The sequence below is a fragment of the Bombina bombina genome, chromosome 4, assembly GCF_027579735.1.
Source record: "Bombina bombina isolate aBomBom1 chromosome 4, aBomBom1.pri, whole genome shotgun sequence".
Taxonomy (NCBI): domain Eukaryota; kingdom Metazoa; phylum Chordata; class Amphibia; order Anura; family Bombinatoridae; genus Bombina; species Bombina bombina.
In genome coordinates this window covers 751,425,328-751,569,506 of record NC_069502.1, presented here as the reverse complement: position 1 = coordinate 751,569,506, position 144,179 = coordinate 751,425,328, and the positions used below count along the sequence as shown (strand labels likewise).

The following is a 144,179-nucleotide window of genomic DNA, read 5'->3' as shown; positions in this document are numbered from 1 at the left end:
GAGCTGTGATTCTTTCGGGAGGCTGCCGTCCGGCAGTCTCGTAAGCCAATCTGATGATGCTTTTAATCCAAAAAGAGAGAGAGGTAGAAGTTGCTTTTTGACCTCTCCTTTTACCTGAATAAACAACAAACAAGGAAGATGTTTGTCTAAAATCCTTTGTAGCATCTAAAACAGAATTTATGTTTACCTGATAAATTTCTTTCTCCAACGGTGTGTCCGGTCCACGGCGTCATCCTTACTTGTGGGGATATTCTCTTCCCCAACAGGAAATGGCAAAGAGCCCAGCAAAGCTGGTCACATGATCCCTCCTAGGCTCCGCCTACCCCAGTCATTCGACCGACGTTAAGGAGGAATATTTGCATAGGAGAAACCATATGGTACCGTGGTGACTGTAGTTAAAGAAAATAAAATATCAGACCTGATTAAAAAAACCAGGGCGGGCCGTGGACCGGACACACCGTTGGAGAAAGAAATTTATCAGGTAAACATAAATTCTGTTTTCTCCAACATAGGTGTGTCCGGTCCACGGCGTCATCCTTACTTGTGGGAACCAATACCAAAGCTTTAGGACACGGATGAAGGGAGGGAGCAAATCAGGTCACCTAAATGGAAGGCACCACGGCTTGCAAAACCTTTCTCCCAAAAATAGCCTCAGAAGAAGCAAAAGTATCAAACTTGTAAAATTTGGTAAAAGTGTGCAGTGAAGACCAAGTCGCTGCCCTACATATCTGATCAACAGAAGCCTCGTTCTTGAAGGCCCATGTGGAAGCCACAGCCCTAGTGGAATGAGCTGTGATTCTTTCGGGAGGCTGCCGTCCGGCAGTCTCGTAAGCCAATCTGATGATGCTTTTAATCCAAAAAGAGAGAGAGGTAGAAGTTGCTTTTTGACCTCTCCTTTTACCTGAATAAACAACAAACAAGGAAGATGTTTGTCTAAAATCCTTTGTAGCATCTAAATAGAATTTTAGAGCGCGAACAACATCCAAATTGTGCAACAAACGTTCCTTCTTTGAAACTGGTTTTGGACACAGAGAAGGTACGATAATCTCCTGGTTAATGTTTTTGTTAGAAACAACTTTTGGAAGAAAACCAGGTTTAGTACGTAAAACCACCTTATCTGCATGGAACACCAGATAAGGAGGAGAACACTGCAGAGCAGATAATTCTGAGACTCTTCTAGCAGAAGAAATCGCAACTAAAAACAAAACTTTCCAAGATAACTTAATATCAACGGAATGTAAGGGTTCAAACGGAACCCCCTGAAGAACTGAAAGAACTAAATTGAGACTCCAAGGAGGAGTCAAAGGTTTGTAAACAGGCTTGATTCTAACCAGAGCCTGAACAAAGGCTTGAACATCTGGCACAGCTGCCAGCTTTTTGTGAAGTAATACCGACAAGGCAGAAATCTGTCCCTTCAGGGAACTTGCAGATAATCCTTTTTCCAATCCTTCTTGAAGGAAGGATAGAATCCTAGGAATCTTAACCTTGTCCCAAGGGAATCCTTTAGATTCACACCAACAGATATATTTTTTCCAAATTTTGTGGTAAATCTTTCTAGTCACAGGCTTTCTGGCCTGAACAAGAGTATCGATAACAGAATCTGAGAATCCTCGCTTCGATAAAATCAAGCGTTCAATCTCCAAGCAGTCAGCTGGAGTGAAACCAGATTCGGATGTTCGAACGGACCCTGAACAAGAAGGTCTCGTCTCAAAGGTAGCTTCCAAGGTGGAGCCGATGACATATTCACCAGATCTGCATACCAAGTCCTGCGTGGCCACGCAGGAGCTATCAAGATCACCGACACCCTCTCCTGCTTGATCCTGGCTATCAGCCTGGGGATGAGAGGAAATGGCGGGAACACATAAGCTAGTTTGAAGGTCCAAGGTGCTACTAGTGCATCCACTAGAGCCGCCTTGGGATCCCTGGATCTGGCCCCGTAGCAAGGAACTTTGAAGTTCTGACGAGAGGCCATCAGATCCATGTCTGGAATGCCCCACAGGTGAGTGACTTGGGCAAAGATTTCCGGATGGAGTTCCCACTCCCCCGGATGCAATGTCTGCCGACTCAGAAAATCCGCTTCCCAACTTTCCACTCCTGGGATGTGGATAGCAGACAGGTGGCAGGAGTGAGACTCCGCCCAAAGAATAATTTTGGTTACTTCTTCCATCGCTAGGGAACTCCTTGTTCCCCCCTGATGGTTGATGTACGCAACAGTCGTCATGTTGTCTGATTGAAACCGTATGAACCTGGTCCTCGCAAGCTGGGGCCAGGCCTGGAGAGCATTGAATATCGCTCTCAGTTCCAGAATATTTATCGGTAGAAGAGATTCTTCTCGAGACCAAAGACCCTGAGCTTTCAGGGATCCCCAGACCGCGCCCCAGCCTATCAGACTGGCGTCGGTCGTGACAATGACCCACTCTGGTCTGTGGAACATCATCCCTTGAGACAGATTGTCCAGGGACAGCCACCAACGGAGTGAGTCTCTGGTTCTCTGATTTACTTGTATCTTCGGAGACAAGTCTGTATAGTCCCCATTCCACTGACTGAGCATGCACAGTTGTAATGGTCTTAGATGAATGCGCGCAAAAGGAACTATGTCCATCGCCGCCACCATCAACCCGATCACTTCCATGCACTGAGCTATGGAAGGAAGAGGAACGGAATGAAGTATCCGACAAGAGTCCAGAAGCTTTGTTTTTCTGGCCTCTGTTAGAAAGATCCTCATTTCTAAGGAGTCTATAATTGTTCCCAAGAAGGGAACCCTTGTTGACGGGGATAGAGAACTCTTTTCCACGTTCACTTTCCAGCCGTGAGATCTGAGAAAGGCCAGGACAATGTCCGTGTGAGCCTTTGCTTGAGGAAGGGACGACGCTTGAATCAGAATGTCGTCCAGGTAAGGTACTACTGCAATGCCCCTTGGTCTTAGCACCGCTAGAAGGGACCCTAGTACCTTTGTGAAAATCCTTGGAGCAGTGGCTAATCCGAAAGGAAGCGCCACGAACTGGTAATGTTTGTCCAGGAATGCAAACCTTAGGAACCGATGATGTTCCTTGTGGATAGGAATATGTAGATACGCATCCTTTAAATCCACCGTGGTCATGAATTGACCTTCCTGGATGGAAGGAAGGATAGTTCGAATGGTTTCCATCTTGAACGATGGGACCTTGAGAAATTTGTTTAAGATCTTGAGATCTAGGATTGGTCTGAACGTTCCCTCTTTTTTGGGAACTATGAACAGATTGGAGTAGAACCCCATCCCTTGTTCTCTTAATGGAACAGGATGAATCACTCCCATTTTTAACAGGTCTTCTACACAATGTAAGAACGCCTGTCTTTTTATGTGGTCTGAAGACAACTGCGACCTGTGGAACCTCCCCCTTGGGGGAAGTCCCTTGAATTCCAGAAGATAACCCTGGGAGACTATTTCTAGCGCCCAAGGATCCAGAACATCTCTTGCCCAAGCCTGAGCGAAGAGAGAGAGTCTGCCCCCCACCAGATCCGGTCCCGGATCGGGGGCCAATATTTCATGCTGTCTTGGTAGCAGTGGCAGGTTTCTTGGCCTGCTTTCCCTTGTTCCAGCCTTGCATTGGTCTCCAAGCTGGCTTGGCCTGAGAAGTATTACCCTCTTGCTTAGAGGACGTAGCACCTTGGGCTGGTCCGTTTTTACGAAAGGGACGAAAATTAGGTCTATTTTTTGCCTTGAAGGGCCGATCCTGAGGAAGGGCGTGGCCCTTACCCCCAGTGATATCAGAGATAATCTCTTTCAAGTCAGGACCAAACAGCGTTTTCCCCTTGAAAGGAATGTTTAGTAGCTTGTTCTTGGAAGACGCATCAGCCGACCAAGATTTCAACCAAAGCGCTCTGCGCGCCACAATAGCAAACCCAGAGTTCTTAGCCGCTAACTTAGCCAATTGCAAAGAGGCGTCTAGAGTGAAAGAATTAGCCAATTTGAGAGCATTGATTCTGTCCATAATCTCCTCATAAGGAGGAGAGTCACTATCGAGCACCTTAAGCAGTTCATCAAACCAGAAATATGCGGCAGTAGTGACAGGGACAATGCATGAAATGGGTTGTAGAAGGTAACCCTGCTGAACAAACATCTTTTTAAGCAAACCTTCTAATTTTTTATCCATAGGATCTTTGAAAGCACAACTATCCTCTATGGGAATAGTGGTGCGTTTGTTTAAAGTAGAAACCGCTCCCTCGACCTTGGGGACTGACTGCCATAAGTCCTTTCTGGGGTCGACCATAGGAAACAATTTTTTAAATATGGGGGGAGGGACGAAAGGAATACCGGGCCTTTCCCATTCTTTATTAACAATGTCCGCCACCCGCTTGGGTATAGGAAAAGCTTCTGGGAGCCCCGGCACCTCTAGGAACTTGTCCATTTTACATAGTTTCTCTGGGATGACTAAATTTTCACAATCATCCAGAGTGGATAATACCTCCTTAAGCAAAATGCGGAGATGTTCCAATTTAAATTTAAATGTAATCACATCAGATTCAGCCTGCTGAGAAATGTTCCCTAAATCAGTAATTTCTCCCTCAGACAAAACCTCCCTGGCCCCCTCAGATTGGGTTAGGGGCCCTTCAGAGATATTAATATCAGCGTCGTCATGCTCTTCAGTAACTAAAACAGAGCAGCCACGCTTACGCTGACAAGGGTTCATTTTGGCTAAAATGTTTTTGACAGAATTATCCATTACAGCCGTTAATTGTTGCATAGTAAGGAGTATTGGCGCGCTAGATGTACTAGGGGCCTCCTGAGTGGGCAAGACTCGTGTAGACGAAGGAGGGAATGATGCAGTACCATGCTTACTCCCCTCACTTGAGGAATCATCTTGGGCATCATTGTCATTATCACATAAATCACATTTATTTAAATGAATAGGAATTCTGGCTTCCCCACATTCAGAACACAGTCTATCTGGTAGTTCAGACATGTTAAACAGGCATAAACTTGATCAGAAAGTACAAAAAACGTTTTAAAATAAAACCGTTACTGTCACTTTAAATTTTAAACTGAACACACTTTATTACTGCAATTGCGAAAAAACATGAAGGAATTGTTCAAAATTCACCAAATTTTCACCACAGCGTCTTAAAGCCTTGAAAATATTGCACACCAATTTTGGAAGCTTTAACCCTTAAAATAACGGAACCGGAGCCGTTTTAAGCTTTAAACCCCTTTACAGTCCCTGGTATCTGCTTTGCTGAGACCCAACCAAACCCAAAGGGGAATACGATACCAAATGACGCCTTCAGAAGTCTTTTATAAGTATCAGAGCTCCTCTCACATGCGACTGCATGCCATGCCTCTCAAAAACAAGTGCGCAACACCGGCGCGAAAATGAGACTCTGCCTATGCTTTGGGAAAGCCCCTAAAGAATAAGGTGTCTAAAACAGTGCCTGCCGATATTATTATATCAAAATACCCAGATAAAATGATTCCTCAAGGCTAAATATGTGTTAATAATCAATCGATTTAGCCCAGAAAAAGTCTACAGTTTAAATAAGCCCTTGTGAAGCCCTTATTTACAATCGTAATAAACATGGCTTACCGGATCCCATAGGGAAAATGACAGCTTCCAGCATTACATCGTCTTGTTAGAATGTGTCATACCTCAAGCAGCAAGGGACTGCAAACTGTTCCCCCAACTGAAGTTAATTGCTCTCAACAGTCCTGTGTGGAACAGCCATGGATTTTAGTTACGGTTGCTAAAATCATTTTCCTCATACAAACAGAATTCTTCATCTCTTTTCTGTTTCTGAGTAAATAGTACGTACCAGCACTATTTGAAAATAACAAACTCTTGATTGAATAATGAAAAACTACAGTTAAACACTAAAAAACTCTAAGCCATCTCCGTGGAGATGTTGCCTGTACAACGGCAAAGAGAATGACTGGGGTAGGCGGAGCCTAGGAGGGATCATGTGACCAGCTTTGCTGGGCTCTTTGCCATTTCCTGTTGGGGAAGAGAATATCCCCACAAGTAAGGATGACGCCGTGGACCGGACACACCTATGTTGGAGAAATAGAATTTTAGAGCGCGAACAACATCCAAATTGTGCAACAAACGTTCCTTCTTTGAAACTGGTTTCGGACACAGAGAAGGTACGATAATCTCCTGGTTAATGTTTTTGTTAGAAACAACTTTTGGAAGAAAACCAGGTTTAGTACGTAAAACCACCTTATCTGCATGGAACACCAGATAAGGAGGAGAACACTGCAGAGCAGATAATTCTGAGACTCTTCTAGCAGAAGAAATCGCAACTAAAAACAAAACTTTCCAAGATAATAACTTAATATCAACGGAATGTAAGGGTTCAAACGGAACCCCCTGAAGAACTGAAAGAACTAAATTGAGACTCCAAGGAGGAGTCAAAGGTTTGTAAACAGGCTTGATTCTAACCAGAGCCTGAACAAAGGCTTGAACATCTGGCACAGCTGCCAGCTTTTTGTGAAGTAATACCGACAAGGCAGAAATCTGTCCCTTCAGGGAACTTGCAGATAATCCTTTTTCCAATCCTTCTTGAAGGAAGGATAGAATCCTAGGAATCTTAACCTTGTCCCAAGGGAATCCTTTAGATTCACACCAACAGATATATTTTTTCCAAATTTTGTGGTAAATCTTTCTAGTCACAGGCTTTCTGGCCTGAACAAGAGTATCGATCACAGAATCTGAGAATCCTCGCTTCGATAAAATCAAGCGTTCAATCTCCAAGCAGTCAGCTGGAGTGAAACCGGATTCGGATGTTCGAACGGACCCTGAACAAGAAGGTCTCGTCTCAAAGGTAGCTTCCAAGGTGGAGCCGATGACATATTCACCAGATCTGCATACCAAGTCCTGCGTGGCCACGCAGGAGCTATCAAGATCACCGACGCCCTCTCCTGCTTGATCCTGGCTATCAGCCTGGGGATGAGAGGAAATGGCGGGAACACATAAGCTAGTTTGAAGGTCCAAGGTGCTACTAGTGCATCCACTAGAGCCGCCTTGGGATCCCTGGATCTGGCCCCGTAGCAAGGAACTTTGAAGTTCTGACGAGAGGCCATCAGATCCATGTCTGGAATGCCCCACAGGTGAGTGACTTGGGCAAAGATTTCCGGATGGAGTTCCCACTCCCCCGGATGCAATGTCTGACGACTCAGAAAATCCGCTTCCCAATTTTCCACTCCTGGGATGTGGATAGCAGACAGGTGGCAGGAGTGAGACTCCGCCCAAAGAATAATTTTGGTTACTTCTTCCATCGCTAGGGAACTCCTTGTTCCCCCCTGATGGTTGATGTACGCAACAGTCGTCATGTTGTCTGATTGAAACCGTATGAACCTGGTCCTCGCAAGCTGGGGCCAGGCCTGGAGCGCATTGAATATCGCTCTCAGTTCCAGAATATTTATCGGTAGAAGAGATTCTTCCCGAGACCAAAGACCCTGAGCTTTCAGGGATCCCCAGACCGCGCCCCAGCCTATCAGACTGGCGTCGGTCGTGACAATGACCCACTCTGGTCTGTGGAACATCATCCCTTGAGACAGATTGTCCAGGGACAGCCACCAACGGAGTGAGTCTCTGGTCCTCTGATTTACTTGTATCTTCGGAGACAAGTCTGTATAGTCCCCATTCCACTGACTGAGCATGCACAGTTGTAATGGTCTTAGATGAATGCGCGCAAAAGGAACTATGTCCATCGCCGCCACCATCAACCCGATCACTTCCATGCACTGAGCTATGGAAGGAAGAGGAACGGAATGAAGTATCCGACAAGAGTCCAGAAGCTTTGTTTTTCTGGCCTCTGTTAGAAAGATCCTCATTTCTAAGGAGTCTATAATTGTTCCCAAGAAGGGAACCCTTGTTGACGGGGATAGAGAACTCTTTTCCACGTTCACTTTCCAGCCGTGAGATCTGAGAAAGGCCAGGACAATGTCCGTGTGAGCCTTTGCTTGAGGAAGGGACGACGCTTGAATCAGAATGTCGTCCAGGTAAGGTACTACTGCAATGCCCCTTGGTCTTAGCACCGCTAGAAGGGACCCTAGTACCTTTGTGAAAATCCTTGGAGCAGTGGCTAATCCGAAAGGAAGCGCCACGAACTGGTAATGTTTGTCCAGGAATGCAAACCTTAGGAACCGATGATGTTCCTTGTGGATAGGAATATGTAGATACGCATCCTTTAAATCCACCGTGGTCATAAATTGACCTTCCTGGATGGAAGGAAGGATAGTTCGAATGGTTTCCATCTTGAACGATGGGACCTTGAGAAATTTGTTTAAGATCTTGAGATCTAGGATTGGTCTGAACGTTCCCTCTTTTTTGGGAACTATGAACAGATTGGAGTAGAACCCCATCCCTTGTTCTCTTAATGGAACAGGATGAATCACTCCCATTTTTAACAGGTCTTCTACACAATGTAAGAACGCCTGTCTTTTTATGTGGTCTGAAGACAACTGCGACTTGTGGAACCTCCCCCTTGGGGGAAGTCCCTTGAATTCCAGAAGATAACCCTGGGAGACTATTTCTAGCGCCCAAGGATCCAGAACATCTCTTGCCCAAGCCTGAGCGAAGAGAGAGAGTCTGCCCCCCACCAGATCCGGTCCCGGATCGGGGGCCAATATTTCATGCTGTCTTGGTAGCAGTGGCAGGTTTCTTGGCCTGCTTTCCCTTGTTCCAGCCTTGCATTGGTCTCCAAGCTGGCTTGGCCTGAGAAGTATTACCCTCTTGCTTAGAGGACGTAGCACCTTGGGCTGGTCCGTTTTTACGAAAGGGACGAAAATTAGGTCTATTTTTTGCCTTGAAGGGCCGATCCTGAGGAAGGGCGTGGCCCTTACCCCCAGTGATATCAGAGATAATCTCTTTCAAGTCAGGACCAAACAGCGTTTTCCCCTTGAAAGGAATGTTTAGTAGCTTGTTCTTGGAAGACGCATCAGCCGACCAAGATTTCAACCAAAGCGCTCTGCGCGCCACAATAGCAAAACCCAGAGTTCTTAGCCGCTAACTTAGCCAATTGCAAAGAGGCGTCTAGAGTGAAAGAATTAGCCAATTTGAGAGCATTGATTCTGTCCATAATCTCCTCATAAGGAGGAGAGTCACTATCGAGCACCTTAAGCAGTTCATCAAACCAGAAATATGCGGCTGTAGTGACAGGGACAATGCATGAAATGGGTTGTAGAAGGTAACCCTGCTGAACAAACATCTTTTTAAGCAAACCTTCTAATTTTTTATCCATAGGATCTTTGAAAGCACAACTATCCTCTATGGGAATAGTGGTCCCTTAAAATAACGGAACCGGAGCCGTTTTAAGCTTTAAACCCCTTTACAGTCCCTGGTATCTGCTTTGCTGAGACCCAACCAAACCCAAAGGGGAATACGATACCAAATGACGCCTTCAGAAGTCTTTTATAAGTATCAGAGCTCCTCTCACATGCGACTGCATGCCATGCCTCTCAAAAACAAGTGCGCAACACCGGCGCGAAAATGAGACTCTGCCTATGCTTTGGGAAAGCCCCTAAAGAATAAGGAGTCTAAAACAGTGCCTGCCGATATTATTAAATCAAAATACCCAGAATAAATGATTCCTCAAGGCTAAATAAGTGTTAATATCAATCGATTTAGCCCAAAAAAAGTCTACAGTTTAAATAAGCCCTTGTGAAGCCCTTATTTACAATCGTAATAAACATGGCTTACCGGATCCCATAGGGAAAATGACAGCTTCCAGCATTACATCGTCTTGTTAGAATGTGTCATACCTCAAGCAGCAAGAGACTGCAAACTGTTCCCCCAACTGAAGTTAATTGCTCTCAACAGTCCTGTGTGGAACAGCCATGGATTTTAGTTACGGTTGCTAAAATCATTTTCCTCATACAAACAGAATTCTTCATCTCTTTTCTGTTTCTGAGTAAATAGTACGTACCAGCACTATTTGAAAATAACAAACTCTTGATTGAATAATGAAAAACTACAGTTAAACACTAAAAAACTCTAAGCCATCTCCGTGGAGATGTTGCCTGTACAACGGCAAAGAGAATGACTGGGGTAGGCGGAGCCTAGGAGGGATCATGTGACCAGCTTTGCTGGGCTCTTTGCCATTTCCTGTTGGGGAAGAGAATATCCCACAAGTAAGGATGACGCCGTGGACCGGACACACCTATGTTGGAGAAATATAGCTGAGAATTAAGCTATATACATTCAATGTAACTATTTAAAAAACAATAAATGCAATATTGTAGCATAAGTATCTAAAACATAAATATAGCTTTGATTAGGCAGAGATGTAAATAAAGGCAGTATATCGATCAGCCAAAAAACAGTATAGTAACAAAGAGCTAATAATGTCAAACCGCTCTTGTATCAGGAGCAAATATCGAGTGAGTCCAATCTGTTAGCCGTTAGTAGCAGTTATGAAAAAACGAGCCGTGAGCTGTGTGCATCACGTGACCTGACTAGTCAGAGTCCTCCAATCCTGTGAGCCAGAGGTAGATACAAATATGAAACAAGAAAGTCTCAATAGAAAATAGACACTTTATATCCCTAGTAATACTTGCAAGTGTCCGACGAGTTTTTCGAAAAGTCAGTGATGACAAATCTTCAACTGTTTGAAACAGCTCAATGTCGATCCGTCTTTCTCCTCCCCAATATATATAAAATTTCTTCTTTAGAAGTAGGCTCCGGCCTGTGCAATATCCGCTGTGTATTGTGGATGATTTTTCTATGCAGCAGAGAGTTATTACTATAATGCAGATATAATGCAATCGATGGGCACACAGGAATTACTCATACATCTACCTCAAAAGCTTTCAAGGAGGTAGAAATGAACCTGTTTTTTGTGCCGTGAGAAGGAAAGGTATTAGAACAGCACTGAGAGAAAGTCACACACAGGGATTAATCATATATCTCTCTCTATTTTTATCATAGAGGTCGAAATGAACCTGTGACTAGTAACATATGACAATCAGTGTAAAATAGTGTGTAATAGAAGTAAGCAAATCTACGCGTTTCGGCAGTGTTAGCTGCCTTTATCAAGATGCTTACTGAAGGGTAATTGACGCTTTTTATAGAGGGATGTGTACTCAGCATCAGGTGTGATAGTGTGAGGTCATAGTTAACTCTATACTAGCCTCAAGATGATTGGTTTGTCAATATTGAAAGCATGTATTAGTAATATATACAGGTGAGTCAGTAAATAGCAATCTTTCATGTATATATCAATAGTATATAAAGACATTTATATCTGGATACTAGAACATAATAAAAAAGATATAAAAATAATTTTTGTATATACAGTATTCATTCATGTATAGCTCCACACATGACATCTATATGTGTAATATGGAGAGATATAAAATTGTCAGTAGATGGTTATACATTGATTGTATAAAATATATACATATTAGAAATTCTCATATATGGTGTATTACTAACATTTATTTTTGCTTATAGAGGGAGAAGTGTGACCCTATATATATAATAAGCTTGGCAGGGAATTTTTTTAAAATAGTGAGCCAGTGCTTTAAGTGCAATAGGAGAAAAAGTGTGAAGGAGGTGTGTATAGTTGTTTTACTTCAAATCTATAATACTATATACTAAATTTTTTGTTTTTTAATTAGAGACATGAAACATGTATATTATATAGGTCCAATATATAGTATATATGTGTAATAATTATAAATAAAGCCTAAAGCCCAACTTATAGTGATTTTGTGTAGAGGGAGAATAGGTTAGTTTCAAATGGTTATAGAATAGAATTGAGATCAAAGGCACTATTTAATCCCAATGGGTGCACTGTTTTAAATTTGAAAATTAGTTCTGCTTCTTTTTTTATAAGTGTTTTTTCTACATTTCCCCCTCTTGGATTTTGTTGAATTTTTTTCATACCCCAGAAGTGAAAGCATTTAAGATCTCCAGAGTGTATTTCAGTGAAGTGTTTGTACAATATAGTTTTAGTAGTCTTATGCTCAATGTTCCAGATATGTTCTCTTATTCGATCTTTGAGTGTACGACTAGTTTGACCTATGTAAAATAAATCACATGAGCATTTTATGCAGTATATTACATTTGAGTCACTACATTTTATGGTATCTTTGATAATGAATGTGAATAGTTGATTGGTAGAAACTATCTTTTTGTTTTTACTACTGTGTTTGCAAGATTTGCACTTATAGCATGGATAAAATCCAAATATTTTTTCATTATTCAGATCAATATCAGTAAAATTATTCTTTTTTCTTTTAAATTCACTCGGTGATAGATAGCTTTTAAGATTTTTTGCTTTCTTAAATATGAGATCTGGCTTTTTTTTGACTATAGTTCCAAGTATGGGGTCTTGTACAATATAGTGCCAGTGTTTAGTAAGGATGGTTCTGATTTCTTTATGATGTGAATTGTATTCAGTAATGAAAGGAATGAAGTTTTGTTCACTAGGGGAGAGTGAGTTCTCTGTATAATTATTTTTGGTTTGTTTGGAATATTTATGTAATAAATCAGATCTATTTATTTTTCTCACAGATGTAATGGTGTTCTGGATTTTTTTCTTATTGTATCCTTTCTCTGTGAATCTATCAAGTAAAATGTTGGATTGTGTGTCATAAGATTCTAAGTCAGAACAATTCTTTCTGACTCTGAGCATTTGACTTTTTGGGATATTGTCCTTCCACCTATTTAGGTGGCAGCTTTGATAATGAATAAAATTGTTTGAATCTATGGTTTTGAAATAAGTTCTGGTTTTTACTAAATCATCTACAATTTCTAAGAAATGTATCAATTTCATAGGCTTGACATTTACACATGAACACAGTATGAAATTGATACATTTCTTAGATATTGAGGTAGAAATTGTAGATGATTTAGTAAAAACCAGAACTTATTTCAAAACCATAGATTCAAACAATTTTATTCATTATCAAAGCTGCCACCTAAATAGGTGGAAGGACAATATCCCAAAAAGTCAAATGCTCAGTCAGAAAGAATTGTTCTGACTTAGAATCTTATGACACACAATCCAACATTTTACTTGATAGATTCACAGAGAAAGGATACAATAAGAAAAAAATCCAGAACACCATTACATCTGTGAGAAAAATAAATAGATCTGATTTATTACATAAATATTCCAAACAAACCAAAAATAATTATACAGAGAACTCACTCTCCCCTAGTGAACAAAACTTCATTCCTTTCATTACTGAATACAATTCACATCATAAAGAAATCAGAACCATCCTTACTAAACACTGGCACTATATTGTACAAGACCCCATACTTGGAACTATAGTAAAAAAAAAGCCAGATCTCATATTTAAGAAAGCAAAAAATCTTAAAAGCTATCTATCACCGAGTGAATTTAAAAGAAAAAAGAATAATTTTACTGATATTGATCTGAATAATGAAAAAATATTTGGATTTTATCCATGCTATAAGTGCAAATCTTGCAAACACAGTAGTAAAAACAAAAAGATAGTTTCTACCAATCAACTATTCACATTCATTATCAAAGATACCATAAAATGTAGTGACTCAAATGAAATATACTGCATAAAATGCTCATGTGATTTATTTTACATAGGTCAAACTAGTCGTACACTCAAAGATCGAATAAGAGAACATATCTGGAACATTGAGCATAAGACTACTAAAACTATATTGTACAAACACTTCACTGAAATACACTCTGGAGATCTTAAATGCTTTCACTTCTGGGGTATGAAAAAAATTCAACAAAATCCAAGAGGGGGAAATGTAGAAAAAACACTTATAAAAAAAGAAGCAGAACTAATTTTCAAATTTAAAACAGTGCACCCATTGGGATTAAATAGTGCCTTTGATCTCAATTCTATTCTATAACCATTTGAAACTAACCTATTCTCCCTCTACACAAAATCACTATAAGTTGGGCTTTAGGCTTTATTTATAATTATTACACATATATACTATATATTGGACCTATATAATATACATGTTTCATGTCTCTAATTAAAAAACAAAAAATTTAGTATATAGTATTATAGATTTGAAGTAAAACAACTATACACACCTCTTCTCCTATTGCACTTAAAGCACTGGCTCACTATTTTAAAAAAATTCCCTGCCAAGCTTATTATATATATAGGGTCACACTTCTCCCTCTATAAGCAAAAATAAATGTTAGTAACACACCATATATGAGAATTTCTAATATGTATATATTTTATACAATCAATGTATAACCATCTACTGACAATTTTATATCTCTCCATATTACACATATAGATGTCATGTGTGGAGCTATACATGAATGAATACCGTATATACAAAAATTATTTTTATATCTTTTTTATTATTATGTTCTAGTATCCAGATATAAATGTCTTTATATACTATTGATATATACATGAAAGATTGCTATTTACTGACTCACCTGTATATATTACTAATACATGCTTTCAATATTGACAAACCAATCATCTTGAGGCTAGTATAGAGTTAACTATGACCTCACACTATCACACCTGATGCCGAGTACACATCCCTCTATAAAAAGCGTCAATTACCCTTCAGTAAGCATCTTGATAAAGGCAGCTAACACTGCCGAAACGCGTAGATTTGCTTACTTCTATTACACACTATTTTACACTGATTGTCATATGTTACTAGTCACAGGTTCATTTCGACCTCTATGATAAAAATAGAGAGAGATATATGATTAATCCCTGTGTGTGACTTTCTCTCAGTGCTGTTCTAATACCTTTCCTTCTCACGGCACAAAAAACAGGTTCATTTCTACCTCCTTGAAAGCTTTTGAGGTAGATGTATGAGTAATTCCTGTGTGCCCATCGATTGCATTATATCTGCATTATAGTAATAACTCTCTGCTGCATAGAAAAATCATCCACAATACACAGCGGATATTGCACAGGCCGGAGCCTACTTCTAAAGAAGAAATTTTATATATATTGGGGAGGAGAAAGACGGATCGACATTGAGCTGTTTCAAACAGTTGAAGATTTGTCATCACTGACTTTTCGAAAAACTCGTTGGACACTTGCAAGTATTACTAGGGATATAAAGTGTCTATTTTCTATTGAGACTTTCTTGTTTCATATTTGTATCTACCTCTGGCTCACAGGATTGGAGGACTCTGACTAGTCAGGTCACGTGATGCACACAGCTCACGGCTCGTTTTTTCATAACTGCTACTAACGGCTAACAGATTGGACTCACTCGATATTTGCTCCTGATACAAGAGCGGTTTGACATTATTAGCTCTTTGTTACTATACTGTTTTTTTGGCTGATCGATATACTGCCTTTATTTACATCTCTGCCTAATCAAAGCTATATTTATGTTTTAGATACTTATGCTACAATATTGCATTTATTGTTTTTTAAATAGTTACATTGAATGTATATAGCTTAATTCTCAGCTATATTTTAACTCAATTGATGCCGGCATCTTATATGTATTTTTAACCATCTGTGTATAGTGTATATTATGGTATTCATTACTACGAAATCCACATATGAATAACACATATTTTTTATTAAAACCTTTTATATATCACTTGGCTTTATTCTCTTTAAATTAATAGCACAAATTACAACAGACATTCGTATCTGGTGAGCTCCCATATAGAGCGCTTATCCCACCCCCCTTTCTCATATTACACATCTATAGTCAGTATATGGAGATTTACTAGACTATTTAAGGGATTTAAGCTTACACCATTGTTTAGCACTCACACCACAACTCTCTTCTTTCAGTGCCGAATAAGGTCTGCCCCTTGAAAGGAATGTTGAGTAATTTAGACTTCGAAGTCACATCAGCTGACCAGGATTTAAGCCATAGCGCCCTGAGCGCCTGGATGGCGAATCCGGAATTTTTAGCCGTTAGTTTAGTCAAATGAACAACGGCATCAGAAATAAAAGAGTTAGATAGCTTAAGTGTTCTAAGCTTGTCAATAATTTCAGTCAATGGAGCTGTATGGATGGCCTCTTCCAGGGCCTCAAAACAGAACGCCGCCGCAGCAGTGACAGGCGCAATGCATGCAAGGGGCTGTAAAATAAAACCTTGTTGAATAAATATTTTCTAAAGGTAACCCTCTAATTTTTTATCCATTGGATCTGAAAAAGCACAACTGTCCTCGACAGGGATAGTGGTACGCTTTGCTAAAGTAGAAACTGCTCCCTCCACCTTAGGGACTGTCTGCCTTAAGTCCCGTGTAGTGGCATCTATTGGAAACATTTTTCTAAATATAGGAGGTGGGGAAAAGGGCACACCGGGTCTATCCCACTCCTTACTAATGATTTCTGTAAGCCTTTTAGGTATTGGAAAAACATAAGTGCTCGCCGGCACTGCATAGTATTTATCCAGCCTACACAATTTCTCTGGCACTGCAATTGTGTCACAGTCATTCAGAGCAGCTAATACCTCCCCAAGCAATACACGGAGGTTCTCAAGCTTAAATTTAAAATTAGAAATCTCTGAATCAGGTCTCCCCGATTCAGAGACGTCACCCACAGACTGAAGCTCTCCGTCCTCAGGTTCTGCATATTGTGACGCAGTATCAGACATGGCTCTTACAGCATCTACGCGCTCTGTATTTCGTCTAACCCCAGAGCTATCTCGCTTGCCTCTTATTTCAGGCAATCTGGCTAATACCTGTGACAGGGTATTATTCATGATTGCAGCCATGTCCTGCAAAGTAATCGCTATGGGCATCCCTGATGTACTTGGCGCCATATTAGCGTGCGTCCCTCGAGCGGGAGGCGAAGGGTCCGACACGTGGGGAGAGTTAGTCGGCATAACTTCCCCCTCGACAGACCCCTCTGGTGACAATTCTTTTATAGATAAAGACTGATTTTTACTGTTTAAGGTGAAATCAATACATTTAGTACACATTCTCCTATGGGGCTCCACCATGGCTTTTAAACATAATGAACAAGTAGTTTCCTCTGTGTCAGACATGTTTCTACAGACTAGTAATGGGACTAGCAAGCTTGGAAAACACTTTAAACCAAGTTAACAAGCAATATAAAAAACGTTACTGTGCCTTTAAGAGAAACAAATTTTGCAAAATTTGAAACAGTGAAAAAAGGCCGTTACACAAACGAAATTTTTACAGTGTATGTAACAAGTTAGCAGAGCATTGCACCCACTTGCAAATGGATGATTAACCCCTTAATACCAAAAACGGAATAATAAATGACAAAAAAACGTTTTTAAACAGTCACAACAACTGCCACAGGTACTGTGGTTGTTACCCTCCTCAAACACGACTTTTGAAGCCTTTAGAGCCCTTCAGAGATGTCCTGTATAAAGCAGAAGGAAGCTGAATGTCTCCGTAATTTTAGCTGCGCAGAAAAGCTCTAAAATAGGTCCCTCCCACTCATATTACAACAGTGGAAAACCTCAGGAAACTGTTTCTAGGCAAAATTCAAGCCAGCCATGTGGAGAAAAAACTAGGCCCCAATAAGTTTTGTCACCAAACATATATAAAAACGATTAACATGCCAGCAAACGTTTTATATTACACTTTTATAAAAGAGTATGTATCTCTATTAATAAGCCTGATACCAGTCGCTATTAAATTACTGCATTTTAGGCTTAACTTACATTAATCCGGTATCAGCAGCATTTTTCTAGCAAGTTCCATCCCTAGAAATATGTTTACTGCACATACCTTATTGCAGGAAAACCTGCACGCCATTCCCTCTCTGAAGTTACCTCACTCCTCAGAATATGTGAGAACAGCAATGGATCTTAGTTACTTCTGCTAAGATCATAGAAATCACAGGCAGATTCTTCTTCTAATGCTGCCTTTGATAAAACAGTACACTCCGGTACTATTTAAAAATAACAAACTTTTGATTGAATTTAAAAACTAACTATATACACCACACTCATCTTACTACATCCATCTTTGTTGAGAGTTGCAAGAGAATGACTGGATATGACAGTGAGGGGAGGAGCTATGTAACAGCTCTGCTGTGGGTGATCCTCTTGCAACGTCCTGTTGGGGAGGAGAATATCCCATAAGTAATGGATGATCCGTGGACTGGATACACTTAACAAGAGAAAATATTCAATATTGTCTTCAGGATAAAAAGGAAGACTTTATGTTATGTAGTTTTTGCATTGAAAGGAGTATTGTTTACTCTCCATTTAAGTAAATAGGACTCATAGAATGCTTTTTAAATTCAGTAAAGTATCCTTGAATGATTTTAAAGACCAAATGTCTGAAATTCAGACTGTATATTACTTAAAGGGACAGCTTACCATAATTTTTTCCTCCCCTTTAATTTGCTCTCAATATTCCATTTTACCTGCTGCAGTATATTAAATTGTTTACAAATATCAATGTGACCTTTATATTAGCATCTGAAAGAGGATTTTACCTGTGGTATCCCTACCTATACTGAAAGTTTCAATATTTAAAGTATAGGCGATAGAAAAGTTATGTAAACATAGCCAGCAGAAGAAACTCCAAATGGGAGGTAGGAGAGAAGCAATACAATTTTAATTTTAAATTGTTCTATTTAAAAGTATTGGGCATTGGTATATAGACACAGATAATATACAGAAGCATGTGTGTACAGAAAGTGATAAAAAAGGAAATATTATTTCCCTGCAAGCTCAACCCATTTTAATAGGTTGTGGGTTTAAATAATAAAACCAACTATTTCATATACAAAATAAACCTAAGTAACAAAGTTCTCATACATTTTATATTCTGCAGCTGTAAAAACCAATATACACTACACGGTCCCTTTAATGAAGTGTTTATCTTGTTTCCACTCTTAGCACATTGGCAGGATGGACCACAAAATCCAAATAAAAATACTCCCTCTGTTCTGTGGTTTAGGTTTGATTATTCTAGACTATAATCTGGAGTTTCAAAAGGGTGTTGTCATTAAAAAGTGTAATATTAACATTATAAAATGTTTCTATAGCGAGGCACCATTCTCTGTCTCCCTAATCATTAGACCTTACATTTTAACGAACTAAAAACAGCTGATTTTGTTTAACCATTCCCTTCAAATAAAGTGAAAATAACCTTCATACAAAGATTAATTTGAGAGGAAATAAGGTACTAGGAAAGCAATGTCTGTGCTCAAGGTAAAAAAAGGAAATTTATGCTTACCTGATAAATTTATTTATTTTACGATACGACGATACGATCCATCCTTACTTACTTACAGGATATAATCTCCTGCCAGCAGGAAGTGGCAAAGAGCACCACAGCAGAGCTGTATATATAGCTCCTCCCTTCCCTCCCACCTCCAGTCATTCGACCGAAGTTAGGAAGAGAAAGGAAAAGCCAAAGGTGCAGAGGTGACTGTAGTTTAATAAAAACCTGTCTTAGGAAAACAGGGTGGGCCGTGGACTCGTCGTATCGTAAAATAAATAAATTTATCAGGTAAGCATAAATTTCCTTTTCTTTTACAAGATACGACGAGTCCACGGATTTCATCCTTACTTATGAGATACAATACCCAAAGCTATAGGACACGGATGAAAGGGAGGGACAAGACAGGAACCTAAACGGAAGGCACCACTGCTTGAAGGACCTTTCTCCCAAAAATAGCCTCAGAAGATTTTTGTAAAATTTGGAAAAAGTGTGAAGAGACAACCAAGTTGCAGCCTTGCAAATCTGTTCAACAGAAGCATAGTTTTTAAATGCCCATGAGGAAGCCACAGCCCTAGTAGAATGAGCCATAATTCTTTCAGGAGGCTGTTGTCCAGCAGTCTCATATGCCAGACGGATGATACTCTTCAGCCAAAAAGAAAGAGGTAGCCGTAGCTTTCTGGCCCCTACGCTTTACAGAGAAAACAACAAATAATGAAGAGGATTGACGAAATTCTTTAGTCGCCTGTAAGTAAAACTGCAGGGCACGGACAACATCCAAGTTATGCAACAAACGCTCCTTCTTAGAAGAAGGATTAGGACACAATGAAGGAACAACAATTTCCTGATTAATATTCTTATTAGAAACAACCTTAGGTAGGAAACCAGGTTTGGTACGTAAAACCACCTTATCAGAATGGAAGATAAGATAAGGCGAGTCACATTGTAACGCTGAAAGCTCAGAAACTTTACGAGAAGAAATAGCAACCAAAAATAAAACTTTCCAAGATAACAACTTAATATCTATGGAATGCATAGGTTCAAATGGAACCCCTTGAAGAACATTAAGAACTAAATTCAAACTCCAGGGTGGAGCAATTGGTATAAACACAGGCTTAATTCTGGATAGAGCCTGACAAAAAGACTGAATGTCTTGAACATCTGCCAAACGTTTGTGTAGTAAAATTGACAAAGCAGAGATTTGTCCCTTTAAGGAACTAGCTGATAATCCTTTCTCCAATCCTTCTTGGAGAAAAGACAGAATTCTAGGAATCCTAACTCTACTCCAGGAGTAGCCCTTGGATTCGCACCAATAAAAAGATATTTACGCCATATCTTATGGAAAATCTTTCTAACAGGCTTACGTGCCTGAATCAAAGTATCAATGACCGAATCAGAGAACCCCCGCTTAGATAGAATCAAGCGTTCAATCTCCAAGCAGTTAGTTGCAGAGAAACTAGATTTGGGTGTTGGAAGGGTCCCTGAATTAGAAGGTCCTGCCTCAATGGAAGCTTCCACGGTGGCAGAGAAGACATGTCCACTAGATCGGCATACCAAGTCCTGCGAGGCCACGCAGGCGCGATTAGAATTACTGATGCCCTCTCCTGTTTGATCCGAGCAATCACCCGGGAAAGGAGAGCAAACGGTGGAAACACATAAGCTAGGTTGAACGACCAAGGCACTGCCAAGGCATCTATCAGTTCGGCCTGAGGATCCCTTGACCTGGATCCGTATCTTGGGAGCTTGGCATTCTGACGAGACACCATCAGATCCAATTCCGGTCTGCCCCATCTGAGAATCAGGGCGGCAAAGACCTCCGGATGGAGTTCCCACTCCCCCGGATGGAACGTCCGTCTGCTTAAAAAGTCCGCTTCCCAGTTGTCCACTCCTGGGATGTAGATTGCTGACAGATAAGAGTGAGCCTCCGCCCACCGAATTATCTTGGATACCTCTGTCATCGCTAAGGAACTTCTTGTTCCTCCCTGATGATTGATGTAAGCCACAGTCGTGATGTTGTCCGACTGAAAACGGATGAATTTGGCCGAAGCCAACTGAGGCCAAGCCTGAAGCGCATTGAATATTGCTCTCAATTCCAGAATATTGATTGGAAGTAGAGACTCTGACCGAGTCCACACACCCTGAGCCTTCATGGAATTCCAGACTGCACCCCAACCTAGTAGGCTGGCGTACGTTGTCACTATCACCCATGAGGGTCTGCGGAAGCACGTCCCTTGGGACAGATGATCCGGCGACAACCACCAAAGAAGAGTCTCTCGTCTCCTGAGACAAATTTGCATAATCTCCATCCCACTGCCTGAGCATGTTCAGTTGTAGCGGTCTGAGATGAAAACGAGCAAACGGAATGATGTCCATTGCCGCCACCATCAATCCAATTACCTCCATGCACTGAGCCACTGATGGCCGAGGATTGGACTGAAGGGCTCGGCATGTATTCAGAATCTTTAACTTTCTGACCTCTGTCAAGAAAATTTTCATGGATATGGAATCTATTAAAGTTCCCAGAAAGGGGGGGGCGGAGCAAGCCTGGAAACTGAACAGTCGCATGTTACTTCAGCTCCGTCGCAATGGTTTACAACTTCATTTTTTAGACTGTTCAGTCCAGCTTAAAATAACATCACAGGTTCATCTAAACCCGTAGACCAAAAATATGCCACTTGGGATACTAAATGATACTTGAGGGCAAGAAATAACCACTGCTTTGTGAGCCGACTAACTTACAGTCTCAAGAGCGGCCATCTTTGTGGCCTCATGGACGCTCTCCGGCGCTTCATCTGACTCAAAGAACAAGATCGTGATTGCACTACAACCCACCCCGGTTTGCACCTAGCCGGGTACAGCTGACCCATAATGGAGGGGTTTCTTGCCCAGGTATCCACTTTACTGGAGGAAATGAGCCGCAAAGCAGAAAGACGGCTTAATGATCCCCTAACTTCCATTGAAATCTCACATTCCCTAGATGGCAACAGCCAGCCTACATCCCAGAAAACGGAAGCTACGGAACCGATTGTGGAACAGCTCCCTACACAGCAGCCTTTTTTGTCGCAAGCACTGAGCCTCAGAAAGACAGCGGTTCATTACACACCTAATAAGGCAAACTCCGGAACATTACCGCCCCACGCAAACAGCTTACCGCACTTTCCTGAAGACCTGCAGATGCGGGGATCTAGGCGGAGTGTCGGAGGGAAGCTGCCCCAATGTTTTTGCCCTTCCAGTCGAGGTCCCCGAGAGGATGTGCAGCTTGCTCACCTAGCGCTGGGCATGTCCCGGGGAGATGCGGCCGGCTCCTACGGGCAAGCCCAGAGAATTCCCTCCATACCACATAAGAGTCTTATGGAAGCGGATAGTAGAGTTTGGAAGATGAGACGGTCACTTCTCGGCGACCTGAATGACCAACAAGACATATGGTCCTTGAGCTCGGTCTCACCCACATATGTTAGCCCAGTACCACATCGCTGCATACATTCTGTCTACAAGTCTGGAGTAGGTTAAAGTCGATCCCTAAGCGATCCACTGGACTTTTCTCAACCTGAATATGGCTCCAAGTTGTTGTGGACTCATAAATGACGGTCAAAGGACCTGAAGTAAAGAGACTTCCTACTTACAAAAATATTGTCTTATTAACTTCTTCTACTTGGAGAGGTGTTATATCAAGCTTGAATCTAAATAATCCAGGTTGGCTACTAAAATTTAGTTGGGAATATTTTTACATTATAGGATACGAATTGGACAGCTCTTATTTAGAAATTTATGCTAGCTATCTGTTTAACTATAGTATAGGTTGTACCATATAGGGTTGTAGGGTTCTTACTTAGTTCATTGTATATAATGTGATCTCCAATGTGCTGCCTTATTCCAGTTAAAATACTTAGTACTGCCATTAGCATAATTTTTTTCTGTGTCTATTGACATATGTATATACAAGGAAATGTATGTATATTTATATATGTTTACCCCACTTGATTTGTGGGCGCTCCATGGTATTATATAGTGCAATGTCCTTAAGCTTGATATTTTATATTTCCAGATATTTAATTCCCCCTGTCCGGTACTAATAGAGACGGCATATCATTCCGCAAATATGATATCATTTAACCTTCCTCTACATAGGATTTATGCCATTAGAGAACTGCATATTAGGTTCTTTATATTGCCTGCCCCTCCAGCATGATGCAGATACAGATTACTATCGCAGAATACACGTCTTATGCAGTTGTGTGTAATGTTTCTATTATACTACAGGTCAAGTTTAGGAATAGGCTAACTATAGCTCTAGCTTATGTTTGATTTTCTTATGTTATCGTATCTATTTGCTCCTCTGCTGACTACACTTTACTTAGTTAATCCAGATACCCAAAGATATATACGGATAGGTTATACTTATATCAAGACTCCCCAGCTACACAGAGACTATATTTCTTCCAACAATAATTGTTAGTTGTTATAATAATAACTCAAAAAGGGAGCTAATTAAAGTGGTTTTTATTTTGGATACACTAGCAAAGCAGGATTTTATTACAAACCCCTTTTAGATAAACAGCTCCCTGGTGTCTAGTTATTGTACTGGGGCTTTGTTTAACTAAGTATATTGAATGTTTATCTAAATCTCACTACACACTTTATTTCCGCAAAGGGGGTAAATTGAATATACTTCAATAGCCATTTTACTCTGACAGGACAATCTCGGTGAGAGAGTTTTAGACTACTATTGGATCGCCAATTCATACTTTTCTAGCCCTATGCACCCCCCCCTGGTATTATTAGTACAAAGCCCCCAAGAATCATTCTCAAAAAGTTAATGTTCACTTAAAATTTTCTACTCCAGCTAGCTAAGATACAGATATAGTTTGCTTTCTCATTCGCCCGCAGAGATGCGTTTATGTTTGGGCGCTAGTGGGTTCATTTAATGTATTTAATACTCTTTGCTCTTATAACTGTACATGGAAATACGTTATGTTTATGCCTTATTGTATCTATGTCTCCAGGATATGACATTGCTTATGTGGAGTTCCATATTTATGTAAAATTATTTGTCTCTGTTGGGCTCCTCCCCTCCCTTTCCCGCCGGTACTGACTGCCTGCGGGTCATACCCCTATGCCTTTTTCCCACACTGCCTATAGTTGGTAATCCCTTAGGGGTGGAGCTCCTCTAGAAATCTCTTATGTTTCATATATACTAATGTCCCCCACCCCTCTTTAACTCTATATTTAGATAATTACTCCGCTTTGATGGAGCTATGCCCATCCCAGTAGTCATGTAAATAACAAGCCCTCCCTGTGAAGTCCACCCTTATATCCATCCAATAAGGCTTTCCATACCTGCTCTCATGCCCTATTTGGCTCCGCCCCCCCATTCCCCTCCCCACTCCACTTTGAGCGGCTCTTGCCCGCTGCGTCCCCTTATCCCCCTCCCCGCTAAATTGGCCCATAAGTGGCCAAACACAAGCCAATCCATGTTTATCTTACTTTATTAGTTTATATTATGCTACAAACGCTTTTCAGGATAATGTGGAAAATATACTCTATTTCCCCCCTCCCTCTACCCCCATAAAACCAACCCTTCCTTGCTTTTATATTTTCTAAATTAATAACTTATGGTGTATTTATCCATCACAAGGTTGGGTCACTTCTAGTCTACATACCATATAAAAAAATAAAATCTGAGGTCTCAATCTGGATAGTCCAAAATCTTTACTAATACCTTTAATAAGTGGGATTTATATGCCCCTTCTGTTTAGATTTATTGCCTAGTAAACCTCCATGCTCCTTCATAACACTAACCAGCTATAGCTTCTCCATTCTTATACCACTCATCATAGAGTATTACTCTTCATATTTTTAAATCTATACAATGTGGGCATATCTAGTATTGTTTATCTGGCAAGATCATGGTATTAGTATTGTACTATTCTCTTTTGTTATTATTGTTGGACGTTTCATTATTGTTATATTTGTTTATGACTTCAATAAAAAGCTATTAAAAAAAAAAAAAAAAAAAAAAAAAAAAAAAAGTTCCCAGAAAGGGAACCCTGGTCTGTGGAATTAATTAACTCTTTTCTAGATTCACCTTCCACCCGTGAGTCCTCAGAAAGGACAGAACCATGTCTGTATGAGACTTTGTCAGATGGTAAGACGCCTGGATCAGAATATAATCTAGATAAGGTGCCACTGCAATACCCGGCGGACTGAGAACCGCCAGAAGGGACCCTAGAACCTTCGTGAAGATCCTGGGTGCTGTGGCCAACCAGAAGGGAAGAGCCACAAACTGAAAATGTTTTTCCAGGAAAGCAAACCTTAGGTACTGATGATGATCCTTGTGGATAGGAATATGAAGGTATGCATCCTTCAAGTCCACGGTAGTCATATATTGACCCTCCTGGATCATTGGTAAAATTGTTCGAATGGTCTCCATCTTGATGGATGGGACTCTGAGAAACTTGTTTAGACTCTTGAGATCTAAAATGGGTCTGAACGTTCCCTCTTTTTTGGGGAACTACGAAAAGATTTGAGTAAAACCCCTGCCCCGTTCCAGTATTGGAACGGGACAAATTACTCCCATAGTAGAGAGGTCTCTTACACAGCGTAAGAACGCCTCTTTTTATCTGGTCTACAGACAACCGTGAAAGAAGAAACCTTCCCCTTGGGAGAGAACTTTTGAATTCCAGTTGATACCCTTGGGACACTATTTCCAGCGTCCAGGGGTCCTGAACATCTCTTACCCAAGCCTGGGCAAAAAGAGAAAGTCTGCCCCCTACTAGATCCGGTCCCGGATCGGGGGCCGCCCCTCCATGCTGTCTTGGGAGCAGCAGCGGGCTTCTTGGGTTGTTTACCCTTGTTCCAAGCCTGGTTGGGTCTCCAGACAGTCTTGGCTTGCGCAAAATTCCCTTCCTGTTTAGCGGAAGAAGGAGGGACTCCTTTGAAGTTCCGAAAGGAACAGAAATTTTGTTTACCCCCTCAGTTTAGCTGCTTTATCCTGAGGTAGATGACCCTTACCTCCCGTAATATCAGAAATAATTTCTTTCAAGTCAGGCCCGAATAGTCTTCCCCTTGAAAGGAATAGCCAAAAGCTTTGACTTGGATGACACATCAGCAGACCAAGACTTTAACCATAATGCTCTACGCGCTAGAATGGCAAATCCGGCATTCTTAGCCGCCAACTTGGCAATCTGAAAGGCGGCGTCCGTAATAAAAGAATTAGCCAGCTTAAGCATCTTAATTCTATCCAGAATCTCTTCTAAAGGAGTCTCAAGAGACTCTTCTAAGGCATCAAACCAGAAAGCCGCCGCAGTGATAACTGGTACAATGCAGTCTGTCGGTTGTAAAAGGAAACCCTGATGAATAATTAACTTTTTGAGCAGACCCTCTAATTTCTTATCCATAGGGTCTTTGAAAGCACAACTGTCCTCAATAGGAATAGTTGTCCTCTTAGCCAGGGTAGATATAGATCCCTCCACCTTAGGAACTGTTTGCTAAGAGTCCCGAACAGTGTCAGATATGGGATACATTTTTTTTAAAAATGAGGAGAAGGTGAGAACGGGATACCCGGTCTTTACCACTCCCGCATAATAATATCCGAGATTCTCTTAGGAACCGGAAAAACATCAGAGTAAGTAGGCAACTCTAAGTATTTGTCCATCTTACACAATTTCTCTGGTGGTACCACAATTGAGTCACAGTCATCCAGTCTCGCTAAAACCTCCCAAAGCAACAGGCGGAGGTGTTCAAGCTTAAACCTAAAGGACATTACGTCCGAGTCCATGTGAGGCAACACACATTTCCCGAATCAGAAAGTTCCCCCTCAGACAGAAGTTCCCGACCCCCCAATTCAGATCCCTGTAAGGGTACATCGGAAATAGCCATCAAAGCATCAGAATTCGCAGGAATCAGAGAGGCCTCTGTCCTACTGCGTTTGCCCTGTAACACTGGCAACTTAGATAAAACCTCTGTAAGGGTAGATAACATAACTGCAGCCATATCCTGCAGAGTAAATGAAGTAGGCGCGGTTGAAGAACCCGGCGTCACTTGGGTGGGTGTTAGAGTTTGTGACGCATGGGGAGAAAGTAGCGGCATACCCTGATTCTCCTCAGACTGAGAATCATCCTTAGATACACTTTCCTTAAAGAAAATCTGTCCTTTACACTGTAAGGCCCTTTCAGTACATGAGGGACAAAAAGTAAGAGGGGGTTCCACAATGGCATCTAAACACATAGAACAAGTAGTTTCCTCAAGTTCAGACATGTTAAACAGACTAGCAATAGCAATAATAGTCGTCTTTATGCTTGATATATAGTACTCTGAAGTCAAAATATATATTAACAATTCTTGAACTAAAAACTGTACTGCGCCTTTAAATAATAAAAGCACAATTTTTTTTCTGATATAGTACAAAAAAATGTTTTTAGCAATAAAAATTGTCCCTTTGTGCCCAGAATAACTTAACAATATTGCACCACTTGTTAGTATATGCTATCTATTAACTAACGATTTTATCATAAAATTAAAGTCTATTAGTTCTGGCCTCTGCACCATGCCACAGCTCTGCTGCGCTGCCTACCTGCCCCCAGATCACAATGGAGAAAACGATCTCTCTGGAACAAGAACTGAGTGTTTGGCCCCACCGGAACCACAGGACCTTGCTGCCGTCCGGAAAATACACTGCACGATAGACTAAGCCCCGCCGTTACCGAGACCCGCATGGGTCAAAAAATAACATGTCTGCTCTAAGCAGAAGTTTAGCCCTAGTCCAACAAGCCATGTGCCCTCTGTACAAGCGCAAACACAGAGAATTAACTCCTGTCAAGCTATCTTAGCCGCAGCCAGCAGCCGCTCCCAGCGTCAGCCCACACATGCCATGCTTAAAGTGACAACACACGTGAAATGCATACATGTAAAAGACAAATAAAATAAAGTAAATAAATGGGAATTCCAGAGAAACCATTTCTTATTGCTATAGTGTATACTGATTACCCTCCCCAGATAGGGAATAATGTCCTCCTGTTCTGATGCCTTCTCCCCAGAAACAAGGTTTGAACATACCTCAATGCTGCTTGTAGTATGATACAGTTCTCCACACTGAAGATGTTTCTTAACTCTACCTTCAACTGCTCTGTGGGAACCAGCATGGATCTTACATAATTTTTGCTAAGATCATCAGCATCAGGGCAGAAAATAAAATGTCTCCACTCCTCTTGGGAAGTTACAGACTAACGCTTTCTCCCTGAGAAAAAAAAAAAAAAAAAGGTACCACTGGAACCATTTTAAAATAAAAAAACTTCTTGATTGAAGAATCTAAAACTAACACCTCATTTTACCTCTTCCTATCACTAACACAGGCAAAGAGAATGACTTGGGGGTGGGAGGGAAAGGGAGGAGCTATATATATATATACACCTCTTCTGTGGTGCTCTTTGCCACTTCCTGCTGGCAGGAGATTATATCCCATAAGTAAGGATGAAATCCGTGGACTCGTCGTATCTTGTAAAATAAATAATAATAAAAAAAATAAAAAAAATAATAAAAAAAAGGGAGGGGGGGGCGACGACAAGGTTTTGTTTAAAAGTAAGATACATCAACAGCGTTTTATACAAAAGTCAGCAAATGTAAAGCGGTTATTAGAGCTGGTTTTTAATTGCAGCTTTGTAATTTACTATATTCTGCGCATACCAGCATAATGGAAGAGCAGCAAGCTTTATATAATGTTTTATGAAATAAATATATATATTTCTATCATCTGTTCTAAATCGCTGGATGTAAAAAAAATAGTAAAACAAAAAAATTCTATCCAATGGTGCATAATATCTTGTCTGACTGATTAAAAGCTCAAGTAAGAACGTTTTAAAAGTATTGATAAACATATTTCATGTACCTCTCTCTATTTATGAGTGCCACCATTTTGAAACCTAGGTTATACTGCAGGTATCTGAAGGAGAGTTTCTGCACATGTTCAAACACATTAGCACTGGAATGAAGTGATAGATTTTAACATGGCGGCACTCATGACAAGAGGGAGGCGGGGAATAACATCAATACTATACTTGTAAATTGTATTTAGTGTTCAATGGCCCTTTAAGCAGTGTGAATAATTAAATGGGGAGATTAAAAAGGGAGCCTGGTGAAGTTTTTCTGTGCACAATAAAAGACCAGCTCTCTAGGTTAGTGAACGGTCAATATGAAAAGTCAAGAAAGTTCTCATTTCCCTTTTTTTACCAGTTCTGAATTTAAGCTTTAATTTCTAAAAATGAGTCAAGACATGAAACACCTTGAGATTTTAATATCAAATGATTATTTCTTTTGCCCATTTTCTGTAATTTAACTTTAGGTTTTTCCAATTCCTAAGACTGGAAGCGCACATGGCAGACTGTACAAGCCTAGCGCTGCCACATATCTGTTATAATCAGAAGATCGCATTTTTCAACAAAATGGCAGTAGCTACTCCAGTAATAAATCCTGGTTTGTTTTTCTAAATGCAAGTGATGGGTGGTGGAGTTTGGCTATTGGAAAACAATTACAGCTAATAAGATGTCAATACATTCAAACAAAATGTCACATTACAGAAATTGACTGCAGGATTGCAGAAGGCTCTAGTAATTATATTGGTGTTTTATGCATTGTTACTTACTTAAATTTAAAAGTGTCTCCTAATTCAGTTGAATCCCCAGGTGTGATTTCAAAGATTCCAGAAAATGGATAGGGATGACCGCCATAAGCAAACTCTTAAAAACAAACAAACAAAAGAAATACATTCTTAGATGGATGTTAAACAGTGTTTCATCGTTCTAAAAAAGCACTAAGCTGTGTCTCATAGTTAATATAAATAATTGCAAGAAGTATTCATCTATTTAAATTGAATGCACCTTTTATATTTTTTTTTTTACATTTGTGCAGTATCTCTCACAGCTTAACAAGGAAGGGGCGGGCCTTTGCAGGAAGGCTTTATTTAACCTGATGTCATAAAACTTCTAGGCTGGTTACTATTAAATTACAGTAGATTTGTACAATAAAACAAATGCATGACAAAAAGACGGTGCAATAGCACTTAGTCTGAACTTTAGAGTAGTAGATTATTTTCTGACATATTTCAAAGTTATGTCTATTTCCACTCTCACTACATCATGTGACAGCCATCAGTCAATCACAAAGGCATATACTTAGTTTGAATTTTTGCACATGCTCAGTAGGAGCTGGTGACTCAAAAAGTGTAAAAATAAAGAGAATGTGCACGTTTTGGAAGTAAATTGGAAAGTTGTTTAAAATTGCATGATCTATCAGATGATAATGAATTCCCTATGGCCTCCAGGTAGAGGGGGGGGGGGGGGGGGATTTTGGCCCTTGGGACCTATTGAAACAAAACCTGAGTGTTTGCAGTAGGTAGTGCCTTATGCCAAATAATTAGAATTATTGATGAGAAGAGGGGCAGGAAAAGTGAAGCATATTGGGCACACTTTTTGGGGCCAAAACCAGTACTATATTGATTGTGTGGTGTGTCGTGTGTTCATTAAAACTTAACTTTTATATCAATTATAATAAAAAAGGAGTGGAAGTTTCCACCAGTAAGTATTATCTAATACTTACTGGTGGAAACTTCCACTCCTTTTTTATTATAATTGATATAAAAGTTAAGTTTTAATGAACACACGACACACCACACAATCAATATAGTACTGGTTTTGGCCCCAAAAAGTGTGCCCAATATGCTTCACTTTTCCTGTCCCTCTTTTGATCTATCAGATGTCCGCTCCCATATCAAACTGGGGACAGGGTTACACTGAGAATTTCTAAGAGTTTATTATGAAAGTAACTAGTAAATTGTTTGCTGTTTTTACACAATCTGTTTCTTTTTAGGTTTACTTTGATTTAGCATTTTTTTTTTACTGAAGGATCACCGTTTAATATCCCTTTAACCATACGTTGCATTTACTGAATGAACAACAATATGCATTTATTAATGATTAAACTATGTGGAGTTTGCAAAACAAGCACTGTGTTGGGAAAAAATAAATAAATCAGATTTTATAAATCATTCCAGTGTGTGCATACATAAAAATCAAACAAAAACAAATTATTCTTACATGATAATTTCCTTTACTTCTGATGGAAAGAGTCCACAGCTGCATTCATTACTTTTGGGAAATAAGAACCTGGCCACCAGGAGGAGGCAAAGACACCCCAGCCAAAGGCTTAAATACTCATCCCACTCCCCTCATCCCCCAGTCATTCTGCCGAGGAACAAGGAACAGTAGAAGAAATAGAGTGAAAAGGTGCCAGAAGAATATAAGGACGCCCAGCAAAAAAATTACGGGTGGGGAGCTGTGAACTCTTTCCATCAGAAGAAAAGGAAATTATCAGGTAAGAATAATTTATGTTTTCTTCTTAAATGGAAAGAGTCCACAGCTGCATTCATTAATTTTTGGAAAACAATACCCAAGCTATTGAGGACACAATGCCAAGACGGGAGGGTAAAATAGGCGGCTCAAACTGAGGGCACCAGGCATGAACCTCAACCCAATAAAATCCCGCTTCGTTGAAGCCAAGAATTTGAAAAAAACCCAGTGACACTGACTCGCAGTTAGTCCAGAGCCAAACAAGAGCCTGCGAACGGACTCAACTAAGCCAACAGTCCTCCAAGAGACACCGTTGGCCCAACAGACAGTCCCCCACCAACCACCCCTCAGATGAAGGGGATTTGAGCTGGTTTCCCCAAGGGGACAAGGCAAAGGAGAACTGAGGAAACCAAAAGGTTCCCTTAATACGAAAAAGAACACCTCCAAGTGTGGGCCCAGCTCACAGAGACCTAAATGGACCCAAACAGAGGAGGCCACGCCAATACTAAGCGAAACCTGGGATAATACTGGACGCGGAGACAGAAAAGACGATTCCCCAACATCCTGCAAGCATGGATGCAACTGAAGAGGCAAAGTCCTCCCTGCGCCCGTCCATAGAATATCAAAGTATTCGACCCTGAAAGTGTGCAATAGAACCAGGCGAAAACCCGAAGTTTAATAACACAGAGTCCATAACAGGACGACACAGAAGGAGCTTGCAAAGGAAGAAGAAGCAGTCAACAAGAAACCGACCTCACAAAAAACAGTCCCTCAACAGAGGGCACTCTCCAGGCAACCTAAGCCGCCGAACCTACTCTCAGGCCCCTAAAAAGGGGAACACAAGCCTCCATCAAGGCCTCCCGAGAAGGAGAGTATACCTTCAGAACCCGAAGGAAGAGTAAACCCTCTCCTGTGAAGGAGCAAGGAGAAATCATCTCCCAGCAGAATGAGCCATCAGACTAGACTCAACAAGCTCACACATCCAAGGGAGACTGCTACCCTTAGACCGCTCGGACATTCTGACCTGCAGACCCATACCCAGCTGGGCCAACCCAGCCACAGGGATCCAGTACAGGGGAACAAAGAATCCCAAAACGGATACAGGAACAAGCGTAAAGATGGTACAGCCATCCCTCCAGAGTACTAGTACAACCTGACTGACAACAGACAAGGCTATAGACCCAAGGATCTATCAAAACAAGGCCGCACAATCTGACTTGGAGCCGGTAAGGCCACAGGCGGAACCACTTCCACCCTATACTTCCTGACTCAGAGAAAGTCTAAAAAAAAAACAAAAAAAAAAAAAAACTCCCATCTCCATAGGAAGGAGCATATCCCCTAAGAAAAAGGGAAGAGACCGGAAGGACAACAACTGTCCTCAAGGCCCAAAGCCACCGGCTAAGTAGGAAGAAAAATCCCCCACACAATTGTCCTAGAAAAAGGACCTCCTTACAAGTCGCACGCCAAACAGAGGCACAGCCAACCCATTCACCTGCAGAGCAGAGAATCCACGGGTACACTGGCAAATAGACCGGGGAAATGCAACCCTAAGGTGCACCAGAAATTGGAAATCCAACTCCAGCAGCTGGGTATGAACCCACACCCTTGAGGCGCAAGCCATCCAGGTAATCCCTAGATGACATGGGATACTCAGTCGTAAAGAGTAATAAAGACTCTGAAAACCAGGCCAACCCTGACATGGTCAGGAAGATGGAGCAAGGACATAGCCCAAGTAACACCCCGACCAGCCCTGAGATCCAGAAAAAAAAAAAAAAAAAAAAAAAAAAAAAAACTGGGTCAGGAAAAAAAGGAGCGAAGCCCCAGAAGCGGAAGTCTCAGGGAGAACCTAATAGTTCAGGCAACCACACCCTGGAACTAATCACCCAAACTAGCCAAAAAGCCAGACAAAAAAGGAATGGATGCATATCCAGAGAATCCAGATAGCGAGGAGAACTCTAAAGCCCCGACCAAAGGAAGGAACCAGACGTAGCCAAAGTTCAATGCTCAAGGGGGCAAGGCTAGAAGTCAAATAAAAAAAAAAAAAAAACTTCAAGCCTCAGGACAATAGAAGGGATACATCGAGGTCCACAAAAACCTACTAGCAGGGCTAGTGTCCCCATCACCTCCACACAGGCAGAGGACACAGGGAAGAGAAAAGTGCTAAGCCTTCCCAGCTCCAGGGAACCCCGAGCTAAACAAAGTCCCCACAAGGTTCAACCATCATCCGGAACGCAGATCCCTAAAAGGAGATCTAACTCACCCGGAGACAATAGAAGACCCAAAGGTCTCATAACTCAAAGAGTAAGAGCTGCATCTAGATACACTATAAACAGCTTACGAGCACACCTTCAAGGTGCCAAGAGCTGCAACTGGTTTCAAACTGCAAACCTACAGCATGCTAGACAGCTATCCATACAAGCTGTTGGATCAAGCTCAAAAGGACAAATCCAGAGCCCTAAAACAGAAGGCCAAACCACTCAAACTGCGGTAGTGAGGCGCTAAGCCCTCTAACCCTCCACCGCATGGGGAGGAAACTCTAGGTGCTGATGATATCAGATGTAAGAGAGTGACACAGCGGAAACTCCCCTGATCCGGTCATCTATGACTGAAACAATCCTTCCCGCCTCACGGACCCACAAGTCCTCATGAATGCTTAGTTGAACATGTAAATAAATGATAACCGTGCACTTGGTGCTTCTACCGAACCAGCTGAGCAGAACAGCGCCACGTGCCTGAACAGTCACAAGACAGAACGAACCCAACAGGTCCAGCCTGCACTCAGGGTCCTAACCGCCAAGCTGCATAAATCTTCCCTCAGAGGGGAAGAAGGAAAACAGGCATTGTTAACACAAGACTAACATGTCCAAAACAACTTCCGAAGTAATAAAGAGTATCGATCCCAGAAGGTTCCCAAAGGAAACACAAAAATAAAAGAGACATCCTATTGGATATAAATAAAATATAAAGGTAATCCAAAGGTTAAGGCCAAAAAAAGGACACAGACCTACCCTTAGGACCAGCCAAACAGAGCCCTATCCTCCAAAACTGGGAAAGAACTCAAACTGAATACAATAGAAGATTAACTCATCCCCACATCCCTAACGAGTCATACCATTTGGATTATCAGACTGAAAATTCCCATATGTGAGAACTATAGGGTCATCCAGTAACTCAAACGGATGTCTGAGCAATACGCAAAGGCGTGCAATCCGGTAACGAAAGGCACAACACTCCGGAACAGAACCCTCAGGATACTGCAGATGCCCACCCCAGGGCGGAATACCCGGGACAACAGGGCACGAGCACATACTCAAAGAAATGTCTGGACTCTGCAGACAGTATCTGAAAGCGAAAACCTGCTGCAAGCTCCAGGGGGGGGGGGGCGGACCATAAACTGGGTTACCCACATGTGTAGGAGGAAGAATCAGTAGGGAACTCCCCAGGACCCCCAAAGGCGGGTGGCTCAGCAGACCCCTGATTCCCAGAGCCCGAGGAACCGGGTGCTCTCATATGGCATATGGAACAAGACTGGTTGACAGGAGTCAACGAGGCGAAACCGGATTTGTCACCGGACACAGAATCTGAATCCTATATCATAATCACCTCGGTATCAGACTCCTCTGAAACGAGCACTGTCTCAGTATCAGAAACCCCCATAACTATAAGAGGATATAGTAAAATGGACTATAAACAGTAATAAAAACAAAAACCGCACCTGACACCACCAATGACTGGGGCACTAACCACCTCCTATGACCAGACCCCTGCAGACTAGAATATCTCAGTCGCCACACGGTCGGGAATGCAGAAATGGAACAGAGCATAACCACGCCCGGACACAGGGTACACCGTACAGTCCAAAAAAGCGCGCCCAGCCAAAAGGCCGCGTCACATCCAGAGGCCTCAAAAGTTCCAACCACGAGCCCATAAGCCTCACACATAAGCAGGTTGAATCACAAACATGATTATAAACCCCCCTGTCCAATAACCCCCCTCAGGAGATATTAACCCTCGATTCCAAGATCTAACAGAGACTCACTGAGACCATTATGTTACAAGTTAAACCCACAAGGTGATAGCCTCACGGGAAACATTCATGTTACAGTACATTGAATAAAGTAAAAATGAAACGATCTTACCGGAATCAACGCCGTGGAACAGGAACACGGCCTTTCAAGTGTGACGGATAGTAGCATCGCCTCCGCCATGGACTTGAGAGAAGAAAGTAGGCAGCGGAGCGAAGTTAGACAACGCTGAATGCTTGAGGAGCTGTTAACATGAGTCAGGATGGTTTCACAGAAAGAAACTTCCTGCATCTCCGGACTTTCATCCATGAGACTGACAGGACTACTTAAAACTCCTGTCCCATGCGAAGAGTACTACCCTCCATAAAAGAGACAAAAACAAAAATTTAAAATTCTGACATGTCTCTGCCAACCTCCTGGGACCAAAGGCAAAGAATGACTGGGCGAGTGGGACGAGTATTTAAGCCTTTGGCTGGGGTGTCTTTGCCTCCTCCTGGTGGCCAGGTTCTTATTTCCCAAAAGTAATGAATGCAGCTGTGGACTCTTTCCATATAAGAAGCAAACTAGAAGTAGATCTAAACACTACATATTCATCCTAGGATTAAAACAGAATTTATGCTTACCTGATAAATTACTTTCTCCAACGGTGTGTCCGGTCCACGGCGTCATCCTTACTTGTGGGATATTCTCTTCCCCAACAGGAAATGGCAAAGAGTCCCAGCAAAGCTGGTCACATGATCCCTCCTAGGCACCGCCCACCCCAGTCATTCGACCGACGGACAGGAGGAAATATATATAGGAGAAACCATATGATACCGTGGTGACTGTAGTTAGAGAAAATAATTCATCAGACCTGATTAAAAAACCAGGGCGGGCCGTGGACCGGACACACCGTTGGAGAAAATAATTTATCAGGTAAGCATAAATTCTGTTTTCTCCAACATTGGTGTGTCCGGTCCACGGCGTCATCCTTACTTGTGGGAACCAATACCAAAGCTTTAGGACACAGATGAAGGGAGGGAGCAAATCAGGTCACCTAAATGGAAGGCACCACGGCTTGCAAAACCTTTCTCCCAAAAATAGCCTCCGAAGAAGCAAAAGTATCAAATTTGTAAAATTTGGCAAAAGTGTGCAGTGAAGACCAAGTCGCTGCCTTACATATCTGGTCAACAGAAGCCTCGTTCTTGAAGGCCCACGTGGAAGCCACAGCCCTAGTGGAGTGAGCTGTGATTCTTTCAGGAGGCTGCCGTCCGGCAGTCTCATAAGCCAATCGGATAATGCTTTTAAGCCAAAAGGAAAGAGAGGTAGAAGTCGCTTTTTGACCTCTCCTTTTACCAGAATAAACAACAAACAAGGAAGATGTTTGTCTGAAATCTTTAGTAGCCTCTAAATAGAATTTTAGAGCACGGACTACGTCCAAATTGTGTAACAAACGTTCCTTCTTTGAAACTGGATTCGGACACAAAGAAGGTACAACTATCTCCTGGTTAATATTTTTGTTGGAAACAACTTTCGGAAGAAAACCAGGCTTAGTACGCAAAACCACCTTATCTGCATGGAACACCAGATAGGGCGGAGAACACTGCAGAGCAGATAACTCTGAAACTCTTCTAGCAGAAGAAATTGCAACCAAAAACAAAACTTTCCAAGATAATAACTTAATATCTACGGAATGTAAGGGTTCAAACGGAACCCCTTGAAGAACTGAAATAACTAGATTTAGACTCCAGGGAGGAGTCAAAGGTCTGTAAACAGGCTTGATCCTAACCAGAGCCTGAACAAATGCTTGAACATCTGGCACAGCTGCCAGTCTTTTGTGAAGTAAAACAGATAAAGCAGAGATCTGTCCCTTCAGAGAACTTGCAGATAATCCTTTCTCCAAACCTTCTTGTAGAAAGGATAGAATCTTAGGAATTTTTATCTTGTTCCATGGGAATCCTTTAGATTCACACCAACAGATATATTTTTTCCATATTTTATGGTAAATTATTCTAGTTACAGGCTTTCTAGCCTGAATCAGAGTATCTATTACAGAATCTGAAAACCCACGCTTTGATAAAATCAAGCATTCAATCTCCAAGCCGTCAGTTGGAGGGAAACCAGATTCGGATGTTCGAATGGACCCTGAACAAGAAGGTCCTGTCTCAAAGGTAGCTTCCATGGTGGAGCCGATGGTATGCAGACCTGGTGAATATGTCAAGTCCTGTGTGGCCACGCAGGAGCTATCAAGATCACCGAGGCCCTCTCCTGATTGATCCTGGCTACCAGCCTGGGGATGAGAGGAAACTGTGGGAATATATAAGCTAGGTTGAAGGTCCAAGGTGCTACTAGTGCATCTACTAGGGTCGCCTTGGGATCCCTGGATCTGGACCCGTAGCAAGGAACCTTGAAGTTCTGACGAGACGCCATCAGATCCATGTCTGGAATGCCCCATAATTGAGTTATTTGGGCAAAGATTTCCAGATGGAGTTCCCACTCCCCCGGATGGAATGTCTGACGACTCAGAAAATCCGCTTCCCAATTTTCCACTCCTGGGATGTGGATCGCAGACAAGTGGCAGGAGTGATCCTCCGCCCATTGAATTATCTTGTTCACTTCTTTCATCGCCAGGAAAGTCCTTGTTCCCCCCTGATGATTGATATATGCAACGGTCGTCATGTTGTCTGACTGAAACCTTATGAATTTGGCCTTTGCTAGTTGAGGCCAAGCTCTGAGAGCATTGAATATCGCTCTCAGTTCCAGAATGTTTATCGGGAGAAGAGACTCTTCCCGAGACCATAGACCCTGAGCTTTCAGGGATTCCCAGACCGCGCCCCAGCCCACTAGGCTGGCGTCGGTCGTGACAATGACCCACTCTGGTCTGCGGAAGCTCATTCCCTGTGACAGATTGTCCAGGGTCAGCCACCAACGGAGTGAATCTATGGTCTTTTGATCTACTTGAATCATCGGAGACAAGTCTGTATAATCCCCATTCCACTGTCTGAGCATGCACAGTTGTAATGGTCTTAGATGAATTTGTGCAAAAGGAACTATGTCCATTGTTGCAACCATCAATCCTATTACTTCCATGCACTGCGCTATGGAAGGACGAGGAACAGAATGAAGTACTTGACAAGAGCTTAGAAGTTTTGATTTTCTGACCTCTGTCAGAAAAATCCTCATTTCTAAGGAATCTATTATTGTTCCCAAGAAGGGAACTCTTGTTGACGGGGACAGAGAACTTTTTTCTTTGTTCACCTTCCATCCATGAGATCTGAGAAAGGCTAGGACGATGTCTGTATGAGCCTTTGCTTTTGACAGGGACGACGCTTGAATCAGGATGTCGTCCAAGTAAGGTACTACTGCAATGCCCCTTTGTCTTAGAACCGCTAGAAGGGACCCTAGTACCTTTGTGAAAATCCTTGGAGCAGTGGCTAATCCAAATGGAAGTGCCACAAACTGGTAATGCTTGTCCAGAAAAGCGAACCTTAGGAACTGATGATGTTCCTTGTGGATAGGAATATGTAGGTACGCATCCTTTAAATCCACGGTAGTCATATATTGATTTTCCTGGATAGTAGGTAGGATCGTTCGAATAGTTTCCATTTTGAACGATGGTACCCTGAGAAATTTGTTTAGGATCTTTAGATCCAAAATTGGTCTGAATGTTCCCTCTTTTTTGGGAACTATGAACAGATTGGAATAAAATCCCATTCCTTGTTCTCTTATTGGAACTGGATGTATCACTCCCATCTTTAACAGGTCTTCTACACAATGTAAGAATGCCTGTCTCTTTATTTGGTTTGAAGATAATTGAAACCTGTGGAACCTTCCCCTTGGGGGTAGTTCCTTGAATTCCAGGAGATAACCTTGAGAAACTATTTCTAGCGCCCAAGGATCCTGAACATCTCTTGCCCAAGCCTGAGCAAAGAGAGAAAGTCTGCCCCCCACTAGATCCGGTCCCGGATCGGGGGCTATCCCTTCATGCTGTTTTGGTAGCAGTGGTAGGCTTCTTGGCCTGCTTACCCTTGTTCCAGCCTTGCATTGGTTTCCAGGCTGGTTTGGGTTGTGAAGTATTACCCTCTTGCTTAGAGGATACAGAATTAGAGACTGGTCCGTTTCTGCGAAAGGGACGAAAATTAGGCTTATTATTAGCCTTAAAAGACCTATCCTGTGGGAGGGCGTGGCCCTTTCCCCCAGTGATGTCTGAAATAATCTCTTTCAAATCAGGTCCAAATAATGTTTTACCTTTGAAAGGAATGTTAAGCAATTTTGTCTTGGAAGACACATCCGCTGACCAAGACTTTAGCCAAAGCACTCTGCGCGCCACGACAGCAAACCCTTAATTTTTCGCCGCTAATCTAGCTAATTGCAAAGCGGCATCTAAAACAAAAGAGTTAGCCAATTTAAGTGCTTGAACTCTGTCCATAACCTCCTCATACGAAGATTCTTTACTGAGCGATTTTTCTAGTTCCTCGAACCAGAAACACGCTGCCGTAGTGACAGGAACAATGCATGAAATTGGTTGTAGAAGGTAACCTTGCTGTACAAAAATCTTTTTAAGCAAACCCTCTAATTTCTTATCCATAGGATCTTTGAAAGCACAACTATCTTCGATAGGAATAGTAGTGCGTTTGTTTAGAGTAGAAACCGCCCCCTCGACCTTGGGGACTGTCTGCCATAAGTCCTTTCTGGGGTCGACTATAGGAAATAATTTCTTAAATATAGGGGGGGGAACAAAAGGTATGCCGGGCCTTTCCCACTCTTTATTTACTATGTCTGCCACCCGCTTGGGTATAGGAAAAGCGTCGGGGGGCACCGGAACCTCTAGGAACTTGTCCATCTTACATAATTTCTCTGGAATGACCAAATTGTCACAATCATCCAGAGTAGATAACACCTCCTTAAGCAGTGCGCGGAGATGTTCTAATTTAAATTTAAATGTCACAACATCAGGTTCAGCTTGATGAGAAATTTTTCCTGAATCTGAAATTTCTCCATCAGACAAAACCTCCCTCATGGCCCCTTGAGATTGGTGTGAGGGTATGTCAGAACAGTTATCAGCGTCCTCTTGCTCTTCAGTGTTTAAAACAGAGCAATCGCGCTTTCTCTGATAAGTAGGCATTTTGGATAAAAGATTTGCTATGGAGTTATCCATTACAGCCGTTAATTGTTGCATGGTAATAAGTATTGGCGCACTTGATGTACTAGGGACCTCCTGTGTGGGCATAACTGGTGTAGACACAGTAGGGGATGATGTAGTATCATGTTTACTCCCCTCATTTGAGGAATCATCTTGGGCAATATTATCTGTTGCATTACTGTCCTTACTTTGTTTGGACACTATGGCACAATTATCACATAAATTTAAATGGGGAGACACATTGGCTTTCATACATATAGAACATAGCTTATCTGATGGTACAGACATGTTAAACAGGCTTAAACTTGTCAACAAAGCACAAAAAACGTTTTAAAATAAAACCGTTACTGTCACTTTAAATTTCAAACTGAAAACACTATTACTGAATATGTGAAAAAGTATGAAGAAATTGTTCAAAATTCACCAAAATTTCACCACAGTGTCTTAAAGCATTAAAAGTATTGCACACCAAATTTCAGAGCTTTAACCCTTAAATTAACGGAACCGGAGCAGTTTTTACATTTAACCCCTATACAGTCCCAGAATGAGGCTCTGTCTATAACTAGAAAGGCCCCCATCTGAAAAAGGTGTCCAACACAGTGCCTGCCGTTTTTCTAAACGTTCCCCAAGATAATACCAATAATTAGTTAGAATCTGCATAATATGCCTAGTAAAGCAATTGTTTTAGCCCAGAAAAATGTCTACCAGTTTTTAAGCCCTTTTTGAAGCCCTTTATTCTTTTATGTTTAACTAAGAAAATGGCTTACCGGTCCCCATGAGGGGAAATGACAGCCTTCCAGCATTACATGGTCTTGTTAGAAATATGGCTAGTCATACCTTAAGCAGAAAAGTCTGCTAACTGTTTCCCCCAACTGAAGTTACTTCATCTCAACAGTCCTGTGTGGAAACAGCAATCGATTTTAGTTACTGTCTGCTAAAATCATCTTCCTCTTACAAACAGAAATCTTCATCCTTTTCTGTTTCAGAGTAAATAGTACATACCAGCACTATTTTAAAATAACAAACACTTGATAGAAGAATAAAACTACATTTAAACACCAAAAAACTCTTAACCATCTCCGTGGAGATGTTGCCTGTGCAACGGCAAAGAGAATGACTGGGGTGGGCGGAGCCTAGGAGGGATCATGTGACCAGCTTTGCTGGGACTCTTTGCCATTTCCTGTTGGGGAAGAGAATATCCCACAAGTAAGGATGACGCCGTGGACCGGACACACCAATGTTGGAGAAACTAAAATTTTTTCTTAAGTGATTCAGACAGAGCATACCATTTTTAAAAAGTTTCCAATTTACTTTTATTATCAAATTTGCTTCGTTCCCATAATATTCTGTGTTGAAGAAATACCTAGGTAGGCACCTGCATGGCAGGAAATAGTGCTGTCCTGTAATGCTTTTACAAATGGATATCATTCTTGCAAAATAGCTGCCATATATGGCTCCAGATATGGGCAGGCTCTTAAGCATACATCCCTGCTTTTCGACAAAAGATACCAAGAGAACAAAGAAATGATACTAGAAGTAAATTAGAGAAAGTGGTTTAAAATTGGATACTCTATTTGAATCATGAAAGAAAATGTTGGGTTCCATATCCCTTTAACTTTATTTTTAGCTATTGATAAGCAGCATACATACCTCTACCATATACCTGAATGCCAGAATGGAAGACTCCAATTCCAAGGGATGACGTATACTCATTGATCCAATACTAGAAAAAAAAAAAAAAAAAAAAAAATGTACAGAAGAAGTTCAGAAAACTTGCAAAAATATTTTCATAGGAAAATTGCCTTTTTACATTGTTTTCCCCCCCAACCAAATAACCCAAACATTATGGTTTAATGTGCTACATTTTGCTGCTATGTTCAAAAACCTGGATAACAGCATTATTTGGCTTTTTTTGCCCTCTTTTTTTATTTAAAAATGGATATTAAACAGTATGAGATTAACATAAAATGTTTAAAGGGACAGTCAAGTAAAAAAAACAAAAAAAAAAAAAACACACCTCATGATTCAAATAGGGCATGTCATTTTTAAACAACTTTCCAATTTACTTTTATCACCAAATTTACTTTGTTCTCTTGGTATGCTTAGTTGAAAGCTAAACCTAGGAGGTTCATATGCTAATTTCTTAGACCTTGAAGGTCGCCTCTAATCTAAATGCATGTTGATAGTTTTTCACCACTAGAGGGCATTAGTTCATGTGTTTCATATAGATAACATTGAGCTCATGCACATGAATTTACCATGGAGACAGCTTTGATTGGCTAAAATGCAAGTCTGTCAAAAGAACTGAAATAAGGGGGCAGTCTGCTGAGGCTTAGATATAAGGTAATTAGAGGTAAAACGTGTATTATTATAACTGTTGGTTATGCAAAACTGGGGAATTGGTAATTAAGGGATTATCTATCTTTTAAAACACAAATTCTAGTGTTTACTGTCCCTTTAATTACATGTAGTTAAAGTGAACTTTAATAAATAACTGCCCAGTATATAAAAGTAATCTTTAAAACAGTGGTACGTTAATCCATTAAAGGGGCAGTCTACACCAGAATTTTATGGTTTAAAAAGATAGATGATTGTATTACCCATTCCCTAGTTTTGCATAACACCCACTAGCTGTGAAAACTGTCAAAATGCATTCAGACAAAAGGTCTATTAAAAAAAAAAAAAAAAAAAAAAAAATAGCATATGAGCCTACCTAGGTTTAGGTTTCAACTAAGAATACCAAGTGAACAAAGCAAAATTGGTGCTAAAAGTAAATTGGAAAGTTGTTAAAAATTACATAGCCTATCTGAATCATGAACATTTATTTTGGACTAGACTGTCCTTTTTACATATTGAAAGAAGCTTAATTTTTAAAATAGTTACCAATGAGTTATGGTAAACATCCCGCCGTTCCTCCGCCTGCATCTCATACTGCATTTAGTAGATCAATGACTAATACGGTTTCCTTCAATCGTTGCATACCCCATCTGGCGTTCAGCTAGTGGGGGAAGGAACGATTGGAGGAAGCTGGATTCGGCATCGATCTTCTAAATACATTTATGAGATGAGGGAGGCGGAACGGCGGTTTGTTTACCATAACTGGGTGGTAAATATTTTAAAAATTAAATATCTTTCAAAATGTTAATGAATTAAAGCGCCCCTGTTAATAAATTGCTGCCAGGTATATAAAAGTAATCTTTCAAACTGTACAATCACTTTAAACTTTGCAATATACTTTCATTCTTTATTTTGTTGCCTTTTCCTGTAATACAACTAAAAATATAAAAAGCTATCCAATGGATCGCTCTATAATAGATTATAGAGTTTCAAAGTTCAAAAGATTAGCCATTTAAATCACTTTCAAAAAGAGACATCATACACCTTATTTCAAGACTAGCGAAAAAATGATTATGCTAGGAAAGTGTGCAAAGGTTTTTACTGCACTAACACCTTATTTTCTTCAGTTTTTCAATAGCCAAACTCCCCCACCACTTGCCTTACTTTATGCTGAAATGTGGAGTTTTACGATTTACGTTAATTTATTACTCTTATATTTCACCAAAACAAATTTTTTGGCATTTCAAATTTCCATATACTGAGAGAACTACTCGGAAATAATTTAGAGTAATAAGGCCAGTATACAATTCCCATAATGCCCTTTTCTCTGCAGCTCCTCTAAAGCGGTTAGTGTGATACAATCACTTTCTCTATAGGTTATTAGTATGTATCTTGCTTGCCCATTATTGTTAACGGTATGTATTTTTTTTTTAACCGCCTCTGTTCTAAACTGTGCTAAGATATTTGCATTTCATCTGTTGATTTGCTTATGGGCTGTACCCTTTGTTGCTTCATCTTGTCATAAAAATGTTATTCCTCTAAAATGCATGACTGGTTAAAATTTGTCGTTACGGTTTGCATTATTCTGGTTTGTATCATGGTAAACAGACAAAGAAATGAATAAGAAAAAATACTATCCTCCTGCATTATTTTAAAGGGACACTGAACCCAAATTTTTTCTTCCGTGATTCAGATACAGCATGCAATTTTAAGCAACTTTCTAATTTACTCCTATTATCAAATTATCTTCATTCTCTTGGTATCTTTATTTGAAATGCAAGAAGTTAAGTTTAGATGCCGGCCCATTTTTGGTGAACACACTGTGTTGTTCTTGCTGATTGGTGGATAAAGTCACCCACCAATAAACAAGTGCTTTCCATGGTTCTGAACCAAAAAAATAGCAGATGCCTTTTTCAAATAAAGAAAGCAAGAGAACGAAGAAAAATTAATAGACGTAAATTAGAAAGTTTCTTAAATTTGCATGATCTATCTGAATCACAAAAGAAAAAAAAATCTGGATTATTAAAATCCCCAGAAATTTCTATTTGGTTAGGCCAGGTTTTTATACTAGATATGCAAAAAATCAGTTTACTTTACTCGTCCGCAAAACAAGTAATGTTTGTCCTAAGTTTGTTCATCAACTAAATTAATAATTTGTTTATTCATTTAATGATCACATTTTATATTTCAAAATTTGTTCATTTTCCAAATGAAGAACAAAAAGACATTTTTTTGCACACGAAAGACATTTTTTTCACATCTATTTTATACATCATTTCCTTGAATGTGATGAGCACCCTAGAGACCTTTGGGAAACGTAAAGGACATGGAGAAATGAGAATTTAACATAGGTCAGGAGGTTTTACACTTTTCTTTCACTAGAAAACATAATTTATGCTTACCTGATAAATTCCTTTCTTCTGTTGTGTGATCAGTCCACGGGTCATCATTACTTCTGGGATATAACTCCTCCCCAACAGGAAATGCAAGAGGATTCACCCAGCAGAGCTGCATATAGCTCCTCCCCTCTACGTCAGTCCCAGTCATTCGACCAAGAATCAACGAGAAAGGAGTAACCAAGGGTGAAGTGGTGACTGGAGTATAATTTAAAAGATATTTACCTGCCTTAAAACAGGGCGGGCCGTGGACTGATCACACAACAGAAGAAAGGAATTTATAAGGTAAGCATAAATTATGTTTTCTTCTGTTATGTGTGATCAGTCCACGGGTCATCATTACTTCTGGGATACCAATACCAAAGCAAAAGTACACGGATGACGGGAGGGATAGGCAGGCTCATTATACAGAAGGAACCACTGCCTGAAGAACCTTTCTCCCAAAAATAGCCTCCGAAGAAGCAAAAGTGTCAAATTTGTAAAATTTGGAAAAAGTATGAAGCGAAGACCAAGTTGCAGCCTTGCAAATCTGTTCAACAGAGGCCTCATTCTTAAAGGCCCAAGTGGAAGCCACAGCTCTAGTGGAGTGAGCTGTAATTCTTTCAGGAGGCTGCTGTCCAGCAGTCTCATAGGCTAAACGTATTATGCTACGAAGCCAAAAAGAGAGAGAGGTAGCAGAAGCTTTTTGACCTCTCCTCTGTCCAGAGTAAACGACAAACAAGGAAGAAGTTTGGCGAAAATCTTTAGTTGCCTGCAAGTAGAACTTGAGGGCACGAACTACATCCAGATTGTGTAAAAGACGTTCCTTCTTTGAAGAAGGATTTGGACACAAGGATGGGACAACAATCTCTTGATTGATGTTCCTGTTAGTGACTACCTTAGGTAAAAACCCAGGTTTAGTACGCAGAACTACCTTGTCTGAGTGAAAAATCAGATAAGGGGAATCACAATGTAAGGCTGATAACTCAGAGACTCTTCGAGCCGAGGAAATAGCCATTAAAAACAGAACTTTCCAAGATAACATTTTTATATCAATGGAATGAAGGGGTTCAAACGGAACACCCTGTAAAACGTTAAGAACTAAGTTTAAACTCCATGGTGGAGCAACAGCTTTAAACACAGGCTTGATCCTAGCTAAAGCCTGACAAAAGGACTGGACGTCTGGATTTTCTGACAGACGTCTGTGTAACAAGATGGACAGAGCTGAAATCTGTCCCTTTAATGAACTAGCTGATAAACCCTTTTCTAAACCTTCTTGTAGAAAAGACAATATCCTAGCGATCCTAACCTTACTCCAGGAGTAACCTTTGGATTCGCACCAGTATAGGTATTTCCGCCATATTTTATGGTAAATCCTTCTGGTAACAGGCTTCCTAGCCTGAATCAGGGTATCAATAACCGACTCAGAAAAACCACGTTTTGATAAAATCAAGCGTTCAATTTCCAAGCAGTCAGCTTCAGAGAAGTTAGATTTTGATGTTTGAATGGACCCTGTATCAGAAGGTCCTGTCTTAGAGGTAGAGACCAAGGCGGACAGGATGACATGTCCACTAGATCTGCATACCAAGTCCTGCGTGGCCAAGCAGGTGCTATTAGAATTACTGATGCTCTCTCCTGTTTGATTTTGGCAATCAATCGAGGAAGCAGCGGGAAGGGTGGAAACACATAAGCCATCCTGAAGTTCCAAGGTGCTGTCAAAGCATCTATCAGAACTGCTCCCGGATCCCTGGATCTGGACCCGTAGCGAGGAAGTTTGGCGTTCTGGCGAGACGCCATGAGATCTATCTCTGGTTTGCCCCAACGTCGAAGTATTTGGGCAAAGACCTCCGGATGAAGTTCCCACTCCCCCGGATGAAGAGTCTGGCGACTCAAGAAATCCGCCTCCCAGTTCTCCACTCCCGGGATGTGGATTGCTGACAGGTGGCAAGAGTGAGACTCTGCCCAGCGAATTATCTTTGATACTTCCATCATTGCTAGGGAGCTTCTTGTCCCTCCCTGATGGTTGATGTAAGCTACAGTCGTGATGTTGTCCGACTGAAACCTGATGAACCCCCGAGTTATTAACTGGGGCCAAGCCAGAAGGGCATTGAGAACTGCTCTCAATTCCAGAATGTTTATTGGAAGGAGACTCTCCTCCTGATTCCATAGTCCCTGAGCCTTCAGAGAATTCCAGACAGCGCCCCAACCTAGTAGGCTGGCGTCTGTTGTTACAATTGTCCAGTCTGGCCTGCTGAATGGCATCCCCCTGGACAGGTGTGGCCGATAAAGCCACCATAGAAGAGAATTTCTGGTCTCTTGATTCAGATTCAGAGTAGGGGACAAATCTGAGTAATCCCCATTCCACTGACTTAGCATGCATAATTGCAGTGGTCTGAGGTGTAGGCGTGCAAAAGGTACTATGTCCATTGCCGCTACCATTAAGCCGATCACCTCCATGCATTGAGCTACTGACGGGTGTTGAATGGAATGAAGGACACGGCATGCATTTTGAAGCTTTGTTAACCTGTCTTCTGTCAGGTAAATCTTCATTTCTACAGAATCTATAAGAGTCCCCAAGAATGGAACTCTTGTGAGAGGAAAAAGAGAACTCTTCTTTTCGTTCACTTTCCATCCATGCGACCTTAGAAATGCCAGAACTAACTCTGTATGAGACTTGGCAGTTTGAAAGCTTGAAGCTTGTATTAGAATGTCGTCTAGGTACGGAGCTACCGAAATCCCTCGCGGTCTTAGTACCGCTAGAAGGGCACCCAGAACCTTTGTGAAGATTCTTGGAGCCGTAGCCAATCCGAATGGAAGAGCTACAAACTGGTAGTGCCTGTCTAAGAAGGCAAACCTTAGATACCGGTGATGATCTTTGTGGATCGGTATGTGAAGGTAAGCATCCTTTAAATCCACTGTGGTCATGTACTGACCCTCTTGGATCATGGGTAAGATTGTCCGAATAGTTTCCATTTTGAACGATGGAACTCTTAGGAATTTGTTTAGAGTCTTTAAATCTAAGATTGGCCTGAAAGTTCCCTCTTTTTTGGGAACCACAAACAGGTTTGAGTAGAACCCTTGTCCTTGTTCCGACCACGGAACCGGATGGATCACTCCCATTGTTAACAGATCTTGTACGCAGCGTAGAAACGCTTCTTTCTTTATCTGGTTTGTTGACAACCTTGACAGATGAAATCTCCCTCTTGGGGGAGATAATTTGAAGTCTAGAAGGTATCCCTGAGATATGATCTCTAGTGCCCAGGGATCCTGAACATCTCTTGCCCAGGCCTGGGCGAAGAGAGAGAGTCTGCCCCCTACTAGATCCGGTCCCGGATCGGGGGCTCTCGGTTCATGCTGTCTTTGGGGCAGCAGCAGGTTTCCTGGCCTGCTTGCTTTTGTTCCAGGACTGGTTAGGCTTCCAGCCTTGCCTGTAACGAGCAACAGCTCCTTCCTGTTTTGGTGCAGTGGAGGTTGATGCTGCTCCTGTTTTGAAATTCCGAAAGGGACGAAAATTAGACTGTCTAGCCTTAGCTTTGGCCTTGTCTTGAGGTAGGGCGTGGCCCTTACCTCCCGTAATGTCAGCGATAATTTCTTTCAAAACGGGCCCGAATAAGGACTGCCCCTTGAAAGGTATATTAAGTAATTTGGACTTAGAAGTAACATCAGCTGACCAGGATTTTAGCCACAGTGCCCTGCGTGCCTGTATGGCGAATCCTGAGTTCTTAGCCGTAAGTTTGGTTAAATGTACTACGGCCTCCGAAATGAAAGAATTAGCTAGTTTAAGGACTCTAAGCCTGTCCGTAATGTCGTCTAGCGTAGAGGAACTAAGGTTCTCTTCAAGCGACTCAATCCAAAATGCTGCCGCAGCCGTAATCGGCGCGATACATGCAAGGGGTTGTAATATAAAACCTTGTTGAACAAACATTTTCTTAAGGTAACCCTCTAATTTTTTATCCATTGGATCTGAGAAAGCACAGCTATCCTCCACCGGGATAGTGGTACGCTTAGCTAAAGTAGAAACTGCTCCCTCCACCTTGGGGACCGTTTGCCATAAGTCCCGAGTGGTGGCGTCTATTGGAAACATCTTTCTAAATATTGGAGGGGGTGAGAACGGCACACCGGGTCTATCCCACTCCTTAGTAACAATTTCAGTTAGTCTCTTAGGTATAGGAAAAACGTCAGTACTCGCCGGTACCGCAAAGTATTTATCCAACCTACACAGTTTCTCTGGTATTGCAACGGTGTTACAATCGTTGAGAGCTGCTAAGACCTCCCCTAGTAGTACACGGAGGTTCTCCAATTTAAATTTAAAATTTGAAATATCTGAGTCCAATCTGTTTGGATCAGAACCGTCACCCACAGAATGAAGCTCTCCGTCCTCATGCTCTGCGAGCTGTGACGCAGTATCAGACATGGCCCTAGCATTGTCAGCGCACTCTGTTCTCACCCCAGAGTGATCACGCTTGCCTCTTAGTTCTGGTAATTTAGACAAAACTTCAGTCATAACAGTAGCCATATCTTGTAATGTTATCTGTAATGGCCGCCCAGATGTACTAGGCGCCAAAATATCACGCACCTCCCGGGCGGGAGATGCAGGTACTGTCGCGTGAGGCGAGTTAGTCGGCATAACTCTCCCCTCGCTGTTTGGTGAAATTTGTTCACATTGTACAGATTGACTTTTATTTAAAGTAGCATCAATACAGTTAGTACATAAATTTCTATTGGGCTCCACCTTGGCATTGGAACAAATGACACAGATATCTTCCTCTGAGTCAGACATGTTTAACACACTAGCAAAAAAACTTACAACTTGGTTATAATCTTTTTTAGCAAAAAAACGCACTGTGCCTCAAAGAGGTACTAACGATTAAATGACAGTTGAAATAATGAACTGAAAAACAGTTATAGCATCAAACTTTAAAACAACACAACTTTTAGTAAAGGTTTGTTCCCATTAGTAAAAAACAACACTAATTAAATTTGTACATAAGAAAACAAAACAACGTTTTTTATTCACAGTCACTATAAGAATTCTCACAGCTCTGCTGAGAGAATTTACCTCCCTTCAAAGAAGTTTGAAGACCCCTGAGATCTGTCAGAGATGAACCGGATCATGCAGGAAATATAAAAGTAGCTGACTGGAATTTTTTGATGCGTAGCAAAGAGCGCCAAAAACGGCCCCTCCCTCTCCCACACAGCAGTGAAGAGAAACGAAACTGTCACAATTAAAGCAAAAAACTGCCAAGTGGAAAATAATGCCCAAATATTTATTCACACAGTACCTCAGCAATGTAAACGATTCTACATTCCAGCAAAAACGTTTAACATGAGAATAGTTATTAAAAGGATTAGTGACCTTTAACACAGTAGTTCCGGTGAAATACCATCCCCAGAATACTGAAGTGTATACATACATGTCATTTTAACGGTATGGCAGGCTTTTCTCATCAATTCCATTCAGAAAATAAAAACTGCCACATACCTCAATGCAGATTCATCTGCCCGCTGTCCCCTGATCTGAAGCCTTTACCTCCCTCAGATGGTCGAGAACAGCAATATGATCTTAACGACTCCGGTTAAAATCATAGTAAAAAATCTCTGTCAGATTCTTCCTCAAACTCTGCCAGAGAAGTAATAACACGCTCCGGTGCTATTTTAAAATAACAAACTTTTGATTGAAGTCATAAAAACTAAGTATAATCACCATAGTCCTCTCACACATCCTATCTAGTCGTTGGGTGCAAGAGAATGACTGGGACTGACGTAGAGGGGAGGAGCTATATGCAGCTCTGCTGGGTGAATCCTCTTGCATTTCCTGTTGGGGAGGAGTTATATCCCAGAAGTAATGATGACCCGTGGACTGATCACACATAACAGAAGAAAGTGAGATTTTTTTTACCCAAAACAACTAAGCAGCCCTGAAAGAGACTAAGGGGTATATTTATTATAGTGCGAGCGGACATGATACAATGTAGTGTATCATGTCCGCTGCACATCGATAAATGCAGACAGCATACACTGTCAGCATTTATCATTGCACCAGCAGTTCACCAGAAATGTTTGTGCAATGCTGCCCCCTGCAGATTTGCGGTCAATCGGCCGCTAGGAGGGGATGTTAATCAACCCAATCGTATCTGATCGGGTTGATTTCTGTCCGCTGCTTCAGAATTTCTGTTTCCGGCGAGCCTGAAGGCTCGCCAGAAACAAGGGACATCAAACTCCATGCGGAGCTTGATGAATCGGCCCCTTAGTCAAAACATCGGACATTTTGTTAGAGAATATTCATTTTGTGCTCTTGAAATAATGCATTAGTTACAACTCGTGTTGGACCAATTGTTATATATTTGCTAAAATAACATTCAATGGAAGTGATGCATTTAAAATTAATTCATACATTCCATGCCCCTTTTAACTTTGTATTAATTTAATGAATGTTCTTTCTAGGATTGTAACGGCTGTCACAACTACGTTTGTTTCAATTAAATGTTGGATTTTAAAGGGACACTAAACCCAAAATTTTTCTCTCATGATTGAAGTAGAGAATACAGTTATAAACAACATTCCAATTTACTTCTATTATCTAATTTTCTTCATTCTATATATATATATCCTTTGTTGAAGAAATTGCAATGCAGATGGATGAGCCAATCACATGAGGCACCTATGAGCAGCAACCAATCAGCAGCTATTGAGCCTTAACTAGATATGCTTTTCAGCAAAGTATATCAAGAGAACGAAGCAAGTTAGTTAATAGAAGTAAATTAGAAAGTTGTTTAAAATTGCATGCTCCTTCTAAATCACAAAAGAAAATTTTTTGGGTTTCATGTCCCTTTAATTTTAAAGCACCTGTCAGAAGAACAATAAAAGTAGACCCTCTTTCTTCCAAAATTATAGTAAGTGTGACAATCAATATTTTTTTTTTTTTTTTTTATCAGTTAGCATATGCCAGGGTTAAAGATAGAAGCAAGAGGAAAATAATATCCCCTTTTCAGGAAACGTTTGTTCAGGAGTTCTGTGTAAAAATGTTGCTTTTTCTTCCCCCACACTCCCTAGAGGGCAAAAAAAATAAAAAAAAAAGCCTAAACCAGCTACTGGATTTGCAGCAGTTGAAGGTTAGAGAATTTACTTTTTGGCCTTCTAGGGAGTGTGGGATAGGTACATTGTATTTTGTAGAATACACATATTTAAAAAACGGGCACAAACCGCAAAAAAATTATTTCAGGATTCAAGAAAAATAGAAGTAAATTAGAAAGCTGCTTAAAATTGGTGGTCCACGAGAAGAAGTTGGTGGTCCTTGACACCATCAAGCAGGAATTAATCTCCTCTGATGGTGTCACCCCGTCGCGCAGCAACTCCCTATAGTGCCTGGCTGGACATTAGTGAAAACCGATGGAGAAGGAGGAGTTAAATTACAATCTCCCTATGCACGTTGCGTAGTACTGCACAACTTGCGTAGCTAGATTGTATTTTTAACTAGCTGCTCGGAGGAAGATACTTCCATTCTAAAGCCAGCATAAGTTGGTATAGTCTTGGCTTGAAATAGTGGAATTAAAGTATATAACAAAAGAAAATCTTAAAAAAAATTCTCTTATATTTCATTTATTTTCATCCCTTTACCTGTCTCTTTGTAGTAGTTTTCCTAATTCCTTCAGATGGACTTACATTACTGTTTGCCTTCCTCCCCTCCATCTTCTTTTTTTTTTATTAAATATTATTTTTCATTCTAATAATATTCCCGCGCAAAAAGCCATGCCACTTGAATTCCAGTAATTGCCATCCAGCAGATCCGCCATATCCCACCAGTATTATAGTATTTGCCAGTAACATTAGTCGTGGTTAGCTCACATCCATATTGAGAGCTTTCTGATATAAACTTAATTTATGACTCCAATGTCTGTCCATTATCATAAGTAGTTTTGAATAATTCCTAACTGGGGAGGTAACTTGGAAGTCTTGTGGTCCTTTTAAACATAATATTTTTTCCCTCACTTTCTGCCTCTCTGTTTCCAAAGTTGTCACTCACCCTTCATCTGTCATTTGGAAGTATTCTCTCAGTTCTGTCATTCAGTTCCAACTAATTCTTAAAAATGGGTATATATATATATATATATATATATATATATATATATATATATATATATATATATATATATATATATATATATATATATATATATATATATATATATATATACACACTTTTTTTTTTATCATATTGGTGGTCCACGGGATTAAAAATTGTGAGTTTAGTGGTCCCTGAGGTCCAAAAGGTTGGCGACCCCTGCTCTATCTGAACCATGAAAGAAAAAAGAAAAAAAAGTTGTGTGTCCCTTTAAATATATTACAGAAAGACTAAGTGCAGTAAAGATATCACCTTCTCTTTATATTAGGTGGAATGAGGAAACGTGTGATGTAATGTGAAGAGTGACAGAATGATTTGAAAAGATGACAAAGGTGTGTTCAGATCAAATTATAAGGAATGACCAGTCTTTATTTTCTCCTCTTTACTGTATTCCCAATCATACATTTTAACCCTTTCATGACAGGGTCATGTCTAGATTGAAACAACGTTCTGATGTAAACAAATTGAAATCCCATGATCGTGCACGCAATCGCGAGATTTCAATTATGGGATAGGGTCAGGGGGCCCTTCAGACAGTGATCTTGTCTACGTAGCGCCGTTGGCTTCAGGACAGCCAAACAGCTATGACGTATTTCGTCCTAACGGCACTAAAGCTCAGCGCCGTTTAGACGGAATACAACGCCATAACGGCAGTAAAAGATTAAATGCTGACTATGTTAAAATGTTTATAAATAGCCCGTTTACCTTTATTTTAACAATTAAAATAGCTACATTGTTGCATCCCTATTTAGTGATAATTTCAGTACAGCAGTACTGGCTATTGAAAAGCTACGTAAACGAGAAGCTGCATAAGAATTCACACTTCCAGTGTAGGGGAATAAAGCAATTGAAAATGTATATTTACCTTGAGAATCATGGACCACATGTGAATCTGCTGTGTTTCTACTGGCTTGTTTAGCACAAACATTTATACTGGAATATTTCTTAAAAGTACTCAAATATGCAACACTAATGTATTTACATGCAGTGATATTGGTATTTTGTTTCATTGGTTTATGCTGTGATTAATGTTTTTTCAGTTACATCTATTTATGTGTATTTTTCAACACATTGAAGGGGAAAAGAAGATACAATTGTATTTATTTCCCTTTCTGAATAACCAAACCAGTATATTTTCATATATTTAAAAGGATAATCTGTTTTTGCATAAAATGGATTAACCCCTTAATGACCGGACCATTTTTCAATTTTCTTACCCTTAATGACAATGGCTATTTTTACATTTCTGCAGTGTTTGTGTTTAGCTGTAATTTTCCTCTTACTCGTTTACTTTACCCACACATATTATATACCGTTTTTCTCGCCATTAAATGGACTTTCTAAAGATACCATTATTTTCATCATATCTTATAATTTACTATAAGAAAAATATAAAATATGAGGAAAAAATTGAAAAAAAAAAAACACACTTTTTCTAACTTTGACCCCCAAAATCTGTTACACATCTACAACCACCAAAAAACACCCATTCTAAATAGTTTCTAAATTTTGTCCTGAGTTTAGAAATACCCAATGTTTACGCGTTCTTTGCTTTTTTTGCAAGTTATAGGGCAATAAGTACAAGTAGCACTTTGCTATTTCCAAAACATTTTTTTTCAAAATTAGCGCTAGTTACATTGGGACACTGATATCTTTCAGGAATCCCTGAATATCCCTTGACATGTATATATTTATATTTAGAAGACATCCCAAAGCATTGATCTAGGCCCATTTTGGAATATTTCATGCCACCATTTCACCGCCAAATACGATCAAATAAAAAAAAAAACTTAAATTTTTCACAATTTTAGGTTTCTCACTGAAATTATTTACAAACAGCTTGTGCAATTATGGCACAAATGGTTGTAAATGCTTCTCTGGGATCCCCTTTGTTCAGAAATAGCAGACATATATGGCTTTGGTGTTGCTTTTGGTAATAATAAGGCCGTTAAATACTGCTGCGCACCACACTTATAATATGCCCAGCAGTTAAGGGGTTAATTAGGTAGCTTGTGGGGTTAATTTTTAGCTTTAGTGTAGAGATCAGCCTCCCACCTGACACATCCCACCCCCTGATCCCCCCCTGACCCCCCTCAAACAGCTCTCTTCCCTCCCCACCTCACAATTGTCACCGCCATCTTAAGTACTGGCAGAAAGTCTGCCAGTACTGAAATAAAAATAATGTATTTTATTTTTTTTGTCATACAGTCTGCAGTGATGGATCCCCCCTTACCCCACAACCTCCCTGATCCCCCCATACATCTCTCTAACCCTCCCACTCTATTTGCCGCCATCTTGAGTACTGGCAGCAGTCTGCCAGTACCCAATTTGCCCCCCAAAATAGTTTTTTTTTTACTTTTTTAATCTAATATTTGTTTTCTGTAGTGTAGCTGGCCCCCCTAAATAATGTACATCCCTCCCAGATCCCTTACTAAAGAACAGAGATGCCCCTGCATCTACATCGATATTTTTTTTTTACCAAGTGGGCTGCATATTTTGCATGCACGCGCGTGCACCCGCCCCCCCCACCGCAACAAGATACACACCGGGCAGCAAAAACCAGACACTGTTAGATCGCATGGGAAATAAACAAGTAAGGCAATCCTTGTTAAAAGCTGCTCCCACCCACCAACTACTTTGTACACATACATAACCGATGCAGATGGGGCCAGAGTGGCCCTTTCTGCATCGGTATGTAAAATGGGGGATTGTAGTGATGCATCAATATTGAGGCATCACTACAAGCCCTTGTAAGCAGCTGGAAGCGATCATGATCACTTCCAGAACTTCAGACAACAGAGGACGTACCAGGTACCTCAACTGTCATTAAGGGAAGTTTTTTCAATGACGTACCTGGTATGTCCTCTGTCATTAAGGGGTTAAAGACTCTAGTATAAAAATAATGCCATTGTTTGTTAGGAATTTGTTTAATAAAAATGTTCTCTTTTTTGTGTGTTCATAGAGATTAAAGGGTCGCTAAAGTCAAAATTAAACTTTCAGGATTCAGATAGAGCACGCAATTTTTAAACAATTTTCTAGGGCACCAGCTTCTACTGAGCATGTGCAAGAGTTCACAATATATGTATGACAATGCATTTTGCGATTGGCGGATGGCTGTCACATGATACAGAGGGTAGGGAAAATAGAAGTAACTAATGTCAGAAAAAAAAAAAAAAAATCTACTCATTTGAAATTCAGACTAAAAGTTATTGCATTTTCTTTTAATTATGCATTTTTGTAGTCAAAGTTGTGTTCGTGTGCCACACCAGAATAGGATACAGCTGGTGAAACAATCAGGAACATGCATACATGGGTATGCTCCAATTAGTGCCTATACCCTCACCTTGAGCAGACTGGGGGCATTCCAAGAGTGCAACTATGAGTTTAACCCTTTTGAAGAAGTTAAACACATAGTACATAAAGGTTGGGAATCAGTCTGCCAGGAATGAACAACATCTCAGCTGCTTGTTCTATGTCCTGGTTACCACCTCGGAGCAGCTTCTTTTAACCCAACTGCTTTTCACAGAGGAAAATATTCCTAAAGTATATCAGTCTGATCCTGCCTAACAAGGTCAGTCCAGCCCTGAAATACCAGGCAATTCTGTAATGTTTACAGTTTATATAATATTTGAAGCATTAACAGTGCCAAGGCCAAAGGACAGAAAGGTTTAGTTTTGTTTACATACATTTGTAAATAGTGTTATTTTAGCATCTGCTGTAATTAGTAAATCTAATATTAAACAGTGCTATGTTTTATTTAGCACTTTGCCAACGCACAGCATAATAACCCTGAAGCATCTGTTGATCTACATAAAATGTGTTGTTACTTGTAGGAGAAAGAAACATTGATAAATATTAAACTAAGTTTGTTTGAAAAGTTTCAATGTGCTATATTTCACCTACTGTTCCTGCTATATTTGTTTTTTTGTTTTTAAGAAGCAACTTCATAACAGTACAGAGTTATTAGATTTCCTCTGACATTTAAAAAGGAAAATAATTAGAAAAAGAATTATACATTTACACAGATTCCTCAAATAAACACTGACAGAAACCTAAAACCTGACTTTTTAAAAGCAGTAAAGAAAGGGGACTTCCGGAGGCGGCCATTAAGTGTGGTACACTCTAAGGAGTGAAATGTATCGATCTTCAGCAACCTCTCCCTGGAAAAAAAGTATAAGGGCCTGATATTCAGAACCTCGCCGACATGGGTCGAGATTACATGTGCGGCGCAAGAGTCAACGCAACTGCTGAAACCCGTGTTTGGCTCGCCAGAAACAGCAGTTATGAAGCAGCTGTCTAAAGACCGTTGCTCCATAACCCTGTCCGCCTGCTCTGAGCAGGACAGACATCGCCGGAAATCAAACCGATCGGGTTGATTGACAGCCCCTGCTGGCAGCTGATTGGCCGCGAGTCTGCAGGGGGCAGTGTTGCACCAGCATTTTACAAGCGCTGCTGGTGCAATGCTGAATACAGAGAGCGTATTGCTCTCCGCATTCAGTGATGTCTGTCGGATCAGGTCCGACAGATATTTGGTAAATTGGCCTCATAGTCTGGTCACTTCCTTCAATGGTTGATGTGCAAGGGGGCTGCACAAATAAAGATCCATGATTTTTGAAGGAGCTGCCAAAGATTTTGAAACCCTGTATGATTACTGTGCAGTAAGTGAGGTGCAAGTTGGAGGACCCTATATGCCTGCAAGACCCTTCCACCTTGTGAAGTTATCTGAAGTGCCCCAGATGATGTTCAGCATGGTGAAGCGCTGAGGACAAAGACTAACAGTAATAGTATTGTCTCCTTACTGTACTGCAACGCAGTGCAAGTGGGTCACTCTGTCATAAGGATATATGTGCCACAAGTTATTTTTCTAGATGCTCAGACACTGTCGTGTTGGTGGATCAGTGTGGGTTAAAGAGCTCCTTAGTGAGGGAGGTTGTCCGAGGGATCTTGGTCTCCCTGAAGTCGTGTTGACTACATGACAGAGATCCGGAATTAAGGCTCATTTGATTTTATGGACTACCTTATCAATATGATTGTCTGCAGAGTTTCTGTTTATTAGACAAAAAGAAATTTATTAAGGACAAGGTATTGCCTTAAAGTTTATTATAAGCATAATAATGTCCAATCTACAAAATACCTCAACCTTTTATGAATATATTATGTGTTGATGGGAGTCTATAGGTGACTATAGAAAAGAACATTACCTCCTAGAAATGTTTGATATTTCAAAAGATAATTCATTTTTAGGAGGAATGCACTAGATACACTATATGGACAAAAGTAAGTGGACACCCCAACTAAAAACATAATTTATGTAAGAACTTACCTGATAAATTCATTTCTTTCATATTAACAAGAGTCCATGAGCTAGTGACGTATGGGATATACATTCCTACCAGGAGGGGCAAAGTTTCCCAAACCTTAAAATGCCTATAAATACACCCCTCACCACACCCACAAATCAGTTTAACGAATAGCCAAGAAGTGGGGTGATAAGAAAAAAAGTGCGAAGCATATAAAAAAGGAATTGGAATAATTGTGCTTTATACAAAAAAATCATAACCACCACAAAAAAGGGTGGGCCTCATGGACTCTTGCTAATATGAAAGAAATGAATTTATCAGGTAAGTTCTTACATAAATTATGTTTTCTTTCATGTAATTAACAAGAGTCCATGAGCTAGTGACGTATGGGATAATGAATACCCAAGATGTGGATCTTTCCACACAAGAGTCACTAGAGAGGGAGGGATAAAATAAAGACAGCCAATTCCTGCTGAAAATAATCCACACCCAAAATAAAGTTTAATGAAAAACATAAGCAGAAGATTCAAACCGAAACCACGGCCTGAAGTACCTTTGTACCAAAAACTGCTTCAGAAGAAGAGAATACATCAAAATGGTAGAATTTAGTAAAAGTATGCAAAGAGGACCAAGTCGCTGCTTTGCAAATCTGATCAACTGAAGCTTCATTCCTAAACGCCCAGGAAGTAGAAACTGACCTAGTAGAATGAGCTGTAATCCTTTGAGGCGGAGTCTTACCCGATTTAACATAGGCAAGATGAATTAAAGATTTCAACCAGGATGCCAAAGAAATGGCAGAAGCTTTCTGGCCTTTTCTAGAACCAGAAAAGATGACAAATAGACTAGAAGTCTTTCGGAAAGATTTAGTAGCTTCAACATAATATTTCAAAGCTCTAACAACATCCAAAGAATGTAACGATTTTTCCTTAGAATTCTTAGGATTAGGACATAATGAAGGAACCACGATTTCTCTACTAATGTTGTTGGAATTCACAACCTTAGGTAAAAATTCAAAAGAAGTTCGCAACACCGCCTTATCCTGATGAAAAATCAGAAAAGGAGACTCACAAGAAAGAGCAGATAATTCAGAAACTCTTCTGGCAGAAGAGATGGCCAAAAGGAACAAAACTTTCCAAGAAAGCAATTTAATGTCCAATGAATGCATAGGTTCAAACGGAGGAGCTTGAAGAGCTCCCAGAACCAAATTCAAACTCCATGGAGGAGAAATTGACTTAATGACAGGTTTTATACGAACCAAAGCTTGTACAAAACAATGAATATCAGGAAGAATAGCAATCTTTCTGTGAAAAAGAACAGAAAGAGCAGAGATTTGTCCTTTCAAGGAACTTGCGGACAAACCCTTATCTAAACCATCCTGAAGAAATTGTAATATTCTCGGAATTCTAAAAGAATACCAAGAAAAATGATGAGTAAGACACCAAGAAATATAAGTCTTCCAGACTCTATAATATATCTCTCTAGATACAGATTTACGAGCCTGTAACATAGTATCAATCACAGAGTCAGAGAAACCTCTTTGACTAAGAATCAAGCGTTCAATCTCCATACCTTTAAATTTAAGGATTTCAGATCCGGGTGGAAAAAAGGACCTTGCGACAGAAGGTCTGGTCTTAACGGAAGAGTCCATGGTTGGCAAGATGCCATCCGGACAAGATCCGCATACCAAAACCTGTGAGGCCATGCCGGAGCTATTAGCAGAACAAACGAGCATTCCCTCAGAATCTTGGAGATTACTCTTGGAAGAAGAACTAGAGGCGGAAAGATATAGGCAGGATGATACTTCCAAGGAAGTGATAATGCATCCACTGCCTCCGCCTGAGGATCCCGGGATCGGGACAGATACCTGGGAAGTTTCTTGTTTAGATGAGAGGCCATCAGATCTATCTCTGGAAGCCCCCACATTTGAACAATCTGAAGAAATACCTCTGGGTGAAGAGACCATTCGCCCGGATGCAACGTTTGGCGACTGAGATAATCCGCTTCCCAATTGTCTACACCTGGGATATGAACCGCAGAGATTAGACAGGAGCTGGATTCCGCCCAAACCAAAATTCGAGATACTTCTTTCATAGCCAGAGGACTGTGAGTCCCTCCTTGATGATTGATGTATGCCACAGTTGTGACATTGTCTGTCTGAAAACAAATGAACGATTCTCTCTTCAGAAGAGGCCAAAACTGAAGAGCTCTGAAAATTGCACGGAGTTCCAAAATATTGATCGGTAATCTCACCTCCTGAGATTCCCAAACTCCCTGTGCCGTCAGAGATCCCCACACAGCTCCCCAACCTGTGAGACTTGCATCTGTTGAAATTACAGTCCAGGTCGGAAGAACAAAAGAAGCCCCCTGAATTAAACGATGGTGATCTGTCCACCACGTTAGAGAGTGTCGAACAATCGGTTTTAAAGATATTAATTGATATATCTTCGTGTAATCCCTGCACCATTGGTTCAGCATACAGAGCTGAAGAGGTCGCATGTGAAAACGAGCAAAGGGGATCGCGTCCGATGCAGCAGTCATAAGACCTAGAATTTCCATGCATAAGGCTACCGAAGGGAATGATTGAGACTGAAGGTTTCGACAAGCTGTAATCAATTTTAGACGTCTCTTGTCTGTTAAAGACAGAGTCATGGACACTGAATCTATCTGGAAACCCAGAAAGGTTACCCTTGTTTGAGGAATCAAAAAACTTTTTGGTAAATTGATCCTCCAACCATGATCTTGAAGAAACAACACAAGTCGATTCGTATGAGACTCTGCTAAATGTAAAGACTGAGCAAGTACCAAGATATCGTCCAAATAAGGAAATACCACAATACCCTGTTCTCTGATTACAGACAGAAGGGCACCGAGAATCTTTGTGAAAATTCTTGGAGCTGTAGCAAGGCCAAACGGTAGAGCCACAAATTGGTAATGCTTGTCTAGAAAAGAGAATCTCAGGAACTGAAAATGATCTGGATGAATCGGAATATGCAGATATGCATCCTGTAAATCTATTGTGGACATATAATGCCCTTGCTGAACAAAAGGCAATATAGTCCTTACAGTTACCATCTTGAACGTTGGTATCCTTACATAACGATTCAATAATTTTAGATCCAGAACTGGTCTGAAGGAATTCTCCTTCTTTGGTACAATGAAGAGATTTGAATAAAACCCCATCCCCTGTTCCGGAACTGGAACTGGCATAATTACTCCAGCCAACTCTAGATCTGAAACACAATTCAGAAATGCTTGAGCTTTCACTGGATTTACTGGGACACGGGAAAGAAAAAATCTCTTTGCAGGAGGTCTCATCTTGAAACCAATTCTGTACCCTTCTGAAACAATGTTCTGAATCCAAAGATTGTGAACAGAATTGATCCAAATTTCTTTGAAAAAACGTAACCTGCCCCCTACCAGCTGAACTGGAATGAGGGCCGTACCTTCATGTGAACTTAGAAGCAGGCTTTGCCTTTCTAGCAGGCTTGGATTTATTCCAGACTGGAGATGGTTTCCAAACTGAAACTGCTCCTGAGGACGAAGGATCAGGCTTTTGTTCTTTGTTGAAACGAAAGGAACGAAAACGATTGTTAGCCCTGTTTTTACCGTTAGATTTTTTATCCTGTGGTAAAAAAGTTCCTTTCCCACCAGTAACAGTTGAAATAATAGAATCCAACTGAGAACCAAATAATTTGTTTCCCTGGAAAGAAATGGAAAGTAGAGTTGATTTAGAAGCCATATCAGCATTCCAAGTCTTAAGCCATAAAGCTCTTCTGGCTAAGATAGCCAGAGACATAAACCTAACATCAACTCTAATAATATCAAAAATGGCATCACAGATAAAATTATTAGCATGCTGGAGAAGAATAATAATATCATGAGAATCACGATTTGCTACTTGTTGCGCTAGAGTTTCCAACCAAAAAGTTGAAGCTGCAGCAACATCAGCCAATGATATAGCAGGTCTAAGAAGATTACCTGAACAGAGATAAGCTTTTCTTAGAAAAGATTCAATTTTTCTATCTAAAGGATCCTTAAACGAGGTACCATCTGACGTAGGAATGGTAGTACGTTTAGCAAGGGTAGAAATAGCCCCATCAACTTTAGGGATTTTGTCCCAAAATTCTAACCTGTCAGGCGGAACAGGATATAATTGCTTAAAACGTTTAGAAGGAGTAAATGAATTACCCAATTTATCCCATTCTTTGGAAATCACTGCAGAAATAGCATTAGGAACAGGAAAAACTTCTGGAATAACCGCAGGAGCTTTAAAAACCTTATCCAAACGTATAGAATTAGTATCAAGAGGACTAGAATCCTCTATTTCTAAAGCAATTAGTACTTCTTTAAGTAAAGAGCGAATAAATTCCATCTTAAATAAATATGAAGATTTATCAGCATCAATCTCTGAGATAGAATCCTCTGAACCAGAAGAGTCCAAAGAATCAGAATGATGGTGTTCATTTAAAAATTCATCTGTAGAGAGAGAAGATTTAAAAGACTTTTTACGTTTACTAGAAGGAGAAATAACAGACAAAGCCTTCTTTATGGATTCAGAAACAAAATCTCTTATGTTATCAGGAACATTCTGCACCTTAGATGTTGAGGGAACTGCAACAGGCAATGGTACATTACTAAAGGAAATATTATCTGCTTTAACAAGTTTGTCATGACAATTATTACAAACAACAGCTGGAGGAATAGCTACCAAAAGTTTACAGCAGATACACTTAGCTTTGGTAGATCCAGCAGGCAGTGATTTTCCTGTAGTATCTTCTGGCTCAGATGCAACGTGAGACATCTTGCAATATGTAAGAGAAAAAACAACATATAAAGCAAAATAGATCAAATTCCTTATAAGACAGTTTCAGGAATGGGAAAGAATGCCAAATATCAAGCTTCTAGCAACCAGAAGCAAATGAAAAATGAGACTGAAATAATGTGGAGACAAAAGCGACGCCCATATTTTTTAGCGCCAAATAAGACGCCCACATTATTTGGCGCCTAAATGCTTTTGGCGCCAAAAATGACGCCACATCCGGAACGCCGACATTTTTGGCGCAAAATGACGTAACTTCCGGCGACACGTATGACGCCGGAAACGGAAAATAATTTTTGCGCCAAAAAAGTCCGCGCCAAGAATGACGCAATAAAATGAAGCATTTTCAGCCCCCGCGAGCCTAACAGCCCACAGGGAAAAAAGTCAAATTTTTGAGGTAAGAAAAATATGATAATTCAATGCATAATCCCAAATATGAAACTGACTGTCTGAAAATAAGGAAAGTTGAACATTCTGAGTCAAGGCAAATAAATGTTTGAATACATATATTTAGAACTTTATAAATAAAGTGCCCAACCATAGCTTAGAGTGTCACAGAAAATAAGACTTACTTACCCCAGGACACTCATCTACATGTTTGTAGAAAGCCAAACCAGTACTGAAACGAGAATCAGTAGAGGTAATGGTAAATATAAGAGTATATCGTCGATCTGAAAAGGGAGGTAAGAGATGAATCTCTACGACCGATAACAGAGAACCTTATGAAATAGACCCCGTAGAAGGAGATCACTGCATTCAATAGGCAATACTCTCTTCACATCCCTCTGACATTCACTGCACGCTGAGAGGAAAACCGGGCTCCAACTTGCTGCGGAGCGCATATCAACGTAGAATCTAGCACAAACTTACTTCACCACCTCCCTTGGAGGCAAAGTTTGTAAAACTGATTTGTGGGTGTGGTGAGGGGTGTATTTATAGGCATTTTAAGGTTTGGGAAACTTTGCCCCTCCTGGTAGGAATGTATATCCCATACGTCACTAGCTCATGGACTCTTGTTAATTACATGAAAGAAATTGAGTTTAGGTGTTTCAGACACAACAGTCAAAAGTAAGTGGAAGTGTCTAGGAGCAACAACAGCCCAGCCACAAAGTAGTAGACCACGCAATCTCACAGAGCAGGGCTGCTGAGTGTTGAAGAGCTTTTGGAAGCAACATCAGCACAAGAACTGTGCGTTGGGAATTTCATAAAATGCGTTTCTTATTGTCAGCTTGAGGGGTGTAAAGCATGCCGCCACTGGACACAGAGTAATGGAAAAGGGAGCTTTCTGGAGTGATGAAAGAACATGGGTGTGGCAGATGCCAGGAGGACACTACCTAGAAGAATGCATAGTGCATGCTGTAAAGATTGGTGGAGGAAGGATAATGGTCTGGAGCAGTTTTTCAGGGTTTGGGCTATGCCCTTTTGTTCCAGGGAAGGGTCATCTTAATGCTACAGGATATAGACATTTTAGACGATTGGGTACTGCCAACTTTTTGGCAACAGTTTAGGGAAAATCATTTCCTGTGCCAGCATAACTGTGCCCTTGAGCACAAAGCAAGGTTTATGAAGACATAGTTTGATGAGTTTTATGTAGAGGAACTCGAGTGCCCTACACAGAACCCCGACCTCAATCCCATTAAACACCTTTAGGATGAAATTGAATGCAGATTGCAAGCAAGACCTTCTTGGCCAACATCAGTACCTGACCTCACAAATGCTCTTTTTTTTTGCTGAATGGGTACAAATTCACACACACACACACTTTAAAATCTTGTTTAAAGCCTTCCCAGAAGTGTTGCAGCTGTTATGCCTGTAAAGGGCAGGGAGGCAACTACATATTAATACCCATGGTTTTGGAATGGGATGTTCAACAAGCTCATACGTGTGATAATCAAGTGTGCACATGCTTTTGGCCATATTGGCATATTTATGAAAATTAATGTGCCCCAAAGTCATTCTGTTTGCTAGTCTGAATATTTTCGATAAGTGTGGAATTTAGTATATAGCATAAGTATATTTCTATAATTGGCAGGTGATTTTTGTCTCATTATTATATGGAAATCTCATTTAATGCAGTACTACCAGCATTTTACCACATCAACCATTGAATAATAGTAAGATTTTCCTATTGTATTAATGTCGCAATTTCAGAAAGTTGTTTATTAATGACTACAATACAATTGTATTCTCTGTACCTGTGTAGTTCCATTGCTTTGTGACACTTTATATCCTATGTTGTGGTGAATTAAGATATTTTAGGTTATTAGGTCCAAGACAGGCCTATTTTGTTGTGTGTTTATTTTTCCTCCCTCTTTTCCATATTAGGAAGCATTAGATGCAAGAGCAGCCACTTTTAGTTAGTGCAGGGAAGCTAGTTAGTGGAGTAAAGCTCTATACTACCAGGGCTAGACAAATTTGTTCTAAATCTAGGAGCCATCAACTTTTGGCCATTGTATTATATATAAACACACACATTATATAAACTCATTATAAACACATCCTTTTGCTCTGTGTACAGACTGTGTGAACTGTGATGTCTACTTCTCGTATGTTAAGCTTGTTACAAAAAAATAAAAAATAAATCTCTTATCACAACAAAAAGTCACAGTAGCGTTACATTAATTTCTGTCTTTCTTAGCTCACCTTAAAAGTACTCACTATAGAGGAAAAAAAAAAATGTCATTTTGCATGCTTTTGTTTTAATTTATCTTTGAACTTGTTTTTTTTGTTTTTTTAACTGCTACCAAAGGGTCTGGAATGAGTCATGTAGACTTTAATATATTGACCATGTAACATGGTGCATTGTGATGTGGTCTATAAAATATAATGCATATTTTGCAAACACATTTTTAAAATGGTTTGGTATGGTATGCAGAAAAAGATCTACTATGGATGTATATACTAGTCATTATATAAAATAGACAATTACATCATGTCCCTTCAAAGACAAACAAGGAAATCGTTGATTGTCCTTATTTACAGTAAACCTTTCTGCTTCACTTGACCTATAATCCAGTCAGATAATGCTTCTGCCACATAATTTCATAGTGTACATTGCCAGCTGAGAAGTGCATTTAAAGGGACACTGAACATACATTTTTTTCTTCAGATTTCTAATTTACTCCTATTATAAATGTTTCTTCGCTCTCTTGCTATGTTTATTTTAAAAGCAGGAATGTAAATATTAGCTGCCAGCCCATTTTAGGTCCAGCACCATTGATAGTGCTTGCTTATTGGAGGCTTAAATTTACCCACCAATAAACAAGCATAACCCAGGTTCTCAACTAAAAATGGGCAGGCTCATATGTATCACATTTCTGCTTTTTAAATAAAGATAGCAAGAGAACAAAGAAAATTTGATAATAGGAGTAAATTAGAAAGTTGATTAAAATTGCACGCTCTATCTGAATCATGAAAAAAAAATTAGAGTTTAGTGTCCCTTTAAGGTCTACCTACAGTAATTCATAACAGTTGTATGATACATTACTAGAAAAAAAAGCACAGTGATGCAATTTGCATGTATGTGTATGTATAGAATGAATATATATATATATATATATATATATATATATATATATATATATATATATATATATTTTATTATTATTTAATACTAAAAATTAAAAAAAGGTCATAAACACAATAGACAATCATTATTTAAAATTACCTATAGTTGAATTGTAGGGACTATGTTGAAACACAAATTTTGTTTGCGTTAGGTTAAAGTAGTCAAACAAAAAAAAAAAAAAAAAAAAAAAAAAAAAAAAAAAAAAAGGGGGACAGTAATGTCAAAATCAAACTTTCATGATTTTGATAGAACATGCAATTTTAAACAGCTTTTCAATTTATTACAATTGTGATTCGTTTCCCTGGTATCTTATTAAAGGGTAAGCCTACGTAGGCTCATAGCTCAGGAGTGTGCACGTTTCCTTAGCACTCTATGGCACCAGTGTTGGCAACAATGTTTAAAGTAATGCTATATGGCTGTTATTTCTATGTTTCTTATATTCAGCAAGGTAAGGTAAACAATGTATAGTTTGTATTCATTTTTTTAAAGTGAAAGTCAACCATAGCGTTTTTGAAACGCTAGGGTTGACTGTTGAAACAAAGGGCACTTTCATTCATGAACTATAAGATACTTCATGCAGAAAGTGCCTTTATTCGTTTCAGCGGTTCGCCGTTCTTAGCTGCTACGGCAGCCCACGGCCAAAAAAAAAAAAAAACTTGTTTTGCCAAGAGGTGACGTTTTTACCTCTTAGCCAATAGCCGTGCGGTAAATCTGGTTTGGCGCCCATGGGAGCCAGATTTACTGCACGGCTATTTGCTTAGAGGTGAAAATGTCACCTCTTAGCAAAATATTTTTTTGCGGTGGGCTGCCGTAGCAGCGAAGAACGGCGAACGGTTGAAATGAATAAAGCAGTGCTTGACGAATATGTTCAAAAATTAGGAGCCAGACAGTTGGATTTGTATATAGACATATGGAGAATAACCCAAAAAGTTAGGAGCCAGGGGTAAAATTCTAGGAGCCAGTGGCTCCCAGGCTCCTGGGTTTGACTAGCCCTGGAATAAAGGCACTTTCTGCATGAAGTATCTTATACTTCATGAATGAAATTGCCCTTTAATTGTTTCAACAGTCAATGCTAGCATTTCAAAAACGCTATGGTTGACTTTCACTTTAAGTTAGTGTAACTTAGTGTTTAGCATCCTTTATTGATGGTAAAGCACCATTACGTTCGAAAAATGACTGGCTCTAATTTGTGAGTGTATGCAATATTAAGACTATTGCACTACTGTGTATTCAACCCCCACAAAGGGGTTAAACACACAGTAGAAGTACCGCTGGGGACCCGAAAAGTAGAAAACACCAAACTGAGTTTTGCAACTAGTGCTGCTGATTGGATCAGCAGTGTTTTACGCTTGGGACCTGCAGTGGTCTGTGGGTTAAAAGTGGTATTTCTACCTTCTGTGGCCTAGATTACAAGTGGAGCGCAACATTGCTCCTTCGCAAGTGAGATATTTGTGCTCCACTCAGTAATACCAGCACACGATGCGTCCCCATTACCTGGAAACCTTGCTTCCATAGGCTCCAATGGGAGCCTCATTCTCATGCTGTCAGACATGGCAAAGCACCTAGCACAACCCAGGGGAAAATTTGTGCAGCGTTAGGCAGCAAAATAAAAATATATACATATATATGTGTATATACACATTAACAATCACAAAGAAGGCAGGATCCAGCTTTAGTGTATAATAAAATCCAATTTTATTAGGTTTGATTAAAACGCCAAACAGGCTATAGAAACAGCACAAACAGAGTAGGTGTGTGAGCGTGACACCAGGGCTTACATGTTTCGGCCCGCAGCCGTAATCATAGCCATAGGTGTCATGCAGGTGAGTACATACTTAAAAAGGTAATAGTAAAATGTGATTGGACAAGAATACAGATTCAAAATACGCCCACACTCCACAGGTAGAAAGGGAATTAACCCTTGATATGGAACAACACGTGTAAATACATTAGCAGATCAATATATGTACAAAATAGTATAATCTCCAAAACAACATTAGTAGATGATATAAATGTTAGAAATGTTAAAAACACTGGCCATATAGACCGCACAGAATACTATGTAAATATAAGAATAGAAGAAATACACATATAATATACTGCACTTAATGTACTATACTTCAAAATACGGTACACAATGTATAATATGTTTACCTCATAACACTTCAAATACACAATCTTGTATAGTTTAACCCCTGCCTACCAGATAAATAATAATAGAATAGGTACTATAGTATCAATGCACCTTAATTTTATATAATAGTGCTATTGGCTAGTAGTGGTACTATATAAGCCTTATAAATTGTGTATTAGAGGATAAAATAGGAGGATATGGGGATTAAAGGGTTAATTCCCTTTCTACCTGTGGAGTGTGGGCGTATTTTGAATCTGTATTCTTGTCCAATCACATTTTACTATTACCTTTTTAAGTATGTACTCACCTGCATGACACCTATGGCTATGATTACGGCTGCGGGCCGAAACATGTAAGCCCTGGTGTCACGCTCACACACCTACTCTGTTTGTGCTGTTTCTATAGCCTGTTTGGCGTTTTAATCAAACCTAATAAAATTGGATTTTATTATACACTAAAGCTGGATCCTGCCTTCTTTGTGATTGTTCGTATCTACACCAGCTTGGGATCCGCTTTAGCCCCTGTTCACCTGTATCCTGTTGTAAACCCGGGTGAAGACAGAGAGCACCGCCCCCCGACCGGAGAATCCTGTGACATCACGATAGACGCTGAAAGTCCGCATGGCAAGCCAGAAGCGCTGCTGAAGTCTCATGTGAGTGCCGTTTACTTGGAGCTATTAGCCCACCGACAAGGTTTCGGTTTGACCACGTAGGTCCCCCGGCATATCCAGAGCATCTTTATGATAAAGATTATACAGCCAAGTCGTAACTACAGGGGCGGCAGAGCTCATTTGGGGTAAGTCCCGGGAACAACGAAATAGACTGTTGCATATGTTTGTTTGCAGTGGAGTTGCATATTTGAAGAGCATTTCTCATCTTTTCACATTATATACACATTAACACATAATTATATAAGCATATACATTTATATTGAAAGTGAAAACAGTCCCCCCCATTGACGGCAATGTAAAGGCACTTTCAATGCTGTTTCCCCCCCCCCCCCCCCCAACACCCCACATCCCCTAACGTAATGTATACTACTGTCCTCTTTATTTGGGGGGCAATTGGGGCATATGATAAGCGCAAAGTGTTCCCACGGGCATTAACTAGCCACTTGTAATGGCTGGATATTTAACTTGCGCTCATAAAGGGGCAAATTTGCCAACCAACCAACACTAGGGACGATTAGCTCCCCCAATAGTGTAAATCCATTATTAATGATCTCAATATTTAGGTTCAATTTTAACATTAAGATTCAGGATACTTCACCACCGCTAGTCCATTCCTGTTCAATCTTATATTATAGAAGCCTTTTTTTATACGTGCTCCATATACTATATTTTATATATATTTTTATTGCCATCAATCATCCTCTATCATTCTGATATTACTATGTGGGCTTTTTAATTGGTCCCACAATTGTGAGCACTCCAACTAGGCTTAAAATATGAGTAATGTTACAACATAGTAGCAAATATTTGTATACATTTCCCTCTCTTATACATAGCTTTCCAGATTATTGCTAATTAAACATAGGTTTGTCTTCAAGCCTACTCTGCTCTAGGGTTGTCTTACGTTAGATTCTATATCTGTACTTGTCCTCCACTTATTGTGGATTAGCATTTTTCTTGCTCCAGGGTTGTCTCACGTTAGATTCTATATCTGCACTTGTCCTCCACTAACTGTGGATTAGCATTTTCTTGTTTAAGACCCGAATTACTATCCGGTCTGATTAGCATTAAGTGGATCACTCTCTACTCTATCATTTATTATTTCTAGGAAGATCCTCACTTTTAACTATGTAGAAGACTTATAAACACATATTCGTTTACACACATTTGCCAACACCGCATACTAACTATACAAGTTCTCTTTGGGTCTAATGTTCTATCTAAACTCAGTCCCTTATCGATCAATTCTGATCGGTTTGATATTTGTATGTTCCCTCACCTCTTTTAATAAGTGTTATCTATTTTTATGAATGGTTTTTAACTGAATTATAGTGCCGATTTTCCAAACCGGAAACACATGTTTTTTGTATATGACCAATGTTCAAGTGTCAGTTGCGATCCGTACGCAATATACAAACATAATATCGAGGCACTTAACCGGAAAAAGCTGGTGTTTACTATCTAATTCCATCAGCTGTGAACCAGAAGCATCGAATCCGGAAGTATACATCATATCCGTTTGCGGTAAAACGTAAACACTGAATTGATATGATGATTACATCCGAAAATATGAACTATTAATTGGTAAGAGGTAAGATTTTTTGTAATCTCCCAAAAGAATTGAAACATAATAGAACAAAAGATATAATAGAAAGTCAATTCACAGACCAATCACATCTCTGAACAGAAAATATATATCATATAACTCCACAACATCCGGTAAACAACTTCCGGTTTGAAAAAACTGCCTTTTTTGGCGCCAAAACGCAGATAATGCGATTGGTCATTTACAGCTATATTAAGAGCAGAATCACCAGACCATAGTATAGTCTTGAAAAAGGCCCAACACAGGGCTGAAATACGTTGACAGTATATGGTGAGCTCTTTTTCAATTATTTTATATTTGTGTAAAACAATACTGTGCTATGTTGCCATTGTTTTTTTTTTTTATCTATAGGCTTTGAAGATCGATTTATCTACAAACTCAAGAAATTTCTGGACCATTATCCTCATCAAGGAATTTCCTCTTGTTCCATTTGGATTATTGACTTTATACCCTTTTTTTCTATTGCACTAGTATTTTGGTTTTATTTTTATTTAAATTTTTTTATTTTTATCTTCATTTTTGTTTACTGTCACATATCACTCTCACTTAGCACTTTACTTTAACATTATATCACTCGCATTAAATACATATTTTTTTCACACTATTTGACACTTTTTTTTTTTTATATATTTTTTACACTATTTTTTACTTTTTTGTGGCCACTACACACATTTTTTCATATATTTATCAGGATCTACTTTTGCACGGATTGATTGACATATCTAATTTGATGAACTAACTGATGAACTATTACACAATTAATGAACTAACACCCATCTATTTTTGATCTTACTCTCCATTTTTTCAATATAGAGAAATAATTAGATAGGAGCGCAAAGGAGGCAAGGCCAAAGGTTAAGGGAATAGATAGTATGATGTGATCGGGATTGGGATTAGTCCTGTGTGAAGATGGACCACAGAGGTTATGTTAGTCCTATCCAATATGTTAGTAGATTTATTGAATGTGTGAAGTCCAAGCGTATATCGCTTTGGACTGGGGGTTATAATAACATTAACTAAAAATGCAGGTTTAAAGGGACATTCTAGTCAAAATTAAACTTTCATGATTCAGATAGGGCATGCAATTTTAAACAACTTTCCAATTTACTTCTATTATCTAATTTGCTCAATTCTTTAGATATCCTTTGTTGAAGAAATAGCAATGCACATGTGTGAGCCAATCACACAAGGCCTCTAGGTGCAGCAACCAATCAGCAGCTACTGAGCATATCTAGATATGCTTTTCAGCAAGTGATATCAAGAGAATGAAGCAAATTAGATAATAGAAGTAAATTAGAAAGTTGTTTAAAATGGCATGCTCTTTCTAAATCACGAAAGAAAAAAAATGGCTTTCATGTCCCTTTAAATGCAAGTTTTTGAAATTAAATGTATATTACAGTAGAGAATTGCTCGATAGGAACAATAAATGGCACAGAGCATACGTTTTTCCAAATAAAATATCACAATTTAATACAAGTTACATAAGAAAATATGGATCCATATCAATATTGGAATTATCTTAAAAACAATATTACGGTATAAACCTAAAACATTTAAAATGAGTGAAGTCTGACAAGATCTTCACGTATACAAGAAGGGGGAAAATGATATAACAGCTGTATAACAAATACTAAATGTTCTAATAAAATAACAGTATAAATATAGCAGTTAGAAAACAGAATGGTGTGGGAAAATGATGTGATCTCTAGATAACAGTGGTGACAGTCCAAATTAGTGGGAGGTAGTTCAATCCGTGAAAAAACTTAAAATCCAAAGGTAAAGCAAGGAAAAATAAAGTCCACACAAAAATGTATTTCCAAAATATATAATTCCTTCAAAAATGGTGATGTTTCAAAAAGATTGAAAAATATATAAAAATGTAGCTAGTGTGTGCACAAACTGGTGAACGTGATCACTGAGAAAACAAAAAAACTTTAAAATATTTTAAAAAACTTCAAAGAGCCCGTGATTCTCGAAAAATAGATAACAATCAGCTTCCTGATAGTATATATTCCTGAGATGGCTACAGCAATAGTTCAGAAAAAGAAATCAAATAGAATTCAAAAAAATGGAATTCAAAAATACAATTCAGAAAATAAAACAAAAATAGAAAAAATGTCTTGGGGAATCCTCAAAACCTGTAAACAAGATAACAACATAGTGTGATATTGTTATTGATATACAATAGTTAGAAGGGATAATGCTCACCATATACTTGTCAACGCGTTTCGGCCTGCAGTAGAGAATCACAGGCTCTGAAGTTTTTTAAAATATTTTAAAGTTTTTTTGTTTTCTCAGTGATCACGTTCACCAGTTTGTGCACACACTAGCTACATTTTTTATATATTTTTCAATCTTTTTGAAACATCACCATTTTTGAAGGAATTATATATTTTGGAAATACATTTTTGTGTGGACTTTATTTTTCCTTGCTTTACCTTTGGATTTTAAGTTTTTTCACGGATTGAACTACCTCCCACTAATTTGGACTGTCACCACTGTTATCTAGAGATCACATTTTCCCACACCATTCTGTTTTCTAACTGCTATATTTATACTGTTATTTTATTAGAACATTTAGTATTTGTTATACAGCTGTTATATCATTTTCCCCCTTCTTGTATACGTGAAGATCTTGTCAGATAGACTTCACTCATTTTAAATGTTTTAGGTTTATACCGTAATATTGTTTTTAAGATAATTCCAATATTGATATGGATCCATATTTTCTTATGTAACTTGTATTAAATTGTGATATTTTATTTGGAAAAACGTATGCTCTGTGCCATTTATTGTTCCTATCGAGCAATTCTCTACTGTAATATACATTTAATTTCAAAAACTTGCATTTAAACCTGCATTTTTAGTGAATGTTATTATAACCCCAAGTCCAAAGCGATATACGCTTGGACTTCACACATTCAATAAATCTACTAACATATTGGATAGGACTAACATAACCTCTGTGGTCCATCTTCACACAGGACTAATCCCAATCCCGATCACATCATACTATCTATTCCCTTAACCTTTGGCCTTGCCTCCTTGGCGCTCCTATCTAATTATTTCTCTATACTATATTGCACACCGCGGACATTTGGGGACCCGCTTTAGACAGGAGCTATAGGTCACCCCATACACAAGCGCTACAAGTAAAACAAGTCTTCTCCATTTTTTCAACTCAACTGGAATATTAATTGTTTTTATTATTACTCAATTGCAATATTATTGTTTACCATAATTGTCTATGACTATTATCATTGTTTTTTGCCACCACTATTGTTTTTAATTGTTTTTTTTAATTGTTTATTATTATTTTTAATCATGAATCCATGTGCTTCTCTGTATTATTAAATGTTATATACATTTTTAAACTCTATTTTTAGAAAATGTTATGTACTGCTACCTTATAGTTTTAGCGAGTTACTATATTAAACCTCTTTATATCTCAATATATTTTTATGAACTTCCACTTTTCGAATTCTGTATCTCTGTGAGACATTTAAATATACTTCCTTATCAAGTTTAGACATCAGTTTTTTCAGTCCTTGCCTATACCACAATAGGCGCTCCTTTAGTACATTATTTATCTAGATATTTGCGCTCCACTCAGTAATACCAGCACACGATGCGTTCCCATTACCTGGAAACCTTGCTTCCATAGGCTCCAATGGGAGCCTCATTCGCATGCCGTCAGACATGGCAAAGCACCTAGCACAACCCAGGGGAAAATTTGTGCAGCGTTAGGTAGCAAAATAAAAATATATATGTATGTGAATATATACATATATATGTGTATATACACATTAACACATAATTATATAAGCATATACATTTTTATTGAAAGTGAAAACAGCCCCCCCCCATTGACTGCAATATAAAGGCACTTTCAATACGTTTTCCCCCCCCAACACCCCACATCCCCTAACGTAATGTATACTACTGTCCTCTTTATTTGGGGGGCAATTGGGGCATATGATAAGCGCAAAGTGTTCCCACAGGCATTAACCAGCCACTTGTAATGGCTGGATATTTAACTTGCGCTCATAAAAAGGGGCAAATTTGCCCCTTTATGGGTGCACGTTAAGATAGCGCTCCACTTGTAATCTACCTCTGTGTGTTTAACCCTTTTGTGGGAGTTAAGCACATTAGTGCATTGTCAATAGTCTTAAAATTACATGCTCTAACAAATTAGGGAATGTAATTTTTTTTTTTTTTTTTTTACTAGAATGATCCTTTAAACACAGTTACTAGGGATGCACCGAAATTTCGGCCGCAGAAAGTTTCGGCCGAAAATAGCCTTTTTGGCTATTTCGGTTTTCGGGTTTTTTGCCTGTTATTTTCGGTAAACCTATTGTGTAGCATGTTTCAAATTTGATGCTAGCCTAGAGCTGCTGTTTAAGTTTATTACTTGACTTACTGTTCTGCATATAATGAGTTTTCTAGGACTATACTTTATTTGGATAATTGGTAAAAAACAAACAGTTAAATATGATTCTGTTACATAGAACTAAATGAAGAATACAGTATATTGATATTTATAATTGTTTTAAGTAAGGAAACATTTGGCCGAAAATTGCATTTTTTTCTTTTTTTTTTTCTTGGTAAAATTATTGTGTAGCATATTATTGTTTTAAGATATTTTGGTCCAATTTTAGTGTATTACTTTCAATAAAAGTGTGGGCTTTTTTATTGGTTCTAATTATGCAAAAAAAAAAAACTAAAAAAAATTAATTTGAAAAAACACATTTTCGGTATCAGTTTCGGTTTTCGGCCAAGTGCATCCTGGATTTTCGGATTCGGTTTCGGTCCAGAATTTCCATTTCGGTGCATCACTAACAGTTACCAACAAGAACTCATAAAATTTGAGAATTTTATTATTGCATTCCAATTTCCTTTCAATTATAAGAAAACACATCTTCCTCATCTTGCATCATCCATCAAAATTATTCACTGACTTTGATGACTCACTCGTCTGTAACTCATTAAAACAAAAATCAGATCATAAGCACAGCACACATACGATACTGCCTTCTCAACAAACTGACTTGGGGACAGATGTTCCAATAAAAACGGATGTATTTATTTTTTTATAACAACAAGCGTTGGTTAAAGGGACATAATGGTTGGGTTTAACGAGCTATAGAACTTTATTACTGCACTGCCACGTGTGTGTGCGCGCCTCTAGTGATGTGAAGCAAAAAGATCTAGAAATAGAATGGATTTTCCCAGAAAGTAAACTGAAAGAACATTGAGGAGGTGTAACAAGGAAGAACAAGAGTAGAGAACAAAAGAAACAAGTGGAGGATGGGCTCTAGAAACAAATTTAAAAGTGACTAGGAGAAGGAAGAAGAAAAAAAACAGGTTAAAACAGACAATAAGGAAATGGAGCATACGAGGATCAGAGAGAGAAAAAAAAAAAAAGAAGAAATAAGACTAAAGATGAACTAATAGAAAAAAGAAAATATATTTTGAAAATGTTTGAAAAATGATCAGGAACACAGAGTGAGGAGGTATAGTTGTATTGCTTGTTCATAAAGAAGAAACATATGCTGTTAGGTATACATGGCTGTGTAAATAGGGTTGATATCACTGAGGTTTTGTTTGTAATGGTGCAGATATACATACCCATGGGTAGGGTAATGGTACCAACTCTTTGGGTATAAGAGACTATTTTTTTTTTTTTTTTTAATCTTATTAGTACCCAACTTCATAACATTTACTACACGTAAAAGGGCCATTATAGCGATACAATTAAATTCTCAAATTCATTAGAACATGTCAATTTATCACTAGTAACCCTATGTGTTTAACCCCTGCAAAGGGGGGTTAAAAACAGAGTTAAAGTACAACATGTGACCTACAGACCAATGCTGGTCCCGAGCAGAAACTGTTGCTGGTCCAATCAGCAGTGCTGATTTGATCAGTGACATTTTTCATTCAGGACAAGCGGTGCTCTGCAAGTAAAAAGTGATAAAATAGCATGCTCTAACCAATTACAGCATTTCACTTCACACAGTGCTTATGTATGTGAAAAGTAGCATCTATAGTTGTGAAGGAGGTGCTGGTCAGGTACATGCTTTTTATTTCACTCTGTTATATACCTTTAATATTCAAAATCATGAATCTTATTTTATAAAAACCTGTGTTTATACTGCACATGTTGACACTAAAAACCCATGTATTTAACTTCATAATGTATTGAGAACCCTCTTACTTACCATATCATACACATTAAGAATCACTGGCTGGTTTGCCATTTCTCCTCATATAACCCTGCAGTGGCTCCACAGCATACAAAAAATAAATTCACCCCTGACAGCTCTCACCTCACCCCCAACAATGTAAACCCCGAGAGCCTCTTGCCCCTCTGGTGAGGGGTTAAATAGACGATGACGTAGGCGAGGTGATTATAAGGCCGGTGGGGTAAGAGGTCATGAGGCCAGCGAAGATTCACTGCAGATTTGTGGCAAAAGGCTGAGGCTACCAGAGCGGTGCCGGGAGTTTCTGGTCCTTCGAGCAGACGTATTGTTTAAGGAGAAGAGGAGGCCGAAGATTACCTACAAGCCGCATCCTCTCGGTTTAACAAACCCAGTTTCCGTTATACAAACATGAATGAGGTAGTAATTGTAACTCTATCTAGCCCGTGTATCCGCTATAGACAGTGCCGAGGGGATACTTATAAATGTTTCTCCTACCGCCTTCAATCGGCTATTTTACTGCTCTAATACATAGGCTAAGACCCTAACTATATGATGCCAGTGTATGGTGGCCGCAGAGGTACATAATAAATCCAAAGGCGCATTGTTTCTGTGTCTGCCGGTGTTGTATCAGAAATGGTGCCCTTGTAGAAATACGTGTCCTCGGCTCCTCCTCGGCAAGAATCGGAACTCCGCCCCCCACCGCAGCTACTCCCATTCTCCTCCCTCCTCATATATTTACATATCCCGTTTTGAAAGCTGTCTCCATGCTCGTGCATGAGAAGCATCCCCGCCACTCTGCTATAGCCACAGCTTCTTCTGCTGATCTATAATGCAGCTTGTCACACGCTCCCTTCCATATTTCATTAGACATCTCGAATTCCTAATGCTCTTTGAAAGTACAATTTCACATCCTGCTGCATTTTTTAAAAATGTTTAAAGAAACAGTTTGTAATATCACCAAATAAAGATTACTAACAATAATGTTCATGATTCTTTCCTATTTATTTTGTTCTCTGGATATCCTTTGTTGAAAATACTTAATTGAAATACTCCAATACATATACTACTGCATATTTTTTTTAAATGATTAAACAATCAGTTTGTAATATCATCAAATATTGTTCATGATTCTTTACTACTTTTTTGTTCTCTGGATATCCTTTGTTGAAAAGACTTCATTGAAATACTCCAATACATATACTGCTGCATTTTTTTTTTAAATGATTAAACAATCAGTTTGTAATATCATCAAATAAAGATTAATAGCAATAATGTTCACGATTTTTTCATATTTATTTCATTCTCTGGATATCCTTTGTTGAAAATACTTCATTGAAATACTCCAATACATATACTGCTGCATTTTTTGTTTAAATGATTAAACAATCAGTTTGTAATATCATCAAATAAAGATTAATAACAATAATGTTCATGATTTTTTCATATTTATTTCATTCTCTGAATATCCTTTGTTGAAAATACTTAATTGAAATACTCCAATACATATACTGCTGCATTTTTTGTTTAAATGATTAAACAATCAGTTTGTAATATCATCAAATAAAGATTAATAACAATAATGTTCATGATTTTTTCATATTTATTTCATTCTCTGGATATCCTTTGTTGAAAATACTTAATTGAAATACTCCAATACATATCCTGCTGCAATTTTTTTTTGTAAATGTTTAGACAATCAGTTTGTAATATCATGAAATAAAGATTAATAACAATAATGTTCATGATTCTTTCATATTTATTTTTTTCTCTGGATATCCTTTGTTGAAAATACTTCATTGAAATATGCCAATACATATACTGCTGCATTTTCTTTAAAAAATAATTAAACAATCAGTTTGTAATATCATCAAAGATTAATAAAAAAAAATGTTCATGTTTTTTTCATGTCTTTCATTCTCTGGATATCCTTTGTTGAAAATACTTTATTTAAATACTCAAGTACATGCACAAACAGGTTGTAATATTCATCAAATACAGATTAACAAAAAAATAATGTTAAAGGATTACTTTCTGTTATAATTTTTAAGCTAAACAACTAACATATTAAAGTTAATAAACATTAATTAAAACCTACTGACCTATATTTTCTCCAAAACGAAGTTTCATAACGTTATAAAAGTTATATCTTTTATTCCCCGATGATGTCACGTTATCCTGCCCACTATTTTCAGCACTGAGTGTTCAAAATACTTAAACCAATGAAATTGTGTTTAAAGCGCCATTTTGAAACCTAGGTATTGTAAACGGATTGGTACAGAGCAAAGGATACTCACGGAGTGGGTTTGGAAAACAATTAAATTTGCAGACAAGATTTCTGATATACGGTAGAGATATGTTAATGAAATGCTATTGATAAAAAGCGTATTTGGGGTAGTTAGTTAGTAACAGGCATAGAAAATATTTACTTACAGTGGCCCTTTAATGATTCTATCACAATTATTTAATTCTCTTTATATACTTTGTTTAAAAATATATAAATTAATATACTAGTGGGAGCTAGCTGATCATATTTGGTGAGTCAATGAAAAGGCATATATTTTTTTTAAAGTCCTCTAATGAACAAAGTTTTTCAAATTTACTTCTATCATGTTTGGTTCATTTAGAATAATTACAGTCAAAAAGAGAAATTGACCACAAACAGGATGCATAGCACTTCCTTTTCCCCTGACAAATTTTTAGAGCATCATATTTCCATAGAGTGGTGATTTAGATGATATGATTAAAATATAACTTTTATTCAAGAATATTAAAATTAAAAAAGTAAAATTAAAAACACAAATAGAATGCGGACATATAGAAATAATGCACTTGGTTAAACGGGAATCAGGGTTGGTATTACTCTGGGGTTATACAATTGTATGGCTATGTAATTATGTGAATCCAATCCTTTGTACTAAATAAATATGTTAGGAATAAATATCATATTTATTTACATTGCCTGTATTTGACTTGTCTCTATTCATGATATATGAGGCTATGTCTTATACATTCTTATAAGGCTCACAAAGTTACAATTTTGTAGTTCAGTAGGGATACACTCTAATAATTAGCGAGTTGGTAAACAATTGGTTGTTACAAATTCTACAGTTGCAAAGTGCTTGATGTTATTGAACTTTACCCTTTTTGGATTATAAGGTTGTTTTTGAACTTAATGTCTCTATAAATCAATAAATATTAGCACCAGTAAAATAATATACTCCACATTAGGAGACTCCAAATTATCGCAAGTCTTACTATTTTATTGCTTAAAGGGACAATGTACCCAAATTTTTTCTTTTGTGATTCAGATACAGCATGCAATTTTAAGCAACTTTCTAATTTACTCCTATTATCAATTTTTCTTCGTTCTCTTGCCATCTTTATATGAAAAAGAAGGCATGTAAGCTTTTTTCTAGGTTCAGAACTCTGGACAGCAGTTTTTGATTGGTGGATGCATTTATCCACCAATCAGCAAGGACAACCTAGGTTGTTCACCAAAAATGGGCCGCCATCTAAACTTACATTCTTGCACTTCAAATAAAGATACCAAGAGAATAAAGAACATTTGAAAATAGGAGTAAATTAGAAAGTTGCTTAAAATTGCATGCTCTATCTGAAGCACAACAGAAAATATTTGGGTACAGTGTCCCTTTAAAAGAAATTGTTAGGTTGTAAAGGATATAAAGGTCTCAATACTGGTTATATCTTGTGAATAAAATGATTTCTTGGTATTGAGATTGTATGGTTAAAGGGACACTGTACCCAAAAATTTTCTTTCGTGATTCAGATTGAGCATGACATTTTAAGCAACTTTCTAATTTACACCTATTATCAAATTTTCTTCATTCTCTTGGTATCTTTATTTGAAATGCAAGAATGTAAGTTTAGATGACGGCCCATTTTTGGTGAACAACCTGGGTTGTCCTTGCTGATTGGTGGATAAATTCATCCACCAATAAAAAAGTGCTGTCCAGAGTACTAAAACCAAATTAAAGCTTAGATGCCTTCTTTCTCAAATAATGATAGCAAGAGAACGAAGAAAAATTGATAAGAGTAAATTAGAAAGTTGCTTAAAATTGCATGCTCTATCTGAATCACAAAAGAAAAAAAATTGGGTTCAGTGTCTGTTACAAACTGCTATTTGTAACTGGCCCTTTAAATGAAAAATTGCCCTGCTTCCATGGATTGTGGAGAAGCCTATTTGCCAGCCTCCTTCCTCATGACTATGGCCCCTGGAAGATTGTGCCCCTGAAAACCTATTAACTTTTATTGGGTGTGTATGGCCCTTTAAGAACCGTCTGGGGACATATTGTGACTTTGGTGAACAATGCCCCTTTAAGACTATGCCCCCAGACCTGTAAAATAACGTGTCCCTGGCTTTCTCCCACTTGGTTCAGTAAATAGGGCTTACTGAACCCAGTACCACACAGGCAGAGTGTTCCACAGAAAGGGAGCACTATTACAAAAGCATTAGTTTTCATTGTGTGCCACTAAGAGTTAATTTTGTTCAATTCTAAATACAAGTTTGCTGGGATCAGCTCTAATTAAGTTTAGTGATAAAACATTCCCATTGTCTAATCAGACTGCTAGTGATAAGGTGGACTGCATTGTTTTATTGTGTGTAATGTTATCTGCTGAAGTAATGTATCAAATGTGTGATTTTATGCCTCCCCCTGAGAGTGTCTTTTTTGCATGTAACCTCAATAAAAAACCAGGCTGTGTGTTCCAGCACATCAGACCTATTCTGACCCTCTAACTTGCAGCTTTGACTCATGTTTGTAGGATACAGCTATAATCACTACAGGGATTGCTATGCTTTTCATACTCCCTTAGCTACAGGGATTGCTACAGAAGGAAGAGGTTCACCTACTGGAGCCTGGTCGTAGGTCCAGGGCGCAGAGCAGACGGCGAGATACTAGCCCAGCAGCGGTGGTTCATAGAGTCTGCGTTACTTATGGTGGCTACGCAGCAGTTTATAGTGTCTACGGTGCTGCTGCTCCTGTGGTGAGCGCTAGGAGCATCATTTTCTACGGTCCAACTTCCAGCCAGCCTGGAGGCAACTGTAACATTTGGCGGCAGCGGTGGGATAGCGTCCTAGCGCAAGGAGCAGCACCACAACAGCACTGGTATCGTAGGAGAGTTATTGAGGGCAACGCAAGCCACTGCGCAGCGTCCCTACCTACAGCAGCATGGATCTGACAAGATACTGGTCAGAACCATGTGAAGAGCACCTCAACCGGATCCGTCGCTATGAGGGCGTGGATTTCGTTCCAGAGGTAAAGAGGCCACTAGTCTGATATGGTCCAGACCCTGCGCAGGAGGTAGTCAGTCGCATCATCCGGGAATTGGATACGGAGAACGAAGCGGCACAAGCCTTTAAGCGCCAACTGTGGAGTTTGAGGGTATGGACACCTGGTCTCCAGCGAGAAAGTGAGTTACAGGGAGCGGAGAGCAACGACATCCCTCCCCAGCGGTAGCCGGAGTTACAGGGAGAGGAGAGCAGCGACCTCCCTCCCCAGTGGCAGTATACCGTGCAGAGGGAAGAGACAACCAGTCTCCTTCCCCAACCAGAGATACCAGAGGCAGCAGGCCTCATAGACAGGTCCTGGGAGGACCCCCAGCAGGCAGGTGGAGATGGGACCGCAGTCTCTCTACCGGCCCTACAGGGATGCTGGGCAGGCGGTCCAGATCCCCAGTGACAGACCCAGCTACAAGGAGGGGAGAGCATCGACCTCCCTCCACAGCTGGAGTGTTCCTTCCAGGGAGAGGAGACAACCGGTCTCTCTCCCCAGCCGCAGCATGTTCCACAGGAAGCGGAGAGCATCGACCTCCCTTCCCAACGGCCGCCGGAGTATCAGGAGGAGGAGGTAAGCCAATCTCCCCCTCCCCAGCTAACTCCTAACTTGGGCCCAGGGTTAACAGTGGAGATGTTAACCCCCACTGACCCCCACGTTCCCTTTGCCACCGGGCAGGACTATGCCCCAATTCCCCCAGCAGAAGAGCTGGCATCAGGACAGAGCGCTGCTGGCCTCTGCCCTACAGACCCCCTTGTTACAGGACTGGCCTGCAAACCCCTCACCCCAGCAGACGCGCTGGCACCAGGGCAGAGTGCCGCTGGTCTCTGCCCCCCAAGTACCACCAGCTATTTGCCCAGCTGCGCCAGGAAGGCCGAGGATGCTACACTTTCATCCTACAACCTGGAACCTACAGGCCACTACTACTTATTGTGGGGGGGCTACGTTGCTGCTAATGTTTATTTGTGGGTGGGTTGCGAGACTAACTTAGGCACTGACCGACAGAAGGTCAGGTGCCTGGTTAGTCTCCCTCCAAAAGGGGAGATATGTTACAAACTGCTATTTGTAACTGGCCCTTTAAATGAAAAATTGCCCTGCTTCCATGGATTGTGGAGAAGCCTATTTGCCAGCCTCCTTCCTCATGACTATGGCCCCTGGAAGATTGTGCCCCTGAAAACCTATTAACTTTTATTGGGTGTGTATGGCCCTTTAAGAACCGTCTGGGGACATATTGTGACTTTGGTGAACAATGCCCCTTTAAGACTATGCCCCCAGACCTGTAAAATAACTTGTCCCTGGCTTTCTCCCACTTGGTTCAGTAAATAGGGCTTACTGAACCCAGTACCACACAGGCAGAGTGTTCCACAGAAAGGGAGCACTATTACAAAAGCATTAGTTTTCATTGTGTGCCATTAAGAGTTAATATTGTTCAATTCTAAATAAAAGTTTGCTGGGATTAGCTCTAATTAAGTTTAGTGATAAAACATTCCCATTGTCTAATCAGACTGCTAGTGATAAGGTGGACTGCATTGTTTTATTGTGTGTAATGTTATCTGCTGAAGTAATGTATCAAATGTGTGATTGGGGGATTTTATGCCTCCCCCTGAGAGTGTCTTTTTTGCATGTAACCTCAATAAAAAACCAGGCTGTGTGTTCCAGCACATCAGACCTATTCTGACCCTCTAACTTGCAGCTTTGACTCATGTTTGTAGGATACAGCTATAATCACTACAGGGATTGCTATGCTTTTCATACTCCCTTAGCTACAGGGATTGCTACAGAAGGAAGAGGTTCACCTACTGGAGCCTGGTCGTAGGTCCAGGGCGCAGAGCAGACGGCGAGATACCAGCCCAGCAGCGGTGGTTCATAGAGTCTGCGTTACTTATGGTGGCTACGCAGTAGTTATAGTGTCTACGGTGCTGCTGCTCCTGTGGTGAGCGCTAGGAGCATCCTTTTCTACGGTCCAACTTCCAGCCAGCCTGGAGGCAACCATAACAGTGTCCCTTTAAGGTTTCAACAAAGACTCTTGTAATTTCTAGGGATTCTCTTATTTTTCAAAGAGGGCACTATTAATTGTTTGTGTATTGTTAGATTTTAACATGAGTTGCTTTCTCATTCATTACCATTCCTTTGTTAGATATTAGTAATGGTGTTAAGATCGATTGTGTGATTTTAGGTGCGGCTGCTTGCAACGTAATTTGTGCTATTGCTGGGATCATAGTTAAATAGTGTTTACACTGATATAGCCTTATAACATGTTCAATTCGTATAAATCTCAGAAACTACCTCATCCAGAATATGCACTATTTCGTAGTTATACAGTAAATGTCATTGATTTATTTTGAGTCAGCGTCTGAAATTACTTAACCTAATAATCAAATATCGCTTTGTAATGGTTAATGTCGCAATGCTGATATCTTTAATACTCAACAGATTGCAAGAGTACTTCAGTTAGTCTCATATATTAGGACTGAACCACAGGTCTATATTGATTTAATATACTCCACATAAAGATTCTGAGTATTGAGTGGTAATGTTTCGACTTTTGAACAATTTATATAACCGATCAAGTAACACTTTATGAGTAAATGGTATTTTGTAACAGTTAATACTACAATGTTGATATTATTTATATCCAGACGTTACAAGGGTTCTTAAGCTAAATTTGTGTATTAAGAGTAAACAACCATTGGGCTTATTGCAACTTATTGCTGGATAGGTTACTACTCACTAGTTTTGGGCGGTATTGAGGATTTGAACGCTCGCGCTGTGTAACCGCTACGTTTTAACTGCTTTCACATGGAGCTATATGACTCCAGACCCTTGCAATTATTTATCGCTTTATCAGAAACACCCCAACAAAATGTCCACTATATCATTTAGTGAAGTTAAATTATTTAAGGTGTCACATCTATTTGCACAAGTTTAAAAAAAGTTAGGCATTGATAAGAGTCAACAACTGATCCCAGCAATAGCACAAATTATGTTGCAAGCAGCCGCACCTAAAATCACACAATTGATCTTAACACCATTACCAATATCTAATAAAGGGATGGTAATGAATGAGAAAGCAAGTCATGTTAAAATCTAACAATACACAAACAATTAATAGTGCCTTCTTTGAAAAATAAGAGAATCCATAGAAATTACGAGAGTCTTTGTTGAAACCTTAACCACACAATGTCATGATTTTTCCGTTCATCGCCGTGTCACCGCGGCTCCCGGATCTTCTCAGTGTGGATGACGTCACGTTGCTTAGCAACGTGACGCATCCTCTGACACACCCCTCTGATTTCGTCACCGCTCCTGCCTTTAAACCCCTGCGGGAGATCTTACTCGGGGCCCGTTTGTTTGATTCTCCTGGCGTCTGTGAGTACTTGTATCTGTTTCTTTTCTTGTGTACCGACTACTGCCTGCCTGACCTAGCTTTTGCCTTAACCCTGCTACTGTTGTTTGGATACCGACTTCTGCCTGCCTGACCTAGCTTTTGCCTTAACCTGCTTCTGATGTTTGGATACCGACTTCTGCCTGCCTGACCTTGCTTATGCCTTATCCCTCAAATCTTCTCTTGGATATATTTCTCCTATTTACAAGCCTGCTTAAAGGGACATTTACTTTCACAAGCTGCAAAAGAGAACTTTGTCTTTTTGTTTGTTACAAGCCTGCTTAAAGGGACATTTACTTTTACAAGCTGCAAAAGAGAACTTTGTCTTTTTGTTTGTTACAAGCCTGCTTAAAGGGACATTTACTTTTACAAGCTGCAAAAGAGAACTTTGTCTTTTTGTTTGTTACAAGCCTGCTTAAAGGGACATTTACTTTTACAAGCTGCAAAAGAGAACTTTGTCTTTTTGTTTGTTACAAGCCTGCTTAAAGGGACATTTACTTTTACAAGCTGCAAAAGAGAACTTTGTCTTTTTGTTTGTTACAAGCCTACTTAAAGAGACATTTACTTTTACAAGCTGCAAATAAGAGCATTATCTTTATATATTATTAACCTGCTTAAAGGGACGTTTTTTCTTTTGTAGCTTCCCAGCGTACTGGAACAATTATTATTTTTTTAAACCAATCTTGTCTGTTTCCTGAGTGGGTCACGTCCTGGTTATTTCTCAGTGTGCTAGCGTGTGTTTTACTATTCATGCTAGCAGTTGGGTTACACCCCGGACTGATTCCTAAACGGCTGACATTACAAACGGGCCATAAATGGACCCCACTGAATTATCCATGGCCGTGGCCCACCAGGGACAGTTACTGGGATCTCATGCCACTCACTTGCAATCCCTGGACACTAAACTTGACCAAATAACTGCTTTATTACAAAATTTGGTTGCTACTACACATCCCAATCCTAATCCTAATGAGGCATTACCTCCTTCGATTTCTAACAACCAGTCTCAGGTACAACTGAGTCCCAGGATACCTCTTCCAGATAAATATGATGGGAATCCTGAAGAATGTAGGGGCTTTCTGAATCAGTGCCGTCTCCATTTCCGAAATAGCCCTACTCTTTTTGCTACTCCCTCTTCTAGAATCACATTTCTTATATCCTTAATGAAAGGAAAAGCTTTGGCTTGGGTATCACCTTTGCTAGAAAAGAATGACCCTATACTTCTGGATGTTGATACATTTCTCTCTGTGTTTTCAAATGTATTTGATAAACCTGGAAGGTCATCCGCTGCTGAAGCTACTCTCTTGGATTTACGTCAAGGTAGTCAACCAGTTTCTCAATACGCAATTGAGTTCCGCACCCTTGCCTCTGAAACTACTTAGAATCAGGGAGCTCTTAGAGCCGCTTTTCGTAAAGGACTTTCTGAGCGTCTCAAGGATGAATTGGTGTATCGGGAGCTTCCAGAATCCTTGGAAGCCTTAATAAATCTTTGTATCAGTCTCGACGCCAGATTTCGTGAACGTCAACAAGAAAAGGATAGAACACAGAGGTCATCAACTCGAACTCCTTTTCGTTTGGCTCCTCGTTTTTCTAATCCAGTCACTCCTGCCTCTCCTACTCCTGATCAGGCTGAACCCATGGAAGTGGGAAGTATAAAATTAACAGAGACTGAACGCTTGAGAAGACGTTCTCTTGGCTTGTGTTTGTACTGTGGCCTTAAAGGGCATTTATTAAGGGATTGTCCTACCAGGCCAGTAAAAGCCAGGGCTTAACTCTAGTCCAGGGAACTGGGTTAAGCCAAAAAAGTAGTCATTCCCTATACAAGAAACTTTTTGTTCCAGTAACCCTTCAAACTGGACATAGTAAGATTCATACCCAAGCTCTTATCGACTCTGGTGCTGGAGGAGTGTTCATTGACTCCACATTCGTCTCTACTCACTCTATACCCTTACTAAAGAAAGAGTATTCAATTTCAGTCTCTACGGTCAGTGGAGATCCTTTGGGTTCCGGATACATTCAGTTTGCTACTCAACCCTTACTTCTCACTGTAGGAATACTTCATTCCGAGACAATTTGTTTCGATGTCATTCCCACTCCTCAATTTCCCATTATCTTGGGACTACCCTGGCTCCAAGTACATAATCCTACTTTTTCTTGGACTTTTGGCGAACTCACCTCCTGGGGATCTACATGCCTGACTAAATGTCTTCAAAAGATCACCAAGTTACCACTCACTATTGCTCTCACAATCGAAACTCCCGACTCTCTACCTATGCCTTATCATGACTTTGTGGATGTTTTCTCCAAAAAGGAAGCTGAACGTCTTCCTCCTCACCGCCCTTTCGATTGCCCCATTGATCTCCTTCCTGGGGCTACCTATCCTCGAGGCAAGACATATCCACTTTCTAAACCTGAAAACGTGGCTTTGGAAGAATATATTAAGGACAATCTGGCTAGAGGATTTATCCGACCCTCCTCTTCCCCTGTAGGGGCTGGTTTCTTTTTTGTAGGAAAGAAGGTTGGTGGATTACGACCCTGTATTGATTACAGAGGATTAAATCAGATTACCATCAAGAACAATTATCCTCTACCCCTTATTCCTGAACTTTTTACTTATCTTCAGGGAGCCACCATATTTACTAAACTTGATCTACGTGGTGCATACAATCTTATCCGTATACGCCAAGGAGATGAATGGAAGACTGCTTTTAACACTCGATTTGGGCATTACGAATATCTGGTCATGCCTTTTGGGCTATGCAATGCTCCGGCGGTTTTTCAACATTTTGTGAACGAGATCTTTCGTGATTTTTTGAATATCTTTGTCATATACCTTGACGATATCTTGATTTTTTCTCAAAGTCACCAAGATCATGTGCACCACGTCAGGAAAGTACTTCAACGTTTAAGAGATTACCATCTGTTTGCTAAACTGGAGAAATGTTCTTTCCATCAAAAATCCATACCCTTTCTGGGTTATGTAATATCGGCATCTGGATTTGAAATGGATCCTACTAAACTTTCTGCCATCTTGGATTGGCCTAGACCTGATTCTCTGAAGGCTTTGCAACGTTTTCTGGGCTTCGCCAACTATTACAGGAAGTTCATCAAGAATTTTGCTACTATTACTTCTCCCCTTACTTCTCTCACTAGAAAGGGGCAAAATTGCAAAAAATGGCCTCCTGAGGCTATAGAGGCTTTTGAGTCTCTCAAAGAAGCTTTTTCTTCTGCACCTATTCTCCGTCACCCAAATCCAGATTTTCAGTTTATCCTGGAAGTTGATGCTTCCTCTGTTGCTGCTGGAGCTGTTCTTTCTCAACGAATACCGGAGACTGGAATGATTCATCCTGTTGGATTTTTCTCTAAAAAATTCACTCCTTCTGAATTTAACTATGACGTAGGCAATAAAGAGATGCTTGCCATTAAAATGGCCTTGGACGAATGGAGGCATTGGCTGGAGGGTACTTCTTTGCCGTTTACCATACTCACTGATCATAAAAACCTTCTTTATCTCCAAACGGCCAAACGATTGAATTCCAGGCAAGCACGCTGGTCGTTATTCTTCTCCCGGTTTCACTATAATTTGTCTTACATACCTGGTTCAAAAAATATTAAGGCAGATGCCCTTTCCAGACAATTTCAAGATACCCCAATTTCTGAGTCTGGTACCATTCTCCAACCTCATGAAGTCATAGCCCAGCTAACAACTTCTTGGTTACAAGAATTACAGTCTGCTCAAAGGAATCTTCCTTTGTCCTGTAAACCTCCTGATGGTTTACTCTTTGTTCCTGAATGCCTTCGTTCCAATATTCTATTTTGGGCTCATGATAGTCCCCTTTCTGGACATCCTGGCATCAGTATCACCACTCGAAATCTCAAACAGCATGTCTGGTGGCCTACTCTCTCTCAAGATGTTAAAGATTACGTCTCAGTATGCACACAATGTGCCATAAATAAGACTCCTCGCCAACTTCCTTCAGGGTTGCTCCAACCGTTGCCCATACCTCATCAGCCTTGGATGCATATATCCATGGACTTCATTACCGACCTTCCTTTGTCAGCTGGAAACAACACTATTTGGGTGGTGGTCGACAGGTTCACTAAGACTGCTCATTTTTTTCCCTTACCAGGATTACCGTCTGCCAAAAGACTTTCTGAACTTTTTATTTTGCATATTGTAAGAATCCATGGATTTCCTCTGGATATTGTTTCAGATAGAGGGGTACAGTTCGTTTCCCGATTTTGGAGATCACTTTGTAAACATTTTGGAACTTCAATATCCCTGTCTACTTCTCATCATCCACAATCTAACGGCCAGACTGAAAGGGTAAACCAGTGTCTTGAAACATATCTTAGACATTATGTGGATCATTTTCACTCTAACTGGACTTCTTACCTTCCTTTGGCTGAATTGGCTCATAACGCCCGGTATAATTCCTCCCTTCAGACATCTCCTTTTCATGCGGCTTACGGATTTCAGCCCAGAACATTTCCTTTGCATACTTCTTCCACAGTAAATCCTGCTTCTGATCTTTCTGCCCGAAGATTAACCCGACATTGGCGGAGAATACATTGTATCCTTTCTGTAGCTTCTAAACGTTACAAGTTCTTTTCAGATCTTCGACGGAAGAAGGCTCCCAAGTATCGTCCTGGCGATAAAGTTTGGATTTCCTCTCGTTTTCTTCACCTGAAACAACCTTCTACCAAACTGGGACCACGATACGTGGGTCCTTTCCGAATACTGGGTCAAGTGTGTTCCACTGCTTACCGGGTGGCTTTACCCAAGACTCTCAAAGTCCATCCGGTATTCCACGTTTCTCTTCTAAAACCTATGATGTCTAACAGGTATTCTAAACCTCTTTCTAAACCTCCACCTCTTTTTGTCCATGGACACCCTGAGTTTGAGATCAGCCATATTCTGGATTCCAAGCTCCGTGGCAAGAAATTGTATTATCTCATTCATTGGAAAGGTTATCCAGTCACGGAACGATCCTGGGAGCCAGCTCATCAAGTAAATGCTCCTACTTTAATAAAGGCCTTCCACAAGTCTCATCCTGCTAGGCCTGGTCCTGTCCCCCGGAGGGGTCCTTGAGGAGGGGGGTGCTGTCATGATTTTGCCATTCATCGCCGTGTCACCGCGGCTCCCGGATCTTCTCAGTGTGGATGACGTCACGTTGCTTAGCAACGTGACGCATCCTCTGACACACCCCTCTGATTTCGTCACCGCTCCTGCCTTTAAACCCCGGCGGGAGATCTTACTCGGGGCCCGTTTGTTTGATTCTCCTGGCGTCTGTGAGTACTTGTATCTGTTTCTTTTCTTGTGTACCGACTACTGCCTGCCTGACCTAGCTTTTGCCTTAACCCTGCTACTGTTGTTTGGATACCGACTTCTGCCTGCCTGACCTAGCTTTTGCCTTAACCTGTTTCTGATGTTTGGATACCGACTTCTGCCTGCCTGACCTTGCTTATGCCTTATCCCTCAAATCTTCTCTTGGATATATTTCTCCTATTTACAAGCCTGCTTAAAGGGACATTTACTTTTACAAGCTGCAAAAGAGAACTTTGTCTTTTTGTTTGTTACAAGCCTGCTTAAAGGGACATTTACTTTTACAAGCTGCAAAAGAGAACTTTGTCTTTTTGTTTGTTACAAGCCTGCTTAAAGGGACATTTACTTTTACAAGCTGCAAAAGAGAACTTTGTCTTTTTGTTTGTTACAAGCCTGCTTAAAGGGACATTTACTTTTACAAGCTGCAAAAGAGAACTTTGTCTTTTTGTTTGTTACAAGCCTGCTTAAAGGGACATTTACTTTTACAAGCTGCAAAAGAGAACTTTGTCTTTTTGTTTGTTACAAGCCTACTTAAAGAGACATTTACTTTTACAAGCTGCAAATAAGAGCATTATCTTTATATATTATTAACCTGCTTAAAGGGACGTTTTTTCTTTTGTAGCTTCCCAGTGTACTGGAACAATTATTATTTTTTGAAACCAATCTTGTCTGTTTCCTGAGTGGGTCACGTCCTGGTTATTTCTCAGTGTGCTAGCGTGTGTTTTACTATTCACGCTAGCAGTTGGGTTACACCCCGGACTGATTCCTAAACGGCTGACACACAATGTCAATACCAAGAAATCATTACATTCACAAGATATAACCAGTATTGAGACCTTTACATCCTTTACAACCTAACAATTTCTTTTAAGCAATAACATAGTAAGACTAGCGATAATTCCGATTATCCTAGCTTTGTGAAGGTATAATCTAGATTTTATTAAAGAGACAGAGACGAGTATTTTGCTATATATCTTTTCTCTTTACTGAGGGCAGCATTTTAAAGTACATTAAATTCAAACAAACAGAGAATACAATACAGAACAGAACTTATTAACCAATGAGAACAGAGTTTGACATGAAGTGGACAAAGTTGACCAATGAGCATAGTCCAACACATCATAACATAGCCAGTAACTGTCCAATCTTCCTTTTTGAACTTTGATGCGAAAACCAAACAGAATATAGTCCAAAAGGTAGAACATGAATCCTAAGAACATGAGGATGAGGATGAACAGGAACATTGAAGAGTAGTTTTGCTTGAAGAAATTCCTGAAGCCTTGGATAAAGGAAAACTTGCTTGAAGAAGTTGATTGTAGAAGCTGTATGTAATGCTCAGACGGTTCCTTGAAAACCTGAAGTGGGATTTTATTACAAGGACAGAGACTCATATTTTGCTAGTTTAAAGCAAAGAACTTATGAAACCAAATTAAAAGGAATAGAGTGAATGGGTTTAAAGTAAAATTGTCTAAAAACTAAATCTGATGACCAGTCGGCAGCGTTAAGGATATCTTGAAGGGAAGCAGATTTGGAAAACGCCTTTGAGGCAGAAGCTCCTCTTATTGAATGAGAAGAGAAAAAACTATCAACGCCAGCTTGATTCATGACTCCTTTAACCCATCTACTGATAGTAGGGGAAGAAACTGGTAAATGAGGAGGAGCATAGGAAATAAGAAGTTGATTGTGAGATGAAGACCTAAGCAAGGAAGTTCTCCGTTCGTATTCTTTAAGACAGAGAACTACGCAAAGCTTAGGATGTTCATAAAAATAAGGATAAAAAATGGATGAAGATAAAGTTTTTGTTCTTCTGGAAATAGAAAAAATGACTCCCTGAGGAGAAAAAGATTTTGAATTGAAATCAATAGCTTTAACGTCAGAGACCCTTTTACAAGATAAAGGACAAAGTAGAGTTGTTAATTTGACTGTCAGTTGTTTGAGAGACAGGCTTTCATTATTAGGCCAAGAATTAAAGAGAGAAATAACTAAATCTACATCCCAAAAGGATGAATATTTAGAAGAAGGAGGGCGTTTAAGACAAATTGATTTTAGAAGTCTACAAATAGTAGGATGTTGACCTATAGGGATATTATTAATTAGTTCATGACCCGCAGATATAGCAGATCTAGCTACATTTATTGATCTGTAAGCTAAACCAGAATGAAATAATGAAGATAAAAAATTAATTACTTGATTTAAAGGAGCTGAAATGGGATCCATGTGCCTTGAATTGCACCAGCTAGACCATTTAAGCCAGGAGGATAAATAACATTTTTTGGTTCCAGGGGCCCAGGAATCCTGAAGGAGGAGTCTAGCTTCTTCCGATAATCCAACGCCAGACCAGGAGCCCCTGAAATCATCCAGGCGATTAGATGAAGTTTGTCCTGAAGGACTAGAGGATGAAATTGGTCTGAAGGATCTGTTAGAAGATCTGATCTGGATGGAAGTAGAATGGGATGAAGGAATGATAATTCTAGTAGGAGAGGATACCAGACTTGGGATTGCCAGAATGGAGTTATTATCAATAGAGAGATCTGTTGACGCTTGACAAAAAGTAGAGTCCTGAGAATCATGGAAAAGGGTGGAAAAGCATAAGCTCCTGTGATCGGCCATTGTTGTAGAAAGGCATCGATTGCTAGAGCTTGGGGATCTGGTCTCCAGCTGAAATAAGGAGATATCTGATGATTCAGGCGAGAAGCAAAGAGGTCTATTGAGAAGGGACCCCTTAGGGATTGAATTTCTTGAAAAAGTAAGGAATTCAATTTCCAATCGCTGGAGTCTGTAAGATATCTCGATCCCCAATCTGCCATTTGATTGTTCAGACCCGGAATATATTCTGCTTGAATGAATATATTCTGGGATAGACAATCGTGTATAAAAAATTTCGTTAAATCTGATAAGTTTTTTGAGGCAGTACCCCCTAATCGGTTGATGTAGCGGACAGCTGAAATGTTGTCCATTCGAAGAAGAATAGTTACAGGGGTTTTGTGTTTGACAAAACTTCGAACCGCAAAGGCTCCAGCAAGAAGCTCCAAGCAATTGATGTGGAGATTTTGCTATGCAGGAGACCATTTTCCTCCTGTAATAAGGGGACCACATCTTGCACCCCAACCAGATTTGCTCGCGTCTGATTCTATAATTAAATCTGGGGAATTCCCGAAAATTGCTTTCCCATTCCAGGCTTCTATATTCAGGAGCCACCAATTCAACTCTTCCGAAGCTTCCTGAGATAGAGATATTTTGTCTTGGTAAGAGAATCCCTGTCGGAGATAATAAATCTTTAATCTTTGGAGAGCTCTGTAATGGAGTGGAGCTGGAAAAATTGCTTGAATGGAAGAGGAAAGGAGACCTATAATCCTGGCTAAGAGACGAATAGGAAATAAATCCTTCTTCAAAAGATAGTGAATCTCTTTCTTGATTCTTTTGACCTTCTCCAACGGGAGACTGAGAGATGCTGATATGGTGTCCACATTGAATCCGAGAAAGATTAGGTTCTGGGAAGGCACTAGAATAGATTTTTTGAAATTGATAATGAACCCCAGGTTTTGTAGGAAGTTCATCGTCAAGGATAATTGATCCTTCAAAACAAGGGGAGAATGGTGGATAAGAAGGATATCGTCCAAGTATATTATTAGACGAATTCCTCTTTTTCTCAACCAGGCTGTGACTGGTTTGAGAATTTTTGTAAAAGCCCAAGGTGCAGAAGAAAGGCCAAAAGGCAGACAAGAAAACTGCCATAATTTGTTTCTCCATAGGAACCTCAGATATTTCCTGAAATCTAGGTGTATTGGAACTGATAGGTAAGCATCTTTTAGGTCTAGTCTTACAAGCCAGTCTTTGTTGTAAAGACCAAAAATACCTTCCATCTTGAAGTGATTGAAAACTAGGAATTGATTTAGTTCTCTTAAATTTATGACAGGACGAAGGGAACCTTCTTTCTTTTTTACAAAAAACATGTTGCTGATGAAAGAATCTATTGTGGAAGGTACAGGTTCTATTGCATTCTTCCCCAATAGTTCTGAGATTTCTATGTCTAGAAGGGATTGATCTTCTATAGAGAATTTTATGAGAAGAGGATGAGATTTTTGGAAGGGGATTTTGATAAAATCTAGTGGAAGGACAGATATAGCCTGAATGACCCAAGGGTCTGATGTAATTTTTTGCCATTCTTTTATAAAATACATAAGTCTGCCACCTATCTTTGGGGAGGAAAAATCTGTGGAAACTAAGGTGGGAAAACTTACCTTGGAAAGGTCTCCTTGTACTTCTGATGTTTCTGGATACTCTATTAAAGTATGTTCTACTTCTTGATGGAAAGAAGTTAGCATGTGCTGAGGATGAGGGTGTAGAATTCTGGAAGTGGAACCTTGAGGTGTTTGAGTAGCGACTGGAAAAGCGGTCCCTGCCTTTTCCAGCCCTGGAGAAAACCTTAAAAGGTTGAGATTGATAAAATATTTTCTTGGTGTTTGTCTTAATTTTATTAAGGCTGTTGAAGGTATTTACATATGAACTGAGCTGTTGTAAACCAGCGTCACCAAATAAGAGGCCATCAGCCTTAGGGCCCATTTCAGTTGGGGCAAAATCCGCAATTTTTGGGTCAAGACATCTGAGGATAAGTCTTCTTCTTTGGGTAGATAGGGAAGTATTGGCATCCCCTAACAGATAGACTAGTCTTTGTATCCACTCTCTAGATACATATGGGTCAAGCATCGAGTCTGAGGCTATGGCTTCTTCTGAAAGTTCAAAAAGTTTAGTCACAGGGCCTAATGTATCAAGTAATTTATCCTGACAGTATTTTAAAAATCTGTCAGGACCTCTCCTTAGATTGGCGTTTTTATTACCTAAAAATTTTAATAAATTTTCGTCAATGTTGGGCTTTAAATGAGTATTATGAGGGAGTTCAGGGCGTGGACATTCGGCTTTTAAAATACTTTTGGCTTTAGAGGTGAGGGGTTTGCGAATATAGTGATCTAAAATTTTTTAAACCCTTTTAGATGGTTTCCATTGGGCTGACCTAGGGTGTTCCAAATCATTAGGATCTGTATAGGGATCACCAAAGTTATCATAGAGTTTAACGTTCTTAGATTTTGACGTGAATTTAGGTTTTTTAGATTTAACAACTTCTTCCTCAGAAGAAGAGTTGTCAATTAGATTATCCATAGATTCATTAGAACCTTCTTCATATTCTGGATAATATCTCTCTATTTGCATGTCTGAAGCATCCAGGTTGTCAGATGAATCAGAAGCAATTAAAAATTTTCTTTTCCTAGAAAGTGTCTTTTTAATCTTTATATTTGCATCACTTTCTGAGTCTGATGATTCAATATTGCGCTGCAAGGCAGGCTGGGAAATGTTAGAGCTGTGCTGACGTGAATAAACTCTTTTATGAGAGATATAAGATTTGTCATATGGTTTAGACTTTACATTTTTTAGTAAATGCTTCTTTTTAGATGAAGCTTTTCTAGTCATATTATCTTTCATTTCATTGACTGAGTTTATTGCAGATTGTAAATGCAGCATCTGCTGCTTAAAAGGCTCTAAAGAGCTATCAATTATCTCCTTGACAGATTTCTCAGAAAACTGAGACTTTTCATCATCAGACATGTTTATATTAATTATCAATTACTGTTATCAGAAAGGTTATTGGAACTATGTTAATTGGTAAAACACCAGTTAATATTCAAAACTGAAAAGACTTAACAGCATTAAAATAAATAACAATATTGCAGCCTAAAAGCAAAAGTACTTAGCTAGTAACTACTTTCGTTATTGCAGGTTAAGGTTTATGATAGTAAAAAGTTGCAACTTATACAATTGTTGCCAATTCGTAAGATGAGCCTACTCCGGTCACTGAACTGAGGAGAATGAGGGCGGGAAGGAAAGAAACTGACTGACAGGAAAAAAGGGCGGGTAAGATAACGTCATGCAAAATGGAGGCGTGACTAAGTGAAAGAAGACAGTCAAGATGGCGGCCGCACCGGAGAGCGCAGCAGCAAGGGGAGATGAGACAGGCAAAGAAAGCAAGACAAAAGGACTCACAAAAGACTCACAAACGTCCTAGACGGAAAGCGGAACAGGCAAGGATCATGCTTGCAGAAAGAAATTGAGGTAAAAAGCGGAGAAAAAACGACAAAAGCAATTTTATAAACAAAGAAAGAAAGAAACAGAAATAAAATCATAAAACAAACAAAAATGAAAACCGGAAAGGCTTAAAAAGTAAAGGAAACATAATGAAAGGAAAATATAAGTAAAATAATAATTAGTACAATTTTAAGAAAACATAAAAAGGATAAATTTAAGATTACACAGATAAGGTAGAAAAAAGGAATATGTATATAGGATATAGAATATAAAGAATAATATGTCAAAGAAAAACAATAATAACAAAAACGTATTTTAGCTTTATTTTTGAAGTACAATAAAACACAATATACTTATCTCTTGAGCAGCAAAGAGAAAAGAGGAAGATTGGACAGTTACTGGCTATGTTATGATGTGTTGGACTATGCTTATTGGTCCACTTTGTCCACTTCATATCAAACTCTGTTCTCATTGGTTAATAAGTTCTGTTCTGTATTGTATTCTCTGTTTGTTTGAATTTAATGTACTTTAAAATGCTGCCCTCAGTAAAGAGAAAAGATATATAGCAAAATATGAGTCTCTGTCCTTGTAATAAAATTTGGAGTCTCCTAATGTGGATAATGTGGAGTATATTATTTTACTGGTGCTAATATGTATTGAATCGTGGCCGGACTTTTAGCCGACGGACATTTCGCAGACAGACATTTGGCCGACACACAAGTGGCTGTCAGATAACAGTCCGGCCACGAGATAGATAGATAGATTTGATAGATACATAGATTAGATAGATAGATTAATAGATGCGATAGATAAATTTGATAGATTCGATAGATAGATAGATAAATAGATTCAATAGATAGATAATTTCCCAGACAGAGAATTACAAGACGTGCAGGCTGGGACCCATGGTAAGGTTCCCAGAGGCAGTTGGGGCGCCCGAGGCTCTGATTAGAACAGAGCACTCTGGAGCATATCTGCCCTCGGCCGAAATCGGAACATTCTTCGGCATTCTGTCCGTTGGCCAAATGTCAGTCTGACAGAAGGCTGTCTGCCAAATGTCCGTCTGCATTTTGTCAGAGCACCGTATTGAATTAAAGAGATATTAAGTTCAAAAACAACCTTATAATCCAAAAAGGGTAAAGTTCAATAACATCAAGCACTTTGCAACTGTAGAATTTGTAACGATCAATTGTTTACCAACTCACTAATTATTAGAGTGTATCCCTACTGAACTACAAAATTGTAACTTTGTGAACCTTATAAGAATGTATAAAGAATAGCCTCATATATCATGAATAGAGACAAGTCAAATACAGGCAATGTAAATACATATGATATTTATTCCTAACATATTTATTTAGTAAAAATGATTGGATTCACATAATTACATAGCCCTACAATTGTATAACCCCAGAGTAATACCAACCCTGATTCCCATTTAACCAAGTGCATTATTTCTATATGTCAACATTCTATTTGTGTTTTTAATTTTACTTTTTTAATTTTAATATTCTTGAATAAAAGTTATATTTTAATCATATCATCTAAATCACCACTCTATGGAAATATGATGCTCCAAAAATTTGTCAGGGGAAAAGGAAGTGCTATTTAGATGCATCCTGTTTGTGGTCAATTTCTCTTTTTGACTGTAATTATTCTAAAGTTTACTTATGCATGAGCACTCCAGCCAACAAAGGGTTGCAAAAAGGCATCCCCTTATCATTCGTGTAGTGCTGTTGCATTCTCTGTGTATATCCTTTGATGAAAAAAAAGAAATAATGCACTACTAGGAGCTAGCTGGTCACATTAGTTGAGTCAATGACAAGGCATATATTTCTAAAGCTGCCTTGTGATTAAACGTCTTTCAAATTCACTTCTGTTATCATGTTTGTTTCATTCTCTGTATATTCTTTTTAGAAAAAATAAAGTAATATACTATTGGGAGTTAGCTGAGCACATTTATTGAGTCAATGACTAGGCATATATTTTTTTAAAGCCGCCTAATGACAAAGTTTTTAAAATATGGTTTATCCAACAATTCAATGGCTGAACTGAATTGTATCTCTTTTTCCATAAGTGCTCAACACTACTGCCAGACCATTTTTACTGTATTTTATCTCCACATACTTTTCCTGGCCACAGGAAACGTTATCTCATAAGAAGTCTATTGCTATACAATTATGTTCAGCACAAAAATATTGTTTATACATCAATTCAAGGGTTAAAGTGAATTGCATCCTCTATGAGTGCTCACTACTCCTGCCAGACCATCCTCACTGTTTCTTTTCTATCCCCATACTCTTCCTGTCCACATGAAACAATCTCATACGAAGCCTATTGACATTCAATTTAATTTCCCCAAGAAATATGTTTTATACATCAATTCAAGGGTTAACCTGACTTGTATTCACTTTCCATGAGTGATCAACATTCCTGACAGACCATTCTCACGCTTTTTACTCTCCACATACTCTTCCTGGTCACAGGAAACGCTATCTCATAGCAAGACTACTGCCATACAATTTTGTTTCCCCCAGAAGTATGCTTTATAAAGCAATTTAAGGGTTAAAATTATTTTTATATTTTTTAATTGAATTACCAAGACTCCTGCCAGATCATCTTCACTGTTTTTTTCTCTGCCCATACTCTTCCTGGCCACAGGAAACGCAATCTCATAGGAAGAGTATCGACATACAATTTGCTTTCCCCTATAAATATGGTTTATACATCAATTCAAGGGTTAAAGTGAATTACATCCACCTCATATGAGTGATCAACACCCCTGAAACATCATCCTCATTCATTTTTCTCTCCCCATACTCTTCACGAACACAGGAAATACAATCTCAGAGGAATATTATTGACCTATTTTTTTTTTTCATCAGAAATATGCTTTATACATCAATTGAACGGTTAAAAATACTTTGATATGTTGTACTTGAATGGCCAAGACTCCTGCCAGATCATCTTCACTGTTTTTTCTATCCCCATGCTCTTCCTTGCCACAGGAAACGCTATCTCATAGGAACACTATTGACATACAGTTTGTGTTTCACAAAATATGATTTCTACAGCAATTTAAAGTTAAAGGGACAGTACACTGTAAAATTGTTTTTCCATAAATGTATTTTAAATGACTTGTTATACCAACTGCAGAGTATAAAATGAATGAGAAATTGCATTTTTGGGTTTATTTGTTTATATGAAGTAGCTGGTTTTGTGCTTTGAAACCACAGCCTATTACAATGGGTTGAGCTTCAGGTAATATCAGATCTCATTATGTTATCACTTTCATGTACACAGACTTGCTTCCTTATCTTATATTTGTCTGGAACACCAAAGCTCAATACATAGAGAGAACAATGGAAAATTATCATTTTATTACTTAACTGTCATGCCCCTACTGAGGATGTAATCTCTTCTGCTGGCTGTGTTTACTTAGGCTTGTCAATAGCGTATACGCCAGTATCAAAACTTTCAGTATAGGTTGGGAAACCACAAGCTAAATCAGCTATTTCAAATGCTGAAATATGAGTAAAGGAGATACTTGCAACCAATTTAATACACTCTAGCAGGTAAAAAGGATCATTGGGAATAATTTAAAGGGGAGAAAGTTTTTGGGTGAACTGTCCCTTTAACTTTAAATTGCTGTCGAAACCATATTTTAGAAAACAATTTTACAGTGTACTGTCCCTTTAAAACTTTCCATGACTGCTCAACACTTCTGCAAGACCATCCACATTGTTATTTCTCTCCACCATACTCTTCCTGGGCACAGGAAACACAATCTCATAGTAAGCCTATTGACATACAATTAGCTTTCCCCCAGAAATATGGTTTATACATCAATTCAAGGGTTAAACTGACTTTTATCCACTTTACATGAGTGATCAACACTCTTGTTACACCATCCTCATTCTTTTTTCTCTCCCCATACTCCTGGTCACGTGAAACGCAATCTCTTAGGAAGCCTATTGACATTGATTTTGTTTTCACAAAAAATATGCACCTAGATTACGAGTTTTGCGTTAACAGCGGTGCGGTGCTAACGAGCAGTTTAAGTTCACTGCTCACTTGCAGACAACGCTGGTATTACAGGTTTTTAGAAACCCGGCGTTAACCGCAAAAAAGTGAGCGAAGAGCAAAATTTAGCTCCATATCTCACCTCAATAACAGCGCTGCTTACGGTAGCGGTGAGCTGCCTAAACGTGCTGGTGCACGATTTCCCCATAGGAATCAATAGGGGAGAGCCGGCTGAAAAAAAAAAGCAGCGTTCAGCTTCTAACGCAGCCCCATTGATTCCTATGGGGAAACACTTTTTATGTCTACAACTAACACCCTAACATGAACCCCGAGTCTAAACACCCCTAATCTTATTAACCCCTAATCTGCCGCCCCCGACATCGCCACCACCTACATTATATTATTAACCCCTAATCTGCCACTCCGGACACCGCCGCCACCTACATTATACTTATGAACCCCTAATCTGCTGCCCCTAACATCGCCAAACCCTACATTGTATTTATTAACCCCTAATCTGCCACTCCCAATGTCGCCGCAACCTAACTACATTTATTAACCCCTAATCTGCTGCCCACAACGTCGCCGCCACTATAATAAACATATTAACCCCTAAACCTAAGTCTAACCCAAACACCCCCTAACTTAAATATAATTTAAATAAATCTAAATAAAAATTACTACAATTAACTAAATAATTCCTATTTAAAACTAAATACTTACCTGTAAAATAAACGCTAAGATAGCTACAATATAACTAATAGTTACTTTGTAGCTATCTTAGGGTTTATTTTTATTTTACAGGCAACTTTGTATTTATTTTAACTACTTACAATAGTTATTAACTATTTAATAACTACCTAGTTAAAATAAAGGCACATTTACCTGTAAAATAAAACCTAACCTATGTTACAATTACACCTAGCACTACACTATAATTAAATAAATTCCCTAAACTAAATACAATTAATTACAATTAAAAAAAATTATCTAAAGTACAAACCCCCCTCACTAAATTACAGAAAATAATAAAATAATTACAAGATTTTTAAACTAATTGTACCTACTCTAATCCCCCTAACAAAATAAAAAAGCCCCCCAAAATAAAAAAAAAGCCCTACCCTACACTAAATTACAAATAGCCCTTAAAAGGGCCTTTTGCGGGGCATTGCCCCAAAGTAATCAGCTCTTTTACCTGTAAAAAAAAAGTACAAATACCCCCCAACATTAAAACCCACCACCCACACAACCAACTCTACTCTAAAACCCACCCAATCCCCCCTTAAAAAAAACCTAACACTAACCCCTTGAAGATCACCCTACCGTGAGATGTCTTCACACAACCGGGCAGAAGTGGTCCTCCAGATGGGCAGAAGTCTTCATCTAAGCTGGGCAGAAGAGGTCCTCCAGACGGGCAGAAGTCTTCATCCAGACGGCATCATCTATCTTCATCCATCCGGCGCGGAGCGGGTCCATCTTCAAGACATCCGACACGGAACATCCTCTTCAAACGACGGCCGACTGAAGAATGAAGGTTCCTTTAAATGACGTCATCCAAGATGGCGTCCCTTCAATTCCGATTGGCTGATAGAATTCTATCAGCCAATCGGAATTAAGGTAGAAAAAATCCTATTGGCTGATGCAATCAGCCAATAGGATTGAGCTTGCATTCTATTGGCTGATCCAATCAGCCAATAGAATGCCAGCTCAATCCTATTAGCTGTTAGGTTTTTTTAAGGGGGGATTGGGTGGGTTTTAGAGTAGAGTTGGTTGTGTGGGTGGTGGGTTTTAATGTTGGGGGGGTATCTGTACTTTTGTTTTACAGGTAAAATAGCTGATTACTTTGGGGCAATGCCCCGCAAAAGGCCCTTTTAAGGGCTATTTGTAATTTAGTGTAGGGCTTTTTTATTTTGGGTGGCTTTTTTATTTTGTTAGGGGGATTAGATTAGGTGTAATTAGTTTAAAAATCTTGTAATTATTTTATTATTTTCTGTAATTTAGTGGGGTTTTTTTAAGTACTTTAGATAATTTTTTTAAATTGTAATTAATTGTATTTAGTTTAGGGAATTTATTTAATTATAGTGTAGTGTTAGGTGTAATTGTAACATAGGTTAGGTTTTATTTTACAGGTAAATTTGTCTTTATTTTAACTAGGTAGATATTAAATAGTTAATAACTATTTAATAACTATTGTACCTAGTTAAAATAAATACAAAGTTGCCTGTAAAATAAAAATAAACCCTAAGATAGCTACAATGTAACTATTAGTTATATTGTAGCTAGCTTAGGGTTTATTTTATAGGTACGTATTTAGTTTTAAATAGGAATTATTTAGTTAATGATAGGAATTTTATTTAGATTTATTTAAATTATATTTAAGTTAGTGGGTGGTAGGTTTAGGGTTAGACTTAGGTTTAGGGGTTAATACATTTAATAGAGTGGCGGCAAATTAGGGGTTAATAAATGTAGGTAGGTGTCGGCGATGTTAGGGCCAGCAGATTAGGGGTTAATAATATTTAACTAGTGTTTGCTATGCGGGAGTGCGGCGGTTTAGGGGTTAATATGTTTATTATAGTGGCGGCGATGTCCGGTTCAGCAGATTAGGGGTTAAAATATTTATTTTAGTGTTTACGATGTGGGGGGGTCTCTGTTTAGGGGTTAATAGGTAGTTTATGGGTGTTAGTGTACTTTTTAGCACTTTAGTTAAGAGTTTTATGCTACGGCGTTGTAGTGTAAAACTCTTAACTACTGACTTTAAAATGCGATACCAGTCTTGACAGGAGAGGCTGTACCGCTCACTTTTTGGAAGACTCATGTTACAAACTGCTATTTGTAACTGGCCCTTTAAATGGAAAATTGTCCTGCTTCCCTGGATTGTGGAGAAGCCTATTTGCCAGCCTCCTTCCTCATGACTATGGCCCCTGGAAGATTGTGCCCCTGAAAACGTATTAACTTTTATTGGGTGTGTATGGCCCTTTAAGAACCGTCTGGGGACATATTGTGACTTTGGTGAACAATGCCCCTTTAAGACTATGTCCTCAGACCTGTTAAATAACTTGTCCCTGGCTTTCTCCCACTTGGTTCAGTAAATAGGGCTTACTGAACCAAGTACCACACAGGCAGACCGTGTCTGCCAGAGTGTTCCACAGAAAGGGAGCACTGTTACAAAAGCATTAGTTTTCATTGTGTACCATTAAGTGCTATGTGACAGACCCTTCGGTCAGAACTGAAAGAGTTAACTTTGTTCAGCTTCAAGAAGCTATTTTCTAAGTACAAGTTTGCTGGCATCAGCTCTAATTAAGTTTAGTGATAAACATTCCCATTGTCTAATCACCTCCAGAGTCAGACTGCTAGTTGATAAGATGGACTGCATTGTTTTCTTGTGTGTAACTTGTTATCTGCTGAAGTAATGTAATTCTATTGTGGCCTGTCAAAGGGCGTTGTCTCTCTATCTAAATGTACCAAATGTGTGATTGGGGATTTTATGCCTCCCCCTGAGAGTGTCCTTTTTGCATGTAACCTCAATAAAAAGCAGGCTGGGTGTTCCAGCACCTCAGACCTCTTCTGACCCTCTAACTTGCAGCCTTGACTCATGTTTGTAGGGGACAGCTATAATCACTACAGGAATTGCTATGCTCTATATACTCCCTTAGCTACTGAGCTCTTGTAAGAGCTCTTGTTCCTGATCCTGCTTCGCTCTACAGAAGGAAGAGGTTCACCTACTGGAGCCTGGTCGTAGGTCCAGGGCGCAGAGCAGACGGCGAGATACCAGCCCAGCAGTGGTGGTTCGTAGAGTCTGCATTACTTATGGTGGCTACGCAGTAGTTATGGTGTCTACGGTGCTGATGATCCTTTGGTGAGCGCTAGGAGCATCCTTTTCTACGGTCCAACTTCCAGCCAGCCTGGAGGCAACCGTAACATTTGGTGGCAGCGGTGGGATGGCGTCCTAGCGCAAGGAGCAGCACCCCAACAGCACTGGTATCGTATGAGAGTTATTGAGGGCAACGCTAGCCACTGCGCAGCGTCCCTACCTACAGCAGCATGGAGCTGACAAGACACTGGTCAGAACCCTGTGAAGAGCACCTCAACCTGATCCGTCGCTATGAGGGCGCTGATTTCGTTCCAGAGGTAAAGAGGCGGCTAGTCCGATATGGTCCAGACCCTGCGCAGGAGGTAGTCAGTCGAATCATCTGGGAATTGGATACTGAGAACGAAGCGGCACGAGCCTTTGAGCATCAACTGTGGAGTTTGGGGGTATGGACACCTGGTCTCCAGCGAGAAAGTGAGTTACAGGGAGCGGAGAGCAACGACCTCCCTCCCCAGCGGCAGCCTGAGTTACAGGGAGAGGAGAGCAGCGACCTCCCTCCCCAGCGGCAGTATACCGTGCAGAGGGAAGAGACAACCGGTCTCCTTCCCCAACCCCAACCAGAGATACCCGAGGCAGCAGGCCTCATAGACTGGTCCTGGGAGGACCCCCAGCAGGCAGGTGGAGATGGGACCACAGTCTCTCTACCGGCCCTACAGGGATGCTGGGCAGGCAGCCCAGATCCCCAGCGACAGACCCAGCTACAGGGAGGGGAGAGCATCGACCTCCCTCCCCAGCCGGAGTGTGCCTTCCAGGGAGAGGAGACAACCGCTCTCTCTCCCCAGCCGCAGCATGTTCCACATGGAGCGGAGAGCATCGACCTCCCTTCCAAACGGCCGCCGGAGTATCAGGAGGAGGAGGTAAGCCAATCTCCCCCTCCCCAGCTAACTCCTAACTTGGGCTCAGGGTTAACAGTGGAGATGTTAACCCCCACTGACCCCCACGTTCCCTTTGCCACCGGGCAGGACTATGCCCCAATTCCCCCAGCAGAAGAGCTGGCATCAGGACAGAGCGCTGCTGGCCTCTGCCCTACAGACCTTGTCCTTGTTACAGAACTGGCCTGCAAACCCCTCGCCCCAGCAGAAGCGCTGGCACCAGGGCAGAGTGCCACTGGCCTCTGCCCCCCAAGTACCACCAGCTATTTGCCCAGCTGCGCCAGGAAGGCCGAGGATGCTACACTTTCATCCTACAACCTGGAACCTACAGGCCAGTACTACTTATTGTGGGGGGGCTACTTTGCTGCTAATGTTTATTTGTGGGTGGGTTGCGAGACTAACTTAGGCACTGACCGACAGAAGGTCAGGTGCCTGGTTAGTCTCCCTCCAAAAGGGGAGATATGTTACAAACTGCTATTTGTAACTGGCCCTTTAAATGGAAAATTGCCCTGCTTCCCTGGATTGTTATCACACCTTTTGAACAGTATCAGTATATTTTGTAAAGAAAACTTTTTATATTGGAAGTATACTTTCTGGTAAATGAATGTCTCAGTTTCCTTGACTACAAACAGCTGAAAGTACTGCAGGCAAAGAATCTGAGTTTGATATATGCCTAATGCAGTAGTGATAGACAGACACTGGAGTCTGTATCACTGTGCAGAGGCGTGGAGAAAATGGTAGAAATCACAAGTAATAATATGGAGAGTAATACTGTAGTTTTAAAATATGTATATAGGAGTTACAGCGTTCATGAACAAGAATAAATATCACCAGTTTGGAAGTATACGACCTGGGGTTGCTGTTAGAGGGAACCGTCACAAGCCAGAAGATAATACAACTTGATTTACCCCTGCTCTGAGGATCTGTGAGAGCGGTAACGATTGCGGCTGCAGCTGATGACGTAACAGCGTGTGCTGACAGGCTGTGAGTGCTGAGAGGCAGTGAGAGCTGACAGGCTCTGAGTGCAGAGTGTTAGGAAGAACGCAAAAGGCTTGAGAGGAGCAGAGACCACAGAAGCAACTGACTTCCTGAAAGGTGAGAACCGGATTGGTTCACTGAAACTCTGAAACGTCAGAGACAGGAAAAATAATCCAGCAAAGAGTTAGAGAAGCTGTGGGGTTTTATAGGCTGACAAGAGAAATTTAAAGGAACAGTAACAGGAGGCAGATAGGATCTGACACAGCCCCCCCCAAAAGGAACGCACCACGAGTGTTCAGGGTGCAGGCCTATCGGGGTTACGACGGTGGAACAGGGACACACACCTAGGAGCAGATACAGAAGTAGCTGGCTCCCAGGAGTCCTCAGAATGATCGAAGTCCTTCCAGTGGATGAGATATTCCAGAACACCCTTTCTGCGCCTGGAATCAACAATAGAATGCACCTCATATTCCAGATCCTGGGCTACGTTGTGGGAGACCAAATCGGGGGTCAGGTTGTGAACAAGACAGGGTTTCACTAGGGAAACGTGGAATGTGGGATGAATTTTGTAGGCATCAGGTAGTTGAAGAGTAACAGTCGTAGGATGTTTAATGTCCACAATTGGGAAAGGACCAATAAAAAGTTTACTTAACTTCTTAGATGGGGTACGTAAGCGTAGATTCTTAGTAGAGAGCCATACATGTTGACCAATTTGATAAGTAGGTTGAGGTGTATGACGCAAATCATAGTATTTTTTATGTGATGCTTGTGCAGATTGAATGTTACGATGAGCAACGGTGAAAGTTTGGGAGATATCGTTTACAGCATCATTCACCCTTGGGTTTGAGGATGGAGTGTAGGGTAGGTAGGAAATCCTTGGATGTAAACCATAATTGAGAAAGAACGGGCTGAAAGAGGTGGATGAGTTAGTGGAATTATTATAAGCGAATTCTGCCAAAGCTAGATGCTTCACCCAAGTGTCTTGTTGGTTTGAGCAGAAACACCGCAGATACTGCTCCAACCATTGGTTAGTTCGTTCTGCTTGCCCGTTGGACTGGGGGTGATAAGAAGTTGTGAGTTTTTGAGTAATTTGCAGGGTTTGGCAGAGGGTCCTCCAGAATCGAGACGTAAATTGTGAACCCCTATCAGTCAAAATCACTGTGGGGAGCCCGTGTAGGCGGACTACTTCTTTGATGAACATGTCGCAGGTCTCTTGAGCAGTAGGTAAACCAACTGCAGGGACAAAATGTGCCATTTTCGTGAATAAGTATACTATTACAAGTACTGAAGTGTAACAGTTGGATGGTGGGAGGTCGACAATGTAATCCATTGCGATATGGGACCAAGGAGTTTCAGGAACCGGGTATGATTGGAGCAACCCTATTGAAAATCGATGACTTGGTTTCGAAGTTGCACAAGTGGTACATTGAGTGATGAAATTTTGAACTGATGTGGTCATAGCTGGCCACCAATAGTGACGGCGAAGCAAATCCAGTGTTTTCCTAAAACCTAAATGTCCAGATAGAGGAGAGGTATGACAAGAGTGAAGGAGATCAGTCCTGCAAGTAGGAGGTATATATAGTAAGCTTTTGTAATAATACAACCCGTTTTGTTTTGTATGAAGGAGATGCAGTGGTTTGGATGGATCATTGGTTTGAGAGGTTTGAAAATCTGGATGAGAGGTTATAAGTAACCCTTGAATTTTAGATTTTGGAATAATGGTAGATGGTGCTTCCAGAGTAAGAGGTCTGAAGTCCCTTCTGGAAAGGGCATCAGCCTTACCATTTTGACTACCTGGTCGATAAGTTATGATAAAGTCGAATCGAGAGAAGTAGAGATTCCAGCGAAGTTGTCTGGCTGAGAGAGTTCTATTTTGCTGTAAGTACTGCAAGTTTTTATGATCCGTTATAACTACAATAGGACATGTAGCCCCTTCAAGTAGGTGTCTCCACTGCTCAAACGCAATCTTGATCGCCAGTAATTCTCTTTCCCCAATGGGGTAATTATGTTCGGCAGATGTAAGTAGTCTGGATAGGTAAGCAACTGGATGCATTTTATCAGTAAGAGTTGTTTTTTGCGACAAGATTGCCCCCAGAGCATAATCCGAAGCGTCAACCTCGACTATGAACTGTCTGTTAGTGTCTGGAAACTGCAGTATGGGAGCTGTGGTGAAGTCCTTTTTTAATTTTTGGAAGACCTGTTCACATTCAACAGTCCATTTAAAAGGCTTTCCCAACTTAGTCAAGTCAGTAAGAGGTCTGGCTGTATGTGCAAAATTACAAATAAACTTACGGTAAAAGTTGCCGAATCCAAGAAACCGTTGTACCTGTTTCTTGGTATTAGGAGTTGGCCATTGGGTTATCGCATGGATTTTTGAGTCATCCATCATAATTCCAGAGTTGGAAATAACATCCCAAAAAAGTGACCCTTGAACTATGGAACTCACATTTTTCTACTTTGGCGTACAATTTATGTTCTCGTAAACGTGCTAAAACAGTCCTAACATGGGTGGTATGCTGTTGTTCAGTGTCTGAATAAATGAGTATATCGTCTAGATATACAACTACAAAATTATCTAAAATGTCACGGAAGATGTCATTAATAAAACATTGAAATGTTGCTGGGGCATTACAAAGGCCGAACGGCATGACAGTATATTCGTAATGGCCATACCGGGTTTTAATGCCGTCAACCATTCATCTCCAGCCCTCATTCGTATGAGATTGTAAGCACCCCTGAGATCCAATTTTGTAAAGATCTTGGCAGTGCGTAACCTCTCTATAAGTTCAGGTATAAGTGGGAGTGGATAGCGTTTTTTTTTTTTGTTCTTTTGTTTAGCTCTCTATAATCTATTATAGGCCTGAGAGTCTGATCTTTATTTTTAACGAAAAAAAATACCAGCCCCAGCTGGGGAGGTTGAAGGTCTTATAAAACCTTTGGCTAAATTCTCTTGTAAGTATAACTTCAAGTGATCAAGTTCAGGTTTTGACAATGGATAAATGTGACCTACAGGAATAGTTGCACCAGGAAGAAGGTCAATGGGGCAGTCGTATGGCCTGTGTGGCGGAAGGACCTGTGCCTCAATTTTATTAAATACATCCTGGAAGTCTTGATATTCAGTAGGTATATTTTCAGTAGTGGTGAGTAAAATATTGTCAAGTGGATAACAAGTTTGTGTACAATATGTGGAATTTAGATTTACTGTCGAGTGTTGCCAGTCAAAATCAGGTTTGTGTAATTGCAGCCAAGATAAGCCTAGAATGATAGGATATAAAGGGCGAGGGATAATGTCAAAACTAATAACCTCCCTGTGACGTGAATTAATGCAGAGTAGTAAGGGTATAGTCTCATGAGTTATAGGACCTGTGGAAAGAGATGATCCATCAACTAAATTAATTGAGACGGAAACCTGTTTTGCAAGGAAGGGAATTTTGTTTTAGGTTAACAAATTGTGAATCGATATAACTTGCTGAAGCCCCGGTATTGATTAAAGCCTCGACTTCAATGTGATGGAGATCCCACTGTAAGATAAGTGGCAATGTAATATGAGTGTTGGATTTTTTGTTTAAAGATAGGCTAAGAGAATTAGAAATTGTCTTACCAAGTTTTGTCTTTTTCAAAAGAGGGCAGGCGTTCACATCATGCTCTGGGGATGCACAGTACATGCACAATCTTAAAGCGCGTCTTCTACTTTTCTCTTCAGTAGAAAGTGGACCACGCATAAACCCGATCTCCATCGGTGTTTCTGACTCCTTAGGAATTGGAGCTGAGGTGGTGTACTTTTTATAAATTGATGAGGTACCAGATCTCTCAAGTTTGCGTTCACGCAGACGTCTGTCTATGGTAGTACAGAGACTACAGAGATCTTCCAACCTGGTTGGTACTCCAGTGCGGGACAACTCATCCTTTATCTCCTCGCTGAGTCCAATTCTAAATTGATGTCTTAGTGATGCCTCATTCCATTTGGATTCGATGGCATATATTTTAAATTGGGATATATAATTCTCAAAAGGCTGTCTGCCTTGTTTTAAACCCCTAAGTGATGTCTCGGCGGATTCCTGCTTGAAAGGGTCATCATACAAAGAAGAAAATGCCTTTAGGAAATCTTGTAGTGAATCTAATATAGTATTTTGGTTTTCAAATAGACTGTCAGCCCAAATACGGGGCTCAGCCCTTAAATAAGAAATAATGGTTAGAACCTTTAACCGGTCAGTATTATAAGTTTTAGGTTTGAGTTCAAACAGAAGCAAACAGGCATTTCTGAATTCTTTGAAATTAGCCCTGTTACCACTGAATGTATCTGGCATGGAAACCTGAGGTTCTGGTTGTGCAGTTTTAACTGCATACATCTCTCTCACACAATCTTTTAACACCTGGGTTTCACCTTGTAATTACCTGATTGATTGAGTCACATTATCCATGCGCTGTGTGAGCACTGTTAATTCATTTGATACCTCAGTGATATCCATAACTGTAGCACCAGTGTATATACTTTTTGTTTGGGCTGGATTATTATATCACACCTTTTGAACAGTATCAGTATATTTTGTAAAGAAAACTTTTTATATTGGAAGTATACTTTCTGGTAAATGAATGTCTCAGTTTCCTTGACTACAAACAGCTGAAAGTACTGCAGGCAAAGAATCTGAGTTTGATATATGCCTAATGCAGTAGTGATAGACAGACACTGGAGTCTGTATCACTGTGCAGAGGCGTGGAGAAAATGGTAGAAATCACAAGTAATAATATGGAGAGTAATACTGTAGTTTTAAAATATGTATATAGGAGTTACAGCGTTCATGAACAAGAATAAATATCACCAGTTTGGAAGTATATGACCTGGGGTTGCTGTTAGAGGGAACCGTCACAAGCCAGAAGATAATACAACTTGATTTACCCCTGCTCTGAGGATCTGTGAGAGCGGTAACGATTGCGGCTGCAGCTGATGACGTAACAGCGTGTGCTGACAGGCTGTGAGTGCTGAGAGGCAGTGAGAGCTGACAGGCTCTGAGCGCAGAGTGTTAGGAAGAGCGCAAAAGGCTTGAGAGGAGCAGAGACCACAGAAGCAACTGACTTCCTGAAAGGTGAGAACCGGATTGGTTCACTGAAACTCTGAAACGTCAGAGACAGGAAAAATAATCCAGCAAAGAGTTAGAGAAGCTGTGGGGTTTTATAGGCTGACAAGAGAAATTTAAAGGAACAGTAACAGGAGGCAGATAGGATCTGACAATTGTGTAGAAGCCTATTTGCCAGCCTACTTCCTCATGACTATGGCCCCTGGAAGATTGTGCCCCTGAAAACGTATTAACTTTTATTGGGTGTGTATGGCCCTTTAAGAACCGTCTGGGGACATATTGTGACTTTGGTGAACAATGCCCCTTTAAGACTATGTCCCCAGACCTGTAAAACGACTTGTCCCTGGCTTTCTCCCACTTGGTTCAGTAAATAGGGCTTACTGAACCAAGTACCACACAGGCAGACCCTGTCTGCCAGAGTGTTCCACAGAAAGGGAGCACTGTTACAAAAGCATTAGTTTTCCTAGTGACAGACCCTTCGGTCAGAACTGAAAGAGTTAACTTTGTTCAGCTTCAAGAAGCTATTTTCTAAGTACAAGTTTGCTGGCATCAGCTCTAATTAAGTTTAGTGATAAACATTCCCATTGTCTAATCACCTCCAGAGTCAGACTGCTAGTTGATAAGATGGACTGCATTGTTTTCTTGTGTTTAACTTGTTATCTGCTGAAGTAATGTAATTCTATTGTGGCCTGTCAAAGGGCGTTGTCTCTCTATCTAAATGTACCAAATGTGTGATTGGGGATTTTATGCCTCCCCCTGAGAGTGTCCTTTTTGCATGTAACCTCAATAAAAAGCAGGCTGGGTGACCTCTTCTGACCCTCTAACTTGCAGCCTTGACTCATGTTTGTAGGGGACAGCTATAATCACTACAGGGATTGCTATGCTCTATATACTCCCTTAGCTACTGAGCTCTTGTAAGAGCTCTTGTTCCTGATCCTGCTTCGCTCTACAGAAGGAAGAGGTTCACCTACTGGAGCCTGGTCGTAGGTCCAGGGCGCAGAGCAGACGGCGAGATACCAGCCCAGCAGCGGTGGTTCGTAGAGTCTGCATTACTTATGGTGGTGTAAGGATTCCGCTCCTGGTTTTCCTTTTTTTTTCTACAGCTCACCTACCACCTCTATTTAAGTCATGTCTCCGCCCCAAACAAGTGCTTAGTTATTAAGTTCATATCAGCTAAGCTCTATGCATCCATTTCTTATCCTGTGTATTAATTCATGAATTGAAGATATATGCTAGTACAAGTTATTGGATTTACAATTACCAGCAGGAACTGCTCCTATAAACAACTTTCCCAGTGAACGGAATTAATTCATCTAAGTTACTTATTGTTTGCTGTACAGCCAACACAAGCTTTTAACCTGAGGATTGGATCTGTTTCATCAGACACCTTCAAGCAGGACAAACCGGGACTTTCAAGGAGTAACCGCAAGTAAAATAAAACCTTAAGTTGCTTCCACACAGTTAACTGATCTATTTACTGCAAATACTAGCATATCGCTACTTTTGTTTCAATATAACATTTGTAACAAGCCGGTTTCACTGTAACGCTACGGAACAGCTCTGACGTCATCAGCTGGGGAACTCCTGTGTACCTGACACGCCCCTGTCAGCAGCTGCAAGTTTCTGTGTTCTCTCTCACTACATACTAGACGGTTACTATTACTATCAGCCTTTACAGTGGCTAGTCCACATTTCACTTGCTCCCTATCTAAACCTAAGTCTCAATACTGAAATTCACTGATTATCATTTCTGAATACTAATTCAAAGTTATTGAACTTCCTTTGCAGTTATTGATTGGAATATTGCTACAGATTAATAGTAGCTTATCACTATATATATATTCTCAGACTTCAATTCATCATAAATTAAAACTCACTCTGAATCATCACAGCCTATGCTTAAATAATAGTCTGTATTTTAGAGTGAAACATTCATACTTTTACGGCAGTTGAGATCCAACATTATAAAACACATTACAGAATAACTAAGCCATTATTATGGATCCAGCCGAGCTCCCACAAATTGTCTTTAACCTGTCACAAAGGGTAGACCAACTCAGCCAGGGTCTAAGAGAATTACAATTGGAGAATGAGACTTTGAGAAACGTTATAAAAGATTCCATCAATCCTAAGCTACCAGCCCAAGAGACCTCTCCTGAACCCTTTGTTGCTCCTCCAGAATGTTTTCAAGGAGACAGAAATCAATACCGCCACTTTAAGAATGCTTGCCTTCTTAATTTTTCTCTCAAGCCTAGGACCTATCCAAATGATAGGGTGAAAGTTCTCAGCATGATAAGTTACTTAAGGGGAGAACCCCGTATATGGGCTGACACACTATTCGAGACTAATAATCCAGTCCTATCATCCTTTTCGGCATTTCTTGACGTCATGGATGAATTGTATAATGATACCAACCTCCAAATTACAGCTGAGAGCAAAATGAGGAAATTGAAGCAAGGATCCAGACCTGTGGAATATTACATAACGGAGTTCAAACAGTACTCCATTGACTCCCAATGGAATGCCATAGCCCTCAGAAATCAATTTAGGCTTGGTCTTTCTGATGCAGTCAAGGATGAATTAGCCAGAACAGAATTGCCAGAGACACTTGAGGCTCTTATGAAATTAAGTAGTCATATTGATAGAAGATTAAGGGAGAGAAGATCCGAACGACAATACTCAGACCAGCCATACAAAAAGTATTCCAGTCCTAACCAACCTACTCTTAGGTCTACTAGTCCCAGCGGAGCTGAAGCTATGGACATCAGCATCTTCAGGGGACCCCTATCACCAGATGAACGTATGAGAAGAAAGACCCGGGGCCTTTGCATGTATTGTGGTGATCCAGCTCACAGTCTTAAGGACTGCCCTATCATACCTCAGAAAAAGAACAGTAAGTGTAGCACTAACTTCACCTCTCAAGTAGTACTTAACAAACCACTTCACTGTTCTCTACTTTTGTCTTTACAGTGGGCAAGTAAACAGATCTCCGTCCCTGCTATCGTTGACACCGGAGCTCAAGGCAACTACATCGACAGCTCATTAGTGTCTATCAATAAAATACCCCTGATTAAGAAATTGTCTCCTATTTCACTTTGTGTTGTTGATGGCTCTGAGATTTCTTCTGGACCTATTACACATCATACCATTCCTCTTTCTGTCACTACATTAAACAATCATCATGAACATCTCTCTTTTGATGTGATTACATCTCCCTTATTTCCAATTGTTCTTGGATTGGCTTGGCTACAACTACATGAACCTCAGATCAGTTGGAAATCTTTAAACATACATTTAAACTCACAATATTGCCAACAAACCTGTATTAGGCAGTCATTACTTTCTCTGAACCCCACATCTGACACTCTTGTACCAATTGAATACAGTCACTTCGCTGAGGTTTTCAGTAAAAAAGAGGCTGAAACACTTCCTCCCCATCGATCCTATGACTGCCCCATAGAGTTAAAACCAGGTACAACTCCACCCATAGGACATTTATATCCTCTATGTCAATCCGAATTAGACCACCTGAAAAGCTACTTAGATGAGAACTTGAAGAAAGGATTCATTCGTCCTTCTGTCTCACCAGCCGGTGCTGGTATGTTTTTTGTTCGAAACAAGGACAACTCTTTACGCCCTATTATCGATTTTAGACAACTAAATAAGATCACCATAAAAAATCGCTACCCACTTCCACTCATTCCGGAACTCATAGAGAGACTAAGACATGCTACTATCTATACTAAATTGGATCTGAGGGGAGCATACAACCTTGTACGCATCAGAGAGGGGGATGAATGGCTCACGGCTTTTAGAACAAGATATGGGTTGTATGAATACCTAGTTATGCCTTTCGGACTCACCAATGCACCAGCAACCTTCCAATTCTTTATAAATGACATTTTTCATGATTTACTCGATATTTGTGTCATAGTTTATTTAGATGACATTTTGATTTATTCCTCCAATACTACTGACCACATCAAACACGTTAGTTGGGTTTTATCTCGTCTCCAGGTTCACCGACTCTATGCCAAACTGGAAAAATGCATTTTTCCTACTACAACGATAGATTTCCTGGGTTATTCCATCAGCCCTGAAGGCATTCAAATGCAAGAGGGAAAAGTTGAGGCAGTAAAATCATGGCCAACTCCTCTGAACAGAAAGGATCTACAAAAATTCCTCGGATTCAGTAATTATTACAGGAAATTCATCCGAAATTTCTCGAGTATTTCAAAACCTCTTACCAAACTTACCAGCTCCAATTGCGTGTTCCGATGGTCGAAAGAAGCTGCTGATGCCTTCAGTTTCCTCAAGGAGTCTTTTTCCTCAGCTCCTATTTTAAAGTATCCTGATCCCGACCTGCAATATATATTGGAAGTGGATTCTTCAGACTATGCACTCGGTGCAGTCTTATCACAACGTAAGACACTCAAAGAACCTCTATTCCCTATCGGCTTCTTCTCAAAAATTATGTCCTCTGCAGAAATGAATTACTCCATAGGGGATAAAGAATTACTGGCCATCAAAAGAGCTTTGGAATTTTGGAGACATCTCCTGGAAAGTACATCTCATCCCATCATAATATATACAGACCATCGTAACCTTGAATTTCTACAGAACAACAAAACTTTATCTGGAAGACAGGTTAGATGGAGCCTCTTCTTCAGTCGTTTTGACTTCCAGATTTTGTATAGACCTGGATCGAAAAATGGAAAGGCAGATGCCCTCTCCCGCAGAGATCCTAGACCTATTCCTGAATATACACCTAGTTGTATCCTCCCACCTACTAAATTTCTCGCTTCACTATCTATATCAGTTCCAGACTATGAAGCCGCCTTAGGTTTGGAAAAACAAACACTTCTGAACTCCCTAATTAAGAAAGATGGGTTATATTTTCATGGTACTCAGATTTACGTACCTGAACCACTCAGAGCACAAATAATTAAAGAACACCATGATCCTCCCTTACTTGGTCATGTAGGTATCAGACGCACTAAGGAATTAGTAAGCAGAACTTACTGGTGGCCATCCATGGAAAATTCTATCAAGCTTTATATTCAGCAGTGTAATACTTGCTCAGTATCCAAACCCGAGAGAAGACCTCCGTACGGACTCCTCATGCCTTTGGACATACCCAATTCTACCGCCAAGCTCTGGTTTCACCACCATTTTAGTCGTTACTGACCACTTTACTAAAATGGCACATTTCATTGCTTACCACAAGTTACCTACTTCCTCAGAAACTGCACATTTGTTTCTAAACAACGTTGTAAGGCATCATGGTTTACCGACTGTTTTGTTCACAGACAGAGGTAGCCAATTTACCTCAAGGTTTTGGAAAACACTCACTACAACTCTACAAATTGAACAAAGGCTAAGTACTGCCTTCCACCCGCAAACGAACGGACAAACTGAAAGATTGAACCAATGGCTCGAACAATACTTGCGTTGTTACTGTTCATACCATCAACATAAATGGTCATCTTTTCTTGCTATGGCAGAATTTTCCTACAATAACACTATCAACAGTACCACCAATTACTCTCCCTTCTTTGCTAACTACGGTTTCAATCCTAGATTCAATTTTCAGCACTCCTCTTCTGAAAATACACCATCTGTTGACAAATTATTACAACGCCTATCAGAAAACTTCCATCATTTATGTACAAACATACAGCATGCACAAGCATCTCAGAAAAAGTATTATGACTTACGACGAAGAGTTGCTCCAAAGTATGAAATAGGGGACTTTGTATGGTTGTCAACAAAAAATATCAAGTTACATCTTCCCAAGAAGAAATTGGCTAGTCTATTCATAGGCCCATTCAAGATCACTCACATAGTAAATGAGAATGCAGTTACCTTGGATCTACCTGATACTTTGGTAATACACCCCACCTTCCATGTCTCTTTGCTTAAGCCTTATACAGGTCAACACCCTCCTACACCTCTCCTTCCTCCTGATCCGGTATGCCTGGACACAAACATGTATGAAGTTCAGGATCTCCTGGATTCAAGATATTGTAATGGTGAACTTCAGTATCTTGTAAGATGGAAAGGGTTTTCATCTGACGAAGACTCCTGGGAACCTCATACCCATATTGATGCTACGAGGCTTGTTGCACGTTTCCATAGACGTTTTCCACACAGACCTAAACATCCAGCCGTGGTCGGCTTGCTTGAGGGGGGGGACGTGTAAGGATTCCGCTCCTGGTTTTCCTTTTTTTTTCTACAGCTCACCTACCACCTCTATTTAAGTCATGTCTCCGCCCCAAACAAGTGCTTAGTTATTAAGTTCATATCAGCTAAGCTCTATGCATCCATTTCTTATCCTGTGTATTAATTCATGAATTGAAGATATATGCTAGTACAAGTTATTGGATTTACAATTACCAGCAGGAACTGCTCCTATAAACAACTTTCCCAGTGAACGGAATTAATTCATCTAAGTTACTTATTGTTTGCTGTACAGCCAACACAAGCTTTTAACCTGAGGATTGGATCTGTATCATCAGACACCTTCAAGCAGGACAAACCGGGACTTTCAAGGAGTAACCGCAAGTAAAATAAAACCTTAAGTTGCTTCCACACAGTTAACTGATCTATTTACTGCAAATACTAGCATATCGCTACTTTTGTTTCAATATAACATTTGTAACAAGCCGGTTTCACTGTAACGCTACGGAACAGCTCTGACGTCATCAGCTGGGGAACTCCTGTGTACCTGACACGCCCCTGTCAGCAGCTGCAAGTTTCTGTGTTCTCTCTCACTACATACTAGACGGTTACTATTACTATCAGCCTTTACAGTGGCTAGTCCACATTTCACTTGCTCCCTATCTAAACCTAAGTCTCAATACTGAAATTCACTGATTATCATTTCTGAATACTAATTCAAAGTTATTGAACTTCCTTTGCAGTTATTGATTGGAATATTGCTACACATTAATAGTAGATTATCACTATATATATATTCTCAGACTTCAATTCATCATAAATTAAAACTCACTCTGAATCATCACAGCCTATGCTTAAATAATAGTCTGTATTTTAGAGTGAAACATTCATACTTTTACGGCAGTTGAGATCCAACATTATAAAACACATTACAGGTGGCTATGCAGTAGTTATGGTGTCTACGGTGCTGATGATCCTTTGGTGAGCGCTAGGAGCATCCTTTTCTACGGTCCAACTTCCAGCCAGCCTGGAGGCAACCGTAACAACTCGTAATACCGGCACTATGCAAGTTACATTGAAAATATAGGATACGCAATTGACATAAGTGGATTTGCCGAGTGTGGCCAAAAAAGTGAGCTGTACACCTGTACCTGCAAGACTCGTAATACCAGCGGGCGTTAAAAAGCAGCATTGGGACCTCTCAACGCTGCTTTTTAACCCTAACACACAACTCGTAATCTAGCCGATGGTTTCTACATACGAATTATAGTTTTACATCTTTGTTAATACATTTATTTTGGTGTTAATTTTGATTTTAAGGACTATAGTATTTAGTGTAAGCAATAGAGGTCTCCATTTAGAATAAAAATTAGAATTTTAACACCATTAATAACTATTATAGCTAAGATTTCTTTAGTTCAAATTCAAATTTTAAATCTGTATTAGTATATATATTATTGTGTAAATTTCTAATTTCAGGCATATAGTATTTAGTTTAAGTAATAGAGGGGTAATATTGATTTAAAAAACAAAATTTAACACCATTAATAAATATATTACCGAAGATGTGTTCATTTACAATTAAAATTTGAATTTAACCTTTCTTTTTTTAGAGTTATTATGTTGTTAAATTCAAGTTTCAGGCTTAGGGGCCAAATTAACAATGTGCGAGCGTACATGATCCGCTATAGCAGATCATGTCTGCCGCACATGGATAAATACCGACAGCATACGCTGACGCCTTTTATCATTTCGCAAGCATTTCTATGGAAATGCTTGTGCAATCACGCCCCTACATATTCGCGTCCAATCGGCCACTAGCATGGCCTCAGAGGTGGGGAACGATTTCTGGAGCAGCAGTCTTACGACCGCTGCCTCTTAACTCCTGTTTCCGGGGAGCCAGAATTCTCATGCGTAAACAGATTCATACGGGGCTTGTTTAGTAGGCTCCTTACAGTACTCTGGATAAGTAACAGAGGTGTCCATTTTGATAAAAAATTCTTATTTTAACACCATTAAAGGTACATAAAACAGGTTAAGATCTGTGCATATCCTAAAAAGGCTAATTCATTAAAAATATTTTGCACATAAAAAAAAAATGCTGGCAAGTATTTTAAAATAATTTTCAAAAATCAGCAAAATTAATTACATAGCTAAGCTACCTGGAGCAGCCAACTCCACCACCCTTATCAGTGTTTAGACACATGCATTGTATTTCAACTGAGTTCACAGCTTCTAGGCATGCTCCAGCAGATAATCAATATGCACTTTTGCATTCTAACAAAACCTCAATAGATATAGATACAGCCATAGAAGGAAATGTATGGGGGAGTTATATCTTTACAATTTATTAACTAAAAAGAAAGGGTTAACGGTGAGGCAATGCAGTATAAATTTGCAGGTAAAGTAATTAAAGTACATATTATTATATTTTGTCTCTATCCAAAAAATGTTTATAGCCCTTGACATTAAAATGTTATATCTTTATTAATATATTTATTATGCTACATATAACTCAGCACTCCTGATTAATGAGAAAAGGCTAAACCTTATTAATAAAACTAAACAAAGAAAAAATGTGTACCCAAAATTCTTGCCATTCCAAACATTCATCAGTCATACACACACATAAAAAAGATTACACCCCAGGCGTCCCTAGGGGAATCAAAAATATGCTGCCATCTTGAAAGAAAAAAAAGGTTTGAAGGACGTAAAAATTCCAATGTTAAATGTAATCTTTGTAATCCCAAAGCTGAGGGTATTGATAAACAAAGTCAACATCCATAAATCTCATCTGCTAAATTATTGTATCAAAGCTAAATGAAGCACTCTATGAACCCTTTCGTGGATGTTTACACATAGATCTCGGATGGATACTGAAGTGAAATCTTACTGCATACAATGCCTCTTATCAGCGTGTTTGTCACATTTACTCCGTACAGCAATCAACGCGTTTACACTGTAGAGTATTCCCAAGGCTATACATATGGCAATCTTAATGCAAACAGCAATGAAATATCCAGTTGTATGTAGCTGTCAATGTCACTAATCAGTGTACCAATATGTTAGCAGGGTGTAGCAATTGATTTCTTAACATGCATGTTAGTGTAAAACCCATTACTTGCAATTCCGTTTGTGTCACTTCCAAACTCTGTGCATACGTCACTCCCAACTTTAATCCACTTTCGCGGCAGGGTAGAGTTAACAGAAATGTAGCAATTAGTAACAGCATGAATGTTAATGAAAAGCCAAATACATGCGTTTACACTGCAGGGTGTTCCCAAAGCTATACATACGGCAATCTTGATTCAAACAGCAATGAAATGTTCCGCTGTATATGGTTGTCAATGTTACTTATCAGTATACCAGTATGTTAGCAGGGTGTAGCAATTGATTTCTTAACATGCATGTTAGTGTAAAACCCAATACTTGCAATTCTGTTTGTGTCACTTCCAAACTCTGTGTATACGTCACTCCCAACTTTAATCCACTTTCGCGGCAGGGTAACTCTGTGACTCACACACCATAAGTTGAAGAAATCTGGAAACTAGAGGCTATTCATTGAATACAGCATCTCAGAGTGCCCATATATCAGATGGATCTTTATAGAAAGATGAACAGCATAACCAAACAACTCCAGCTTATGGTGTGTGAGTCACGGAGTTACCCTGCCGCGAAAGTGGATTAAAGTTGGGAGTGACGTATGCACAGAGTTTGGAAGTGACACAAACGGAATCACAAGTATTGGGTTTTACACTAACATGCATGTTAAGAAATCAATTGCTACACCCTGCTAACATATTGGTACACTGATTAGTGACATTGACAGCTACATACAACGGGATATTTCATTGCTGTTTGCATTAAGATTGCCATATATATAGCCTTGGGAATAGTGATGTTGCAAACCGCCATTGACTTCAATAGGCAGGCGAACTTTAAAACCCACAAGGACTCTTTCTGGCCACAATAGTGATGGAAAAGTTGTTTCAAGGGTACTAACACCTGGACTGTGGCATGCTGGAGGGGGATCCATGTCAAAACTCCCATGGAAAATTACATAGTTGATGCAGAGTCTGCTTTTAACCCATAAAGGGCCTAAATCACCTAACATTAATAAATTGTTTGCAATAACGTGCTTTAAAACATCAGTTATGATGTCGTATCGATCAGGTAGTGTAAGGGTTACGCCCGCTTCACAGTGACAGACCAAACTCCAAGTGTAACGCACCGCAAACAACTGCAATCAGTCCATTTGCACAACCACGAGATAGATAGATTTGATAGATAGATACATAGATTACATAGCTCAATCGATGCAATATACATATGATCGATACAAATTACATAGATCAATAGATGCTATATACATTTGATAGATACGAATTACATAGATCAATAGATGCAATATCCATTTGATAGATACGAATGTTATCGATCCAAAGATGCAATATACATTTGATAGATACGAATTACATCGATCAAAAGATGCAATATACATTTTATAGATACGAATTACATCGATCAATAGATGCAATATACATTTGATAGATACGATTGATAGTTAGATAGATTTGATAGATAAATAGATAGATTTGAAAGATATATAATTAACTTGACAGAGTATAACAATAAGACATGCGGTCTGGGACCCGTGGTGTGTTAAGTAGTACTATTCTTAGCAGTTTACTACTACCTGTTACTCCCCCTATCGGGGGAGGCCTATATGGCCTGCATTTTTGGAACAGGGAGATGGAAGAAGATGATTGGTCTGTCCTCCTACTTCAAATTTGTCAAAAACACAAGTGGCTGTCTCAAAACAGTCCGGACACGAGATAGATAGATTTGATAGATAGATATACATAGATTGACAGTTAGATAGAATCGATAGAAGATAAATAGATAGATTTGATAGATATATAATTACCCTGACAAAGTATAATAATTAAACATGCGGTCTGGGACCCATGGTAACTAGGTTGTGTTAAGTAGTACTATTCTTAGCACTTTCATCCCTGTAACTCCTCCTATCGGGGGAGGTCTATATGGCCTGCATGATTACCATGACAAAGTATAACAACAAGACACGCGGTCTGGGACCCATGGTAACTAGGTTGTGTTAAGTAGTACTTTTCTTAGCAGTTTAATCCCTCTTACTCCCCCTTTCGGGGGAGGTCTATATGGCCTGCATGATTACCCTGACAAAGTATAACAACAAAACATGCGGTCTGGGACCCATGGCAACTAGGTTGTGTTAAGTAGTACTATTCTTAGCACTTTAATCCCTGTTACTCCCCCTATCGGGGGAGGTCTATATGGTGTGCATGATTACCCTGACAAAGTATAACAACAAGACACGCGGTCTGGGACCCATGGTAACTAGGTTGTGTTAAGTAGTACTGTTCTTAGCAGTTTAATCCCTCTTACTCCCCCTATCGGGGGAGGTCTATATGGCCTGCATGATTACCCTTACAAAGTATAACAACAAAACATGCGGTGTGGGACCCATGGTAACTAGGTTGTGTTAAGTAGTACTATTCTTAGCAGTTTAATCCCTGTTACTCTCCCTATTGGGGGAGGTCTATATGGCCTGCATGATTACCCTGACAAAGTATAATAACAAAACATGCGGTCTAGGACCCATGGTTACTAGGTTGTGTTAAGTAGGACTATTCTTAGAACTTTAATCCCTGTTACTCCCCCTATCGGGGGAGGTCTATATGGCCTGCCTGATTATCCTGACCAAATATAACAAGACATGCGGTCTGGGAACCACTGTTAATGTTAACTAGGTTGTGTTAAGTTGTACTATTCTTAGCACTTTAATCCCTGTTACTCCCCCTATCAAGGGAGGTCTATATGGTCTGCATGATTACCCTGACAAAGTATAACAGCAAAACATGCAGTCTGGGACCCATGGTAACTATGTTGTGTTAAGTAGTACTATTCTTAGCATTTTCATCCCTGTAACTCCCCCTATCGGGGGAGGTCTATATGGCCTGCATGATTACACTGACAAAGTATAACAACCAAACATGTGGTCTGGGACCCATGGTGGTACTGGTATAACTAGGTTTTCTTAAGTAGTACTATTCTTAGCAGTTTAATCCCTGTGATTGGTCTGTCCTCCTACTTCAAATTTGTCAAAAACACAAGTGGCTGTCTCAAAACAGTCCGGAAACAAGATAGATAGGCTAGATAGATATACATGGATTGATAGTTAGATAGAATCGATAGAAGATAAATAGATAGATTTGTTAGATATATAATTACCCTGACAAAGTATAATAATTAAACATGCGGTCTGGGATCCATGGTAACTAGGTTGTGTTAAGTAATACTATTCTTAGCACTTTCATTTCTGTTACTCCCCCTATCGGGGGGGGGGGTCTATATGGCCTGCATGATTACCCTGACAAAGTATAATAACAAAACATGCGGTCTGGGACCCATGGTAACTAGGTTGTGTTAAGTAGTACTATTCTTAGCACTTTAATCCCTGTTACTCCCCCTATCGGGGGAGGTCTATATGGCCTGCCTGATTATCCGGACAAAATATAACAAGACATGCGGTCTGGGAACCACTGTTAACCAGGTTGTGTTAAGTTGTACTATTCATAGCACTTTAATCCCTGTTACTCCCCCTATCAAGGGAGGTCTATATGGCCTGCATGATTACCCTGACAAAGTATAATAACAAAACATGCGGTCTGGGACCCATGGTGGTACTGGTATAACTAGGTTTTCTTAAGTATTACTATTCTTAGCAGTTTAATCCCTGTGATTGGTCTGTCCTCCTACTTCAAATTTTTCAAAAACAAAAGTGGCTGTCTCAAAACAGTCCGGACACAAGATAGATAGATAGGATAGATAGATATACATAGATTGATAGTTAGATAGAATCGATAGAAGATAAATAGATAGATTTGTTAGATATATAATTACCCTGACAAAGTATAATAATTAAACATGCGGTCTGAGACCCATGATAACTAGGTTGTGTTAAGTAGTACTGTTCTTAGCAGTTTAATCCCTCTTACTACCCCTATTGGGGGAGGTCTATATGGCCTGCATGATTACCCTGACAAAGTATAACAACAAAACATGCGGTGTGGGACCCATGGTAAATAGGTTGTGTTAAGTAGTACTATTCTTAGAACTTTAATCCCTGTTACTCCCCCTATCAAGGGAGGTCTATATGGCCTACATGATTACCCTGACAAAGTATAATAACAAAACATGCGGTCTGGGACCCATGGTGGTACTGGTATAACTAGGTTTTCTTAAGTAGTACTATTCTTAGCACTTTAATCCCTGTTACTCCCCCTATCGGGGGAGGTCTATATGGCCTGCCTGATTATCCTGACAAAATATAACAACAAGACATGCGGTCTGGGAACCACTGTTAACTAGGTTGTGTTAAATTGTACTATTCTTAGCACTTTAATCCCTGTTACTCCCCCTATCAAGGGAGGTCTATATGGCCTGCATGATTACCCTGACAAAGTATAATAACAAAACATGCGGTCTGGGACCCATGGTGGTACTGGTATAACTAGGTTTTCTTAAGTAGTACTATTCTTAGCAGTTTAATCCCTGTGATTGGTCTGTCCTCCTACTTCAAATTTGACAAAAACACAAGTGGCTGTCTCAAAACAGTCCGGACACAAGATAGATAGATAGGATAGATAGATATACATAGATTGATAGTTAGATAGAATCGATAGAAGATAAATAGATAGATTTGTTAGATATATAATTACCCTGACAAAGTATAATAATTAAACATGCGGTCTGGGACCCATGGTAACTAGGTTGTGTTAACTAGTACTATTCTTAGCACTTTAATCCCTGTTACTCCCCCTATCGGGGGACGTCTATATGGCCTGCCTGATTATCCTGACAAAATATAACAACAAGACATGCGGTCTGGGAACCACTGTTAACTAGGTTGTGTTAAATTGTACTATTCTTAGCACTTTAATCCCTGTTACTCCCCCTATCAAGGGAGGTCTATATGGCCTGCATGATTACCCTGACAAAGTATAATAACAAAAAATGCGGTCTGGGACCCATGGTAACTAAGTTGTGTTAAGTAGTACTGTTCTTATTAGTTTAATACCTGTTACAACCCCTAATGGTGGGAGGTCTATATGGCCTGCATGATTAGCCAGACCAAACAAAACAACAAGACATGCGGTCTTGCACTGGGACCCATGGCTAACTAGGTTGTGTAAAGTAGTACTATTCTTAGCACTTTCATCCCTGTTACTGCCACCTCTCGGGGGAGGTCTACATGGCCATCATGATTAGCCTAACAAAGTACAACAATAAAACCTGGGCTCTTGAAACCATGTTAAGTAGGTTTATTTCGGTAGTACTGTTCTTTTTAGTTTAATACCTGTTACAACCCCTAATGGTGGGAAATCTATATGGCCTGCATGATTAGCCGCACCAAATAAAACAACAAGACATGCGGTCCTGGGCTGGGGCCCATGGCTAACTCGGTTGTGTAAAGTAATACTATTCTTAGCACTTTCCTCCCTGTTACTGCCACCTCTCGGGGGAGGTCTACATGGCCATCATGATTAGCCTAACAAAGTACAACAACAAAACATGCGGTCTGGGACCCATGGTAACTAGGTTGTGTTAAGTAGTACTGTTCTTATTAGTTTAATACCTGTTACAACCCCTAATGGTGGGAGGTCTATATGGCCTGCATGATTAGCCGGACCAAACAAAACAACAAGACATGCGGTCTTGGACTGGGACCCATGGCTAACTAGGTTGTGTAAAGTAGTACTATTCTTAGCACTTTCATCCCTGTTACTTCCAGACCTCTCGGGGGAGGTCTACATGGCCATCATGATTAGCCTAACAAAGTACAACAATAAAACCTGGGCTCTTGAAACCATGGTAAGTAGGTTTATTTCGGTAGTACTGTTCTTATTAGTTTAATACCTGTTACAACCCCTAATGGTGGGAGGTCTATATGGCCTGCATGATTAGCCGCACCAAATAAAACAACAAGACATGCGGTCTTGGACTGGCACCCATGGCTAACTCGGTTGTGTAAAGTAGTACTATTCTTAGCACTTTCATCCCTGTTACTGCCACCTCTCGGGGGAGGTCTACATGGCCATCATGATTAGCCTAACAAAGTACAACAACAAAACATGCGGTCTGGGACCCATGGTAACTAGGTTGTGTTAAGTAGTACTTTTCTTATTAGTTTAATACTTGTTACAACCCCTAATGGTGGGAGGTCTATATGGCCTGCATGATTAGCCGCACCAAATAAAACAACAAGACATGCGGTCTTGGACTGGGACCCATGGCTAACTCGGTTGTGTAAAGTAGTACTATTCTTAGCACTTTCATCCCTGTTACTGCCACCTCTCGGGGGAGGTCTACATGGCCATCATGATTAGCCTAACAAAGTACAACAACAAAACATGCGGTCTGGGACCCATGGTACCTAGGTTGTGTTAAGTAGTACTGTTCTTATTAGTTTAATACCTGTTACAACCCCTAATGGTGGGAGGTCTATATGACCTGCATGATTAGCCGCACCAAATAAAACAACAAGACATGCAGTCTTGGACTGGGACCCATGGCTAACTAGGTTGTGTAAAGTAGTACTATTCTTAGCACTTTCATCCCTGTTACTGCCACCTCTCGGGGGAGGTCTACATGGCCATCATGATTAGCCTAACAAAGTACAACAACAAAACATGCGGTCTGGGACCCATGGTAACTAGGTTGTGTTAAGTAGTACTGTTCTTATTAGTTTAATACCTGTTACAACCCCTAATGGTGGGAGGTCTATATAGCCTGCATGATTAGCCGCACCAAATAAAACAACAAGACATGTGGTCTTGGACTGAGACCCATGGCTAACTCGGTTGTGTAAAGTAGTACTATTATTAGCACTTTCATCCCTGTTACTCCCCCTATCGGGGAAGGTCTATATAGCCTGCATGATTACCCTCACCAAAATATAACAACAAGACGTGCGGTCAGGGAACCATGGTAAGGTTACTTCCTTTTGCACAATCAAGTATACCAGTTGCAGACATAGATTCTGACCCTGCATTATGGCTGCACCTCTCCCTAAAAGAGGCATCTGTTACAGAGTCTGTGGGCATGTATGCAAAGAGCTGGCCTGCCTAAAAGGAGCAGCAAGGCAGTACAGGTCGTTCTCCTTCAGCCATTTTATACGTTGGCCCACGACCCTCAACAGACACAACAGCAGGAAACACCACCTATGCCATCCTTTTGAACAATAGAGTACAGGTATGGCATTGATTTTAGGAACACAGAGATAATTTTTAGGAACCGGGAAATTTAAAAAGAAACATGATTGGACACCCAGTACACTTCGTTCTCCTTCAGCATTTTTATACGAGGGTCCCGGACCCTCAACAGAAACAACAGCAGGAAAGAGCACATATGCCATCCTTTTGAATAATAGAGTACAGGTATGGCATTGATTTTAGAAACCCGGAGATAATTTTTAGGAACCGGGAAATTGAACAAAAAAAATGATTGGACACCCAGTACACTTCGTTCTCCTTCAGCCTTTTTATAAGAGGGTCCAGGACCCTCAACAGAAACAACAGCAGGAAAGAGGACATATGCCATCCTTTAGAACAATAGAGTACAGGTATGGCATTGATTTTAGAAACCCAGAGATAATTTTTAGGAACCGGGAAATTGAACAAAAAAAATGATTGGACACCCAGTACACGTCGTTCTCCTTCAGCCTTTTTATAAGAGGGTCCAGGACCCTCAACAGAAAGAACAGCAGGAAAGAGGACATATGCCATCCTTTTGAACAATAGATTACAGGTACGGCATTGATTTTAGAAACCCGGAGATAATTTTTAGGAACCGGGAAATTGAACAAAAAAAATGATTGGTCACCCAGTGCACTTCGTTCTCCTTCAGCCTTTTTATAAGAGGCTCCAGGACCCTCAACAGAAACAACAGCAGGAAAGAGGACATATGCCATCCTTTAGAACAATAGAGTACAGGTATGGCATTGTTTTTAGAAACCCGGAGATAATTTTTAGGAACCGGGAAATTGAACAAAAAACCATGCTTGGACATCCAGTACAGTACAGGTCGTTCTCCTTCAGCCTTTTTATAAGAGGGTCCAGGACCCTCAACAGAAACAACTGCAGGAAACACCACATATGCCATCCTTTTGCACAACAGAGTACAGGTATGGCATCCATTTTAGAAACCCGGAGATAATTTTTAGGAACTGGGAGATGGAAAAAGATGCTTGGACAACCAGTACACTTTGTTCTCCTTCAGCCTTTTTAGGCGAGGGTCCCGGACCCTCAACAGAAACAACAGCAGGAAACACCACATATGCCATCCTTTTGTACAATAGATTACAGATATGGCATTTATTTGAGGAACCCGGTGATAATTTAGAGGAACTGGGAAATTGAACAAAAAACGTGCTTGAACACCCAGTACAGGTCGTTCTCCTTCAGCCTTTTTATACGATGGGCCACAACCCTCAACAGGCTCAACAGCATGAAACACCATATATGCCACCCTTTTGCACAATCGAGTACAGGTATGGCATTGATTTGAGGAACCCGGAGATAATTTAGAGGAACCGGGAATATTGAACAAAAAACGTGCTTGGACACCCAGTACAGGTCGTTCTCCTTCAGCCTTTTTATACGATGGGCCACAACCCTCAACAGGCACAACAGCATGAAACACCATATATGCCACCCTTTTGCACAATCGAGTACAGGTATGGCATTGATTTGAGGAACCCGGAGATAATTTAGAGGAACCGGGAATATTGAACAAAAAACGTGCTTGGACACCCAGTACAGGTCGTTCTCCTTCAGCCTTTTTATACGATGGGCCACAACCCTCAACAGGCACAACAGCATGAAACACCACATATGCCACCCTTTTGCACAATCGAGTACAGGTATGGCATTGATTTGAGGAACTCGGAGATAATTTAGAGGAACCGGGAATATTGAACAAAAAACGTGCTTGGACACCCAGTACAGGTCGTTCTCCTTCAGCCTTTTTATAAGATGGCCCACGACCCTCAACAGGCACAACAGCATGAAACACCACATATGCCATCCTTTTGCACAATCGAGTACAGGTATGGCATTGATTTGAGGAACCCGGAGATAATTTAGAGGAACCGGGAATATTGAACAAAAAACGTGCTTGGACACCCAGTACAGGTCGTTCTCCTTCAGCCTTTTTATACAATGGGCCACAACCCTCAACAGGCACAACAGAATGAAACACCACATATGCCACCCTTTTGCACAATCGAGTACAGGTATGGCATTGATTGGGACCCATGGCTAACTCAGTTGTGTAAAGTAGTACTATTATAAGCACTTTCATCCCTGTTACTCCCCCTATCGGGGGAGGTCTATATAGCCTGCATGATTACCCTCACCAAAATATAACAACAAGACGTGCGGTCAGGGAACCATGGTAAGGTTACTTCCTTTTGCACAATCAAGTATACCAGTTGCAGACAGAGGTTCTGACCCTGCATTATGGCTGCACCTCTCCCTAAAAGAAGCATCTGTTACAGAGTCTGTGGGCATGTATGCAAAGAGCTGGCCTGCCTAAAAGGAGCAGCAAGGCAGTACAGGTCATTCGCCTTCAGCCGTTTTATACGATGGCCCACGACCCTCAACAGGCACAACAGCATGAAACACCACATATGCCATCCTTTTGCACAATAGAGTACAGGTATGGCATTGATTTGCGGAACCGGGAATATTGAACAAAAAACGTGCTTGGACACCCAGTACAGGTCGTTCTCCTTCCGCCTTTGTAGACGAGGGTCCAGGACCCTCCACAGACACAACAGCAGGAAACACCACCTATGCCATCCTTTTGAACAATAGAGTACAGGTATGGCATCGATTTTAGGAACACAGAGATAATTTTTAGGAACCGGGAAATTTAAAAAGAAACATGATTGGACACCCAGTACACTTCGTTCTCCTTCAGCATTTTTATAAGAGGCTCCAGGACCCTTAACAGAAACAACAGCAGGAAAGAGGACATATGCCATCCTTTTAGAGCAATAGAGTACAGGTATGGCATTGTTTTTAGAAACCCGGAGATAATTTTTAGGAACCGGGAAATTGAACAAAAAACCATGCTTGGACACCCAGTACAGTACAGGTCGTTCTCCTTCAGCCTTTTTATAAGAGGGTCCAGGACCCTCAACAGAAACAACAGCAGGAAACACCACATATGCCATCCTTTTGCACAATCGAGTACAGGTATGGCATTGATTTGAGGAACCCGGAGATAATTTAGAGGAACCGGGAATATTGAACAAAAAACGTGCTTGGACACCCAGTACAGGTCGTTCTCCTTCAGCCTTTTTATAAGATGGCCCACGACCCTCAACAGGCACAACAGCATGAAACACCACATATACCACCCTTTTGCAAAATCAAGTACAGGTATGGCATTGATTTGAGGAACCCGGAGATAATTTAGAGGAACCGGGAATATTGAAGAAAAAACATGCTTGGACACCCAGTACAGGTCGTTCTCCTTCAGCCTTTTTATACGATGGGCCACAACCCTCAACAGGCACAACAGAATGAAACACCACATATGCCACCCTTTTGCACAATCGAGTACAGGTATGGCATTGATTTGAGGAACCCGGAGATAATTTAGAGGAACTGGGAATATTGAACAAAAAACGTGCTTGGACACCCAGTACAGGTCGTCTCCTTCAGCCTTTTTATAAGATGGCCCACAACCCTCAACAGGCACAACAGCATGAAACACCACATATGCCATCCTTTTGCACAATAGAGTACAGGTATGGCATTGATTTGAGGAACCCGGAGATAATTTAGAGGAACCGGGAAATTGAACAAAAAACGTGCTTGGACACCCAGTACAGGTCGTTCTCCTTCAGCCTTTTTATACGATGGGCCACAACCCTCAACAGGCACAACAGCATGAAACACCACATATGCCACCCTTTTGCACAATCGAGTACAGGTATGGCATTGATTTGAGGAACCCGGAGATAATTTAGAGGAACCGGGAATATTGAACAAAAAATGTGCTTGGACACCCAGTACAGGTCGTTCTCCTTCAGCCTTTTTATACGATGGGTCACAACACTCAACAGGCACAACAGCATGAAACACCACATATGCCATCCTTTTGCACAATCGAGTACAGGTATGGCATTGATTTGAGGAACCCGGAGATAATTTAGAGGAACCGGGAATATTGAACAAAAAACGTGCTTGGACACCCAGTACAGGTTGTTCTCCTTCAGCCTTTTTATAAGATGGCCCACGACCCTCAACAGGCACAACAGCATGAAACACCACATATGCCATCCTTTTGCACAATAGAGTACAGGTATGGCATTGATTTGAGGAACCCGGAGATAATTTAGAGGAACCAGGAATATTGAACAAAAAATGTGCTTGGACACCCAGTACAGGTCGTTCTCCTTCAGCCTTTTTATACGATGGGCCACGACCCTCAACAGGCACAACAGCATGAAACACCACATATGGCATCCTTTTGCACAATAGAGTACAGGTATGGCATAGATGGAACCCAGAGATAATTTAGAGGAACCAAGAGATGGAAAAAGATGCTTGGTCGGTCCTCCTACTTCAAATTTGGGGCACTGCACGTGCAATCTACAGTGCCACCAGATATGAGTGGTGTGTTAAGTAGTACTATTCTTAACAGTTTAATCACTGTTATGTGCCTTTTTTTTGCTTTGAGTTTTGTAGCCACAGTGCAGCAGCAGAGGCCAGAAAAATTAGGCATGTACAAATGCCTGAAAGATTCGCTATTGTTGCAGCCGCTGCTGTAGCAGCGGCCAGAAAAATTGATGTTTGTAAAACAGAAAGTGCTAAAAAAAGGAAAAAGAGCCCAGGCGCCTACCCTAAGGGGCTAGGTTATAATGTATAAATGTAGGGTAAAAACAATTTTATTTACATACTACATGTAATAAAATCAAAGAAACATAATTTTACAATGGCATAAATAAAGGCAGATAGTTAATATTAAGACAGTTAAAACCTTAACTTCATGGATCCATGATCATAAAAAACAGTTAATAATACAATCAATAAAAACAATGGTTAAACATAAGAGGTGGTTGATACAAAAGCAATATTCACTTATTAAATCAGATATTCAAATACAATAAAAAATTTCAATAAAAATTCAATCAAAAATCCAAAAAGTCCCAAATAAAAATCATATATATATATATATTCAAAATGTCCAAAGTCAATCCAAAGAAGTGTCTATAATCCTGTGAAGAACTGTGTGAGAAACCAAAAATATATATTGTGGAAAATCCGAAAAAAATGTAAAAAATATGTGTATATTCCAAATATAGTGTGTTCAATAAATATGATCCAAAAACATAGTCAAATCCAGATAAGTAATCAAGATAAAAAACGTGAAGGTGATGTGATCAGGAGGACGGTGGTGATAAAGCAAAATTGAAGAGAGACAGAGTGCTGCAATGTCCCAAAAAACGTATGAAAAAAAAAAATAAAAAAAAAAAAATGGCAGGACAAAAAACAACAAAGGGTCCACCTGTGGGAAAAAACTGAAACGAAATATAGTGTAGTATGTCCTAAAAGATAAACAAATATTGCAATAAGGCTTACCAGTGCCAATCACATAGCCCCAATACACACTATGAATAAATAAACACACCTTTCTTAGAGCCAATCAAAGGCACCCACTCTACAGGGAGTGCAGAATTATTAGGCAAGTTGTATTTTTGAGGATTAATTTTATTATTGAACAACAACCATGTTCTCAATGAACCCAAAAAACTCATTAATATCAAAGCTGAATAGTTTTGGAAGTAGTTTTTAGTTTGTTTTTAGTTATAGCTATTTTAGGGGGATATCTGTGTGTGCAGGTGACTATTACTGTGCATAATTATTAGGCAACTTAACAAAAAACAAATATATACCCATTTCAATTATTTATTTTTACCAGTGAAACCAATATAACATCTCAACATTCACAAATATACATTTCTGACATTCAAAAACAAAACAAAAACAAATCAGTGACCAATATAGCCACCTTTCTTTGCAAGGACACTCAAAAGCCTGCCATCCATGGATTCTGTCAGTGTTTTGATCTGTTCACCATCAACATTGCGTGCAGCAGCAACCACAGCCTCCCAGACACTGTTCAGAGAGGTGTACTGTTTTCCCTCCTTGTAAATCTCACATTTGATGATGGACCACAGGTTCTCAATGGGGTTCAGATCAGGTGAACAAGGAGGCCATGTCATTAGATTTTCTTCTTTTATACCCTTTCTTGCCAGCCACGCTGTGGAGTACTTGGACGCGTGTGATGGAGCATTGTCCTGCATGAAAATCATGTTTTTCTTGAAGGATGCAGACTTCTTCCTGTACCACTGCTTGAAGAAGGTGTCTTCCAGAAACTGGCAGTAGGACTGGGAGTTGAGCTTGACTCCATCCTCAACCCGAAAAGGCCCCACAAGCTCATCTTTGATGATACCAGCCCAAACCAGTACTCCACCTCCACCTTGCTGGCGTCTGAGTCGGACTGGAGCTCTCTGCCCTTTACCAATCCAGCCACGGGCCCATCCATCTGGCCCATCAAGACTCACTCTCATTTCATCAGTCCATAAAACCTTAGAAAAATCAGTCTTGAGATATTTCTTGGCCCAGTCTTGACGTTTCAGCTTGTGTGTCTTGTTCAGTGGTGGTCGTCTTTCAGCCTTTCTTACCTTGGCCATGTCTCTGAGTATTGCACACCTTGTGCTTTTGGGCACTCCAGTGATGTTGCAGCTCTGAAATATGGCCAAACTGGTGGCAAGTGGCATCTTGGCAGCTGCACGCTTGACTTTTCTCAGTTCATGGGCAGTTATTTTGCGCCTTGGTTTTTCCACACGCTTCTTGCGACCCTGTTGACTATTTTGAATGAAACGCTTGATTGTTCGATGATCACGCTTCAGAAGCTTTGCAATTTTAAGAGTGCTGCATCCCTCTGCAAGACATCTCACTATTTTTTACTTTTCTGAGCCTGTCAAGTCCTTCTTTTGACCCATTTTGCCAAAGGAAAGGAAGTTGCCTAATAATTATGCACACCTGATATAGGGTGTTGATGTCATTAGACCACACCCCTTCTCATTACAGAGATGCACATCACCTAATATGCTTAATTGGTAGTAGGCTTTTGAGCCTATACAGCTTGGAGTAATACAACATGCATAAAGAGGATGATGTGGTCAAAATACTCATTTGCCTAATAATTCTGCACACAGTGTATGTCGTGACGTCACGACCAATCAGGTTTGTCGAATTACGGACCGACGCATAGTACTTTCAAATTTCAAACCTGTACTTAAGGTACCTATTTCCATAATCTCAAGAAAGGGATTATAATCCCTTACAAAAGTTTGAGTAGATATACAACTAATCAATTAGTACGATCACTATTTCATAGATCGTAACAAATACCAGGACCGGAAGTGACGTCACGAGGCTAACGCAGCCGACCAAATAAGTATACATTTTACCCTTAAGGATTATTTCAAAGGCCACGAAAACTATAATATATAACAATAATATAAACTTTATATTCCCCAAACTATTTATAAAGTGCAAAATAAAGTTTAAAGACCAATCAGTTTGTTGTTTTGAAAAAAGCGGAAGTGAAAGAAATCTACAATATCCGGTTAAATACCCTATATAAGGCCACCTCTAATATGCACAAACCAGTCTTGAGAAAGGCCTAGTACAGGCCGAAACGCGTAGACCAGCACTGGTAAGCCTTATTGCAATATTTGTTTATCTTTTAGGACATACTACACTATATTTTGTTTCTGTTTTTTCCCACAGGTGGACCCTTTGTTGTTTTTTGTCCTGCCATTTTTTAATTCTTTATTTTTATTTTTCATACGTTTTTTGGGACATTGCAGCACTCTGTCTCTCTTCAATTTTGCTTTATCACCACCGTCCTCCTGATCACATCACCTTCACGTTTTTTATCTTGATTACTAATCTGGATTTGACTATGTTTTTGGATCATATTTATTGAACACACTATATTTGGAATATACACATATTTTTTACATTTTTTCGGATTTTCCACAATATATATTTTTGGTTTCTCACACAGTTCTTCACAGGATTATAGACACTACTTTGGATTGACTTTGGACATTTTGAATATATATATATGATTTTTATTTGGGACTTTTTGGATTTTTGATTGAATTTTTATTGAAATTTTTTATTGTATTTGAATATCTGATTTAATAAGCGAATATTGCTTTTGTATCAACCACCTCTTATGTTTAACCATTGGTTTTTTTTTTTTTTAAATGTGAATATTTTTTTTATTGTTATGTGTATAACTGTACTTTTTTTTTGTTTAATAAATTTTTATTGAGGTGTTCAGAGCATACATCAAAAGATCAGACTTTAACATTCTAAGGACATAATGCTATCAATATAGACTAAGAAATTACAATGCTATTAACATCTAAATTGACATCAAAGAAATCATATTGGCATACATGTGAGAAGGAGGATATAAATATCCACAAAGTACTGTGTAATCATTCATTTTGCTTCAAATATGATGATAAATAGTCAAGGATAATGTTAAGTCTGTAAAGTAAGAACCTCGTTTTCTGTTTTATAAATTGGGTTATGGTAACCACTGCTCAGGTATTATATAAACTAGCTGAATAACAACATAAGTAAATTAGAAGTGAGAGTAACTCAAAGCGTTGTTTTAATACTAATGGATTATATAGTTGCGACAAATCATTAAGGCGAGTATATGATGAGCATAGTTAGTGAGAAGGTAGATGGGGTAAGGGGATGCAGCGGGCAAGAGCCGCTCGAAAAAGGATGGGGGGTGTTTAGAGAGTACAATCCGGTCAGCTGAGAGTATATAGATGGGAGTTAGGAATATAGATAGGAGTTGGTGCTAGAGGAACAAAGTTGAATAAAAATTGGATAATACTAATCCATAATTCTATGACTAGAGTTGCTCTTGTATGTCACATGTGAGGTGAAAAGCAGATAGATAGAGAATTTTTCAGGTATATATAGTGCTGTGTGTACCTAAAAACAAATATAGGTAGCTAGCGGCATTACCACTTATCCACTGAAATATCATATCCAGGAGTAAATAGTGTAAATTATACAATAGAGTAAACTTTGTATTTCTATAATGTCTATTCCCTCATGAAGCAGATTTATCTCACATAGATTAATCATATAGGTTGCGATTTCATATTCTGCTACTAGCTAATTGCACTGGACTGAGTAATAACCATTCAGACATTTCCCCTCTATCATACGTAGGTATTCTATAAATATAAGTATGAATCCTTGGTGTTGGATTCTGTTAACCTGTGTGACCCGCCTAGTACATAGACCATTCCTAGACCTACCCACTTCTAGATTGATAAGGGATGGGGGGGTTATATACTTGTCTCGTCACTGTTGGACCTTAGCGTGTAGAACATGGTGGGGAGTACCTATCATAGGAGAAAGACAAGTGCAGATTTGATGATATTAATATGCGGATATAAGATAAGTGTCTCTCTTTTTTAGTTATTTGAGAAGGTTTTAATTGTAAAAGAGCTGCCATCAATGATAGAAAGGGAAATATACATGAGGGCTAAAGCCTTAAGGCTCAAGAGCTTGAAAATAGAAGAGCAGTCTGCCTAAATGCAACACATAGTGCAAGATATGTACTGATTGTTCAATATTAATACACAGCCTCAAGATTACGTTTAATGCGAGTGGGACTCATTCGAGTATAGCTAGTGTCATGCTATGGCCAATTACATAATGAAGCAGTGAAGGATTATAATGTGAGGAATGAGGGCAAATATATCTATTGGTAAAAATGGGTTGTTCCTGTCAAGTCCCTGCAATAACTTAAACCTGCAGCAACCCAGACCACAGACTATTCAGAGATGTCTGAGGCAATTATTTTGGAGCTAGCTAAAGGGGATTAGACATATAAGTTAACATGAGGGTTGAGATATACACTAGTCTGATGCGCATACAGATAACATTTAGAACTAAAGTAATTTCTATATGACAAACTCTTCTCAATACACAATAACCGCAACATAAAGAGAAAGAAAACAGCAATATGAAACATTTTTTATACTTGGAGGAGAGGCATTAATCTCAGTGTCTTTAAGAGTTATCCCACACCAACACTCAGACGATGCCGCTGCAGTTTATTATGTACCAGCACGACAGATCCGACTTCCAAAGTGTGCTGGAGTAAAGCTCTCTTAGCTAAGTGGATCACATCATATGCCGACAGACTAATAAGCTGATAATAAGTGGGCCTCGATCTCCGACCAGAGGAGCCGGCCGCATCTCCCCCGCCAGAGGCCAGAGGCAGCTGATCAGATGCACGTTTCTCTCCAGAGCTCAAGCAAGGAACCTGCAACAGTCGGCTAGGCTGAGTGCGCGTGGCTAGCGCAGGAAACTGGGGGTCTGGTAGGTCGGCACTCGTAGGTAGGTATTGCTGGGTGTAGCCAACATGGGAGGTTGGTGTGCTGGTTAGACTGCATATAACGTCGCCTGCATTGCTAATTCTTAGATTGTGGTCTGGGGTGCCGTCAGACTCCTCTCTCAGTGGTTGTAAGCACTGCTGCACTGGGGATATGTCCTCCGTTAGATCCGTTGGGTCTAAGTCTTTATCAGTAAGGCATCCGGTAAGGTCTTGAGATGATATATCTCTGATAGTGGCGGTAAGCTCTTCAAACCGTCTGTCTGCCTTATTTATAAGATCCATCAGCATGGTATGAATATCTGTGTGTTCCATATTAAATTGGCAGTATGATGACCTTATTGTACTCTGCTATCTGGAGGGGTGCTAGTAAGATTGATAGTTGAAGGCCGGTGCCGCTTCTTGTGACGATGTAGTTCAAATCTTCAAAAAACACTGGAACCAAGTCTTACTTATGTCTAGCAGTACCTGCCGTTATTAGAGAGCAGATACAAGTGTCGCAGATCAGTAGTTTGTTAGGGTTCAAACAAAAAATGAATTAAAAGTTTATATTAGATCCGGAGCTGCTAAAAAATGCAACTTGTCATGGCGCCGGCTAGACACGCCCCCCCTCTTAACCATTGTTTTTATTGATTGTATTATTAACTGTTTTTTATGATCATGGATCCATGAAGTTAAGGTTTTAACTGTCTTAATATTAACTATCTGCCTTTATTTCTGCCATTGTAAAATTATGTTTCTTTGATTTTATTACATGTAGTATGTAAATAAAATTGTTTTTACCCTACATTTATACATTATAACCTAGCCCCTTAGGGTAGGCGCCTGGGCTCTTTTTCCTTTTTATCACATTCTTGGGTAACTGCTAGGAGCTACCCGCCCCCAGGCATACAGGTTCCCATCAGGCGCTGAGGCCATCCACATTATTTCTATAAAACAGAAAGTGCCCTAAAACCTTGCGGCTTGAACACTAGTTGTTGGCGGATAAATCACGCAAATCATCCTGCATTATAAGAAAAAAAAAAGCCAGCGTGTGTACCATTTGTAGCCCAAGGCAGCTCATCTCATCATCAGGCCTTTTTTACTCAAATGTATCGCCCAATGTCAGTCCCTTCGGGATCCATCCCTCATTCATTTTAATAAAGGTGAGATAGTCAAGACTTTTTTGACCTAGGCGACTTCTCTTCTCAGTGACAAAACCTCCTTCTGCACTGAAGGTCCTTTCGGACAGGACAATTGAAGCGGGGCAGGCCAGAAGTTCAATTGCAAATTGGGATAGCTCAGGCCACAGGTCAAGCCTGCACACCCAGTAGTCAAGGGGTCCATCACTCCTCAGAGTGTCGAGATCCGCAGTTAATGCTAGGTAGTCTGCTACCTGTCGGTTGAGTCTTTCTCTGAGGCTGGATCCCGAAAGGCTCTGGCGATGCATAGGAGTTAAAAAGGTCCGCATGTCCTCCATCAACAAGACGCCAGGAAAGCGTCCTGTCCTTGCCGCCATGGTCGTGGGAGGAGGAGGAGGATTACTTTCATCTCTTCCCCTGTTAGATTCCCGTTGTGCTGTGACATCACCCTTATTTTTTTTTATTTATTTTTTTTATATATTTATTTATTAACCAAAAGCAAGGTAACAGCCTTACAAATTGGCTTACCTTTCACCACGCAGGGTATACCGAAACAAAAATTTAGCCCAACAATTTGGGCTAGCATTTCACCACGCAGGGTGTTTACATTGATTATAGAATAACAGAGTACTAATACAAATAAGTTAAATTTTAACTTAAAAGAATCCGTAGCCTAAAATCAGATGTGTTTTCAACTTTCAATTTAGACTCTACCTCTGTAAAACATTCAATTACCCTGTTGACACTATGTCACTATAAAAAAGAAAAAACCCAACCTATAGAAACTTTACAGTAGTGGCTGAATAGTCTAGAAACATTTTTCCAAATGTATACCTTGCTTTTGGGGCTTTTACCTATTATAGTGTAACCCCATCTAGAGACAATACTAAAAACAAAATCAACTAAACAAAGAAACAATAAGAAAGACGTACAACAAGAAAAACCGGACAGACAAAGAAAGAAGAAGAGAGAAAAAAAAAAAAAAAAAAAATATATATATATATATATAAATAAGCCCCCCCCCCCCCCAAGTCCACTTCCCTCCTCTCAGTTGCCGTAGGTACTATTTATTTTGCCCAGTATAGTTACCTTACCCTATGTTATCAAATTAGCCCATACCCCACTCTTGGGGTATCATGTTTTTTAGCAAAAGTAACATAAATTCGGGGGAATTTTGTATGGGTAATATGAGTTGCTTTTGTGCTATCATTGGTTTTTCCCTGATTATATTTAACCATTTTGAGAAGAAATCCTTAAGTCTCTTCTCTGAATAGGGTCTAATATTGAGTAGCTCAATCGTCATCTGGGTATCCATTGTATTAATAAATTCTTTCAAACTAGGTTCTCCTGGTGCTTTCCAATTTTTAAATATTATGTTGCGGGCGGCTAGAATAGCCAGATTTATAAGGAGTTTGTCTGGTTTATTATCTCCTTCATCATATAACAGGAATACATTGACTGCAGTTAATGATATTTTAGTGCTTAAAAATTTATTAAGCCAATAATTAATTTTGCCCCAAAATTGCAATACTTTTGGGCAAGCCCAAAGACAATGGATAATGTCAGCGGTCTCAGCTTTGCATTTAAAACATTTACAACGCAATGCATTATCGGCCCATTTATTAATTTTGTCCGGAGTTAAATAATAGTTATTTAATAGTTTATATTGAGACTCTTTCCAACTATACACTGACGTGGCCAAATCCAAATTGATAAGACTTTTTTTAACCTCTTGTGATTGCACCTGCGGGAAGTACCTATTTATATAGATTGTAATTTTTTCCACATGCATCGTCCCGGATACGTTACATAACATATTGTACCATATTGAAATTGATCTCTTCCCAGCTTTATATAATTTTAATCCAGAATCTATTTCTGGCCACTCCCACTCAGTCCCGTAACGTTGACATAGTTGATTAAAATAACTCCTACTCTGTAGATAAGCATAAAAGTTTTTAGGATTCACTTGAAACTCAATTACCATATCTCGATATGACTTGATATATATTGTATCAGCTTGTCTGAATTGGGACCAATTCTTTAAACCTTTCTCCCTCCAAATTTTATATACCGGGTCTGACAGGCCGGGCAGAAAGTCGGGCATACCCATAATAGGACAAAAACTAGAAATATGATATTGACAGTTTAAGAGGGAACAATATTTCTGCCAAGCTATAATGACATTCTTGAATGTTAGTAAATTGAAAATGTTGTTAGGGATTGATTTTTTATCTGTATGCAGTAATGCTTTAAGATTATAAGGCATAATTACTTCTGATTCCAAATTATAGTAGGTGACGTAGTCCCCCTCTACCAGCCAGTCTACTGCAAATTTGACTAGGGTCACCAGATTATATGTTTTAAGGCAAGGAAGTGCCAGACCCCCTTCTTTTCTACGCTGAATCAGTTTGTTTATAGCCATACGGGGTTTACCGTTGTTCCAGAGAAATTGAGATATTGATTTATTGTATCTATGTAAGTCTAATCTTGATATGAATAGAGGCAAGTTTTGAAGCAAAAATAAAAATTTAGGAAATATAATTGTTTTAATTACCATTATCTTTGCTGAAAGTGGCAATTTGTACATACTCCATTTGGCTAAATCTTGAGGTAGTTTATCCAGTAAGTTTTCATAATTTATTTTGTACCATTCATTCGGATTTTTGCTTATGTTTATACCTAGGTATTTTAACTGTTGAACTTCGTGAAATCCGTGCTTAGTATAGCTCTTATCATTTTTCTGTAGCCAAAGGATCTCCGATTTCTGCAAATTCATTCTATACCCAGAAAATCTGCTATAGTTTCCTATTATACTAAGACATTTTGGAATGCTTTCAGACGTTTTATATAGATACAATAGTAGATCGTCTGCGTATAGGGAAATTTTAATACACTGCTTGCCAAGTCGGATACCTGTTAACTCTTGCCTTAAAAGAATTGCCAGAGGTTCGAGGGAAATATTAAACAGAAGTGGCGACAGCGGGCATCCCTGTCTTGTCCCTTTATGTAATGTTATATATTGCGAGAGTTCTGCGTTTACTAGTAATTGTGATCTGGGGTTATTATAAATAGCTTTGGTTAAATTAAAGAAATTACCTTGCAGGCCGAATTTATCAAGAGCCGTGAATAGATGGTCCCATGTAATAGCATCAAATGCTTTTTCCGCATCTAGTGCAAGGAGGGCCAGGTCACCTTTAATGCTTTGCTTATGTCCCAAAAATTTGTTATAATAGAAGTCTATTGTTGTCAGTATGCGGCGTATGTTTCTAACCACGTTCCTGCCTGGCATAAAGCCTGCCTGATCATGATGTATAACCTCACCTAACACCCTTTTTAATCTGTCTGCCACTATTGCCATCAAAATCTTATAGTCTACATTCAGCAAAGATATTGGTCTATAAGACCCTAATTCTTCACGATTTTTACCTTTCTTATGAATCAACGTAACAATTGAACTCGTGAAGTATTTTGATTGATTGCCATTATTAACATAGTAATCATTATAGAGTTTACCTAGCATATCAACAATATCTACTCTGATGCTTTTGTAAAATTCGGCTGGCAGCCCATCAGGGCCCGGAGCTTTATTGTTTTTCAATTTTTTTATAGCTTTATCTATTTCCCTTTCAGTTATTCTTTGATTGATCTCCTTGAGAGCCGCTGGTGAGACTCTGGGCACTGTGATACTTTGCCAAAATTT

General features: G+C 39.8%; 1 long non-coding RNA gene across 1 annotated transcript; it reads right to left on the bottom strand.

Moving 5' to 3' along the window:
• Window positions 1–29,714: 29,714 nt before the first annotated feature.
• LOC128655585 (uncharacterized) lies at window positions 29,715–78,309 on the bottom strand. The gene is made up of 3 exons (XR_008401854.1): window positions 77,724–78,309; window positions 42,222–42,294; window positions 29,715–29,816 (listed from the first exon to the last, which is right to left on the bottom strand). It is a non-coding gene; the product is annotated as an uncharacterized LOC128655585 (long non-coding RNA).
• Window positions 78,310–144,179: the final 65,870 nt, after the last annotated feature.